Below are 144,179 nucleotides of genomic sequence, written 5' to 3' on the forward strand. Positions count from 1 at the left end.
CCCTGTGATATCCTACTCCCACGGTCTGCCTGTAAAAATCCTACTTATCCTTTTAGGCAGAAGAGCTTCCCACTCTCTACTCCCAAAGTTCTTGATTTGTATCTCTTTTATTTATTTATTTTATTTTATTCACTTTTTGGAAGCTGGTCAGTATGGGGATCTGAACCCTTGATCTTGGTGTTAAAACGTAGCTCTCTAACCAACAGACCTAACAATCCAGCCCTTATAGCTCTTTTATGACATTATCATTATTCTTATTGATTTGATACTCTATGAGAGAGAGAGAGAGAGAGAGAGAGAGAGAGAGAGAGAGACTCCTGTTCAGAATAGGGGCTGCATTCTACTTAGATTCATTGCAACTCCTCTGACACCTAAGAGGGGCCAATAGATGTCTGTTGAATAAATGAATGGATTCATTTACCAAATTGGTTTCTCCCAAAGCAGACTTTCTTCTGCAACTTATTTAACCCCAAAGCTTGATTTAATAGGGTTCTTATTTGGGCAGGGTTTGTTACATTATAAATAAAGTTTTAATTATGTATCAGCAGGTTTCATGGGCTGTAGCTATTTATTTTTCTATTGGTGACAATCCGAACAGCCAACTTAGGGGCTGCCTATGATAATAATATATGTCCTTCTGGCCAGGAGATGATTAGAGTGGCTGTGGGGGCAAGTTACTCCATGGACAGGTAAGTGCCCATGGCTGCCCGGCTGTGTTCTGTAGAGGTGTCTTTTTTTTTTTTTTTTTATGTTTTTACAATTTTAGTGAACTCAAAAAAAGAAATAAAGGCAAGCAACAGAGTGAGCTGCCAGAGGTCCTGAGACGAGACATGAGCCTCAAGCTCCACCCCTGCACAAAGCCAGGCAAGCAATGGAGCCAGTGCCAGGGGAGGGGGGCGGGGCCTGAGATGGGACCTGAGGGCCAGTGCGCTCCCCCTGCCCCCCACCCCCTCCCCTGCTCCCAACGTCCTAGAATATACTTACTGGCCACATGTGTTTCTTTGGGATGTGTAACTTACTTGCTCATGTCCTTCACCAATTTCTGCTTAGATTTTTCTTATTCATTTTTAAGAGTTCTTTTTGCATTAAGAATGTTAATCTTCAGGTGTTAAATTTGTTCCTTTCCAATTGACTTTAAATTTAATCTGTGGTGTTTTTCTTACTTTCTATGCTGAGAAAATAATTTTCTATCTAAATAGTATATTTAAAAAAAAAAAAGAAAACAGAGCTAAAGCAAAGAGGTTTCTAAATCATACTTCATTTCCTCTCTGTTTTCTGCTCATAATTACTGCTGAAATAAATTCTTTAAACCGTGTTAGATTTTTCCTGTTCATATGGCAGCCTATTGCTGAATTGATGAGGGGCATAGAACACTTCTCAGCAGATGATGATGCTAGTAATCTAGGGCAGTTGCCACTTGTGTCTTCCAACATGTGCAGAGAAAGCAGGTATTTTTCTGTACTGCCCTTTCCTTATTTATATGCATGAATGGAAAGGGTATCTCTTGATTCTTCAATTAATGGAACTCAATCCCTTTAGTATCTCAATCCCTCTGATCAAAGGAAGAACTTTGTGGGCTTTTGTCAAGGAGCAGGTGTCTCCCCCTTTCTGTTTAACAGGTTACCACACCTGAAAATGGCCGACTGGGAGGATGTCTCCCTTATTTGCTGATCGTGGCTGCCCAGTCCAAGGGCCTTCCTGCAGGGGAGATAGCACATTGTCCTTGAACAGAGAGAAATAACTCAGAAGGGTTATCTTATCTTGTCCTGAGATGATGAGCTGCCTCTCAGAATGAACTGTACCTTTTAAATGTTCTGTGTGTCCTCTGGACAAAGTCTATTGTCTCTGTCCACACCACAACTTTGAAGTAGATAGTTTATCAGGGACATCACTGTGGGGGGAGGGTGTGTGTGTGAAATGGAGGGGAAACAGTTACTCTGGTGGAGACTGAGAAGAAGTAGAAGGATTGTCAGGTGAGATAATCCTTACCTTTTCCTCCTTTGGGAGGTCATATAGAACAGGATGATTGGAGTTCATATGATATGTGATCAGCATCTCTATGTAATCAGGACTTAAAACACCTTGATTGCTTCTATCTAATTCTTCTGGACAAACTCGTAAAAAATTTTAGGAAGAGGAAGAAGAAGATCAAGAAGGAGGAGGAGAAGGAGCATTGTCCTTCTCTAGTAATTAAATGATTCTTGAGTGGATCCCCAGTAAGCCCTGATTGTCACAATGCCCATGTTACTCACTCATGCCCCTGGCTCTTCATGCGACATGCTTCCCAGAAGTGAATCTTTCCTCCCCAGAATAATAAAACTGGCCACCATAGATCAGTCATAGGGTGGGGTGGAAAAATCCCACAAAGAAGGACTTATTCCAGACATTCCATCCAGAGTTTCTGGAATTATAGACACTAGAGATCAAAGGAATTTTTAAAGACCTTTAAATTCTCTGGATAAAATATATATATATATTGATAAAATATATATATGATATATACATATCAGCAGTGGGGTTTATCCTCTGCTCAAACAAAAACCATTATTGGAATTCCAAGATGTAAAGTAAAATTTCAAAGCCTAAATGGTTTGGTGGCTGGAGGAGTTGGAAGGTTAGAGGGCTCTAATCCCAGACTACTTGGTTTATCCTTCACCCCTCATTAAATCTTTGGGTCTGAGGCAAATGGAATCCTAGGGTTCTATGGAACTGGGTTTTTAAAAAATTCCTTTAATTGAATAATGAGGAAACCAAGGCCCAAAGAAGTTAAAAGTGTAAAATCTCAGTTCAAGTTAATGACCAAGCAAGGTTAGAACTCAGGTCTCTTGGTTGAGTGTTGTTTCTGCTCCTCCTAGAATAGAGTGGTGATTGGCATAGACTGGGAAACAACATCAAAGGAGAAACAGACTAAAATTCAGAAGAGTCACTAAGAAATAACTTAGGCATATGCGTGGTAGCAGAAGAAACTCCTGATAATAGGAATGAGAGTGGTGTTTCTTCAAGTGTGTCTGTAGACCTTCTGTATCAGAATGCCCTAGATTTCTATGGAAAGTTGTTTAAAGTGTATATTTCTGGTCTTCACCCCAGACCCACAGAATTGGACTCCCTGGGGATGGGTCCAGGAAACTGCATGTTAGAGATGCTTCCCCTGTAATTCTTGCATTTGACTACTCCCTCCCTCCAATGGCTGCCTTCACACCAAGGCAGAATGTGTAGCACTTACCAGGATATGTTGGCTGCATACCATCTCTTGTGGCTGCTGCTATTTGGTCCTGGACTTTGAAAAGTACCTTTGGTAATATTGGAGAGAGGCACGGTGGCCCCAAATTTCAAAGGTATTTTCCTGTTCCCCAGTGGCTTTAGCTGCACCAGCTTCCATAACCGTTTCTGCTCTTCCTTTGACAGTGCCCTCCGAGAGACAATTATCTAACTCTCAGCTGAGTGCTCCCTGTTGGTGAAGAAAGGCCAACGGTAGAAGAGGGTATTTGCCTGCTCCTGCTGTCATTGCTTCTTACCCCTGTGGCCTGGATGGCTTCCAGAGCCCACCCTCTTTTTCTTTTTGAGGGCAGAGTTCTGGAGAAGTGATTGCAATGAGTCAGTGCAACACAGAAGGAGCAAAGATGAGAACACTCCAGTCCTGGGTTTCAGGGTGAAAGATTTCAAATTTATATTATAATCACGTAAGGAAACAGTCCTCAGAGACCACTATCAGCAACCAAGAACGTTGTAACCCTCATCCTGCTGTGGTTTTCTGATTACATTCTGGGCTGCCTCCCCCTCTCTCAGTTCTCCATAGTGGTCTCCAGCAGTGAGGAAAGAAAGAAGTGAGGAGAGAGGAATTGGACAGCCACTGTTGTGTCCAAGGTGGTGGCAGCACATGTACTCTTTATTTGGTGGCTGGCTGGTATGGGGATCGAAACCCATGACCTTGGTGTTACAAGTCTGTGCTCTAACAACTGGGTTAACTGGCCAGCCCCTGGGAACACATTTAAGGCCACACAAATTTGCCTCAAAGGCCCATGGAATGCCCGTTGGGAAAGGCACTGAGGTTTAGAATCCAGAATAATGGAAACTTTAGAATATAGAATCATACTAAATCATGTCCAGAATGCTGCATGATTACTGAAAGCAGGAGACTCCATTATGTAATGCAATTTCTAGTTCTTGCTTCATAAAACTGCTGCTGCCATTCTACCTAAGGGTTATACTGTTGAAAAGAAATAGTAAAATGTAATCGTCTCTAATTTTTCTTCATTTAATGTCAACTTTCATGTCTCGTGTTTGCTTTTGACCAAACATTGAATTATTTATCTGCCTGAATAGGAGTTTACTCATTTTGTGGAGTGTCTGCCTCAATTTCTCGTGGCATTGCTTCCCCAAGCATGATCTATATCCACTGATATACGTGAAATTATTTTAAGTGGTACATAGACAAACAATTTTGAATAGTTGAGTAATTATCTTAATGTATATTGGAAAAAATATATAATTAGCAAGTCAAACCCATGATTTCATAGGAATTTTTGCTTAAGACAAGGCTAAAGTAGACGAAATTAAAGAAACATAATAAATATTTAATAATAACAGGGTAAGAGGTAGGACACAAGTGGTTTTGAGTGGAAGCTACACTAATATCGATGGTTTCTTTCCCCACCCCTCATCCTGCTGGGCAAAGGAGGGAATGATCTGATTAGTGAGTTTGGGAGAAGAACTGGCATGCTCACTGAGTCTGTGTGGGACTAGAGATGTTCTCTGCCTTGCATCAAGGGACCTGCCCCTGGGGGACTTGTGTATGTGGGGGGTCAGGGGCAGGAGGCTGGCAGTTATCCAGCTGTCCCAATGCCTGGGGGAGCCAGTATGTCTAACTGAGGAGTGAGATATTAGCAAATCCACTTGGCTGCAGTTCTGAAGCTATGTTGGCCAATCAATAGTATGATATTTTCATTTCTATATGTCTGACTCCTAATTCTCTCTCAACTGTTTCCAAACTCTGTCCTCCTGAAACTCCCACACTGTGTATAGCTATGAAAGGAATCTCAGAAATTATGAGTGTAAATTCCATGAAGACAATGAACATGGATTCAATTGATACCTGTATCTTCAATCTACCAGAGTGTTCAGTTGCAATGGCTAGGTAACAAATTCCCCCCGAATGTAAAAATGGTATAAATCAATCATTTATTATGCTCATGATTATGAGAGTCATGATTCAAACAGGGCACAGAGGGAATCGTTTTTTCCTGTTCCATAATGTCTGGAATCATCTGAAAACTCATGCATTTCCATGGCTGGCAGATTATACCACCTGTTGGCTGGAGGACACAATTCCTGTTCATATGGGATGTGGAGCTCTGTGTGGTCTTCTGCATGGGCTGGTTTGGGCTTCCTCACAGCGTGGTGGCTGAGCTCTAAGAGTGAGCATGCTGACAGAGAGAGAGGGAGGGAGGGAGGGAGGGAGGGGGAGAGAGAGAGAGAGAGAGTAGAAGCTGACAGCCTCACCTTGGAAATCACATAGTACCACTTCTGCCATATTTTTTATTCATTGAGGCAATCACAAAGCTCACCTAGGTTCAGGGGAAGAGAACTAGGAATAGGTTCTAGAAGAGCACATGGTCCAGAAATATTGCTGTAGTCCTTTTGGAAAATACAATCTGCCACAGGATATGAGAAGTTGTCCTCCTCTTAATAAATTTGTATAATTGCTGTTGTAAGAATATGCTACAACTAGCCCATTGCTTATGATATTGTAGTCAATGTCTCCTTTTCTTATGTCAGTCTACTCTGGATTGTTGAGCAACTCTGAAGAAGGCCTGTCCTTCAGTATGCAAGTGAGAAAGAGGTGGAGATGGGCACCAAGGTGGGCAATTAGGATAAAAGGAGAAAGAGCATTTGGACACAATTGTTGTATGGTAGAGAATAAGATGGTACTTGGCCTATGGAGATAGGCTGAAGTGTAGAAAAAAAGAATCCAGGGAGATGTTTGTGAAATTGGTCTAGCACTATAATGAAGTTATTATAGGATCAGGATCTGCACATTGAAAAATCATATTTTCTATAATGTCTTTTTATGTGATGTATTTTTTGCCAATATTTTATTATGAAAAATGTCAAACATACAGCCTAAAACAATTCAGCCTGCTTATAGTTAATTGGAGGTCAATATTTGTTTTCAGATCTTTTTTTGAGCTAAAATTTAAAATTTACTTATTTCAGAATGTCTTTTAGTATTGAGATAACACCATACTCAAGATATTTGAGGAGAGTAGCTTCATCCTTGCCTAGGGCACAGTGTGGAAGAGGGAGCAGCATTCCCTGGGACCAGATTGGGTGGTGGGCAACAAGAATCAGAGTGGAAGAGTCTCACTGAAAGGTGGAATTGTAGACACAGAATGAGATCTGCTTGGCCAGGTGACCTGCCTCACCTGGAGATGTTACTCATGACATAAGCCCAAGTAAGTGCCAGCCTGCAACTGTTACGTCATCACATTTCTATTAAATATCCTCATGATGAAGGCTCCACACCCCACTAGCATGATTTTGGACCCTGTCCTTGCAGGGCTACTCCCAGGTATTTTTGAGAATGCCTCATGTGTGTGCAACAAGCCCCTTTTGTTCTTCCTTGCTGCCCAGCCTAACTCTGTTACCTATGATTCCAAGGAAATGACTGGTCCTTGGGCCCATCACTGCACCCCCTACTCTGGGCTTAGGGAGGGGACATCACAGCCCCTTTCTGAGACCAACCAAAACCTTCCCTTGATCCCTCACAGCCCTGCAAAGGCTAAGTTGAAATGAACAATTTATCACTGAGCATTTGGGCATAATGAAGTGAATTATGTAGTACAGAGACTCATAGTATGGCTAGATATGGCTTCTCTGAGACCCCAGAATTTGGCCTGCTCATGAGTCCTTTAAAGGGCTAGCTCTTGCCTCCACATGGCAAAAAACAGCCCTGCTGCATCTACAAAAATGCTCAGACTCTTCATATTTTACACCTCTCTGCTGGAGACGAGGAAGGAATTTTTCTTCCCCCTCTTGTCTATGGCCCACCTCCTCCTCCTTCCCTCAGCCAGAATCTGTCTCCTCCCAGAAGGACTGAGACGAAATGGGCAGTCCTTCAGGGAAAGCCTGCCCTGCCCTGTGCCTCCTCCCACCCATCTTCCATGTGGTCTGGTCCTTTGGCTCCAGGAGGATACTCACAGAGAAAACAATTCAACATCCATACCTTCCCAAAGTGTGGCTTGTTCAGTCTCAAACAACATCAAGTGAAGAATGCTCCAGTTCCTTTCCAGTCTCTTCTACAGTGAATGACCATGAGGCTCTTGTCTCTCCTGTAGGTCTCTGTAACTAGTCTCCTGTGGCCCTAGCTTAAACACACACACAGCTCATAAAGAGAAGAGGTCCATTTATTCCAAAGTAGTAACAAAGTCTGAAGAGACATAAATCAATTCATATGACCACCCAGAGCATTTAGCTTATCTCAACATCTGTATAGAGGTAAACTATGACATGAGTTTTCCCAAAAGCAAAGGGACAAGGAGCTCCTTGATTTCTTGATTTATATTTGTTATTAAAACACTGCCTGATTAGAGCATGGTGCTAACACCAAGGTCCAGGCAGCTGCCAGATCAAACAAACACACAAAAAAACACTGTCTGAATATATTTTCCAAGAACAAGGAGATAGTCCTTCCTAAAGATATTTTGTTTGTTTGTTTGTTTGGCAGCTTGACCTTGGTATTATAACACTGTGCTCTAACCAACTGTATTAACTGGCTAGCCCTTTTCCTAAAAGTAAATTCAGAAATTGCTTGCAACTTTTTAAAATCATATTTTTTTCCCAATTTTTTATTGTTGTCAAAGTTTCTAGAAATACCAGAGGATCCTATAACACTTATTCATCTCCTGACAAAGATTTGAAGGCTTCTATGTAAAACACATGTTTATGGGAAGTACTTATCTATTGTATTTGTCGATGATGATATACATTTTGAATCTCTGATAAGTGCCTATTGTCTGCCAGGAACCAATAATGACTATTTCTTATAACCTACTATAATTCAGGAGTGCACAATTTCAGGAGGCAAGATAAAGTTAGTCTCTTAGCTTCACAGCCTACATGGGCTCCCTTGATCCCTGGAAAACATTGTCCTCTATTGTTACTCTATCTGTCTGCATGCTTTTGCTCATAATTTGGACTTTTTTTGAGTTAGAAACCCAGGTGTTCCTAGCAGATTCTTTTCCTGGGGTCAAGTGGAGGGCAAGTCTATGAATCTGAACCCAGCTTAGAAGAAAACACCTTTTGAGGCCAGCCTGTGGCTCACTCGGTAGAGTGCGGTGCTGATAACACCAAGGCCATGGGTTTGGATCCCTATATAGGGATGGTCGGTTTGCTCACTGGGTGAGCGTGGTGCTGACAACACCAAGTCAAGGGTTAAGATCCCCTTACCGGTCATCTTTTTTTTAAAAAAAAAAAAGAAGAAAACACCTTTTGACTTAGCATTCAGTTCACAGCAGCCAGGATCTTACCCAACATTGAAAGCTGTGTTATTTTATTTTTCTGTGATTCAAAGTAATTTCAACTCTTGGCCAACATCCTGCAAGGCTGGTGAGAAATTCAATTTCAGTTTGTATTGAATGGAGTTCCTTCCCCCTCTCAGATTACACAAAAATTCAGGAAAAGTGTGTGATGCTAAAAAAGTAAACACCTTTAGGCTTCAATTCATCTTGGTAGTCACAGATATGCTTGTTGCTGAAATCTGCATGGTCCCTTGAAAGATCCTGCTGTGAGCCAAGGCTGGAGACACCGATGCCCAGTGTTCAGCCTTTCACTCTTTTCAAAATGCTTCCAGGGAATGGGGCACAGGTCTCTACTACGAAAAAAAAAAGTCCTTTTTTTAATCCAGTTATCGTCTATGAAAGGCTTCTAGGAGCCATCCTCCCCAACCTACCCAACAGTGAACAACATAATCTTATCAATGCGTTTCATCTTTTGGTGTGGGGGACAAAAGGCCAGGAGGAGAGGTTGTCCTGAAGCAACTTCTTTAGCCCCCAAGACAATGGAAGCAAAGCCTGACTGCTCTCTTGGAATGTGGGGGGTCGGGGAGAATACAATCAGAAAAAAAATCTTGGGCTGGCCGGTTAGCTCACTTGGTTAGGGCACCATGCTAAAACACCAAGTTCCCCTTACTGCAAATAAAATAAAACAAAACAAAACAAACAAACAAACAAAAAACCCTCAATGGCTGGTAAACTTTCTGATTTCTCTAAAGCAGCAAAAACAAGACACAACTTAATATTCTTTTAAAAGAAATTGTCCTGCTACAATTCAATACAACAAGAATTGCTTGAGGCCCACTGAATGGAGCTGTGTCTTAGGGGCTATCCAGCGCCTCAGGAGCCTGTTATCCAGTAGCAGAGCAAATACAAACCAATTCCTGTAATGGAGCAGAATGTGGCAAGTGCTACAAGAGAGCACAAATAAAATTCTATGGAAACCCAAAGGTGAAGAGCTTCTCTCCCACTGGGGTAACTTCTGAAAGAATTTATGTTGGAGCTGGGCCTTGGAGAGGAGTTGCTATTTCCCCAGAAGGCAGGAAACTGGGATAGGGCACATTTTAGGCAGAAGGAACAATACCAGCGAGGGAGGAAGGTGTGATCTGGCCAGAGCACAGGGAGGCCTAAGATCTGAATGAAAAACCTGATTCAGTCAGAGAGGGGATATGGGAATTAGATTAGCGGTGGGAGCTAGAGAGATGTGATGTGTGGTCACAGCAGGAGCTGGAATGTGGTTCTAACCTATCTAATGCACTTTTACAGTCCTAGGAATGAACATCAGGAGAGGGGTTTGAGTAACTTATGGTGGCAGTGCAAAGGTTGCTGGGGTGGGGTGCTGCTGGGAGAGCAGGCTCTACCCTTAAGGGAAATGCCTGACCCAAGCTCTCAGTGACTTTTGTCTGTTTTCTTTATGAGAGTATTTGACACCTTTTGTTTTCAGCTTTAAACCTTAGCTTGATTCTAGGACATTGGAAAAATTCCATTTGTTTCCTGTTAAACAGAGTTGTAATTCTGGTGAACAAACTTTGACATGGTTTGAAATTGATGGAGGATGTTTAGATTTTGGAGCTTTCCTTGGGGCACACCCATGAGTCTATCTGTGAAGCCCTCTGTCTCTGGAGTGAGGGGGTGTTTTTATAAGTGTTATAAGTAAGAAAAGAGAAAGAAAACAACTAGCCTGCATTTTTTGGACAAACCAGGTTTAGTTTCACTTCTTCATTGTTTTTTTCTGGAGGCTGGCCAGTATGGGGATCCAAACCCTTGACCTTGGTATTACAAGGAGGCATTCTAACCAACAGCACCTAACCTGAATTAAATTGGTGGTTTCAGGGGTTAAAAGGTGATGATGATTTAGTTGCTATGAGATTTTTCATTTCAGTCTTTTATTCATTCATTCAACAAATATCTAAGCTCCTATGTGGTAGGTATCTGTTGATTTTATCTGCTTAGCATCTACTCTTCCTTTCCCCTTTCTTCTCATAACAGAATTCTGATTTTCTTTGGTGACCCCAAATGAGTCCATTTGATTTGGAAGAACTGGTTCTACCCCTGACACCAGAGGCAAACATGTGACTCAGGCCAGGCCAGAGAACACCCTGCTGGCCTTGTGATGTAAACAGAGCCCTTATACCTAAATTCTCAACTCCTATGGAAAGATTGGGAAGAAACAACCCCTTATCTTGCTAAAATTGAAACTGAGAAGTGTTGGGAATCATCTTAACACCACAAAGATAGACTTCAGAATCAAGAATTATGGAGAGCAAGAGAGTCCTAATGAACTTGTCTGAAGCCCTGGGCCCACATTTGCACGATTAGCCCATGGACTTTGCAGTTACACGAGATTGTCTTACTCAGGTCAGTTGGGTCACATTTTGTCACAACTGAGCAAGTCTTAATTGCAATAACCTGAAATACTGGACTGTCATCATGGGGTATAACTGTGAACATAGTCCCAAAGCTTATTACCTGTGTTCTGTCAAATAAGTAGGAATAAAGCACAGCCCACACAGCCTTTGCTATGACATAATAATTAGTCATATCCACTTAGGAAAAATAAAAGTACTCTCTGTCCCATCCAGCCTGAGAACATCATGAATTTTTTTTTAAGCAATGAATTCAGAAACCAGTTGACAGATTTCAGACAGAAAAGCCAGAGAGTCACCACTGAGTTGACCACATTGTTGACTTTCTGTCTCTGCTTAATAGTTTTTCTCTTTTGCCAAAGGTCCAATGTACCCTGGGCAGAGCTGATGTCTATTTTGGCTTTTCCATTATGAAGCTGTGTGTCCTTGGGCAAAATGTTTCACCTATATGTACCTAAATGTTATCTCTGAAATCGGGCAGGGAGATTATAATATCTACTGTCTTACCTTAAAGGATCTATTTTTCTGAAGTGACAATAATGTATATTTAAACAGGCAAAACAAACAAACCAACATATATTCATACAGGACTTCAAAATTTTAAAATTTAGAAGTCCAATAAAAATGAAAGCATAAAAAATGTATGTTTAAAGAGTCCAAGTAAATCTTGTATTTACTTTGAATTGGTTGAATAACCTTACATACAGTGGTATGCTGGCAAAGGTTTGCAACAAGATTTCTGGGGGGAGAAAAATACCCCAACTTGTAGTGCTGCCTACTTTCTATGGTATAAATAATCCCATTATGGCCACCTTCTATTTGCCCATTTGCTAGCAAAATCCCCAAATATCAGTTCCGATGGAGCTGTATAAACCTGCACCAGCTCAATATTTTTTTTAAAGATGACCAGTAAGAGGATCTCAACCCCTGACTTAGTGTTGTCAGCTAAGCCAGTGAGCCAACCGGCCATCCCTATATAGGGATCCGAACCCATGGCCTTGGTGTTATCATCACTACACTCTCCCAATTGAGCCACGGGCCGGCCCACCAGCTCAATATTGCTCATATACATTGGTTAACTTCACCTGCCTCAGTTTCTTATCAAAACACCCATTTGACAAAATCCTCACTCATGTACATTCCATCTTCATGAAATGTACATGAGCACATTAATGATTCATATGAATATTCATGATTCCATGAATATCATTATTTTATACTTATCAGTCAGTTGTATCCTTTATAAACTCATTATAATTATACAGCTTTCACTGACGGGTGCATTACAGTGATCTATTGTTGTAGTGACACTTTTTCTTCATGCTATGAAATGCCTAAGAGGGTTCTTAGCCTTGAAGGTTAATCAATCTTCAGTTGCATTAAGTTACTTTCTAGGTCTGTAATATTTCTACCCCTCATGTGCAAGGAACTGTTCTGGTGGTGCTTTTAAGTAAATATTATACATATCACTGTAGTACGTAGACATTTAGATATAGATGTTTTAAGCAGATGGCCACTTCCTTTAGCTTGTGTAATAATGCCTCTCTGACTCCTAATGGAGATTCAGTCTCTCACAGTTTCTTTATATCTGTTTGTAAATTATTCAAAAGATAAACCAAATGCCTCCAGTAAGCAACATGTTCAACATGCTTTTAAACAGCTCATAAAGCTATCACATCTTCAACCACACAAAAAGCTGAATGATAAAAAAACAAAACAAATATAAGGAACGCATTTGCTCCCCTGTTGAGAATAGGGCAGAATTCTAAATTGACTATGACTAGATCATTATTTTTCTTACTAACACACAAACTTAGGCTTTCTTGGTTGCGTGATATAATCTATGAGTGACAAACTTCTGGCAGCACTGGAGTTTTGCAGGAATGCAGTCAGCCGATGAACAGAATGGAAACGGCTGGTTTCCAGGGTGAGGGCATCAAGTGGCTGGCTCTGCTCTAAAGAGAAGCCAGCAGGCAGGGGCAGCTTGCCATGACCTTCTGCTGTTACCTCATTTCCCTGGGGCCTGTTATCTTGTTTATCTTGCAACAGAGAAATATGTCAACTGATACATTTGAAATGACATTACGTATGTGTTTATTTATTGCAGAATTATTTGTCATTGTAAAAGGATGGAAATTAAAAGTTCTACCAGTAGGGTTCTGGTTAACTGAACTACAGTACATTCATACGACGGAATACCATGCAACTGTCAGTACAAAAGAATGAAGGATGTTTGCATTCTGATATGGAAAGATCTCATCGTGCACATGGACTTTAGGATGATTTGTGTATTAAAAAGTGGGAAAAAATAAACGAGGAAACACACGAAAGTGGTAATACTGGTTACCTCTAAAGAGAGAAACCGAGAGCCTGGGAATAGGAATGGAAAAAGACTTCACCATATGTTTTTCATACCTTTTATATTATCTATGGTTAGTGTGTCTTACCTATTCCAAAACACACACACACACACACACACACACACACACACACACACACACACACACCTTTTTTCTCCCCACATAATACTTTTTTTTAGAGATATATATATTTGTGTGTGTGTGCCTGGCCAGTACAGGGATCTGAACCCTTGACCTTGGTGTTACCAGCACCAACCTCTTCCCAAGTGAGCTAACCAGCCAGCCCAGAAATAATGTTTTATTGTGGGAAAATATACATATTTATTTTAATCATTCATAAATATACAATTCAGTGACATTAAATATATTCACAATGCTGTGTACCCATCACCACTATCTATACTCAAAACATTTTCATCATTCCTACCAAAAACAGTAACCCCTCATTCCCCCATCCCCCAGCCCCTGGTAACCTCTATTATACTTTCTGTCTATAAGCTTGCTGATTCTAGGTACCTTGTATAAGTGGAATCATACAATATTTGTCCTTTTGTGTCTGGCTTATTTCATTCTCCCACATACATTTTTTTTTTTTTCTAAAGAAAACATCTACCAACTGGATAAATAAAGTTGTGAAAGTCTGAAAGGTTTTTTCACATCTTTGGAAACAGAAAGAACAGATCTTGTGAAATGTGCCGACGTGCCTTGGACAAGGTAGCTTGTTTCGTAGAAACCCCATTGTAACTTTTAAAAGATTAACTAGTTTCCCAGCATGCTAATACCTTCTTAAATCTCAGAAAATGAAGTCAACTAGCCACCATTTCCAACGAGCCTTGGCTCATATAGGGCAGAGCTCTTTAACCAGGGCCCCTACAGGACTTGGGAGGGTCCATGAATCTTTTCTGAAATTGTATGCAAATTTGTTGTGTGTTGCCTTTCCAGAGAGATGTTCTTTAGCATTCAGAGATTTCCAAAGTGATTCATGATCCATAAAAAGGCTAAGCACCATTGATAAATAGGATAATTAATGGTGTTCTCTTCCAGAAAACACACAAAAGCCGTTGGTTCACCACCTAGTTTGTCTAATTACATGATTAATGAACCCACACTAAAAGATAAGTCTCTGACATAGGCCTTACGAAAGAAGTCTGTGGCTTAAGAAAATGACCCTTAAAATTTCCATACTTAGTAAAAATTGCACGTTTGATTTGATGGCACATAGAAATGACCATAGCATTAGAGCATGTTAATACAAAATTATCATTTAAGGAGGTTGAGGTTTTTTCTATTCATATAAAAAATATTGAGCAACTACTACGTGTCACGTAGAGTCTAAGTGGTCAGGATGCAGTGTTAAATGAAAAAATGTCTCTGCGCTTATGGGGTTTGCATCTTGGCAGTAGGGTTTAGACAACAGTGAAAAAAGAAAGGACACTTCAGATAAGTGCTTCAGTGAAGTTGGATAGAGAGTGCCTGGAGATTTCACTTTGAGGTAGGCTGATTGGGGAATTCTCTCTGGGGAGAAGAAGGGTAAGAATGAGCCAGCCAGGTAAAGAACTGGGAAAGGGACATGTCAGGCAGAGAGGGAGCAGCCAAGTGCATGGCTGGAGCCGCAGGTGAGATGGGAGGTACTGAGTGCTCAGGTGGCACGCATTCACCTCCAGAGTGGCCTTTCACTAGCCATTGACTCACTCCTCTTCCTCTTCTAGCCACAGGTCCTTACCCACTTTTACTTCCCATCTATCCTTTAGCAATCAGCGTGATTCCAGCTCTCAAGGTTCTCTCTCACTCCTACAAAGTCCATTTGAGCCCTTGATGCTGTCACTGTCATGCCATGGGGGCAAACACCTCAGTGACCCAGGTGAACATTGAGCTCCTCTAGGAGAATCTGCACAACTGCTCCTGGGTGAATGCTGTCATGGGCAGGAGGGCACAGAGCCGATCCCAGAGGCTGGGGCAGGCAGCATGGCCATTTGGGCTGAGCCTTACATTCACAAGGATCCTCAGATTTACATATCGCCAGTACTGTTACACAGGGTTATTACCTCATTTGTGTTAAAAGTGCTACTTATTAAACATTTAAGTATTCCATGTATATAGAATGTATTACTATACCATAATTTTGTTTGATATATAACCTGGTACACAAAAATGGGAAGTGGACTAGGTGTCTTCTAACTTGAAAGACACCCGAATACAGAGAATGAGTTTTAGAGGAAGGTTTCTTGTTATCAAATCCTGCCTGTAAATCCTAGCTCTATAATATCTTGGCTGGATAACTTTTGGAAATCTTCTTAATCATGCTTAATAGGTTTACATATAAAGAGTAATCATGTCCCAGAATGGATTACAACAAGAACCTCCCCTATACCTACTGTAGATAATGAGACTTAGGCAAGATTTTTGGACTTTGGGTTGATATTGTAATGGAATGAGATTTTGGAGATCTCGGGATGGGTGAATCTATTTTGCATGTGGGCTGGACATGGCTCATTGGGGGTGAGAATAGACTGTGTTAGGCAGAATAGCCCCTCCCAAAAGACATCCACATTCTAATCCCCAGAACCTATGAATATATTACCTCATGTGACAAAGGAGACTTTTCAGACGTGATTAAGGGTATGAGCTTGAGGTGGAGACATTATCACACAAGTTCCTCAAAGCAGGAAAGGGAAGTAGAAGAATATATCAGAGTGATGAGATGTAGGTCTAAACATACCATTGCTGGCTTTGAAGATGGATGACGGGGGCTGGAAGTCTTCAGAAACTGGGAAAACCAAAAATAGGAGAGGAGATCCTACCCAGAACCTATGGAAAGGAGTGCAGCCCTGACAATGCCTTGATTTTAACACTGTGAAAGTCAGACCTCTGACTTACAGAGCTGTAGGATAACAAATCTGTGTTGCTTCAAGCCACTGCGTTTATGGTAATATGTCACAGCAGCAGAAAACCAATCCAGTATCTAATTCGTATGGTTGTTTTTTCGGAATTAAGTTTGTTATTAAGTATGTTCAAACAATCTGTAACAATGCCTAGTATGTAGAAGGCATTTAATAAATGTTAATATCTTTCTCAAAGATGATAGAAAGCTTACACATAAAGATGTAAATAATTCTGCGACAATATAAACACCACAATCAATGACCTATTAGAAACTATTTTCAAAGGAGTTTATTTTCTAATTAAGCTATTTCTAAGAAAATCACCTACAGCAGGGACAGCAAACACAGATGCATATGTGGGCTTTGCAGGCAACATAAATAAGGGAAATAGGTGAGTTAGGGACTGCAGCAGATGGAGGGGTGGCATCATCTAAGGAGTAGAACCTAGCCTAGCTGATGCCAATGCAAATGAAATACAGGCCCAGTGTTCTAGATCCTTACCTTCTATGAAATCTCTAGTTTCTTTTTTCATTTTGTTTTGTTTTAAAATCTCCAGTTTTAAAATGTTGAAAACCAATTCACATTTAAACACATACACAGGTTAAACTGATCATGCCTATGAGCCACACTAGTGCCAGAGGCCCTCAGGTTGGTATCTCTGACCAATTAATGAACACATATGAAGTCCGAAAAGGTAAGTTGCTTTCGAATATATTTTTTTTAGCCCTCTCCTATTCTTACATCATAAAAGCATCTTTCACAGTGCTCTTGTTAATCTGTGTCAGAAACTATGACTTACATAAAGTTTTTAATGTGAACCAGAAAGACAACTTCAAATCATGTTCAAATCCAGTTTTATTAAAATTATTTGGCAATTTTGGTAGCAGTACAAAGTCTCTATGACCATGGGACACAGACATGAGTTTATGTTCTGGTTTGTTGTAGGTTTGGGTACACTCATTTTTCTAAATTCTCTGCCCTTCATTTCATTATTAAATGGCAAAGTGCCTTAAGTTTCTTTATTTATTATTCATTGAAAAGGAATTTGTAAAATAAGATTGAAAAAATAAAATCCACAGATTCAAAAAATTATCTTCAAATATTAAGAAAATACAAAGTATTCTAAAGAAACCTACATTTAGTCCTCTAGGTAACAAAGCAGGTATTGGATATCTGTGGTTTCTTGTTTTAGTTAATACTAATTACAGTTCAAAGACCAATGTGTTTCCAAAAGCTGTAAAAACTCTAATTGACACTCCCAGTATGTTTTCAATGGAATTAAAGGATAGAACCAGGAGAGTACTTGATTTGGCTTTTAAAATCACATGACTTTTTCTTAAATGGGATTTTTCTTCCGCAGTAGCTCAGGGCACTATTTGCTTACTTCATGCCTTGTAATTAGCATCTGCCTTATAGTAGATCTAAGTGTATTATTGAACAGGAAATGGTAGGAGGCCTTCCTGTCCAAGGCAAACGTTCAGCAGACCTTAAAGTAAAACCTCAAAGGGTTTGTTGCTCTTTAGTTGTTCTCCAGTGAACCTGAAGTTGTCTATAAGAAAGGAAAAAAAGAAAGCTGTGTAAGAATCTTTGCACAAGACATTTCATCTTGTTCTAAGTAGTCCTGCTTTTCCAGCTATGGCCATGGAGCCTTTTTCTTTCATTCCTGCAATAAGAATATCTCTTAGGATTCAGAATGTGGATCTGCCCTAGCTTCTCTCAAAGGCTGTTCTTTCATAAGATTCATGAGGATTGTTTTCAGTCTGTTTTGATGCACTTTTTCTGGATATTCCAATTACTAAATAAAGACCATTCCCCTAAATGAACAATTTATTACACCAGAGGTAGAAGACTGCCATACCATGTTAATGTTGGTTGTCTTGTTATTTTTAGGTAGAAATGCCTGTTCCTCAAGAAGGAACATGTTAGTACAGTCTATTCTCTAACTTGTTTATGATCTAAATAGCATTACAACTCAAAGAAAAAGCAAACCTGGCAATCAAAACAGACAAGTTTCTTTAGATATATCATCAGAATAAGGTCTTAACTTTACAAAGGTTAACTCTGCAACTTATTTGTGTTGTCCCAGCAAATTAGATCTATGAACAGTCATAGCAGTAGCAGTTATATTAAATAATATAGTTTCACTCTTAATTCCCAAATAAATGAAAAGAAAACTTCTTTAGGAATGAGCATACATCTTGAAGTTTCTCAATTAAGCAATTCTTTGCGTGAAATGGGGTTTTTAGTTTGTTTTTTATAAATTGAAAACATGGTCTTCAAAGTTAAAGAAAACAAGATATGTTGGGCTTTTCCCGAGTTAAGATTCATCTCATTCTTCAACTCATGAATATTTAAAACTTAAGATATTCAAATAATATTTAGAACAACAAGAAAAGCAATACATACAGTGTAATGTTGCCAAACCACAAAGCATTTAAACCTGAGAAAGAGCAATTATACTTACAAATGAGGTCCTGATTCCAAATTTGCTATGGAATGTCATGGTGACTTTGTTTTTATGACCTGTTCTTTGATCAAAGGCATGACATGTATCAAAAGGCGGACTGTACAAGTGAAGACTCACGGCAGGTTCTGTATGGCTGATATTCTCTACTCGATGTAAGCCAATGGAATCTAAACAACATCCAAGAGAAAAGAATAGATAAAGGAACTTAGATGATAGCTGTAGGTAAACATTTTCTTAATCACTTAAGAACGTGAATCAATTTTGATGCATAAGGAATTAACAGAAATTAGTTAAATTGAACTGCTAAAGATAGTAAGAAAGTTATATCCATTAGCCTCTGCTCCTTCCTGGAACCCCCCCTCCTATTATAGTAAAGGAATAAAAAAGGTATCAATGCACAAAGAAAACAAAAAAAGAGAAAACATCAAGAATATGGTTGGTTTTACACAGCAGAAGAAGCTGAACCCTAAGCCATCTGTGAGAAAAGCCAAGAAATAACCTGATTTATACCTTGAAACTGCCAAATAGCTCAGGAATTGGCAGTACCAGGTACTTCTGGAAATGAAAGTGAAGATAGGGCTAAAAATAGAAGAACTGGCAGAAAGCCTGTTTAAGAAGCAGCATCTCAAATTCCTTTCACCAATTCTCCCTCCCCTATTCCCCAGTAGAAGACTGAGATCTATTCTCTAGAAAGAATACAACAGATGAACTCAGGACTAGTGTACATCAGGTGATAAATAGGCGAATTAAGCAAAAATTTACATATTGAATGGTAAGATCCCTGCTTTAGTCGCCACCAAGCTGCCAGACAGGATTTTTTTTCTCCAGGCAGACATGGGAAGCAGTTTCTCAGGGAAGATAAAAGCCCAAAAGATATTGTCACTGGGAGTTCTTCAGGGAAAAGGCTCTACCAGATAATTGTAGAGTGAAATCCGGCTGACATGCTCCACTCATGTGTTCACAGATACCACTTAACATTTTTGACCCTGGTTTTTAAATATTAGCACATAGCCAAGGTCACCAGACATTTGAGCAAGACCTCTAGTATGAAAGACAGAGGCCAGAGCAACCCGATAAAAGCAACTTGAGACAGACTACTCAGGATAAGACTTAAAAAAACCTATCATTAGTGTTCTCAGAGAGATAAGAGAAAATACCATAAAAGAGACAAGAAAATAAAAAGAGCTTTTAGAAATAAAAACCTGAATAGAAGGGCTGGCAGAAAAAGCTGAGGAAGACCCAAAGAACAAAAGGATGAAGATTAAAAAAATAAGAATGAAAAAAAACAGAAATAGTTCAGGAGGTTTAATATCTAAACAATAGGAGTTTAGAACAACAAAAATCAAAAATCAAAGAAATAACTTAAGAACATTTTCTTGAATTGAAGGACATGAATTTCCAGATTGAAGAGAACCCAGCACAATGAATGAGTCATCAAACAAGATTCATCACTGTAACATTTCAGAATATTGGGGACAGAGAGAAGACAACAAAAGAGAAGATCCCCAAAGTTTCTAGAAATAGGTTTCATAGAAAGATTAAAGAATCAGAATGATACCAAGCTTTTGACAAGAACACTGAAAACTAACAAAGAGATTACCTGCATAGTTCTGGGGGAAGATGTTTGCCAGATCATAATCCATATCCAGCTAAATTATCAATCAAGTTGGAAGAGTTGAATACAGAGATTTTTAGATATAGGAAGTCTCAAAAATTTACCTTCCATAAAACCTTTCTCACAGAGCCATTGGAGTATATGCTCCACCAAAATAAGGGTGTAAATTCATATTTGATTCTACCTGTCCTAAATCTTGGCAGGTGAATGGGATTTTTTCAGTGGATGCTAATCTGCATGCATATATTTTTAATAAGTAACTCCAACCCAAATTCAAAGCCTTAAAGTCCAAAATCCACTGTGCTTATATCATTTCCCAAGTTTTTTTTTTTTTTTTTTTTTTTTTTTGGTTTTTAAAAAAAATTATTTGGCTACTGGCTGGTAAGGGGATCTGAATGCTCAACTTTGGTGTTATCAGCACCATGCTCTAACCAAGTGAGCTAACCAGTCAGCCCCCAAGTATTTTTTAATCATGACTCCATGATCCAGGTTCTACTGCACATGTGTAAGTAACTGATATTTCAGATAGGAATCCATGGTTTTTCCCCACTTGCTCTTAGAAAAAGGATAGGATGTTACCATTGATATAGGCACACTGGTTTTCCCTCAAGATTCTTTCAGACTTCTTGATCATCTCATTGGATTTTTTGTCAGGCCAGGCAAATAATGTCTCCTTTAGATTTCCCTGCAGCATCTTCAGAAAGCAGTGGGAGTCGGTGTGATCATGAATACTGCTATATATACACAAATGACAACTGAACTCAGTAGATGGTCTAGTACACAGAGCTGATACGTACACACAGTGAATAGGACATCACCCAGGCCAAAAATCCATTCCAGCTGGATTTTAAAAATATCATCAATTTAGAATTCAACATTGTTCCGGGCAAAGTAGTAAAATGTCATCCATATCAATGCATATAAGGGGTATAATTTTGATGCATACCCTTACTAAAGAACAGTTTTTGTTTTTTTTTTAACCTTATCATAATTCTACATTTATAACAAAAATACAAAACCACCAAGCTTTTATCTTCCCCAAAATAACTCATTGAGGCGGGACTAGGGTTTGATTATGAAAGTACATTACAGAAACTTTAGAAAAGACAATCATTTATAACAATTGCACCACGCTGAAAAGATCACTTAACATTCAGTCTTTTTCTCCACAGGCTTTTTCTCTTTATCTTTCCTTTGAGGAGGAAAAAGGCATATGTATGTGTGTTACTATCCTAAAATTATACTGTAAAGTACGTACATATATATAAAGTAAACATTGTCCAGATTTAAAATAGCCTACCTGTGATTACTTCTCAATATTGGTGGGAGAAAGAAAATAAACTGGATGCAAGGAAAGAAAGGATATATTCACGTAATCTTACAGTAAATAGTATTTATGAAGTAGTAGTAGCTGTAGGATGGATTAAAACATACGAACCTACATATGATTTTGGTATTTATTTCATACGTTGAATTCTATTACCTTATATATGTACCATAAGAACTTGTTTCCTAAATCCACAGAGCCTAGTCTTACTCTTGACATATAATCTGCTTTAAAAAAATATTGAGAGAATGAATGAAAACAACTCCATTTCCTTTCTTCCATCAAAAATGGGTTTGATTATTGTTTTATACCATTCTCAAAAGACTGAGAAGGACTTGTTTAAAAAGATAGTGCTTAGATGGTAAGACTGGCAAGTGTACAAACTAAAGACAAATTAAGGAAATAAGTTTCAAAGAATCAGTATTAGTTTAAGTTGCCTCTAGGTAAAGAAACTAAATAATTAAAGTGCAGTAGAAAGAAATTTTCTGAATCTTTTTTTTAATGGCTTGATTTTTTTTATTATAACTTGAAAATCTGTCTTTGATAATTGAGTTGCAACTTTTATATTGTTTATAATTATATATCTATGACCTATTTCTGCTATGTTCATTTTTATTTTCCATTTACCATTTTTTTGTTGCTTCTTTTTTCCCTTTTCCTTTTTTTTTTTTTTTATTAAGAATATTTATGAGGTACAAAGCTAACTCACCCCTCCTGCGCATAATGTGAGGGCCAGATTCATACTGGGAGCATACTCCTTAATTTTCTGAATTTCTGAAATGCTTTTCTAGCTCCAAATCTCCATGCTTTGCTCTTTGGTCTCACAATTTGTTTACACACCTCAAACACCACAAATGTCAACTTTAAGCATAAGTCCATATAAAGTTTAACTCCAAAGAAGACAGAGGGTTAAGGGTGTATACATGAACTCCCTTTGATTTACAGGGTGTATACATGAACCCCCTATGCTAATTCCAATGAGAATTTTTGTTGGGATTAGGGGACATTGTGAACAAATAATTATAAAATGAGGTTTGTCATTACTTGCAAGAAATGTGGCTAGCCTGTCACCATACTTCTCATATGCTAGAATAGATGTTCTAATAAATATCTATGAATGAATAGTCATATTACCTGCCATGTCCTTCACCCCAACACAGAATCATCAGATTAAATTTTCCATTTCCTAGATCCACAAGATTTCGGGTATACCTAAAGAAAGAATGTATTCAGAAGTTTGAATTTGGTTATTTAAACAAGTACTAGTAAAAATAAGTGTGGCATAAAGCACCATCATTCACAAATGTTAGTGTTTCTACCTCTAAGCAACTTTAAAAGGCGAAAGATTTATACGATCTGAAGAGAAACCAGAGTGTCTAAGCAACTTTAAATATGGCTTTCTAATAAAAAAAACCAGCACAAATGAAAAATATTTTTTCACAGTTCATTCTGGATATTTCTGTATTTTGAATTATGGGGTAGCTGCTCAGTTTTATTAATGGCATGGGAAAGATAAGGAAAAAAAGCAAATTTCATGTTTCTCCATGTGATAGTCTCAAACTGACAAAGTGAGTTTCTCAACAGAAGGTATTTGCCAAGTGCCGTAGTGCTCTAGGCAAGAATTTTGCTATTGTTTGGGGGTTTTTTCCCTCTCTGTAGCTAAATCTGGACTTGAGAAACAAGCTTTCATTAAATATCTGTTCTAGAATTTTTCTTAGTTTTACTAAAGACCAGACACAAATCATATTTGAAAGCATTAACAATGAAAAGTGCTCCACAAATAGGGAGGGTGTTGACCTATGTACCAGAACAAAAGAGACTACACTGGGGAAGAAAAGACTCTAAACCTTTTACAATTAGGAGAAATGAGTAGTTGGCAAAAAAAAAAAAAAAAAAAAAAAAAAAAAAAAAAATCCAAACCAAAAAACTCCCACAACCATATCACCGGAAAAAATTTTTAAAAATCAACTTTCCAGTTTCTATTGATCCAAAGAGTGCTTATTGACACCATCTAATTAGCAAAGTTTGATAACTATCACATTCATTTAGACTGTCATTTCTAAGAGGATCTCCTTTTTTTTTTCTTTTTTTTGTAGCATTAGTTCACTTGATCTTCTGTTTACTCCTGTCCAGCAAGCCCCTTCCGTCCTGTCCTGTTCTTCTCCTCTCCAGGCTCAGAGCCAGGGGGTAGCACTGCGTGATCCTTGAGGGATTTGCTTAGTAAGTGCTTTTTAACAGTCAGCCTTCCTTATTTTGTAGTGCTTTATGTCCTAACAAGGGGCTGTACACACAGCCTTTAGTTTGCAGTAAACTGGGTTCCTGTACCAGGATCCTACTTCTCCCTCCACCAGTCTTAGGGTCACCTCTCTTGCTTCTGTCTGGCCCACACTGGAAAATATGTTCTTGGTTCTTCTGCAGTGGCCTTTCCAAGGTCAGAGATCAGAATCCTTCACAGGGCTAGGGACCTATTCTAAGCCAAAAATACTAAAGAACTGATTTCTTCTCTCCTCTCTCGCTCTTCACCCAATCGCCCACTCAGGACTACACCATTATCTTAATGAGCTGTGCCTTAGCTACCTGCCAAACAACTCAATCAATCCAGTTGGTTGCATTTCAAAAGGTTTAGAGTCTGTCAATCAAGACTAAGTCAGGGCTCCTAGAAATGCCCTTAGATTAAGAGCCCAACTAGTTAATTAGTTTCACTAGGCCAATAATAGATCTAGTCAGAAGAAAACTATTAAGGTGCTATGTCTGGAGGAAGTTTAGTAGTGGTTTAAGAGTGCGGGCTCTGGAACAGTACCGCTAATTTTAATCCTCGAGCCGCTGCTTCATAGAAATTACTATTGTGCAAGCTATCCAATTTGCCTACCTCTTCATTGCCTTCCATTCCTTACCCGTAAAATAGGGGTAGGAATGGTACCTATCTCATATGTGTGAAGCATTAGGCCCATAACAAGCCCTCAGTAACCTGGAGCAAATCCAAGCAAAATTTAAAACCTAGACTCTTTGGTAGCTTTATTGAAAGCCATAGAAGGACCTTACCGTGAACTGAGTTGAGAGGAACGAAAGGAATTTCCTAAAGCCACTTACAAATGTTGAATGGGATCCTCAGAGGGCTTCACTTTTTCTATTTCAATCCTAAAATACAGTTGAAACGGTCTTTGCCAAGGAGACTTTACCAAACATCTTACATGTTTGATTAATAGAAACTTCTCCCTAGGAAAACAAACTTCTTTCCTTATTCTTTTCTTTCAAGTATTGCCCTCTCCGTACCCTCAACCGAACCAATCAGAAAGACTGAAGCGTTGGTTGCCCTTCCGAAAAGCAGAAACTCTAACCCTTCAGGGTGATTAAATTTTACTTTTGGCCTCCGAGGACTGGTAGAGAGATTCATTTTTACTTAACCACTAAGCCGGGGCTGCAAATGACCCAGCCTCACTCAACCCCACTCAAGCACATCTGGGAAGTAGCGGCCTTCCATTTACATCCACAAGCTCAGAACGAAGGTAAGAGAAAGCACAGCTTTTGGGCGCTGAAAAAGTGGCAGTCGTGTGTTTAATTTGTGAATCCTGATGGTGGATTTAAATAAACTCTCAGTCGGGGAGGTTAAACTGGTTTGGAAGAGGGGACAGCAGAAATTGAATAGTTGCAGCTGCCAACCCCAGGACGCTATTTTACATTAGTAAAAATGCGTGTTGGAAGGTGCCTGGTTGCGGGCGACCGAAGCGTAGTAACGGAGAGCTGACTTCGGGAATTGTGCTCTTCACCATCACCTTTTCTTCTGAAACCCGATGTAGTTCTCTCCCCGGAGCCGTTCCGCTAGTCCAGCCAGTCGGTTCCTTAAGGGACTGGCGGGCCAAGCCTGAGTTCGTCAGGCCGCGGGGGTCTCCGCGCACCTCCGCTCCGGGGTCGGCATAGCTCCAGAAAGGAGGGCATTCTCCCGAGGCCGGGGTGAGAGGAGTGTTGGTTTAAAAGCGGAAGGGTATGCGGGCGAGGAGAGGACAGAAGACCTCGTAGCCGCGCGGTGGCCCCCTTTGCCGGCGCCCGATCGTCTGTCGTCTGCGGCCAGCGACCAGCTGCAGTAGGATCCACCTTCTTCCCGCGTGCGGCCGCCGAGGCCAAAACGCGCAGCGCCAACCGGCGAGGGAATAAGGGGGCGGCTGGAGGGTGGGCGCCGACGGCGCAGTGCGGCCCGGGGTCCCCAGAGCCAGATCCCCTCGTCTGTGCCTCCCCCTCCCCCACGCCCGCTCCTCCTCCACTGGGAGCTTCGGCGCCGCTAGACTTTGAGGCTAGAGCGCGCTCACCTGTACTGATCGAAATTGGCGTACACGGCCCACTCGGAGGGGTCGCTCTCGTAGGCTTCCATGACGGCCTGCACTTCCTCTACATTGACTTCGTCACCGGCGAAGAGCTGGTGCAGGATGCGGATCAGATCGGCCAGGGTCCGTGGCTTTAGCAGCTCGGTCTGCTCCATCCCGCGCGGAGTTGGCAGAGCGCGCCTCTCACTGCTGGGCTGCGGTGGAGAAGCTCAGCGAGCCCGGGACGAGGGACCCTAAGCTGTGAGCTAAACAGCTACACACACACAATCCCCCAGGCGCTCGAGAGCCAAAACGTAAAGAAACCCTCACAAAGAGACCAAGAGACCCACCCCCTGGCAGCGTGGCAGTCGGGCTCTTTAGGGATGCGCGGCGAGCACAAATCCGGACCAAATCTGCGGGTTCACCCCCGGGGCCCTTTTTAAGCTTTTGGAGTTAGTGGGAATGTACCAACGGCCCTCCGGAGGTGGAGCGAGGCGGACAGCAACCGGAGAAAGGTTGGCGGAAGCAGGGAGAGAGTGCGGGCAGGGCCCACGCACACAGCCCTGGCTCCTTGTGCGCCCCACGCCTTCTCAGGGCCCCCATTCTCTACTGGGCCCCAGCGGTTGGCTTCGTGCAATATCTCCCCCCCTTAACGGCGCGTTTTGGTCGCCCATCCCAACCTTTCCCGGCGCCACCTCTGCTGCTGTGGTTCGCGAAGCTGGGACGCAGACAGAAACGGTCGGGAGGAGAGGGCTCGGGGACCCTTATAAAGAAAGGGGGAAGAAAGGGACACTTCCAAATAGAGCTGATGAATCGTGAGGAGCCTGCGCAGATTGAGAGTGGATTCCACTCCCAGGGTAGAGTGAGACAGTTTTATCGATTGAAAATATCCGTAATATGCCCCAGGCTAGGTGAAAATAACTAGAAGCTCTTTTTAAAAAAAAATTAAATGTAATGTACTGTAAATACATTTTGACAAAGGAGACGGCTCTTGAGTAAGACTAGTGAAATGATGGAAGGTCAGGTATTCTAGACTCTGGTTTTAAAATCAAACATTCCCTAAAAAATAATATATCCAGTGCAAAGAACTTGATGTTTTAATTGAAGGTGAATATAAGGCGGCAGGGGTGGGGGGTGAATTAGTCCTAACGCACTAATTCAAAAGGTTCCAATTAGATTTGAATCCTTAAATTTGAAGGAGCCTCTTGGCACGTACATACTCGTACATACAAGAAAGCGCATTTCTGTGTTGTGCATAGAACCTAGCACGCTTTGCGAACAGAAATTAAGTATAAATAAAAATGAGAAAAAGTGAAAGACAGAAGTGCAAATATAGATTCCTTTACTCCTCCCCCCATAATGAAATTTAGTGCTACGGACAGTTTTATTTTAAACATCCCTGGTTAAACTTATTACACTATAGATATTCTAACAATACAGTTAAGAAGGAAAAACAACAGCTCAATCACCATTGTTCAAAAAGGGCTACAGGTAGAAAGCACTCTAGAAGCCAACCTTTTGTGGTGTGTGTTGCTGGGAGGTGGTTTTTAATTAAAGTACTTAGGGACAGAGTAAATTGTACACTTTTCATCGTTTACTCAAAATTATTTTTTATTCTTGTCAGTGTTTTCTGAGTCTCTTAGTTACTTCATTTCAGCTATTCTAATCCATGGATATTTGGAATGAACAAGAAAAATCAAATACAAGCTTAATTTATCTTCTCTGCATTTGACAATTGACTACTTCTCTTTAAATTTTTCTGACAATTCATTTCCTACTTTCTCTGACTCCTTCTCTTGACCTTCAAAGACCTCAAGGATCTTTCCTAATATTCACACATTTTTATCCATTGTCTCTTCTCTAAACCCCCTCCTGTCCCCCATTCTCATTTCATCGATCACCCTTTACGTGGCTGCCTCCTACATCTCCTGAATTTTTACATGCTGAGTACAATCTCTAACACTTTTTGGCCCCTCAGTTACACTGTCTGAAACTCCTTTCAGTCATGCTCTACAACTCCTAGATGTTGTATGTCTGCAATGAGGCACCCAGGCTCAAAAACCTCAACCACCACTGCCCACTCTTTCCTTGTGTTACTCTCCAGAGCCCTTTCAAGCAATTGCCAACTTTAGTATCTCCATATCTTTTATATTTTCCCTTCTTTCTACTCTTATTACTACTGCACTTACTCAGGATTTTATTGTTTTGGCTGGATTACTGCACTGGCCTCCTAAACTGGATTCCTTGGTTCCAGCTTTTCCCCATGCAAATCCTTGATTCACAACCACTAGATTAATTACCCTAAAGCACTGAACTGATGATGTCGTTTCTTGGTCACAAACTTTAAGTAACTCTGACTTTCCTACACAATAGATTTTGTTAGCCTGGCATTTAAAGTTCTCCATGTTTTGGCTCTAAACTTCCTTTTTCCATCTTTCAGTATTTACTATTCTTCTTACAAATTGAATTAGTCACTGTTTCTTATGCTTGCCAAATCCATTCTTTTGTTTAAGCTTTTCCTTCTGCCTAGATTCTAGGAGGCCATTTCAACATGTCCAAATCTTATTTTAAGGTCTACTCTTGCTTTCTTCTCAAATGAGCAATCTCTCCTCCTCCTGAGTAACTGGAGGAATGATCACTATCTTCCGTAGGGCACTTAAAATTTCTTAGCATGTATTGCAGTTACTAATGTGGATCATTTTGACATTGAGAACCTTTAGGACAAGCTCCACTTACATTTTATTTTTATATTTCCATTAGTGCCTAGCACACAGTGCTTTGTGCAGATTAGGCACTCAAGAAACATTTTAGTGTATGTATGAATAGCAAAGTTGGGAAAAGCATGTTGGAAATTAGCTAGAGTAATTCAATTGCTAGCTTTTCTTTAGGGATCCTGGGGCTGTGAGTTCAAATCCAAGACTTGTTTTTTCATTTTTTTTGCAAAAGACACCAGAATTCTTCCCAAGACAAGCACACTGAAACCTAACTACAGTCATTTAAAAAAAGTTACTAACATTACAGGCTCTGCTAACACAAGTAGAATATGTAGATCCAGAGAGGTAGTTCTGCCATACTCTGAACTGCCCAAGGTAATGATTGTCACATTTTCAGACAGACATTGACATAGAGGTAGATATCCAGAGAAGGAAACTAGAATTGTTAGAAGTCTGGAAATATTCATCTATTCGTTCATTCATCCAATACATTTTTAAAAGCATGTATTATATGCCAGGCACTGCTCACAGAACTAAGTTACCACTCTCATAGGGCTTGCTTGCATTCTAATGGGAGTGGGGTGGGAAAGAACACACCAACAAATATTGTGTGCAGTATACATAGAGAAATGAACACATACTGCATACAATATACAATGGAGAAAAATAAAGCAGGGAAAGTTGGGTAGTAAGTGGTGAGAAGCTGCCATTTTAAAGGGAGTTCAGGGGAACACTTCCTTGAGCATGGACAGAAGGATGTTAGTGAGACATTTATGTGTATGGGGGAAGTTTCCAGGTGGAGGAAACAGTAAGTGCAGTAGCCCTGGAATAGGAGCAAGCTGTGTCTGAATAACAGCAAAGAGGAACATGGATGTGGGTGGCAGACTGTGGGAAAGTGGGGACTGCAGATGACACAGGCCCTTGTCATGCAGTTTAAGGACTTCAGCTTTTACTCTGATACAGAAAGCCACTGGGAATTTTGGTCAGAGAGAGCATAGTGGAACCAATTGGTTGGATATTATAATCTGAATGAAAAAAATACGTATAATGGTGGCTTTGGCCAAGGTGGTAGCAAAAGACATGAGAAATGGTTGAATTCTGAACATTTCTTGAAGGTAAAGCTGTCAGGATTTGCTGATAGATGGAAACTGGGTTGGAAGTGGAGTCAAGAGTCTAAGCAACTGGAAGGATAGATTTGCCATTTACCAAGAGAAAACTTGAGAAAATGGGCAGAGAAAGATTGCTTTGTAGATCTAGATAGAAGAACTGTGAACAAATAGTTGCAAGAAACAGGAAGGCAGATTTTGGCACGTAAGGAAGACAGTTCTGTAACAAATAGCCATCTCAAATGGATAAGGTTTCCTTTGTAACTAGAAGCAATCAGATTAAGATCTGTACACTGTATATCTGTAACAATGACATAGAAAGGACTATGGGAGTTGATTTACAAGGATTCTTCTAAAGAAATTCTACTCAGCCTTATACATATATGATTTATCTTTCATTCATTAATATTCAGTAAGAAAACATAGTTAAAGCTAATATCTCATATCAAATCTCTTTAGTTTTCAGTATTTCTAAAAATTCAATTTTAAAAACTTTGATTTAAATTCAAATCTGAAAATGTCCCTCCTCCAATTAGAATAAAAGTGCCACAAGAACAGGGATCTTATTAGTCTTATTCCAAGGCTGAGGACATAATAGACAATATGTGAATGAACAAATGTAAAGTTATATGAACAAATAAGTTTATACTTAGTTTCAAGTTTTTGATATTGTCAGACTGCCCCCTAAAAATGAAGTACCAATTCACAGTCCACTCACCAAGAATATTACAGGACTTACTTCCCACAACTTTGCCAATACTGAGATTTACATTGTTTTTAATTACAGTTAATACGATAGGTGATAATCAGCATCTGTTTTTATTTGCATTTTTTATAACTAATGGGGTTGAAGGCTTTCGTGCTTTATTGGTCACCTGTATTTTTCTTTTCTGAATTGCATTTCTATTTTTTTGCCCATTTTTCAGTTGGTTTTTTCCTTATCAATTGGAATGAGTTCATATATTAGATATTAAAACCCTGTCACGTTGCAAATATTTTCCATTACCTTCTGCCATATGAAAATTTAAGTTATACAAATTTCTTTTCTTGTTGCTTTTCTAAGCTAAGTCATACTTTGCTGATCACAATTTCATTCACTCAACATTTAATGTTACAGTACTGATTATACATGTATAAAGAAATGTACTAAGTTCTATGTACGTATGGGTGCCAAATAAAAAACCAAAAAGGACCATATTTTCAGGGACCTTACAATCATGAAGGTGTGTTGGATACGTGCCTATGAAACAGTATGTAGTAAATGCTATAATAGTGGCAGTTTGCTCTAAGTGTTTTTATCAGGGAGTGGGTATCTCCTCCTTGAGTGATTCAGATAAGCTTTAAGGAAAAGTTAAAATCTGAATTAGGCTTTGAAGGAGTTACGATTTGAAAGGGTGAAGGTATAAGTGAACTGCATGAGCAGATGTAGAAAATAAAAAACACAAGGCATGTTCAGGGAATAGGTGAATAATTCAGTGTGGACTGAATAATGTAGGGAAATAGTATTTGTAAAACTAAACTTCCTAAACTGTTTTCTATTATGTGAGCTGTAGCTGGCTTCCCTAATGCCAAAAGCTTATTCAGCCGATTATAATCCTCAGAAAATGAAGCAAAAGCGTTATGAAAGGCAATTTTCTTTTTATACTACTTTAACCCATCTTGGGTTATACATAGTTAAGCTAATGTTATTTAATCTGAGGCGTATCCTGCACTTCTTTTGGTTTTCTAATCTGATTAGATATTTTAGGTTCCTTTAGGGTTAAAACTTTTAGAAATCATAGATTCCAGGAAGTATCCAATCTTATTTTGATTACAGATAAAACATTCTTAACTTACTTAATGCCCTAAATATGGGGAACTCATTATGAAGTACTCAGCATAGATGCTATTAAAGAGAGAAGCACAATTTTCTAACATCACATTTACTTTGTGGGCTGTGGGTCATCTTTGCATAGTAAGATAAAGCACAACATTACTGACATCAATTGTCTCATAAACATGTAAAACTTAAAATATAACCTCAAAGTTCAGGTTTTTCCCCCAGGTTCAATTATACTTTAAGACCGTTTAAACTAGAAAATTGCAAAATATTTATTAATATATTGTGTTTTAGGTTCTAATCACCCAATAATTTATGGGATCCAGTCTTACAAGTAAATGTTGCAAAGTTAGCACAGCATTACTTCTTTGCTAACTAAAGACAAAGAGATAATAATGTAAATAGAACAGTCTGAAAAAAGTGTTAAGCACTATCTATTCTTCAAGGTTATTAGGGAAGAAAATAAATGAGGTATACATATTTAGCTAATCTTAGATTTAATAAACTAGTAAATTATTTAGATAAAAAAGAATAATGTTACAAATTCAAACTCAAGTATTTTTGATTGTTGAGGTAGTAAATATTCTATCATCTGAAACTTCAGTGGCAAATAATACGTAAATTCAAGGTATTTTCCCTATTTGTTAAACATATATGCATATAAACATTCACTTCCTTCAGTAAACTGTAAGTGGACAAAATTAGAGAATAGATATTTTCCATATCCAACTTATCTGACTTGAAAATAATACAGGTTGAACATCCCTAATCCCAAAACCCCAAATCTGAAATGCAGCAAAATCTTAAACTTTTCGAGTGCCATGAAGCCACAAGGGGAAAGTTCCACACCTGACATCACGGGATGGGCTGCAGTCAAAACTCAGGTGCACAGAAGTTAATTCAGGTCCCCAGGAAAAAAAAAGAGCCTCCCAGCCACCTTCAGCTGCAATGTATCTTTTCCACCAAACAACCAGACTGTCCATATGGGTGAGTGAGATACTGACATCTTTGCTTTCTAATGGTTCTATGTATACAAACTTTGTTTCATGCACAAAATTATTATATGATATTGTGTAAAATTATCTTCAGGCTATGTGTATAAGGTGTATATGAAACATAAATGAATTTTGTGTTTAGACTTGGGTCCCATCCCAACACATCTCATTGTGTGTATGTGAATATTGTAAAAATTTAAAAAAATCTGAATCCAAAACACTTCTGGTTCCAAGCATTTCAGGTAAGGAATACTCAACCTGTACACACTTTCCAGCTTTCAACATATACACAAATTTCTTTCCTGATCTTACAATTGCGCACAACTCAACTTGTATTATTTGAGTGCTATTAGCTATATTCATTTATTATACAGGGACATTGGTTTAAGGAGAATGAAGAAATCAGATTCTCGGGCAGAAAATGAGAACTGAACAGTGATTTCATCATTGTAAAGTTAACTGTTATTTAGTATCACCTAATTCTAATATACGGCAAATCACTAACCAAAAGTGCATTCTGGGATTTAAGGGACATAAGTGTAGTTCTAGTCCTTCAATAAAATCATACCTTAGCTCCTGTTTGGACATTCCATTCAATTTATTGGAATGCTTTTTTGAAACTATGGCATTACAAATATAATACAGAATGAAGAAAGAGTTAAATCTCACTTCAAGCGATTACCAGTCTAATAATATCAGTAAAAACGGTACTTTTATTTATGGCATGAAATATATGTAAAACCTAAGGTTGTTTTTAAATTATTCTTTGAGTGCTTTTGAGATGGAAAATGCATTATGAACACTCAAAGATATTGCCAGGTTTACTCATCCATGTGACAGAATAACACCAGTTATACCATTGGGATTTAAGAATCATTAAGTGATAGGACTGAAAAAAGCAGTACGACTCAGTTGTCCTGTTATTTGTTAAATTCTTTCTGCTTGCTAATAAAATACTTAAACTATGAACATTCTCTTTAATAGTCTTCCAGTCTGTCAACATGCTTGCTCTCCTTGATGAATGCCAACTAGAAATTTGCAACAACAGTGTTTTCCCCTAAGGCAAAAGATAAAACCTGGCAAAGATGTAAAACCAAACAGCCAAACCCTTTCTGCAAGGTCGGCTGCCCTCTATTGGACTATATAAGGTATTCAGATGGTAGGTCAATGTAATTTTGTTTTACAAGAAGCTAACACAGTAGATATAAATGTAAATATCTCATTATCCCAAAGAAGCTGAAGTTTCCTGAATAAGTTTTAAAAAAAGAAAACAAAGAAGAAACCTTTAGTAAATTAACTTTTACGGTAAAAAAAAAAAAAAAAAAAAAAAAAAATCAGAGTGCTAATTCTACAAGTAAACAACTTCAGTAATTTTGAGAACCAATAATGAAGTTGGAGTCTTAGTTGCCTTTTCAACCTTGGAGGCAGATCTGGAGCAATTATAGTAGTAACAAGTAGGAGCAACGGGTGCACTCTAACGTCAATCTTTTATAACAATTTGTGTATTAATACAAATCGCATTTTTGTGAGTCCATCCACTCTATGGATGTTTGCTTACACATAAACATGGGTCACAGTAGATATATGAATAGATACATGAGTCATATCTGTTAAGTCTCTTGCCACAAGCACCAAAACTTTTCAGAGCTGGTTCCTCTGTGGAAATTCATTTAAAGTAGCAAGTTGTTCTTTTCTGTGGTTCATCCCCATGCCTGAGATTTGCAATAATGTAGGACCAGTTTACCATCACTGCCAAAACACTACAAAAAAAAAAAAAAAAAAAAGGCAATAAATTAAATTCAATTTTTGTTATTCTTAGATGAAACAAATTTTTAAAAAGTCATACACATTATAAATATCCTCAACACACATGTACACGTAAGTTACCTATGTTATAAGGCTATTTCTTTCAAAAGATGCCTGTTTCTATCAGACACATCAATGATCAAAAATATTTAATAAAACCTTAAGCATCTTAGACATCGATGGTTTTTTGCCCCTTCTCTATATCTCTGACCATAATGTACATATTTTCAGCTGTTTCCTAGTAGTAGTGCTAGTATGTATACTCTAAAATTGCCAAGAAACTGCAAGAATGTTCAAGTCACACTTATATAGTTTTTTCAGTTTCTTGGTGGCAGATCTGGATTATGGATTATACAATGTAGAATAAACTAGATGTAGATAAAAAAGGGAATATTATTTTCTGAGAATAGAAACAACATGACTGAAACATAATTCACTGATTCTAAATTTTATAATTTAATAAGATCCTACTATATTCAAGGTGTTAGATATATAACAGAACAAGAAAGTCATGTCTTCTTTCCCTTATAATTTAAGACTGGCTTGTCATCTCTTAAAGATGTGAATTAATGATCATACTATACACTCTAGTATGTGTACTATACAGATGTGCTTATTCCATTTAAAAAAAAGCAGTAACTTCTTACCTCATAGAGGGTTCCAACTTCCTGGTCTGGGGAAGGAGCAAAAGACTGATTTACGTAAATAAACTATAAGAAAGAAAAAAATAATGGAGATTCATTTTTAATAGTATACTGATTAACCTGCATTTTTCTGAGTTCCAATCAACCAGCTATTTCAAGTTCTTTCTCTTCAGAATTGGGGAAAGCTTCCCTAACCTCCTTCCCATTCTTATAAAATAGATAATTTAAAGAAATATTTATGAAGATCACATCTTTTCTCCAGAGGAATAAAAATATTTTTTGTTCCTAGAACAGTGGTTTCCAATTTTTTATGAGAAACTTTTAAATATTTTTTACACATAGCTTTTGAAGGCTTATTCAAGAAGTTACATTAAAAAAATTTCCCACTTACCCATAATTAAAGACAGAATTTCTCTTAACAAAATTTCACATACACAGCCAAAAATCAGTAAATCTAATAATATTCAAGATAGTGCATTTTTCTTGGGTCAATGTATGACATATGTGGTTAGTTTTGTTTTGGCCTTTACTAGCTTTGAAAACTGTCAATAGTACTGAACTTCGGGCTGGGTGCCACTACCACACAAAGTCACTTGCAGGCAAATGAAGTAAAAAAACACAATTGTCATTACAATCTTGTTCTTTAAAGGACTCACTGTTCAATGTTTCAAGTCAGTCTGTTTTTACTAAAATATTTCTAGTACTTAAAAATTCCTAAAGATACTGAGAACAAAAGGACACAGCATCAAAGTAGCTTTTGATAATTTTCTTTTTAGAAAACAAAATATTATTTGTGGGTAACATATTCAATTTTCCTTTTAATATCTATAATCAAATTCTGAGACTAAAATATCCTGGGCTTAACACAGACTTTAAAAAAAAATGTTATCAGAGGGGCTGGCCTGTTAGCTCAGTTGGTTAGAGCGCGGTGTTGATAACACCAAGGTCAAGGTTTCAGATCCCTGTACCAGCCAGCTGCCCCTAAAAATAATTAAAATCAAAAATCAAAAAATGGTATCAGAGCAGTCTGTTGATGGACACTATTTTGGTTACCAACTATAATGATAAATATTTCTTACGTTTTTCCCTTAGGCAATACAGTGTGGTGATTAAGTTTACAGACTCCATTCAGACATGGGTTTGAATCTTGGCTTTAAATACTAATGAAATCTCTCAGCCTTTTTCCTTATTTGTAAGATATAGAAAATAATAGTACCTATACCTTTTGGGGCCGCAGGAAAGCTAAAATGAGATGACACACACCGAGTATCAGTGCCTGGCATATGTACTCAATAGACATTATTGTTAAATTATTAAGAAACTGTTCATGCTTAAATATCAACTCTTGGTTAAGGGTAAAGTTGAGTAAAGTTCTAACATAAAATTTCAGAAATATAACTGAAAGCAGTGTGTATTTTTTTTAAAACTTAATTTTATTTTTATTATTTTGTTGTTGTTGTTATTCTCAGTCTTTTTAATAATGGCCAGTCTAACTGGTGTGAGATAATATTGCAATGTGGTTTTGATTTACATTTCTGATGATTAGAGATGCTGAGCATTTTTTCATGTACCTGTTGGCCATTTGTATGTCTTCCTTTAAAAAATGTCCAGTCATCTCCTTTGCCCATGTTTTAATTGCATTATTTTTTTTTACGGTATAATTGTTTGAGTTCTTTATATGTTCTGGGTATTAATCCCTTGTCAGATGTATAGTTTGCATCAGACAAGGGATTAATATTTAATTAAATATTTTCTCCCATTCTATAGTTGTCTTTCCGCTCTGTTGTTTCCTTTGCTGTGCCTTTTTTGTTTGATATAATCCCATTTGTTTATTCTTTCTTTTGTTGCTTGTGCTTTTGGGGTCTTATTCATAGTCTTTGCCCAGTCCTACTTCCTGGAGTGTTTCCCCTATGTTTTCCTTTAGTAACTTTACGGTTTCGGGTCTTATACTTAAGTCTTTAATCCACTTTGAGTTGATTTTGGTATACGGTGAGAGGTACAGGTTCAGTTTCATTCTTCTGCACGTGGGTGTTCAATATTCTCAGCACCATTTATTGAAGAGGCAGTCTTTTCTCCATTGTACGCTCCTATTGCCTTCGTCAAAGATCAGTTAGCTGTAAGTATGTGGATTGATTCATGGGTTTTCTAGATCAATGGAGTTACTTGTTTTAATGCATGATTTTGCTTTTAAGTCACAAGTCTTTCAGTTGATGTCTCGCTAGTTATTTTGGTCATTATAAAAAATTCTCTACTAGATTCCTCACAAAGGACTCACGGGAACAGTATTACCTGAATTCTTACACATTGCTAACAGATTGTGCCATGATTAAAAGTCAGTTTTGCATGATATAAAATCCTTATCTCACACTTTCTTTCCTTGAGTTTGCTACAGTTTGAATGTATCCCCCCAAAATACATGTGTTGTAAACTCAATCACCATTTTAACAGTGCTAACAGTGGACGTTTAAAAGATGATTTTAATGCCTTTATCCTGGGAGGAGATTGGTTTATCTCAGGAGCGGGTTCCTGACAAAAGGATAAGTTTGACCCGTTTTCTCTCAGTTTTTCATGCTTGTTTCTGCCTTCTGCTACTGGATGACCCTTGCAAGATGCCAGTGCCATGCTCTTAAGACTTCCCAGCCTCCAGAATTGTGAAGTAAATAAAGTTCTATTCTTTATAAGTTACCCAGACTATGGTATTCTATTATAGCAGCAAAAAATGGACTGAGACAAGTATATTTACTGTCAAAGTTTGATAACCTAATTTCCTTTCTGTTACAAGTCATGCCCTCTTTCCCACCCTAGATTTCCAAAGGATTTTTTTTTTTCTTTTAAGTCCAATAATTTTACCAGAACATGTCTTGGTATTCATTGTTCTGGGCTGATATTCGCAGGTACTTGCTATATTTTTTTAACATATATTTTTCAAATCTTTTTAAAAGATATTTCCTTTCAATTACAATTTTAAAGATGTTTTGATTTTCTTCTTCAGGGACTCCTGTTGAACATATATTTTTCAAATCTTTTTAAAAGATATTTCCTTTCAATTACAATTTTAAAGATGTTTTGATTTTCTTCTTCAGGGACTCCTGTTGTTCATGTTCACTCTCCTTTGTTCAGACTCAGCATCTGTCACTTTCTCTTGAATCTTAAAAAAGGTAAAAAAAAAAAAAACCCTTTTCTTTTTGACTTCAAATTTTTTTTTCTCCCTATTTTTAAGGTATTATCTATTACTTGCTCTTATGATGCTTCTAGTTTAGTCTATTTCTGAAATAATTTTTCCTTTATCTGCAATCATTAGGTCAACAGTACTGAGGCTGACATCTATTCTTTTCTCAAGCTTTGTCACTTAATTTCTTAGTATCACTAATGCTGATTTATGTTGTTCTTTTCACTTCTTGTATCATTTTTCTTAGCATCTATTAGCTCATTTTGAAATACAAAGTTACAATATTTGACCTGTTTTACAGATACAATTATTTGACATGATTTGTCTTTAGGAATTCTATTGTTTTTTTCTCTTTTTCTCTTGAAACACTGTATGGGATTTGACCTTGACACTTCCTGTTGCTTGTTTTTATGTGAAATTAGTTTTTCTCAACTTAGAATTAGATGAGTCAAGGTAGTTTTTCAAACTTCAAAAAGCTCCTTTTTGTACTGTTTCTAAGCAACTGGGTTCTGTTCACTTTTTTTTAAATTTAATTTTTATTTTTTTTAAAAGAAAATGTATTTTTATTAACTTTTTTTTTTTTTTTTTTTTTTTTACATTCTAGGATGATATTGCAGAGCAGTTAAGAGGGGGAAAGGAGGGAAGGAAATGTGATGGAAGGAGGAGAAAGGAGTGGGACTGAGGCCTCTGGCACCCCCCTCATTCCCACAGGGGAGACGGGGGGGGGGGGCTTCCAGCGGTAGCTTGGTCATTGCTGAGCCGGGTGCAGATTTAAAGGGGTGTGGCAAAAGACCTCGCCCCCCACCACCCCAGCTCAGGAACCCGGGGATCTTCTTGCTGTGCTTGGTGGTCATCACTGGGCTGGTTGCATGTGTTAGGGGGCCGTGACTGAGGCCCCAGGACCTCCACCACCCTGGCTCGGGAGAGCCCAAGGCACTTCCTGCCCGTGGCTTGGTGGCATTGCTGGGGTGGTTGTGCGTGTCAGATGGTGTGGCCGAGGTCCTCATCCCCCACACTGGAATGGTTGTGGGTGTCAGGGGCCAAAGCTGAGGCCCCCGACCCTCCCCCCTTACTGTCTTGGTAGCCAAGGGGACTTCCAGTCCTTCTAGGTGTTATTGGTGTTCCTTGGTGAAATGAGACCTTTACTAGTTAATATCAAACTTTGTCTCTGGTTGCGGGTACTTTGTTTTTTCTTTCAGTTCTGTTTAGGATTATTTGCTGTTCCCACCACTTAAACTCTGTGCTGGAACTAATTTGATGTCCTTTGCTTACTTCTAAAATGGGGGAACTTCCTACGGAGACCAGTACTTGAGCTGTGTGGTGTAGCTAAATTGCTGCTTTGCTACTGATTCCCTAGGGAAGGCTTTTTGTGCAGCTCAGGTTTTAATGCTTGACTCTGTAGGTACTTCTGGGTGTAGTGCAATCCGGTGTACCTGAGTTGTGCAGAAACTCTGGTCTGGGCCTAAGTCTTTTCATCAAACTGCACCCCATGCAGTTCTATATTCCTGACCAGTCTCCTCTGAGTGGTCCTATGCTGATTGGGGTACAGATCAGCTGTCCTTGCTGTGCCCCAGTGTTCCCCTGGTGGGCCTGTCTCCCCCACGGCCCGTGTTGCAAATACTTCCCATGGCACAGGCCGTGAGCAGGTCCCTTGCGATGACTCACCGGCCTCTGAGTGGCTCCTTGTTTTCAGTTGTTGTGGCTTCTCATTCCTATGTGAGTCCACAGGAACCCTTGTGGGCCTGGGGGCCACCAAGGCCCTCTTCTCCCCTGTTGCCTCCAAGCAACTTCATCTAAATGACACAGCTGCAACTTTTGCCAGTTCCTGCTTTGTGCACTCAGCAGCTCCAGCCTGGAAGCAACTAGGGCTCGAAATGGTCAGAGTGGTTTTTTCTTTCTCTCATTGGGGCTTCTCCCACCTTCATGCACTCTGTAGGTCTCTCCTCCTCTTCCCTTGAGCTCTAGCAGCCCCAGTTTGGCTGTTGTTGCTTTTTTATAATTGTAAATTGTTTGATTTGTGGAAGAGAGTGACACTAGGGACCATCTATTCTGCCATCTTGACTAGAACCCAGAAGACCAAATTTTCTGTTCTCCTCTACTTTGATCAGTTCTTTGTCTTTCCTTCCCTTCTCACATCTCCACCCTGCTCAATTTTCATTTCATTTTCCAAAGTTTCTGCTCGGCATGGGGTCCCATCCTGGAAAGGAGCCCTACTGAATCTATTTTGAGAGTCCCCAGGGGACAGACTGCTCAAGCCCCTTCAGTTCTCCTTAGTGCAGATATATTGTGATTACGTGCTATGAGAAAGGGCAAAGCCCCTCTCAGTTTCAGCTACTGTTCTTACATTGGCCCACTATGCTTTCCAGTGAGGACCTGTTAATTAGTTTGAGGTTCTCCTTTTCTCAGTGCTATTGCTTACTGCTTCTTTCAACAGAGACATTGATACCATGCAGGTCCTGCAGTTGGTGGTATGCTCCCATCAACTTGTGTTTTGTGGTTCATGAGGATACCTTGTCACCTACTTTTGTTATAAATACTAATTTTGGGTTTTTGGTTTTGCTATCTAGTTGACTAGATTTTTATGGAAATTCAGAGATTCAACTATGTCTTGATACCACTACTATCTTCCCAGAATTCTTAGCATTACTCTTTTTCTTCAACACTCATTTTGCTAAAATGATGTGGTGTACAGCTAGATAAAAGCCATAAGATGTGACTTCTAACTTAACCTAGGAAAGTGACAAAATAATTCTTCTTTTATGTTTCCTATTGCTTAAATGGGAAAGGATAATAAGATTCACTACAAAGGCTATAATTTGAACCATATATAATTGTTTTCATAGGTTAAAATGGTTGGTTTTTGGCAATTTTACATGGATCAATCTAACATACATTGATATCAATCAATTCCTTTCAGATTACTAGACATAGGCAATACAAAATTTCAAGACTAACATTAACACAGAACAGTATCATCTCATTTTTTCTATCTCTCTATATTTTTAAAACTAATGCCTTAAATTAGTTGGTACTACTCTGCTTTCCCACCTTACCAACTCATGTTACATCTTTAGCAGAGGTACAGCCTTTGTTCATTTCTCTAGTGTATGTCCTCATTCTCCTTGTGCAACTGTGACATCCCCCCTTTAATTAAACCCTAATTGGTACTCATAAAACAGATGTTTTTCTCACACTGATCACAAAGGAAGATCTTTGCCTGTAAAACTCAATTATTCCCACTACTTCTCCCCAACAACTAACTTTGGAGGGATCCCTGGCTCTATGCTATTCTTATCTCAAATAACTTGTAGTGATTAACCTATCATGCATTTACTTTAACACTGAAGTCCCTTTTCTTTTTTTTTTTTGTCTTTTTCGCGACTGGCACTCAGCCAGTGAGTGCACCAGCCAGTCTTATATAGAATCCGAACCCGCGGCGGGAGCGTCGCTGCGCTCCCAGCGCCGCGTTCTCCCGAGTGCGCCACGGGCTCGGCCCTGAAGTCCCTTTTCTGAGAACCATTTACAGCCAAACACTCAGATCAGGGTCGGTTTCTGGCTCCTCTTTAACAAAAAGAAATTCCAACACATGCCACTTCAATATCAGTTCACTCATTTTACCTGTTTTCACTCCTGTATTCATAAGCAAATACACCCCACCCCAATACTACCAAAAAAACAAAACAAAACAACCAGTGGCGTTTACAATATTAACCCTTACTACAACCACCACTATAAAATGCTTAATGTATACCATAAAAAAAAATAAGCATGTTTCTCAGTTCTTTCACAATACATGGCAAAGATACATTGCTTACCTCAAGAAGAATGAGGAAAAAAGCAAGCGTGAAAACTCCTGTATTAATGTGCAAAAAAATGCAATGTTCTATGATAGATTTTTCTGCATGGGTATTCACTGACTTCCCAAAGTAAACAACCAATACAGCAGGTAAAAAAAAAAATTAGGTCATACTGTAAAGCAAATCTAAAATTCATTTCATTTCAGGGCTCCCTAGAGGATTCTTTGATAAAGTTCATAAATTCCACAAACAAGAGATTAAAGGGCATAACAAAAGTAAAATATGTAGCTCCATATATATTCTTACATCAAATAGTTATTCATTGTTACCTAGGAACTATTACAAATTTTTATAGGAAAATGATCACCACTGATTTCATACCAACTGTTCTGAAGCCACAAGTTTAAGGAACTTTTTGATGAAGTCAATGAGTCCTTGGATGGTTCGGGTTCGCTCTACAGCCCACTTCTTTGTTTTCATAATAGGGGTGTCTCCCACAGCCTTTAGCAAGATGTCAACTGTAAATGAAAAATAAATGTACTGACAGTTACACTGAAACATCTAAAAAACTAGAAAACTTAAGTCTTTAACCTACATACAATTTGCATATTTATGATACTGAAGATACATCAGTGATGTAAAAATGTTACGATTCCTTTCTATTGTTTTTTTTCTTGATCCTACAATTTCTGCCCATGGGAGTAATCTTTAAAATGCATTTTGACATAGTTAGCAATTCCAAAGAGAAGAAATATAAATCATCAATACAGACATAAAACAACATTTAAGCTCACAAAAATAACAAAGTAAAATAACATCATGGCCCTTTTCACCTACCAAACTAGTACAGATTAGAGTAATAATGGGGTAAATAATACTACTGTTGATAATATAAAGTGGTATACCCTTTCTGGAAAGCAATATGGTAATACATATCCCAATACTTGAAGACATACTTTGACTCAATACTACTATTAGGAATCTAGTCTAAGAAATCATGAGATGTGTAAAGATTCACTTAGAATTTTACCTTCATTGAAGCTTTTATTTTTATAGAAAAAAACTGGGAAACCCAAATATCCAACAAGGATACTTAGAAGGGATTGATCAAATAAAGGATATTATACAAGTACTCTATGATAGAATTTATATAATGTTGTAAAGAGTACACACTCTAAGCCGTCTGGGTTCAAATCCTAACTCAGCCATTTGCTAGGTGTGTGTGTATATATATATATGGAAAAGCTTTTTAATCTCTCCATGGTATATATATGTGGATAAGCTTTTTAATCTCTCCATGCCAGTGTCTTCATTTGTAAAATAGGTATAACAGCATATACCTCATAGGGTTGTTGTGAGGATTAAATAAGTTAATATATTCTTAGAAAAGTATCTAGTACAGAACTCATACTTACTGAACCTTAAGATTATTAAGCAGTCATTAAAGAAACACATTGTAAAAGCGTAATTATCAACATAGGGAAGTTAGCAAATGTACCAAATACAAAACAGCATGTATGATATCTCAATGTCTTTAAAACCATCACAAGCACATATTCACATAAATAGGAAAGAAAATGCACAAAAATGTGATTTCTCAGTAGTGACATTACAGGCAGTTATTACTTGGTTTTACTTATGCTTTTTGTAACTACCAAATTTTCTACAATAAACTTTTTAATAAAGGAAAATAAGTTACTAAAAATGAAATACAACTACTAGGCGCCAAAAAGAAGTTTCAGAGAGAGAAATTATAAGGTTGCAATATTCCAAAATACAAATATGTAAACCCAAAGACTATGAATCTATCTCTTGAAGAAAGTTAGTTTTGCTTAAAAAAAAAAAAAAAAAAAAAAAGCAAGCAATATTGAAAAGCAAAATAGTGTACTGTTGCCCCCTAAAGCTAACTATTCTATTACATTCTTCTTACCCCATCCTTTGGTATTAAAAGTTGAGACCAATTAGGTCAGAGATCAATTTATTGAAGGTTATCCCTGTAATGAAGACACCTAGAACATATGATGCAGTTTACCTTCCTGCTAAAAAAGTACCTGACTATCCTAGCTAGCTCCAATTACTTTGAGAATAGGGATGAATTTGGAGATAAAGAGGATTCTGTTTAGCTCACCTTTCATACCTCCCTTCTCTGCTTCCTCAATCCCCTGGGACTATCAGTTGCAATTGGTCATTTCAAGAAAGTGAATCAGAAAATACCATGTAGTACAACATACTACTGAAGGAAGAAGAGCAGCAGTGCAAGAAACGAAAGAAAGAAAAGGAATTATTGTAATTATGGCTATACTCCTTTTTTAAAGTATAATTGTGATTGCTTGTAGTTCTGAATCCTGGTTACACATTAGAATCAACAGGGGGAGCATTTAAAAGAATACAGGTGTCCACATCAATTAAATCAAAATATTCTGGAAGCAGAGTGTATTAGTCTGTCTTTGTGTTGCTATAACAGAATACCCAAAACTGGGTAATTTATAAAGAAAAGAGGTTTATTTGGCTCACAATTCTGGGACAGATATATCTAGCACAAGCCTCAGATATATCTAGCACAAGCTTCTACTCATGGAGGAAACTGGCAGGCAGGCAGGCAGCCAGCGGGTGCAAGGAGAGGAAGCAAGAGAGGGAAATGAGGTGCCAGGCTCCTTTAAACAACCAGCTCTCATGGGAACTAACAGAACAAGAACTCCCTCACTAGGACCCAAGCATCTCCCAACACTGCCACACTGGGGATCAGATTTCAACAGGAACTTCTGGGAGACAAACTTGTCCAAACTATAGCATGGGCCTTGGTACTGGTATGTTCAAAAGCTCCCCCAGCTGATCCTAATTTCCAGTCAGGGCCAACAACCTTGGTCTGTTTCAATAACGTCTTTTCTTCTGTAGGTTAAACCAAAAATGGAACATAGGAAATACGCTTCTTCCAGCAGATTGTCCTCAAAAAAGGATGACAGTCCCAGGGTAGAAATTCAATAGCTAGAAACTAAGTTTTATATAGGAGAGGCAAACTCAAATGGGAACAGGAGCCAGAAAATGAAAATCCAATTTTCAAATGATGGCTCAAATTGTGTTTAAAAAAAATTGTGCAGATCAGAGAAAACATTCCCCTCAGGCAATATCTGGGGAGAAAGCCATTGTTTTTTAGCCTCTGTTTTACACAGCTATCACGAGGGTCAAGTAGTAAGCTTTAGACTAAGGCTGTTAGACCTTAAACCCTTTGAAAGTCAGCTCCTGCTTATGGTAAATTGGAAGGAAAAAAAATGCAACAAAAATTTGTAAAACCCATGGGATTCTTTTAAAGAAAGATTCCAGTGGCTATCTACACAATTAATCATAGTGCATAATGTGGAAATGACAGAACAAATTTCCCTCAGAACAAATTTCCCTCAAACGTAAAGGCAGTCTGATTTAAGAGGGGGAAGGGGCGTCAGTGCTGGGAGAAACAATTATTCTCTATGGCGGGAGGAATTGAAATCGGATGAAAAAGGCCATGAGATGACAGAGCAGAAAACATGCCTACCTCCACTTTAAGATCTGGAATGACAAAATTTGTGTAGGTACAAGGTCAACCTCTTCGAACTGAAGATTTTCATTTGCTGTTTCTTCATATGCAAATTTAACTCTACCTAGAGTGCTTCAGGACAAGAAAACTTAGGAATTTCTGTGTTTTACAAAGGCGAACTACTTCATACCGGGTAAAATTCCAGTTTTTTGGTTCAAGAAGTGAATTCACACTCAACTGGGGGCGGGGGGGGGAAACTCAGCAAACCAGTTAGAAGGCGTGAATTCTAACCCCGGCTTTGCCAGTGACCACCCCATCACCTTAAATCATTATTCAAATAACTCCTGTGTTGATTACTTGAAGCTATGAGACACCACTCAGCTCCCACCTTTAAAATGCTCGCAGTGTGGCCGACGCAAAGGAAGATCAGAATATAGTGTACACAGTACTGTGGCTGCCAAGTATCAGGCACTACACCGATAAGGCACCTAACCAAGGATATCTAGGTACGAAGGTGCGTCCAGAGATGGTTTTCTTGAGAGGCATTCACTCAAAGGTGCTGAAAATCGAAAAGAAAACTTCCTCTCTCCTGATTGCTCAAAATGCATATCTGGGACTGCCCTTCCTCTAAATTTTTATTCTTTACTGGCCGCCACCCCTAGTCGGACGCAAGCTAAACCTCCCGCCTCTCTGCCCAGAAACGACTGTCAAAATTACTTTTTTTCTTGGTGTCGCCGGCAGGTTCCTCCGTCCCAGGGGATACTGCAGCGGAAGAAGGAGGCTCCGGAGTGACTGTTTCTGGGGAGACGTCTGTCAGTCCTTCGCCGCCAGCAGCAGTTGAGGGAGGAAAGGGAAGTACAGACTCCGGTTCCTCCGCCATCTTTCTCGGTGGAGGCGAGGGCGGAAGTGGCGGTGAACGCGTGCAGTGGGCGGGCTTCACGCCGGGGAGCGTCGCAAAAGAGGTGTCTGAAAATGGGGACTCAACCCAGCACTGAAACTTGCCGGCTAGTCCTCCACTTTGTACCTGTCACGGACCCTTGACCTTTAATATTGCACCGAGTGTTAGTTACCCTACAGCATGACTCTTCGGCCATGGGCGACGTCCCCGTGCGCAGCCAAGGGCGCAGGCGCCGTTCAGACAAGTAGGCTCGGGCGTGGAAATGTTTCCGCTTCCCTGCACGCCAGCCCCACTCAAGCTCCGCCCCTCTCAGGCCCCGCCCAGCTACCCGGGAGCGCGCGAGGGAGGGGGCGGGTGGGGAAGGCTTGCAGACAAGATCTCAAGGTGAGGCTCACGCGCCCGCCCCCGCCCTGGCCCCCGTCACCCACCCGGTCGGCTCGGCTCAACCATGATCAAGGCGATTCTCATCTTCAACAACCACGGGAAGCCGCGGCTCTCCAAGTTCTACCAGCCCTACGTAAGTATCCAGATTCTGACGATCCGGGTGAGGGGGAGTCGTTGGCGACCGGCAGCGCCCAGCACGGCTTCCTCAGAACAACCCCCTCCGGCGCTCTGCGGCCGGTCTCGCGCCCGGGCCGCCCGCCTAGCGTTCCTGGGCTGTCAGCCTCTCGGTGGGTGGGAGCAAGGTGCCCACCTTCCCGCCCCGCTCCCAACCTCCGACGTGGCGCTGCACAGGCGGCTCCTCCGCCAGTCTGTGGACTGGGTGGTTTCCCGGCTTCGCGGGCGAGGCCCTCGCCGGTCGGGCAGCTGCAGCTCACCTGTCCCCAGGAGCCCTGCGCTTCTGCCCGGCGAGCCCACCCCGCGCTTTTGCTTTCCTGCCGCCCACCCGCGGCATCCGTTGGCCTCGGAGCAGGAAGACCGCACGGAGCTGGTCCTCGCAGCCCCACCTCCCTGACGCCCAGCCTTTCCAGGTGGACCTCTCTGTTCTACCGACAGATGGGCTCCTGTTTTTCAGTGTAATCCTCTCATAGCAGAGGAACTGCCCGCTCTGTACAGTCTCTCGTATATATTTCCATACGTGGTCGACTGCCCAGCGTGACTTTCAGGTGTCTCATTATTAAAAAGAAAGATAAGCGAGGACCTGACGTTTTTATCGGGCTTTTCCCCCAGTGGCTGTAAATTATTTACTCTTGAAATAATTGGCGACGATTGTAGTTGACCGATAACTGTGATTCTATACCTGAAAGTTAGGATTTCAACTTCTCGTTTGGCATTTTCCTACGTAAGGGAAATTGCCCTAACTTATAGTTTTTCTTTTACTTATGAAGAATAGTAATATTTGTAAAACTTCTATTTTAGAAGTAGTTATTATTGATAAATGCGGGAGGCTTTAAGGTAGTAAAGATAATCGAGAAAGGATCACAGACTTCTTTGTTTGTATGAAAACAAAATCTACCACTAGGTAAAACACTTAAAATTGGGTTCTCAGTGGTAGGATTAATGTGAGATATAACTATTGTGTTGCATTGGGGCATTTTGCTTACAGCCAGAAATGAATTTTCAATTCAGTATTGAAATTGTGCCAGCGCTAACACTTATATGCAGATAAGTCCCAGATGGAAATCATTCCTGCCATTAAAAATTAAATGTGAAAATGTCAGTTTGCCTAAAATTATAACACAGTCTGTGGAGGTGTTAGTTGAAATGAGAAATCTTGAGCTTATTCTTCATTTCCTTAAGTTGTTTTGCTTTTGCTAACGTTAAAGAATATTTTCTAATATTCCTGAGTGGTTTTAGTTTAGTTTAACTTAAATATTCATACTCCATTTAAGAATTATACATCATTCTTTAATCCGGGATAAAATTCTAGTTGATCCTTCTGAGTGAAGAAGATCCATTAACTTTACATTGTTACCCATTTGCTTAAAATATTGTACTAGCCTTTATTGAAGGAATCTTTTTTTTAGCCATTTTGCCAGGGCCGTTCGTTTGCAGTGTAGAAAAGATATATTGCCACTGTGAAACAATTCAAAAATTTATTTTTCCATATCTGAACTTAATAATTAAGCAGTATTCAAAATAGTAGGTTTCCTGGCTACTGATCTGTAGTATCAATATAACAACTCCTATGGTGTAGAATTTATCCATAGAAGAATAAATTTAATTTGGAAATTTAGAAATACATCTTTCTCTTGCCCAGTAGGAGGAACAGAAGTATCCTTTACCTTCACTTAGTAGGTAGCAGTGAAGGTTAATGTGGGAAGAGGTGGTTCTGGTGGCAGTGGCAACTCTGGTGGCATTTTCGGCTGTTGCATTAGTGACTGACCTAACGGGCAGGGAGCTAGAAGGTGTAAAAAGAAGAATCTAGTGATCACTTGACCATGTAGAAGTATGGTGCCAGAAGCTGTTTCTGTGTTTTAGTCTTGTGTAGATTGGGTTTTGACAATTGTGTGTTTATTTTTGTTTTCAAGCATATTTTAAGGTTATATTTGTTTCCTCTGCTAGACTGTAACCTATTTGAGGGTGGACATCTTTGTCATACATTTATTCTATGAGTTTGTCAACAAATATTTATTTCATGCCTACCCTGTGCAGGCATTGTTTTAAGATGTGAAGATGAACAGGTTTATTTACTTCTTCTACTCTGGATAGTGATAAATGCTGTGGAAAAAATAAAGCAGGGAATGGTAACAGGGATTGTGGGGATGACAGTTTAAAGTAGGGTAGTCAGGTAAATTCTCACTGAGAAGGTGACGTTTGAGCAAAGTCTCAAAGGAGGTAAGAAGGAAGAAAAGCATTCCATATAGAGAAAGCCACAAGTGCAAAGGCCCTGATGAAAAAATGCCTGTTTGAGGAACCTACTCTGTTTGAAAAACACCAAGAAGACTGGCATGGTAAGAGCAGACAATGTAAGAGGAGTAGCTGGAAATGATGTCCATTTGTATAGGGCGTCTGAATACATTCTATTCTCGCTGCCTGGAATGTCCTTCACTTCTTTTACAACGTGTCCAAATTCGACCTCTTGATTTAGGCCCAGATCAAACATTACCTAAGCATTCCCTGAAGGCTTTTATCTTGCTGAAAGACTCTTCTTGGTTCTTAAGATTTCGTTTTTTATCTTTATTATGGTACAGTATTCTGTTTCACAGCTTATAATTCCTTGGGGAATCCATCCTATAGAATCCTTGAAGAAAGGTATCTGGTTTTAGATATATTTGTGACATCCGCAGCAATCAGCACTGAGTCTTAAACATAGAAAACTCTCAATAAATCGTTGCTAAATGCATACATTTAGGATCTCCTAGCTTGGGATAGTTTAGGTTAGAATTGACTTCCTAACTTTCCTTCTAACTCTTAAAATTTAGTCCCTCATTGAAAAGAAATTTTAAGATTCAGTGCCTTTAGCACAGAAGTAAAGGTGGAATAGCTGTTACTTCAACTGTTTTAAATTGAAAGAAGTCTCCAAGAAGTATATATTCAGTAAGATTGACAGTTTTGAGTTTAATTTATCAAGCAATATCAGGGAGTGTGACTGGACTAACAGCTCTGTACCCTGACTGCATTGGGTTTTCCCTGACTGCATTGGATTTTCATTCTTTATTAATCCACCGTCATGATGTAGCGATTCATAAAGTTCATCTCTACCTTATAATAGTGCAGATTTCCATTTTATGCTATAATAGATTTTTAGATTTGATTGTGCCTCCAAACTTATGTGTGAGACATATGAAGTCACACTCCTATTTTATTAAACTGCAGTTTTGGTTCATTCTGCTAGAGTCAGACGTTTATAATTCAAGGGTGAACTCAGAACGCATCCCCTTTTATTTTTGCTTTTTATATCCTTGAGCTATGATTGCAGAAGTTCAAATGATTTTCTTGGTTTGTTTCTTTAAAGTGATGTTTAGCTACAGTAACTTGGCAACAATAACCTTTCGTCTTTTAATATTTGTCTGGCAATATTTGTGTATTACTGTAAATGACTAATGAGACTTATATTTCATAAACCAGGTATATTTTTACATAGCTATCAAATAAGAAAAAAAATTCTTGGGTTATGATTCCTGTGTTGTTAATGAACTATGGCACATCCTTTGATGAATCACTTTAATAAAGTAGAAATGTTTTTCTTTCATATGAATTTTCTTAGTTGTTTCCACAAATATAAAAGATTGTATGTGTATATGTGTGCACACATATACACCACATATACATAAAGTGCAAACAAGAAAATTATAAAACTTTAACAATGCATGCATTGCCTAAATTTTCTTGTAAACTGTATCTGATTATTAAGTTGTTTAGCAACCAAATGCAAGCCCTAGAAGGCACTCTGATTGTTCCTCCCTTTTTTGAAATTTTTAACATAAAAAATACAAAGTATTGAAAGTATGCATAACTTTTTTTTTCTTTTAAAAAATCCTTAACAAAGATTCATCCGTGTTCACTGGTATCTTTTTTTTTTTTTTAAAAAGATGACCAGTAAGGGGATCTTAACCCTTGACTTGGTGTTGTCAGCACCACGCTCACCCAGTGAGCTAACTGGCCATCCCTATATGGGATCTGAACCCGGGGCCTTGGTGTTATGAGCACCACACTCTCCGGAGTGAGCCACGGGCCGGCCCACTGATATCTTTTTTTTTAGTAACTATTAAGACAATGTAGCAGATAGAATAATTAAACTTATTTCTGTGGTCAAGATATAATTATCAACAGTTCTGAGTATTAGGCAGTTAACACATTAACACATAGTATTTTAGCTTTTTTGTGAAGAAGAAAATTCCAAATTATTTGTTTTTTTCTATATTGATTAGGATGTTTTTGGCTGCATAAATTGGGTTTTATGTAGCCTGAATCAAATTTGCTTAAAAGGAATTATGTTAGGGTACATAATAGGAAGTACAGAGTAGCAGATAGATTCCAAAATTATTTGGTTCAGCAAGTCAATGACTTGATCATAGATCCAGTTTCTTTCTCTTTCTCTGCTTTACTTTTCATAAAATTGGTATTATCCAAAGGCAGATTTCATCCTAGAAATCAGTGATAATCAGTTTAATCTAGAAAGAGACAGTGATCTGTTTCAGTAATCCTAGAATATGTCTTTCCCTTCAGTCTATTTAGACTTACACATGATCAATAATAGCTTACCCTAATCAGGATCCAACCTTGGAGCTGAGGATGAGGGTGGAAACACAGATAAAATTGATATTCTATTGGAAAGATGGAAGAGAGATGTGGATGTTGAGTAGGCAAACAAGGGTCCACTATTCCCTCTTTTTAAATTTTTTTTAAATTTTTATTTTTATTAACATATAGTTGACAAAAATTGTATATGTTTATGGTGTCCATATCTTTCAATATATGTATACATTGTGCAGTCGTTAAATAAAACTAATTAAAATATCTTTTTATTTGCTCATGTTTGCTCTGAATAGATATTATTTTTTATTCTCTGTAATTTTAGATTTCTTCCTAGGTTGTTACTATCAGGAACAATTCTTTGTAATATACAATCCTGAATATGTGCCACAATAGATCGTTGTTCAAGGTGTTCCTTCTATCAAAGGATCATTGAAAATTTTAAATTCTGATATGGTCTCAATTTTGTATGAAGTACGTTTAAGGACTTGCTTTTTAAAAATTAATATTGATTAAACCTGTTGAAAATTGAAATGTAAAGGAGGAAATAATGATTTTTGGTTTTGAGGGGAATGTTACAAATAGTATAATGTTCCTGGGCCTTTCTAAACAGAGGAAGACCACCTTGTAAAAGTCTGGTTTTAACCGCCTTTTAAAGGGTGGTTGTATTATGTTTCCTTAGCAGAGTCATTGATTGTTAAATCATTTATTGTTTTAAATGTTTCCTTTTTGTGATTATGTGGAAAATAGTTAAATATTAAGATCACTAAGGTCATGCTTGATTTTACCACACACTGATAATTATTAACATTTAGTGTATTGCCTCCAGTCTTTATTTTTCCTTCCAGAATGTCCCAATGAAGAGAATACATCTTTTAGACATTAATAATACATAATGAGTGCATTGAAGGTGGTCGTGGATTTATCAAACATTTGTGACTTTAAGATAAGCAAATATGTAATGTCCGGCGCTCTGTTAAAAAGACTTTAAGTACATTAATGTATGTTAATAGCACATTAACGATTTCCAAATATGTATTTTTTTCCTCTGTGTATGTCTTTCTCTTTTACAAAGTTGAACTCATATATGTCCCTAAATATATCAGGGTTCTTTCCTTTTCTGTTTCCAAAGGGAAATCTTTTTTGATTTTTCTTGGAAAATCAGTTCATTCTTGTCTTTAGCATTTTGTATTCATGGATTTTGGGTTTCTTCACTGCAGCTGCTAATCCAAGGTGATTCTAAGTTGTAGACCACCTAGAGGGGCCAGTCCCCCTCCAGCCTCTTGTTATATAAAACTCTCACATTAGGATCAATTATACTTGTTCTTTCCTTTACCATTCCGCGTTGTCAGCCTTCTCCTTTTCATATCCTTTAACCTGCACTATAGATAAACAACGTTCTTTACTGAAGGATCAGGCAACTCTTAGAAGGGTCTTGCGGTGTGAGAGGAATAAAGGTCAATTCTAGCTAACAGGTGTTTTCTCAAAACCCCAAGTGAAGGCACTTCTAAACTTAGGTTTTTGAGAGGAAGAGTGGCCTTTCTGGGTACTACTTGACCTTTCTCTCCATGTCACTCTCCTTTCTTTCCCTGCCCATATTTCTTCAACAAGTATTTATTTCTTGATTATATAGCCCTGTTCTAAGCACTGGTAATATAGTGATGAGTAAGACAGATGTTACCCTTGCCCTTCAAGTTTATGTTCTAGTGATAGGAGATAGAATATAAATTATAAAAGATTGTGATTGGTCTATGAAGAAAATGAAACACTGAAAGGGGATAAAGAATGATGGGGGGAGAGGCTATAGTAGATAGGATCATAGGGAAAGCCTCTTTGAGGACCTGGTGTCTGTGAAGAGAACTGAATAAGGTAAGGGAGAAATAGTTATGAGAACAACAGAGGAGAGAATATTTCAGACAGAGTTGTGGACCTACCTCAAATGAGTCCAAATTTGACGTGTTCAGGAATAGCAAGAAGGCAAGCTGAGTAATCACAGGAAAGAGTGGCAGGAGACGAGGTCAGAGAGAAAGATTATACCTGTATGCCACATCATGTCCCTTCTTCACATCTTTCTGTCTAATGATATCATCCCCAACATGCTGTCCACAAGAAGAGCTATTTCTCCTGGAATCCTACTTATAGTTTACACATTTGAACAATGTCTCTGCAGAAGAGGCAGTGATGCTCTCCTCTGCTCAGTTATTTTTTTCTATACCCAGTTATTGTTAGGCTCTGGAGAGATATAGGGGTGCTAATCCAATGAATGAAAGTAAAAGTGAGTACTCCAATTTTGTGCTGCAGCCTCTGTATCAATGAGACCTCAGATCAAGCTGGTAAGCTGGTTATTTGTGAAGTAACGGAACTCAAGAAGAAAAGCATTTATTTTTATTACACATCTTACAGTCTTAATTATATGTGAACAGAGTTTATGTGAAGCCCAGCTGACCAACCTTATTATTGTACTGAGAAGCATTTACATCTTTCCTGTCTTTCTTAAACTGATGTAATTACAAGCATCTCTAGCTGTCAGTAATTGTTCTCTTTGCTACCCAGGAGGAAAGGGCTCTTTTTCAATATTCTAGACCCATTGAATGGTTTTGATTTCTGTGTGCTAAGTAGGAAAGACTGCCAGCTCATCCTACCGCATACGTATCCTACTATTTCCTGTCATTAATTAATGATATAAAAGGGATATAAAATAAATTTTTATTGTGACAAAACAAAAATAACAAAATTTACCATTTTACCATTTTAAGCATTTATAAGTATACCGTTCTGTGGCACTAAGTACTTTCACATTGTTGTGCCACCGTCACCACCACCAATCTCCAGAAGTTTTTCATCTCCCCTAGCCGAAACTCTGTATTCAATAAATGTCAACTTCCCATTCTCCCTTTCTCCCAGCCCCTCGCAACTACTGTTCCATTTTTCTCTCTCTAAGGATTTGAGTACTCTAGGAACCTCACATAGGAATCAGAATATTTGTCCTTTTGTGACTGGTGTTATTTCATTTAGCAGAATGTCTTTAAGGTTCATTTATGTTGCAGAATGTGTCAAAATTTCCTTACTCTTCAGGCTGAATAATATTTCATCATATGTTTTGTTTTTGTGGCTGGCCAGTATGGGGACCCGAACCTGTGACTTTGGTGTCATAACTCTTTGGCTATTGTGAATAATGCTGCTGTGAACATGGGTGTACAAATATCTGTTCGACTCTCTGCTTTTACTTCTTTTGGATATATGCCCTGAAGTGTAATTGCTGGATCATATGGTGATTCTATGTTTAATGTTTTTGAGGAATCACCATACTGTTTTCCATAGCAGATGTCTCATTTTACATTCCCACCCAGTAATGCACAAGGGTTCCAGTTTCTTCATATCCTCGTCACTTATTATTTTTTGTTTTGTAATAATAGCCATTCTAATGGGTATGCAGTGATATCTCATTGTGATTTTGATTTGCATTTCCCTAATGACTGGTGATGTTGAGCATCTTTTCGTCTGCTTATTGCCCATTCGTTTGTCTTTAGAGGAATGTTTATTCAAGTCCTTTGACCATTTTTTAATCCGGTTGTTTGTTTTTTGGGTTTGTTGAGTTGTAGGAGTTCTATATATATTCTGGATATCAATTTCTTATTCGATATACGATTTGCAAATATTTTCTCCCATTCTGTAGGTTGCCTTTTTTTCTGTTGATAGTGTCCCTGGATGTACAAAATTTTTAATACTTTTAAGAGGTTCAACTTTATTTTTTCTTTTCGTGTCACATCTAGAAAATAATTTTTTAATGACTACTTAATTGTTCATTGTGTGGTATACTATAATTTATTTAACCTATCTTCTTCTGTGGACTTTAATTTTGAATAAAGTTTTTTTGATGAAGACTAAACAAGAAAATGCTTGTAAAGCCTGACACCTAATAAGGACTTAGTAATTGTTACCTAAACTAATAGTAATAGTTACTTTTATTACTCCTACTTGCTACTTTCCACTCCTGGTTGGAAGACCATGTAGTTAAGGGACTAGAGAACATTCCAGAGATTGCTCTCAAATACTTTGTATTTCCACAGGATGAATTGTGTCTTTTATTTTTCATCTCAAAGATCCTAGTGTTTAAATTAGGTGGGCCCTGCTTTGGATTGAACTAACTTATTACAAAATACAAAGTTCTCTAAGACTCTTTCAACTATCATCACAATCTAAGTTTAGAACACTTTCATCAAACCAAGTGAAACTCAGAACCCATTAGCAGTCACCCACTCCCCTTTGCCCCCGGCAATCACTAATATATTTTGTCTTTATAATTTTGTCTATTTTGGACATTCCATGTAAATCACATTATGAAATATGTAATCTTTTGTGACTGGCTTCTTTCACTTTGTATGATGCTTTCAAGATTCACTCATTTTGTAGCATATATTAGTACTTCTTCCCTTTTTTTGGCCAGATAATATTCTGTTGTATGGGTATATAACATGTTTTCTTAATCCATTTATCAACTGATGGACATTTGAGTTGGTTCCAGTTTTGGGCTACTTACTATGAATAATGCTGCTGTGAACATTCATGTACAGATTTTTGTTTGTACATATATGGTCTCATTTCTCTTAGGTACATACCTATGAGTGGAATTGTTGGATCATATGGTGACTCTGTTTAGTTGTTTGAAGAACTGCCAGACCGTATTCCAAAGTAGCTGTACCGTTTGATATTCTTACCAGCAGTGTGTGAGGGTTTCAGTTTCTCTGTATCCTCACCACCTCTTGTTATTGTCTGTCATTTTGATTCTGGCCATGCTGGTGGGTGTCAAATGGTATATATCATTGTGGTTTTGATTTGTATTTTCCTAATGACGAATGATGTTCAGCATATTTTTATGTGATTACTGGTCATTTGCATATCTTTCTTTTTGAAGAAATATTTATTGAAATTATTTGTCCTTTTTTAAGTTGGGTTGTCTTTTTATTATTGAGTTGTAGGAGTTCTTTATGTATTCTGGATACAAGTCTCTTGTCAGATATATGATTTGCAAATATTTCCTCCCATTCCATGGGTTGTCATTTCACTTTCTTGCTGATATTACTTGCAGCACATAGTTTTGAATTCTGATGTAATACAGTTTATGTTTTTTCTTTGCTGGTGCTTTTGTTGTTTTATCTAAGAAAGCATTGCCTAATTCAAGTCATAAAATTTTGTACCTATATTTCCTTCCAACAGTTAAGTAGCTTTAGTTCTTACATTTAGTTCTATGATCCATTTTGACTTAGTTTTATGTATGGTGTATGGTTGGGAATCCAACTTTATTCTTTTAGATGTGTATATCCAGTTGTTCCAACACCACTTGTTGAAGACTGTTCTTTCCCATTGAATTGCCTTGGTAACTTACCTCAACCTTTTCCCCCAAATTTTACCTTCTTCTTGGAGTTCTCAGACCTTCCAGCTACCACCGTTGTACCACCGTTGTTCAAACTCTCCTTAAATATTTCAAACTCAGTCTGTCACTTTCTCAGCTTTTTGTTATTTAAGTGAAATAATAAGGTGTTTGCCACTGAAACTGAGAAACATCTTAGTGAGGTAGGTGATGGTTTAGGGTGTTAATAATAGCTGCCATTTATTTAGCACTTTCTTTGTTCTCCAAAGCATTTTTTATACATCGTAAGGGAAAATTTCAGAGGGTTTTTCTCCAAAGAAATTTGATGAAACATTTTGGGGAGTACTAATAAAGTTTCTGTTGTAGGTGCCCTAGTCCCTTTTTGTTTGGGATTTAAGGATACCCTATCCTGATTGCTGGTTCTTTGCATACTTTGGCTAAAGTGAGACCTGCCCACATACACAGAGTCTCCATCCAGACTTCCCACTTAGGAGAGGCCTGGCAAAAAGCACATTCACTGAATTTTCTTTGCTCTGGGGCCTTCTCTTTTTCACGATTCCTAAATGTTCAGTTGTTCTGAGGCTTACTCATATTTATCTTCCTTTTAGTGCAAAATGAACTAATTATTATTCCTCATACACGCTCTTATTTTCCTGATTCCATGCCTTTGTCCAAATTGTTCCTTCTATCTTGAATGCCGTGCAACTTCATACTACCTATACTCTATATTTCTGAATTCTACCTATTCTTTAAGGTCATTCCTAGATATCTGTCACTTTTCTTTGAAGATAATAATACTGTTGCACAAAATCACTGTTCCCTTTCTTATAGTATGTTATTTGTACTGCTCTTATGTTAGAGATTGCCCTCAAACTTTCATTCTAAAGATACTTATTTCTTTTTTGGAATATAAAAAAGGCAAGGTACAAAACACTAAATAAAAATTTAAAATAACTATTCATATTTTATTTCTTGTATTATAAGTTCTTTGAATAGAGGATCTACTTCTCTTTCATCTTGGTAATCCTCTATATTCTGACATCTAGTGGAGTGAGTGAATGCATTTTAAGAAAATATTTTCTTAAAATTTTTTTAAGAATGATGAGGATAATGACGTATTTAATGTTTGATTAGATGAAAGTTTTATTTTAAAGTTGCCTTTTATGACATAAGCATAAACTCAGGAAGGAAACATAGGAAAAGAGAAAGTTTATTAGTAGGTTCCTGAATTTTTAGCTTATTTTTGTTTTTCATTAATGCTTTAAGAAGTATTTAAGTAATAAAGTCTGTTGCCTTTATATAACTCTAGTTGTCTTTTAACTGATCTAATCTAGGAGTGTGACCGACTGAAATGTATCTCTTTTTGACTTCCGTTATGAAACTATAGTGTTAGGAAATTTGATGACCCTGAAGTAAGCTCCAAGCTTCTCTATGAAAGCTGTTAAATTGAACTAATTATTAAAGAAAGGGAAATTGTCTTAGTTCAGCAGGGACTTGATTTATTTAATCTTAGCTTAGACTTTGGTTGTATGATTAAAATTTTAAGGCGTTCTTTCCCATGTTGATTTTCTTAATTGAGAATTGCCAGCATTCTAAGAAGGATGATTCCAGGTGGGACTATTGGAGTTCATATGAGAAATTCCTTTCACTGTTAAAATAATAAAATATAAAGCTTAGCATATTTAACCTTTTTTTTGTTGATAAACAATAACAATGCAAAAGGATAACTTTCCTCAAAAGAAAACTCCCTATAAGATCTTTATACTATCATTGATTTTCTGGAGCTTGTTTTACAGATAGGGTCCAGAGGTAGATACTTAAAATTAGTCAGTGTTAATGCATGCTAAGTATGTGCTACATACTGTTCTAAGAGCTTTCTGTATATGAACTCAATCCTCACTACAACTCTCTGGGGTAGATATAGTTATTTTCTCCATGCTACAGATGAGGAAAACTCAGGCACAGAGAGGTTAAGTAACTTGCCCAAAGTTACACAGTTAATAAAGAGCACATCCAGGAGTAAACCCAGTCTGGTTGCATATTCCATACTCTCCTGTCACCTCTCCCTTGGGGTGATGGAGACAGAGACGCAATGGATTATTCAAACCCTATTTCTCCTGAGAATTGAGAGGCCTGAAGAGGTTAAATCCAAGGAACAACTTCTTCAAGAGAGAGGAATTCCTGGGAAATGACCCCAAATCAGGGCTTTTCTTGGTTTTTTATTGTCCAGGCAAAAAGTTACAGAGAAGAACACAGGTGGTTAATCAGTCATAGTGAAAACATAAACAAACTGGCTACCTAACAATTTTCATTAAAGCAGGTGCAACTTAAAAATAGTTTAATCAATTTACCATCAAAGGAGTCGTAAAACTAAGCTATGTGAAATACAGAAGAACCAATGAGATAATCGTTATGGCAACACTTAGTTCCCTAGGAAACTTAGAGAAGCAGGTAAAAGTGAAATGTGGAACCAGCCGCTAATTGGCAGAGTAGCCTTGAAGCTTTCAGTACACATATTTTCCCATAATTAGGTTTAGCTGCACCAAGGGCATCTGCCCTTAGAGCAAGCACTTACTTATGCTCACTTACAATTCTCATATCCCCACCAGAGACTTTTAAGCCCTGTGAAAGTTTTCTGTTTTTTCCCAAGCTTAGCATTTCTCTGTGCAATACTAAAAGGTTAGGTTATTCCTCAAAGTACAAGGCTTTGGCCTTGCTAAAACTACGGGGCTGTGGCCCCACTATGCTACAGCCTAAACTAAAGGGTTTTGGCCATTCTAACGGCTAAGGACTGTTGTCCTACTAAGATAAAGATCCTACTAAGCTACAGCCTGATCTAAGGACTATGGTCCTTCTAATCTAAGAGCTGTGGCCCTACTAGGCTAAAGGTTATAAGGCCCTGTGAAGTACATGCACTTTTTTAATGTTAGTACCCTCTACACTCTCCTCCCTCCCTTTTTTACTTTTAGTTTGTTTATCCAAGTTACGTGTATTCATAGGTTGAAGAATCTAATAGTTCTATAAGATTATGAAAAATAACATTCCTTCATTTGCCCCTTCCCTCATTTGCCCCTTCCAACAGGTAATTACTTTCAGCTGATTAGTACCACAGACTTAGTGGCTGAAACAACACAACCGTATTATGGTACAATTCTGTGGGTTAGAAATCTGACGTGGATTTACTGGGCTAAGATTAAGGTATGAGCAGAGCTGCATCCCTTTCTGGAGCCTGTCAGGTAGAATCCATTTCTTTGCCTTTTCCATCTCCTGGAGATAGATGGCTCATGTTCTGCCCTCCCTCTCTATAGCCAGCTGCATAGCATCTCTCTGGTTCTTCTGTAGTCACATCTCCTTCTGTCCGCAGCCTAGGAGAGGCTCTCGGATTTTAAGGACTGTGCGATGAAATTTGGCCCACCCAGATAATCTGGGATAATTTCCTCATATCAAGATCCTTAATTTAATCACATCTGCAAAGGCCTTTTGTCACGTAAGGGGACATATTTTTAGGCTCCAGGGATTAGAATGTTTTTATCTTCATTAGTCTGCCTACCATAGTACCCCTTGCTCTCCAAAGACCCTCTGTTTTATCTGTTCTTGGGAATAGTCCTACAGACTTTTCTTGGGGATGGCAGAGGGAATTTAGTGATCCTTATTGCTTTTAAAGCAGACTTTTAGTCAGTGCTCCTTATTTTACATTCCTCTTTTCATCCTCACTTCCAGAAGTACTTAAAAGTACCAATACATGAGCCTTTGGCTATTTTGTGATACAAATTGAGTTAGTTCTTAGATTTTCCTCTCACCAGTTTAAGATTTAATTTTTGAGGTCTACTTGATACTTTACCACTCATGCAACCACTTTTCAAAATTTTGTTTTTGTCTTCCTTTCCCATTCTCCTCATCCTTGTGGGTTTATGCCTTTAAAAAAAAAATGCCCCTTAATATTGTTTTAGCTGGGGATTGGGTAGGCAGCCAAAGTATATGTGTTTAATCTACCATCTTAATTAGAACAGAACTCATACTTTTAACTCCTACACCATACTGCCTTAACTTTATTGCCTTCTGTGTGTGTGTAAGATAATCCAGATATTGGATAATATAAATGGATGTGGGTCCTGTCTTCTAGATTACAAAGTTACGTATTCATACACTTTATTGGCTCCTCTATGCCAGCTACTCTGCTGAGCATTTAAGATATAAAGCTCAGATTCTAGTGTTAGAGTTCAGATGTCTACAAAGGAAATTTGAGAACATTGTTATAAGTATATGCTAGACATAGGAACAGTACCAAGGAAGCATGAAGGAAGAAGCAACCGATTTTTTTTTCTGAGAGAGTCAAAAAAGACTTCATAGAAGTAGTGATGTTTGAGCTGTGTCTTTTAAATAGTATTGCTAGAGAATGGAGTGAGGAAGGTGTTCCAAGGTAGAAGTGGGAAAATGTGAAGGGAATGAATGGTAAAGAAGTTCATTGTGGCTGGAACAGATTGTATAGGGGAGAAGAAATAGATAGTGAAACTTCAAAGGTAGGTCTGGATTCAATTTTGGAGGATATTTTATGGCATGGTATGGAGTTTGTATTTTAGGTCAGATGAAAACTGCTGGTATTTAAGAAAGGGAATAATAAATACTGGGTTTTTGTTGTTATTAGGGAGTAATTCTAGCAGCATGTTGGGACAGTCTGGGGTAGGGAGACAGGAGGTAGGGTAAATGTTTAGGTGGCTCTTGTAGTATTCTGAGTAAGAATAAGAATCTGAATTGAGATAATGTCTTTGAATCTAGCTTTACTGTTGTTTCTGAAGTAGAATTAACAGGTGGTGACTGAATGGACATGGGAAGTGAAAGAAAAGGAATCATAAAGATTTTTTGCATAAGATACTGGAATGAATGATGATGCCGTTAACTGAGATTAGAAATATAATAATAATAGGTTTAGGAAAAAATGTAATGTTTTTAGTCTTTAACATCTAAGTTTTTATATAATTTTATGGAGTACAAGTGGAGATGTCCATTTGGAAGCTGGAAATATCATCAGCAACTGAGAAAAGAGTGTCTTTTTAGGCATTAAGAATATAGACGAATTAAACATTAGGAAGATAATAACATGGTTGAAACCACAAAGATAGGTAAGGTCATCCAAGGGACACCATTTAGCTCCAGAAGAAGATTAGAAGGAAGCAGGTAGAGATGATTAAGCACACCAAAGGAGGGAAGAGGGCAGCTGTCTTACACAGTGCGTTTCCCTTCCCTCCCTCCTTTCAGTATTTTTTATGAAATATTGAGTAGGCACAAAAGAATATTTATGTATTTATATATGTAAGGTATAGGAAATAATACCCTAACTACTGTGTTCACCATCCCTTTTTAAGAAAAATTACCAATACCTTTGAAGTCTTTTTGTATCTCTCTTTTCTGTTCCATTCTGTTCCCCCTCTACTCAGAGATAACCACCATTCTGAGTTTTTTAAATCATACTCTCATTTTTGTTTTACCATGTATTTTTGTCCTTAAACAATTTATTGTTGTTTTGCATGTTTTGAACTTAAAAAAAGATTGTCATAATGTATATATTTTTCTTTGACTTCATTTTTAAAATCATTCAACATTTTTTGAGGTTCATTCTTGATGTTACATTTAGTTATAATCATTCATTTTTATTGTGTAATATTACATGCACAAATAAACCACATTTTATGTATACATTCTAGCATTGATATTTTGTTAATGTAGAAAATTACATTAATCAGCTTTCTAATACTAAACCAACCTGGTGTTACTAGAATAAATGATGTACCAATGTTTTAAAAAATAAATTTGTGTCTATGTTCATTAGTGAGATTGCCGTATAATTTTCATTTCTCATAGCTTCCTTGTCTGATTTGGTATGGGTGTTAAGTTTGCCTTACAAAATGAATTGATGACTTTTTAAATTTCTTTCAGCAGTCTTTTCTAGTTTTCAGTGTACAAGTCTTGCACATTTTTTATTAAATTTATTCATAAGTGTTTTTTTAATTCTTCTTTTTGGTGGGATGATATTATGAATGGGATTGCTTTCTTAATTTCCTTTTCAGATTGTTCATTGCAAGTGTATAGAAATATAGTGAGTGCTGGCTGTTAGCTCAGTTGGTTAGAGCATGGTGCTGATAATGATAACTCCAAGGTCCAGGGTTTAGTCCCTCTATTGGCTAGCTGCCAAAAAAACCTCCAAAAAACATAGAAATACAATGGATTTTTCTGTGTTAAGTTTATGTCTTTCAATTTTGCTGAATTTATTAGCCCTAACATTTTTCTTTGTGGATTCTTCAGGGTTTTTTAGGTATAAGATCATGTCATCTGTGAAAAGAGGTAGTTGTATTTGCTCCTTTTCAATTTGGATGCCTGTTTGGGATTTTTTTGAAAACGTGTTTTTAATTATTAACTGTTATTTTTAATTGCAATGTAGTGTAGTTAGAGAATTTAATTTTTATGCAACTAATCCTTTGAAATGTCTTAATTATTCCTTTGATTTTCTTTATAGTTTTATTTTTATTGCATATGTATTATTTAGTTTTGCATGTTTTTGAATTTTATGTTAATGGAGTGATTATGAATCATTGTGGTATTTGCTTTTTCGCCTCCTGCTGTGGACTGAATTGTGTTCCCCCAAAATTCATATGTTGAAGCCCTAACCCCCAATGTGATGGTATTTGGAGTTTGGGCCTTTGGGAAATAATTAGGTTTAGATGAGGTAATGAGGGTGGGACCCTCTTTATGAAATTAGTGCCCTTATAAGAAATTTCAGAGAGCTTGCTTTTGCCCTCTCTCTCTACCAAGTGAAGACACAGAGAAGGCAGTTGTCTACAAGACAGGAGGAGAGCTCTCAATAGAAATGAACATGGTGGCCCTTGATCTTAGACTTCTAGCCTCTAGAACTGTGAGAAAATTAACTTATGTTATTTAAGCCACCCACTTGATGGTGTTTTGTATGGCAGTCAGAGCTCAGCTACCCTCTGTTTTCCCCTTTGTTTTGAGAATCATTCATATTTAAGGATGTAATTTAGTTCTTCAATTTGCTTCTTATAAGATTTCATTGTATGAGTACACCATAATTTATCTATTCTGTGATTGAAGGACATTTGGGTTGTTTTCAGCTTTTTTTGTTGTTATTATAAACAGTATTTTTATGAACAATCTTCTATGTGTCTCCTGGTGCACAGGTTAAGAGTTTATTTTATACATGAAATTGTTTTTAACCTTCAAGAACAGTGGTTTTATATAGTTTAGAATAGTATGTAGGAGTGAAAGTGCTGGTTCAGAAAACTCTTTTCCCAAGTCATTGTACAATTTACCCTCCCACTGGTGGGATAAGAGTTTCTTTGGCTCCACATCTCTGTCAACATTTGATATTGTCATATTTTTACAGTTTTGCTAATGTGCATGTGGAGCTGCTATCTCATTATTATTTTAATTTGTATTTCACTTTATTACTATTGAGGTTTAGCATCTTTTCATTTGTGTGTGGACCATCATATTTTTTTCCCCCTGAAATTCCTGTTCATGATTTTGTTCACTTTTCTGTTGCAATGTTTGCAAAGCTGATTCTTCTTTACTGGGATATGAGTTGCTTGGTTGAATTTAGTAAATATTTATTGAACCAACTCTTGGTTTTAGGTCATGCTTATATAAAGATGAATAAGATGGATGGACTCTTACCTCAATATGCATTTAGTAAAGGTTAAACTTAATTGGAAGCTTCAGACTTCTGTGTGGTCTTCCATTCAAATATAGATTAGGTACATGAATTATTTGCAACTTTACCTCTCTGTTCAGTATATTCATTTGTGAAACAATGAACTTTGACTAATTAATATCTAGTCTTCCTTTTACTAGTATATGTAATTCATCTAATATTTTTCTTGTTGGAATTTGAAACTTAGAAATGTTATTTTTTATTGTGATTGCAAACTATAAAGCACTGGGGGTTTTGTTATTGTTGTTGTTGTTGTTGTTTTTTCATCAAAAAACGTTGGGTTTTGATTTTCTGTAAGATGTAATTGTAGTTAGTTCTCCAAGGACTCCTCTCTTAGATGGATTTCCTAGACACATATTACTACCTTTTATTTTATTTCTTCTATTACTACTTTTTATTTTAAAAATTCTTAAAATACTGTTACACATATAAACTTGATCCTAATGTATATGAATTATTCTTTCTCAGAGTGAAGATACACAACAGCAAATCATCAGGGAGACTTTCCATTTGGTATCTAAGAGAGATGAAAATGTTTGTAATTTCCTAGAAGGAGGATTGTAAGTAAAGCATTTTATAGACATTCTAATGTTTTACTATATTATTAAAATATATACTCTTTAATCAGTTTATGGTAAAAGTTTTGTAATTTTGATTAATTGTATTAGGTGAATTAATTGCCCCATCTTAGATATAAATCTAACTTCAAGAACTTTTAAAAAAAATATGCAGGACAGGCCCGTGGCTCACTTGGGAGAGTATGGTGCTGACAACATCAAGGCCACAGGTTCGGATCCCTATATAGGGATGGCCGGTTAGTTCATTTGGGAGAGCATGGTGCTGACAACACCAAGTCAAGGGTTAAGATCCCCTTACTGGTTCTCTTTTAAAAAAATAAAATTAAATTTAAAAATATGCAAATTTTTTTTCTTTTTACAAATGTTGTAAGGGCATTTTGTATAAGGGTAATAATTCATATGGTAAAAATTCAAACATTATAGGGAAGTATAAAATGTAAAATAGGAGTCTCCCTCTTTCAACTCTGATTCTTCCCAGTTTCTTGTGTATCCGTCCAGAAAATTAATTTTGCATTGACTAACATATAAAAGTATAACCTTAAAAAAATTTACTTATGAGATCACACTATATATGTTCGTTTTTATGTTGCTTGTTTTCCCTTAATATTTTGAAAAGCTTTGCATGTAAACACATCTAGAGCAACCTCATTATTTTTAATGACTATAGAGTATTCCTTAGGGTGAACGTTCATAAAAATTTAGATTACATTCTTTGTTATATTATTACAAACAAGACTGAAGTCTGTCTTTCAAATCTGTCTATCTACACACCTATATATGGATTAGAGTTCAGCTAATAAATTTTTCTGTTTTTAAAATCAATAAATAAAGAGTTACATATAATTAGCTTGCCAAGTATTATTTTTAAATTAATGGGTTGCATGAACAGTTTGTTTTCAAATGTTTTTATAAATGTTCACTGCCCTGTTTATATAATTAATACACTTAATAAGACATTCTCTTATTGATAATTCAGAAACTAAACTTTAGCTGAGACTCATTATGAGTAATCACAGATTAATCAGAAAAACCTATACATTTCTATATTTTAATATGTATGATGTGTATTTCAAAAAATAGTTTGAATAACAGAATCTATTCTTATCTGACCATAAATTACTTACATAAATTACTGTACAATGCATACATATAATTTGTAAACTTTATTAACTCAAGGCTTCTAATTTAATAGTTGAGACAAGTGTACTTATTTCTGTTTTTTAATTTTATTTGTACTAATTTCTTTTAAACTTCTGAGTTTGCTTGTCTTTGCCATTACAATTACTTTCTTTCATCCTGGCCTCTTAATTTCTGATTTTATAGGAAATTTGTCACCCATCATAGTGGAGTGCATGTAATAGATGTGTAAGAAGATCTGGTTGATCTGTAAGAAGATCTGGTTGATCTAACTAGGGTACTATTTGAACTAGAAATTATGGCTTTAAATTGTGATTATTCTTTTCCAGCCTTATAAAAAGTCGGAAGCAAATATTGCATAAAAGATGAGGCTACATACGTAGTCTAGTCTGGTTTTGTCACTAACAAGCTGGTTTCCTTGGTTAGGTCACTTAAATTCTTGGACCTCAGTTTTTTCTTTTGTAAAATGAGATATTTGGACTAAGAGGATCCTAAAATTCTGTGGTTTTATGTGGTATATTGCGTTCCATACAAGAATTTGTATCAGCATTGTTCTGTAGTTTAAAGGTGAAATTATATTTTAAAGGCAAAATATGTACTTGCTGTATTAATATCTTTGCTTTCTTTTGGTAACATTAATGGCCATTTTGAAACTAATAGTTTTCAAAAGTTTGGTCTTACTTTTAAAGTAGAACAGAAGATAAGTTTTAAGATAATCATCAAATTGCTGGTCCAGGATGAAGGAAGCCTGCTGTTTGTGCTCTGTGTCTCTTTCAGGGAACAATTACAATCATAGTCTATAAATAGAATCTCAGAATCTTTAAAGTACATGTACATATTTTTTAATTAAATATCTCTTCTAGAAAACTAGCATAGTAGGGATTTTTAATTCTTGTCAAAGGTCATTTCTACTTTTGCTATTAGAGGACATAGAAGTAGTGTATACTTAAAGAGATTGTTTCTAGAGAACTTGTAAGTTTAGTGTTAGTTTTACTGAATAAGAAAGTTGCTATTTTTTCTGTATTCTGTCTGAATGTTCTATTGGTTTTGATTACATTTAGCCTCAATTTTAAATTGTTTGTGTTAAAGGGTCTTTGAGAAGGTGAACTGATTATTGTAAATTTAACTATGAAATAGGTAAACTATATTTAGAAAAATATAACAAGTTTCGAATGATTCTAAATTATTTTTAAAATGCTGAAATTTCAATTAATATAAATAAAAGTATTTGATGAAAGAATTGAGTATCTCTTTGCTCAGTTTTCTTGCATTTATATTCCCAAACAATGCATTTTTGGAGGAGATCTTCATGGTAAATCTTTCCAGAACTTAGGAAATGTCATTCTTTTCTTTTTCTAGTTGATAATCAGTTTTAAATAACTTACTGTGGCTTGTGAAATTAAATCTAGTAAGCACTTACAGATGCACTATGGTCTAATTTCTGCCTACTTTCTGACCTTATCCTTTACTGATCTTTTCTTGTCCACTGGCCTTCTTTCTCTTTCTTGAATATACCTACTTTGTTCTTGATGACAAGGCCTTTTTATTAGTGGTTACCTTAGCCTGAAGTGCTTTTCTCTAATTTTTTTTCATGGTCAGCTGCTTATCGTTAGATCTCAGATGAAGTGTCAATCTTTCCTAATACCCAGTCCGAAGTAGCAAACCCCTCAATATGGCATCATCCTGTTTTGATCTGATAATCATTTGTTTGTTGTGCCTTACCCGCTATCAGTGCCTGGCACATATTAGTTACTCAGTGAGTGGGTTAGTGAATGAGTGAACTAAAAATTAAGCACTGGCTTCTTTTACTTGACATTTCTGAAGGAAACAGCTTCCTTAATTAGTCTCTGAAATAAGCTCACTTGAACACTATGCCATTGAATGTTACCTTTGTTTTACAAAAGTTTTTTTAAAAATTGTCAGTTTGCTTGAGCTAATGAAAATGTTTTGCATTTCATTCCATATAACATTCCAATTGTTTCTGTTTTGTTATTTAGATTAATTGGAGGATCCGACAACAAACTGATTTATAGACATTATGCAACATTATATTTTGTCTTCTGTGTGGATTCTTCAGAAAGTGAGCTTGGCATTTTAGATCTAATTCAAGTAAGTTACCACTTGACTCTTACTGTCTTAAATAACAGTTTGACTTAAAAAACAGTTTACATTTTTTAAAATTCAGATGTTCTAAATTTTCTAAAATGATGTTTTGCTTGGTAAGAAATAAAGTGTTTCATAGTAGATACTGGGAGGGTAAAAGAGAAACAAGATATGTAGAAACTGGCAGACTAATTTAATCTGATTCAGAATAATCACAGCTAGTTTCATCATGCCCTTTTTTCCTATTCATGTAAGTTACCACTAGGAGCCCAAGACTCATGGGTCTCATCACATGTATCCAAATCTGACCCTAAAACCAACCTCTTCTTGTCTCCTAAAAATCTTTCATAATGTCCGTGGAACTCAGCAAATTGCTCTTTGTTTTCAACTTCTTCTGTTACTCTTACTTCACCTTTTTGCTGTAAGTAAGTTAAATCTTGCTTCTCCATGACACTACCCTATAGCCCTCTCAAGTTGTAGCTCTTTTCTCTCCTGCTTTCTTTATACCATTGGGCTTGGAGCTATTCTGTTGGCTTCTTATTGATTTTTCCTGACCATTTTCTCTTCTAAAACACCTCCAGATTTTATCTCATGTTTTTGGACTGTACCCCCTTCTACCGATCTGATTGTGTCATCTCTCCCTGCCTCCCATTTATTGGTGATTTTGTGAAGAACTGAGGGATCTGAGATTGTACTCTACTTACAAGCTAACAAGTTAACCTATCGCAGATTCTTGGGTGCTGGCAGAAGACGGGGACACTTCTGGGCCAGAGACAAAAGACTTTATTACTGACAGCAAATGTGTTAGCTGAAATAACAACATTTGTTTACGCTGGTTCCCCAGTTCCCAAAGTGTGATGTAAAGAGGGCCAGATGATACCTATACACACAGTGGATCGTATTACAGATGAGGAGCCCTAAGCTTAGGGAACTGGAATCTTTTCTAATGTCTACCCTTGTTTGAGAGGAAGAGACTGTCTCTTTGTTCCAAGGATGTAGGTAAACATATTCTTTGCTCCGTAGTAAGAAACTCTATTTTCCAGCGCCGTTTGTTATAAAGCATGCTTGAAAAGATAGTCCAGAACAAAGACATTAAGTACCTCTGCTCGCAATATGTACAGTAACATGAGATCCATGGAGAATTGTCTCCAAACAGATTTTGGTTCTTAGTTCACTGACATTTGCTTCAATATTGCTTGTGTTATAATTCTTGATGATTTTAATGTTCATATGTATAATTTTTCCAGGATCCTGATGTCTTCAAACCTGGAGCTCCTTTCTTCCAATCAGTGTTGCCATCTACCTTACCTTACTAGTCATTTCTAGACCTTATCTTTATCCAAACTGCAACCTCTCCTAATCTCAATTTCACAGTTTCCTGTCTTCGTCCACCACCTCATATTTTTCAATATCAGTATTTCTATTACTCCAAAAAGTCTTTGGACCTGTTAGGACCCTCAGTTTTTAAATCTATCATTTTTTACTGTGCCTGATCCTACTGATGTCTTACTTTCCTTATCCAACTTAAATTCCATGGTCAGTCATGAAAGTCATAGCCTTGTACATACTTAGCTCCTTGCTTATACTCATACATATGAAGATAACTAGAGGAAAAAAACATAACCATACTTACTAGTCACACTTTAAATTCATGATACCTAATCTCATTGAGTCCTTAATACTACCCAGTAATTATATTTCCCTGGTCCATTTATTCTCTCATACTCCTAGATGACTACTGATACATTATCTTCTCTCCTAAAACCACAGAGAAAATTGAAGCAATAAGAAAAGAACTTCCTCAGACTTCCACTATTTACCGAGCTGTCTACCTCTGTGCCTATGTACTCTACTTTGTCTTCTATTAGTGTTGAACTTACCATGCTCGTAGCTAAGACCAGCTCATCCATTTATATACTAGTTTCTACGTCTTCATTGCTCTAGCAATGCTTCCCTTTTCTTCTGTATCATTGTTCTTTCCTCTCTCTTCTGGACCATTCCCACCAGCCTATAATATGTTTTTTTTTTAAAGTCGTATTCCTACTTCCCTCTATAGCCACTATTTTTCCCTTCCTTTACAGCAAAGTACTTTTTAAAAAAGTGTGCAAACTGACTCAAATTTTTCTTCTCTTGTTCTCTCTTGAACTCAACTCCAGTCAGGCTTTCAGCCTTACAGTTGCTGAATCCAAGGGTTCTCATCAGTCCTTTATTTAAGATGTTGATCACTGTTCTCCGTGAAATACTTTCTTCACTTGGCTTCTAGGACAACTTACTAGCTTCGTTTTCATTCCTTTCTTCATTTCTTACTTCATTTTGTTACTTCATTTTTTTCCTGATCTCTCCCACCTCTAAATGTTGGTAATGCTCTAGGGTTCAGTGCTCTGATATCTTCTCTTTTTTGGCTGTATTCGTTTGCTAGGTGATCTTGTAAATGTTATTTATATACTAAGCCTCCAAAATTTGAATCTTCAGCCCCAGATCTTTGCTCTTAATTCCTGATCTTGATTACCCAGCTGTCTACTGGACATCTCCACTTGGGTATACAATAAAGACTTCAAACTTAACATGTTCCAAACTGAAATCTGGATATTCCTTCAAAAATATGTACCTCCTGCAGTCTTTCCTATGTCAGTTAAGTACAACTCCATTCTTCCAATTGAGCCAGCCAAAATCTGAGTATTTGTCCTTGACTCTAGTTCTCTGTCTGCCACATCTGCTTCTTCAGCAAATCCTGTTGGATATACAGAATGCAACATTTATTACCCTTTCCACAGCCACTACCTTGGTCCAAACCGTCATTCTCTAGCCTGTATAATTATAGTAGTTCCCTGACTGGTCTGTTTCCACTTTTTTCCCCCTTTGGTTTTTTTCTCAGTGCAACAGCCAGAGTGATAACTATTGAAATATGGCACATCTTATACTTTTCCATTTTGAACTATTCAATGGCTTCACTTTTCACTCAGAGTAAAAGCCAAATTCTTTACAAATAGCCCATGAAGCCCCACAATGATCTGACTCTCCTCTCCGACACCCCATTACTTATCTTACTTCATCTTCTACTCCTTTCCCCTTTGCTTAGCCTTTTTGCTGCTGTTCTTCAAATATATCAGGCATGCTTCTACCTCAGAACCTTTGTACACCAAGAGTGTTCTTCCATTTGATATTCCCATGGCTAGCTCCATCATTCTTTCAGATCTTGTCCGGTACGTCACCTTCTAAATATGGTATTCTCTGGCCATTCTTCCTAAAAATTCTCCTTCTGACATTTTCTATCCCCTTTTCTGCTTTATTCTCTTCCTTAGCACCTATCAACATCTAATATACTATATAATTGACTTACTTTGTCTTATTTATTATCATTTACCCTTACAAGAATAGAAGCTCTATGATGGCCAGGATTTTTGTTTATTTCATTCACTGTTTTATCCCCAGTGTGTAGAATGGCATCTGACACATAGCAGTTCCTCAACAGATAATTGTTGAAGGAATGAGTGAATGAATGTATTTAATGCTTTCATATTTAGCATTCTATTTAAGATAACTCACAACAAAGGCTAATCATAAAGAAGTTAGCTAGGAAAATAAAATATAGTAGTTACTACATGCTAGTAACATTTTGTTCTTTGTTCTTGTTTTTAATCTGAGTGCTGGTTACATTGGTGTGTTTAACTTGTGAAAATCATTAAGCTCTATGTACACTTATGATTTTTATACTTTCTGTTTGTATGTAATACTTCCATAAAAAGTTTAAAAATTAATTCTGTCAACACTGGATTAAGATTACCATGAGGGAATATGCTGAGTTTATGTTTTCTTTCTCTTCCTGGACAGTACAAAGCATAGGGGTATGGTGTAGGTAAGTTGTAAATTGCAGATAGCTGCATGTGAAAAGGAAGAGGGGCTTTTTGTCAAACAAGTTTTCTGTTTTTTAAATCAGCAGGAAAGAGGCATGGTTTGAGCTCTAGTTAGTGTTACAGGATAAATGAGAAATTAATCCAAACAATAAATTCTGAGTACCAAAGTGTAAAAATATTATAAGTGGCTAGACTAAGGCTTTAGATATTAAAATGTTGCGTTGCTTCCCACAGATTTGTCACCCCTTTTCCCCTGGGTGACGGAGCCGCCAAAGATTACTCAAAGCCCATCTCTTCTGAGCGGTGAGAAGCCCCAAAAAGTGGTTAATCTCCCAGAACCCTCAAGAGCGAGGCATTCCTTCCATTTGGGAAATTAACCACGAATTGGGGTTCTCTTCCCACATTTATTCTCCAGACCAGGAAGTTTCAGGAGGAGAACATAGGTGGGGTTTTTGCTAAGTATAGTTTAACAAGTTTAACAATAGAAGCAGATAACATTCAGTAAGACAAGCAAGGTGACATTCCATAATGCAATTTGCAAGAAGTTAAGTTGATCCACCAACAAAAAGCTTGATTTTAGCAAATGTTCTCTTCTTACAGCAATTTCCCAGTATCTTTACATATCAATCAGTAACCTGTCTGTCTTTGAGCCAGCAACCTTGCGGTGTTACAATTCTTTATCTTACAACAGAGACTATAGCCTGGGGGAAAATTTGCTGTCTCTTGCAATGTTAACATTTGAAACTGCAAGGCTTTGGAAAACCAGGCCCTGTGAAATACATTTGCTTTATGTATACTCCATATTAAAAACTGTTAATGAAGCAAAAGAAAGATAAGTGATAAATGGAGCTATTAATGTCATATTACTCTTAAATCTATAATTCTTAAACTGGATTTTGAGGAGGAGCTAGATATCAGAGTTACATGAAACCACAAAGTGATCAAGGCAAACATTCCCGTGTATAATTTCTTCTTCCTTTTTTTTTTTTTTTCCCCCCAAAATTGGTAGTGGTGAGGAAATGGCACCTTTAAGATAAGCATGTATATATTATGTGGTAGAGTATAAAGTTTCCATAATATTTAAAGGTCTAAGAGGAGACCTCAAAGAAATTTTGAGTTTGAAGTAAATATGCCTCAAGATCCCTTAGATATATGAGTATGTTTATTTTCCTCCTGGGTACTACTTGAGAAGCACTGCTAAGTTTGGTTTTGTTTTCCCAAAGGCTTTTCTAGTAAAAAAAAAAAAAAAAAAAAAAAAAAGGCTAAATTTTACTAATCTATGTACTGGTAACAGTTAAGGTTGATTAGGACTATATATTGCATTGCCTTCTAACTTTGTTATTACATTTCTTGGTTTAGCCCACATGAGGGATAATAGTTAATTCATTATATTGTTATTTCAAGGAAGCTTTGTATTTTTACAGAAAAAGTTTTTAATAGAGAATGGTGCTATTTCTCTCTCAGTTATCCATGACTGAAGAGAGTGGTAAACATACACACTACATTCCAAACACTGTTTTTTGTTTACCTGAGCTAGCTACTAGAGTTACAAGAGGAAAAACAGGAGAAAGATTCTGTTTCAAATGCAGTCTATTTTATTGAAGAGAAATACTGCAGTAACGAAAGATTAAAGCAAATATGAGTTTTCCTAGAGGTAAATCAGAAATATTTTGTACTTGCGTACTGAGATGAAGTTATCATCTTTGGTTATTATTTTGATGCTCTGGCTGATCTTAATTGCTATCATAGAATAGTTGTTATATCTCAGAAGGGAACTAGATGGGAAGTTACTAAAGAATAAATATCTTATATCATATCTGAAGTAAATTCTATCATGTGCTCATGGAAAGTGGAAACTATCTCTAGTGTTTTGCAGAACTTTTTAGTTGTTAGTGTTCATATGTTGATAATTTGTTTTGGTATTAGTTAAGATACAGAAAAGAGGATTTCAGGAGAATTGTGTCATTTTTCTATTACTGAAGTAGGCTAGAGCTGTTTTTACAAGACCCTATTCAGTTATCACATGGTGATCTACTGTGTCACAAAAAAGAAAAGTTCTGTAATTTACCTTACAGGTTATTAAGTCTGTCAGTACCATGAATATGTTGGAAGTTCCGTAGTTGCTGTCTTTCCTCTTTGATTACCGCAGTTCATTAAATACTTAAGAGGGAGGGCTGAGCATGCATGAGTCAGCCATTTTAAGAACATTAGTTGAATGAACAAAGATGGAAGTGAGTTGCTTATTATTTTTGCTTCTGGCTTATCAAACAGCTATTAAGAGCTTATATAGAACTGATTTTCTTGATATATTCATCCTCTAGTTATGAGCAAGGGAACTTTAATGTAAAAAGTAAAAGTAGAATATTATAAACTGAGAGAATTTAGATTAAAACTTCTTGGTCTGGCATAATCTTTAGAGAACAACAGATCAAGCATACTTAATTAACATCGACATATAATTACTAAACATGTTTATTAATTATGCTATTTTAAGTGTTAAAAATGATACCATTCAAAGGATAACTGGAAGCATGTATTTTTATGTAAAGATTTAGTGTTTCTAAGATATGCATATGTTGTGCCAGATTTGACTTTAATATTTTGTATGAAATCTGGGGGAAGGCATTATTACTAAATTCAATATGGAATTTATACCAGCATGTTATACAATTGAATAATTAGCTTCTGTTTTTTTTTGTTTCTTTAGTTACTTGTAAGTCGGAAAAAAGAGCAATCCTTTTTTATTCCTGATATGTATTATTCTAGTGTAGCTGCCATATAAGCAAATTTCAGTTAATAGATAACTATTTAAAGAGTTCTTTCTGTTATAGCATATCTTCATTGAAAGTGTTAAAATATTTACAGAGTGAGAATGGAGGTTCATTAAACATTAATGTTGGGTTATTTCAGTTATTTATAAGAAGGCATATTGCTCTCAATTAGTTTATTATGCAACACTAATAACAGAGGCTTAAAATTTCCCTGGATAACTATGAATTCTGGTTATAGTTTTCTGTATCACATGTCACAATTATGACAGCAACAGTTCTGTTCAGTGGTACTTAGTAAAAAAATTGAGAACTAACACCTAAGCTTTTCTTTAGTTTTAGAAAGATATGTTTCAACTGTGGTGTTAGAATATGTATTTAATTCTTGTGGGGAGAGGGGTAGCTGCCAGTATGGGGATCCAAACCCTTGCGCTTGGTGTAGAGTACATATTTAAACTAGAACTCTACGTGTGGCATTTGTCATTATTTCAATACTGTTAGATTAGCTTTTGTGAAATTATTTTATTAATGGCTGCTAATGCTAATTTAGTATGATATTGAACAAATTATTTAATCTTCATAGACCTTGAACTTTTTCACATGTAAAGTATGCATGTTTCAATATGCTGCCTACAGACCTCTTGAGGCTGTTGGAAAGATCAGTGAATTAATGTAATCTAATATCTCATAGTGGTTAAGACCATTCAGGCTCTGCTGTTTACTAGCTATATAACTTTGGGCAAGTTATTTAGCCTCTTTGACCCCTTCATCTGCAAAATGGGAGTAATAATAATACCAACTCATAGAGTAGGTATAAGCATTACAGAAAGATATTGTATTTCTTCTCTGAGAATGGAGAAAAGAATGCCAAGATATTATACTTCTTCTCCAAGATAATGCCAAATGGCTGATGACACCATTGCAGTGGGAGGGCGTGGAGGCCCCAGGGGCCCTGGAATGGGAGGCCAGGGAGGCTTTGGCAGCAGCATCCAGGGTCGGGGTTGCAGTTGGGGCCTGGTACATGGCCACGGAGCTCCTGGAGGCAAGGACAAGGACAGGGAGTGGATCCCTGTCACCAAGCTGGACCTCTGGGTCAAGGACATGAAGATCAAGTCCCTGGAGGAGATCTTCCTCTTCTCCCTGCCCATCAAGTTATCTGAGATGATTGTTTTTTTTCCTGGGGGCATCCCTCAAGGATGAGGTTTTGAAGATTATGCCAATGCAAAAGCAGACCCTTGCTTGCCAGGAGGCCAGGTTCAAGGCATTTGTCACCATTAGGGACTACAGTGGCCATAACAGTTTGGGTGTTAGGTGCTCCAGAGAGGTAGCCGTCACCATCCTAGGGGCCGTGATCCTGGCCAAGCTCTCCATTGTCCTCATGTGGAGAGGCTACTGGAGGAACAAGATTGCCAAGCCCCGCACTATTCCTTGCAAGGTGACAGGCCACTGTGACTCTGTGTTGGTGTGCCTCATCTCTGTCCCCAGAGGCATTGGCATCATCTCAGCCCCTGCACCTAAGCAGCTGCTGCTGATGGCCGGCCAGTATTGACAACTGCTACACCTCAGCCAGGGGCTATACTGCCACCTTGGTCAACTTCGCCAAGGCCATGTCTAAGACTTATAGCTATCTGACCGCTGGCCTCTGGAAGGAGACCATTTTGACCAAGTCTCCCCATCAGGAATTTACTGATCATCTTTTAAAGACCCACAGCAGAGTCTCCAGACAGAGGACCCAGGCTCCAGCCGTGGCTACTACAATGTGGCTTTTATACAAGAAAAAAAATTAAGCCTATAAAAAAGATAAAAGGAAAGAAAGAAAAATATTTTACGTGAATCCCATGACTAAATGATTGACATGTAGTACTCAGTGGTTGGTTTTTAGCTAACATTATCATTAAAGCATATGTGTATAAGAAAGGCATATAAAGTATTATTTCATTACTACACAGACTGAATTAGATAAAGAAGTCCTTTCATCTTTTTAACATTCTCATTTTTAGAAGCATTTGTGAATCTTTTTATCCTGTATGTTGTGTGATGGCTTGGGATGAATTTTACATGGTGACACATGTGATAATAGGGTTAATTGGGGAAACTGAGTGAAGAATTATCCCTGATCTTCCCATTTTCAGTAGAAAATTATGCTGAGGTAGGTGCCACTGACCTACTGAACATATATTGGTGTGCCAATTGGAGTCCCTTCACCCACTCATCGTTTTCTTTTATTATGAGGGTATACTTAAAGTACCCTTGTCATTGGGGTGGCAGCTTTGCTATTTAAGCCTTGTGTATCTAGGTTTGTTGCCACCTATTTTTAAGAATTTTCTGGGAAAACCAGCTGCCAAGGCTTTGGGATTGTGGGAAGTTGCCGCTCCCCTGTTGGGGTGAAATAAATCCCTGGTCCCATGGGCATATGAGTTCTGGTGAAGATCCTCCTGCTGGAGAAAGAGGGAACCCTGGCACAGCGAACTTATTTTCCAGGCAATCCAGAGTGAATGCCCAGGATCATTTTGGGAAAATTCTGTTTCCTACACCGTACTCTGTTACCAGCATATTTAAAACTTTCTATTTTCAGGAAGATTTATTTCTGTGTGGGAAACCAAAAAAATATTTCTGTAAACAATTTGAATCAGACTCTGTTAGAATTATTCGGGTGCCTGAAAATTCTTTTCCTGTCTTATTTTCATTGTTGAAAAGTCTAATTTCTAATAATTAAAAATATTATATTACCTCTCATTTATTTACATTGCAACTTGTTCATGATGAATCCTGGTATCAAATTTGATGATACCTACTTTTCTAATTTACATGTTTTGTTGACATCTCATCAGTCCTCTTGAGAGCCATGGTGTCAAGTTGGTGTTTAAAGTCATGTAGCATAGGTTTGAATCTTGGCTCTGTCACCTAACCGTTATTATATAACTTTAGGCTGATTACTTAGCCTCATTTGTCCCCAGTTTTCTTTTTGTAGGTACTGATATTTATACCTACCTTGCCAGCATTGTTGTAAGAATTAGAGCTAATGTATACAGGCAGCCAAAATAGGGCCTAGAATATAGTAGAAACATTATTACTTCACAGTGATGAAGGAAGTATTTTGGAACTCAAGTACTCATTCAAAGTCAGAATTTTGGACCTGGAGGCAACTTAAGTTTATTATCTCCCCTTCAATGTAAGTTTTATAGGAAAAATTCAGCTTTTGTTAGTGTTTTTCTTGGGTTTAAGATAAATTTGTCATTTCCTAGTGTAAAATGGTTGGTTTTCAGGGAGAAATTGGACGTCGAGGAGTAGAGTACTCTTAAAGCTCTATTAAAACATTTTTTTTTTCTTTAAAATTTTTAAAAAAATTTTTATTTTGAAATTATTCTAGACTTACAAAAGTGTGGCAAACATAGTACAAAGAATTCTTGCATACCATGTTTGTTCATCCAAACTCCCCAAATTTGATATCTTCCATAACCATGATTCATCTATTAAAATTAGGAAATTAACATTGATATAATACTGTTATTGATCTTCAGACCTTGTTTAAAATTTGCCATTTGTCCAATTAATGTCTTTTTTTTTATTCAGAGTTTAATTCAGATCACACATTGCATTTAGTTTTCATGTCTCCTTAGTCTTCTTTACTCTGTAACAGTTCTTCTCTGTCTTTTATTCATTTCGTCTTTCATACCTTGATCCTTTGAAAAACTGGCCAGTTATTTTGTAGAATATTCCTCAGTTTGGGTTTGTATTATGTTTCATAATGATTCAGGTTATGAATTTTTGGCAAGAATACCACAGAAGTGATGTTATGTTCTTCTCAGTGTATCATAGCAGGAGGTACGTGATGTCGATTTGTTCCGTTACTTGTGATATTTACTCTGATCACTTGGTTAAGGTGGGGCCTGCCAGGTTTACCTACTGTAAAGTTCCATTTTCCCTTTGTGCTAATAACTATCTTATGGGGAATATTTTGAAACTATATAAATATCCTTTTTCTAATCATATATTTGTTGATTAATTTTAGCAGTTGTATTAGTCCATTTCTGTTGCTTATAACAAAATATCTGGACCTGGGCAGTTTATAAGAAAATGAAATTTATTGCTTACAGTTTCAGAGGCCGGGAAGTCCAAAGTCCAGGGAACACATCTGATGAGAGCTTTCTTTGGTGGTGACTTCAGTGATGCAAGGTATCACATTGCAAAATGGTGGAGCAGAGAGTAACCTCCTCATTCACTGTCTTTTTAAAGCCACCAGAACCACTCCCATTATTTTAAGAATGGATCAATCCATTCACAAGTGTACAGTCCTCACAATCCAATCACCTCTCCAGGGCCCCTCCTTTCAACGACCACAATAGGATTTCCTCCCTTCTTAACACTGTCACAGTGGGGATCAAGCCTCCACACATTAAACTTTGGAGAGACACAACTCAATTCATAATAGCATTTGTTGATGGCTCTTTCCTAAAACAGTTCTTTGTGGTGTTTACCAAATGGCAGTTTTTCCATCACACCTTCTATGTGTTGGAATTCTACTGTAAGGAAAAGCTTTCTTATATTTTTATTCACTTTAATTCAGTGCCCAAAATTTCAGTTGTACCGTATTCAACTATATGTAGAAGGATATCTTTCAAGGCCAAATACTGTTTTAAAAATAAGCTTTTGCTTGGAAGTTTAAGGAGGAACCTTCAAAAAGTTCGTGGAATGATTCATATTAATCTTTTAATTCTGTTTTTCCACTAACTTTCCAGGTACCCTCATGTAGTGCTAATAGTTGTGTCAACATAAGTTTTTTTTAAGTGTTCTCATGAGTAGCTTTTATGCATAGAATAAATTATTCAGAGGCTAGTTTCATTTTTTTAAATTAATTACATATTAACCTCACAAATTCAAAAACCTAGTTCTTCCTTAGACTTTGAAATTCACCATACAAATCATATTAAATTATTTAAGTGGAGGGGCTACACATAATTAAATTTGCTATAGTACAAGAAGTCCTTGCTTTACACAATACCACGTTAATCGAAATTCAGGTTTATAGGAACCATTTCATTATTTTGAATGGTTCATTGGTAACTGAGATCCATTAACATGGTACCATGTAAAGCGAGGAGTGCCTGTATTTTAAACTGAATTTTTATATTTAATGTATTTTATTTTTAAGCACTTAAATTACAAACACTCTCTAATTCTTAAATATCTCTTAAAATAAATATACGTAACAAAAATGCTTGTGGATTATGGTGATTCTTAAGTTGTCTTATATATTCTAATATATCCTTTCAACTTATATATTCTAATATATCTCTTTCAACTTAAAAATCACTTCTCAATTGGCTATTCAGATATACATTTAAAATTGGTTTTATAAAAGTCTAATCTGTTAGATATTCTTGCAATGCCATTTCTTTTTAAGTCTGAAGTATTTAAATACCAACTATACAGGTTATTTCTAAACTTAACATGAGAATATTAATACTATAGGTTCACTTTATAATTTCTGTTACTTTAGATTTTCCTGAGTTAAAAATCACTTAACCAGTAATGCAACCGTTTTCTTGTTTCTGAGGTTATCTATTGATTTGAGAGGCCCTGGCCTGGTCCCGAGATTGATTCTTTCCTAACACAGTGATAGGAAAAATGATAGCAGACACTTCATCACATAGAGAAAGGATTGGTCTCAAAGCCCTCCTCCCTAGGTTAAAGTAATAATATGACTTAATAATATATACTTAAGCAATATGACTTTCTTCTACTTCCAGAAGTCTACACCAATATTATGGCCAAAATCATTCACTGCTCCAGTTGTATTTCCCATTTCTTCTGCTTTCTTAAGATGTTTAAATGTCTTTCTCTTGGTTTCAAAGATACATTAGTGAGTTTCCAATGGATCCTTTATTAATTCTTTTGTTCTTTTTTAATTTTATCATCTGATTTAGGTAGATGATATTGTTTCCTTCCTCTATCCCCAAATCTGGCTGATTTATAATTCCTATGGGTTGAATTATGCATCTCTGTTATGGCTTTGTCTGGGTCTATTGTCATAGCACTAAACCCACTGAGAAATGACTGAATATGCTTTAAAGAATGCTGTGAGAAGCCTATATTTTTGGTTACTTATTTTTTTGAAAGGAAGTTATGAATGGGATTTTAACTATTAACAGCAGATGTTTGTGGGTGGTAGAAGTATGGACAGTTTAAATTTTTGCTTTTTACTCTTCTGTATTTAACAAATTTTCTAAATAATCGCTTCTTACTCCATTAAAAATAAAATATTCTTCGTTGTTGTTGGAGGGGTATGAATAGTGATTAAAAATGTGGGTTTTGCAGTGCGACTTTTGGATTTGAATCAGGACTCTATTACTTGTTAGTAGTTAGTTAACCTTTTGCTTTAGATTACTCTTCTGCAAATGGTTGATAATAAAAGCACCTGCCTTATGGGATTACTGTGAAGGAACAAATAAAATAATCTATTTAAAGCACTTGGAACAGTGGAAATGCCATATTCAATAAATGCTATTACTATCATTAACCTTCTTTTAAAAACACACACAAAATTGATATAAACTCTTTCAGAATTATTATGACAATATAGAAGATAGATGGTCCTTTCATCAACTCTTAATTTCCTTATATTGAAGTTGAGAGTTTAATATGTTAAGTGCTTGGTACATAGTAAATGCACAATTAATGCTTCCGTCTTCACTAACATTGTCGTTGGCATGTGAGTGTCCTGGTCAGGTTTAATGGAAATCCAATTCAGAATCCAGTCATATGCTGAGTCGAGTGCTATTTACGCAGTTTAAGCACCATACTTTAAAGATTCAGAATAGTACATGGAACAGTACATATTGGAGAGTGTACATAAGGTACATTCATAGTTGTTCTTCAAAGGTAATTGACCTGATTTTAAGTTCAGTTTGTGTTCCCTAGCTCTTTTTGTACATTTAGTATTTTTAGTGGCATTTTTTTTATTCTTGGCTTGAGCCAAGATGTATCTCTCTAGCACAACTTGCTGGTGACTAAAAAAATTTGTTTAGGTCTCTTGGAATATTATAAGTATTCTTAAGTTTGTGCCTCTAATTCTTGCACTGGAGACACTTCTTGTCTCAGTTTAACCCTTTCATATTTCGTTTATTATAGATTTGAAAGAGTAGGATGTATTCCTTCTGAGTTTTAACAGGACTTTCTAAACCCGGAAAGGAAACTTTTTAAGTATATATACTGTTTTTACTTTGTTTTTATTTTTTTGGTGGCTGGCCAGTACAGGATCCGAACCCTTGGCCTTGGTTCTATAACACCATGCTCTAACCAACTGAGCTAACCAGCCAGCCCCAGGAATTTCTTTTCTTTTTTTTTTTTTTTTAAATCTAGAAGCTCTAAAAAGGGTCTGCCAAAAAGTGGTATTACTTAAGGATATTTGGTGGCGTCTATTTTTATTTTACCTGTGCATATATTTCTCCATATGTGTATAGTGTTATAATAACATGTATCGAGTGCTTTCTTTTGTGAGACATTGTTCTAAGCCCTTTGTATTTATTCATTTAATCACTAAAACAACTCTATGCCATAGGTACATTATTATGCCCAGATGAAGAAACTGAGGCCTAGAGTTAAATAACTTGTCCTAGAACTCAGAGTTAGAGGCAAAGCTGGGATTTGAGTATAGATATGCTAAACCTTGTGCTTTTAAGTATGAAGTACTCTTAAGTACTAAACTGCCTCATAATAGATTCCTGGTATCCTTTGTGGCCTAGACATACAGATTTTTGAAGATAAGGAAACACAGGGAAGTTCTCTTGATAGAAGAGCACAGGAAAGGGGAACCCTGTTTATATGTGGATGTGGCATTTTCCTGAATATCTCTATCTTTTAAATTTATTTTTGGAATGCTAGGTAATTATTAAAATAATTAATTATTGAAGGAAGGCTTAAAATGTTATTCTTTTAGTAAATTAAAGTAGTTTTTCTTCCACTAGCCTTTGAATTCCTTGAGCCCAGAGATTTATTTTTAATTTATTTTATTTATTGAATCAAAATTGATTATACACATTTTTGGGATTGAACATTGAGATATGTTGATCAAATCAATATTACTAGCATATATATATTGTTACAAATCGTAATTATTCTTTATGCCCCTTGTCCAATCTCTCCCCTTCCCCCATTCCCTACCCCTCCCTCCTCTAATTACCCTTGATTTCTTCTGTCCTTCTGAAAGAATAATGGTTACTCCGTTAATTTGTTGCCTAGATGATCTGTCCAGTGCTGAGAGATGTGATCAGATCCCCCAGTATTATCATAGAGCAGATGCTTCTTCTGTCACTCTGACATGGGCTTTGTGGAGAGAGACATCCTCTTCTTTTCTTTGTCTCTGCGGGTGACTCTCCTTGTGTGAATGCACTCCAGTGGTTGGCAGACCATCTCCATGGGCCACCCACATGGAGGTGCTGTTTTTGGTATGCTCCTTGGCACTGGCAGTATGCCCGGTTGTGGGGTGTGTCTGGTCCCCTTCTCCATGCCTCTGGTCCCTGGGCAGGCCCCAAGGTGCTGGCGCCATGTGCCTGGTTGTGGGAGGGTGGTCTGGTCCCCTTCTCCATGCCTCGGGTCCCCAGGAAAGCCCTGAGGCACTGGCATGGTGTGCCTGGTTGTGGGAGGAGGGGCCAGTCCCCTTCTCCATGCCTCAGGTCCCCGGGCAGGTCCTGAGGTGCTGACACGCTGTGCCTGGTTGTGGGAGGACAGTCCGGTCCCCTTCTCCGTGCCTTGGGTCACTGGGCGAGACCCAAGGAACTGGCTCCGTGTGCCTGATTGTGGGAGGGGTGTCCGTTCCCCTTCTCCATGCCTCAGGTCCCCAGGCTGGCCCCAAGGCACTGGCCCGGTATGCCTGGTTGTGGTAAAGAGGTCCAGTCCCCTTCTCCATGCCTTGGGTCCCCAGGTGGGCCCCGAGGTGCTGGCATGGTATGTGTGGTTGTGGGAGGAGGGTCCGGTCCCTGGCTACATACCTCAGGTCACTGGGTGGGACCCAAGGCACTGGCTTGGTGTGCCTGGTTGTGAGAGAGAGGTCCAGTCTCCTTCTCCTTGCCTGGGGTCCCTGGGTGGGCCCTGAGGTAAGGTGCTGGTGCAGTGTGCCTGGAAGTGGGAGTGGGGTCGGGTCCCCGGATCCAAGCCTCTGGTTCCCAGGCAGGCCCCAAGGTGGTGGTGGTGGTGTGCCTGGGCCGGAACTAAGTTTTTGTCCTTTGCTTCTAATGCGGGGGAACTTCCTGTGGGAACCAGTACTTGAGCTGTGTGGTTGTTTAAATTGCTGCTTTGCTGCAGATTCCCTAGGGAAGGCTTTTTGTGCAACTCAGCTGTTTACTGATTGATCTTATAGGTACTTCCCACTTTCCGGAGACCTGGAGGGTTTGTGTTCTGTAGAATCTCTGATCTGGGTCTGAGTTTTTTCATCAAACTGAGCCCCAAGCAATTCTATATTCCTGACCAGTCTCCTCTGAGTGGTCCTGTGCTGAATGGGGGGAAGGTTGGCTGTCCTTGCTGTGTCCCAGTGTTCTCCTGGTGTTCCCATCTTGCCCACAGCCCATGCTCCAAACACTTCCTATGGGAAGGGGCACTGGCCGGTCCCTTGCGATGACTCACCAGCCTCTGAATGGCTCCCTTTTTTCAGTTGTTCTGGCTCCTTGCTCCTGCATGGGTCCATGGAAACCCTATTAGTGGTCTTGCTGTCCTGGGGGCCACCAAGGCCCTCTTCTCCCCTGCCACCTCCAAGTAACTCCATCTGAAGGGCACAGCTGCAGCTTCTGCTGGCTCCTGCTCCATGTGCTCATCAGCTCGAGCCTTAAAGCAGCCGTGGCCCGAAATGCTCAGAGCAGCTTTTTCTTTCTCTCATCATAGTTTCTCCCACCTTCATGAACTCCATAGCTCTCTCCTCTTCTTCCCCTGAGCTCCAGCAGCCCCAGCTTGACTGATGTTACATTTTTATAGTTGTAAATTGGTTGATTTGTGGGAAAGAGTGACGCTGGGAACCGTCTATTCCGCCATCTTGACCGGAACTCTGAGCCCAGAGATTGTCTGGTTTTATATCCCTGTCACCTGAGTAGCTACTTAGTAGATAGATAGATGGCTGTTAAATTGAAATTCGCTTTAAACTTTATATCATTTTAAAAATGAAACACAAGAGGGTGCTATTTACCATGTCACTCTTACCTTTCTTGGCTCTTTATCTTTCTTCTTGTGAAATAATAATGCAACAGTAACTTCGTTATTATTTTTGTTCTGGTTAGAACCCTCAAGGCTCTTTAGCTTTTTTTTTTTTTTTTTTTTTTTTTTTACTAGCCTTGTGGATGTAACAGATCATCCGTGTGTATCCACTTTGGGGTTGTGGATTTCTAATTACATTAAATAATTTTTGCTAAATCAAAAGAAAATTAATGGAAAGTTTTTGAAGAGGGTCTTTGATTTTTTTTTTAATGAAACAGTATTTGAGTGCTTTAAATTTTAAGAATTCTTTTCATAAATTAAGAACATGTATTTATAAGGACATTTTGCTGCAGGGCACTTTTATACTTTTTATTTTTTTTTAGTATTCACATTTTTCGTAAGTGGTATGTTCTGGCTTAAATATGAACAGTGTTTTCTAAGTTAATAAGAAAATCACATTTTGGCGGCAAGAGCATTTTATATTCACTTTTATATTAGTATTTATCAGCAGAATTAGTATTTTATATTTCTATTTTAATTCTAAAGTCACATGTTTATAATATTGAATAATATTAGCTGCCAGATGACTAATATTGGCTGCCATTTAATTAATGTTTTGGGAACTGTGCTGGGCACTCTAAATTGTTTAACTCAATCTTTATGATAACCCAGAAAGGCAGGTTGTTTTATCACTGTTTTATAGTTCTGAGTTTTAAAGGAGTTAAATGATGTTCAGGGCCACATAGCTAGGTAGTGGCAGAGCAGGAATTTGAACCCAGGTTGCAAAGCATATGTTCTCAGCACTATACCATACTTAAGTTTATTGTGTATTTTAAAGGATGTTAAAGAGGATACAGATGAACAGCCGGATGGAAGAGATGCATAGGGCAAGGCCTGTGGGAAGGGCCACAGAGCTTCTATGCCCCTCCCACACACCACGCTCCAGGCACCTCCATGTTCAGCTATTTGGAACTTTCCAGAACCCAGTCCTTTTGGATTTTATGGAAACTTCGTTACATAGGCATGATTTATTAAATTATTGGCCATTGGTGATCAGCTTAACACTTCAGCTCCTCTCCCCTCCCCTGAGGATGTGTGGATGGGTGGGAGAGGTGGGACTGAAAGTTCCAACTCTGTAATAACGTGGTGGGTTCTTTTGGCAAGTAGCCCCATCCTGAAGCCATCTGGGAGCCCCTAGCCATCGATCATCTTGTTATCATATAAGAAGACACATCACTTTGGAGATTCCAAGGGTTTTAGGAGCTCTGTGACAGGAAATGAGAGGAAAACCAAATATATATTTCACAATATAACACCTTGTGTATCTCCCACTCTTAATCATCTTAATAACCTGCCCTCTTCCCACAAATAAGATTTGAGTAAAACAACATATATTCTTGATTACTACAGACCTATTAGTTTTCCCAGTGATTAGACTTAAGTCAGGAGTCAAACTACAGCCTGCAGGTCAAATTGAGCCTGCCACCTGTTTTTGTAAATAAAGTTTATTGGAATAGAGCTATGCTCATTTGTTTATGTATTGTCTATGGCTGCTTTTGTGCTAGACTGTATGGCCCACAAACCCTAAGATATTTACTCTCTGCGCCTTTGCAGAGAAAGTTTGCTAACCCCTGATCTAAGACACTGTTGATTATGGTCATATAGTTACATATATACATTGTTTCACCCATTTTATCCATCTGCCTTGATGCCAGGAAGGATCCTTCCATTGTGGATCTGTGCGTAAATTGGCCTGAGGTTGGAACAGTTATAGCAAGAAGCCTGCTGTGTAGATTTTACTCCTTGCCTCCTAGTATTTTATGAATAGGGTGACCATGTATTTCAGTTTGCCTGGGATAATACTGGTTTACATCTGGTTTACTATTATTATAACAATAATAATTATCAATATGTGTTCCCTTTTACTCTTAATACTTAATATTAAATAATACTTAGTCATTTTGGATGGTAAATTGTATGGTCATTCTATCTGAAAGCTGCCACTGAAGAGAGGTAGTGAGAATAGAAATGAGAATAGACTAGGCAGTGATAGCTATGCAAGGTGGAATTTCAAAGATTAATTTTTGAAGGATTGTGTCAGGGATACCCAAGATCATCTTGATGATTTGCTAAGATTCACAGGACTCAGAAGTTGCTATATACTCATGGTTTATTATAGTGAAAGGATACAGACTAAAATCAGCAAAGGCACATGAGGTGGGAAGGTCTGGAGGAAACCAGTTGCAAGTTTCCAGGGATCCCTTCCTACTGGAGTCACAAGAGACATGCTTAATTTTCTCAGAAGTATGTGATGACATGTGCAAGGTGTTCCTAACCAAGGAAGCTCACCATAGCCTAGGTGCCCAGGATTTTTATTGGAGCCATTCACATAGGCATGTAGCACCTGTGTGAGACCCAAGGCCTTGGTTACTTAAGCTCCAGAGAAAAAGCAGGAATTCATCATAAATCACAGTGTTAGCATAAACTATCTGCTCAAACTGATAGAGTGTGGCCCAAGACCTCAGGCATACAAAAACACTTTTATCCAAAAGGTCAGAGCTTAGATCTCAGGAGCGGCCAAGGACTAGTCCTGAAAACTGGCCATTTTGGGGAATGAGCAGGATTTGACCAACCCAGGCCTGCTGAGGTAACTTTTTCCACCCAAGGTCATACAAGTTATTCAGCCAGTTTGAACCCAGGTAAGTCTGATTCAAAAGTCTGTGCTCTTTCTATTGTAAGTTTTAATGGTCTTGTACACTGATTTGCTAATTAAAATTTATTGGCCACAGTAGATGTGGTAGGGACTTGGACTATGTCCATCTATCTTGATAAATATTTCTGAGCTTTTTTTGTTCCCTCACATGGAAATAGGGAGCCTGATTTGAGTATTTTTAAGTGCTTTTGTTAAGTAATGGTGCTAAGGCTTTGTAGTTTTAGTAATTTTCTAAAAAGTTTATTTTGTGTGCTTAGGTATTGAAAAGTAGCTTATCTGAAGAATATTCTTTTTTTACTCCTTTTGTATTCAATACAATTTTTAGTTTTAAAAGAAAATGTGGTAATAGTTTTTGAAAAGTTTTAATTCATAATCAAGAATTATCTGCCTTGTAGATAATAGATTTGAAGGTACTTATACAGTTCTCAAAAGCTTTTTTTTCTTTCCTTTTTCCATAGGTATTCGTGGAAACATTAGACAAGTGTTTTGAAAATGTCTGTGAACTGGATTTAATTTTCCATGTAGACAAGGTACTGTTTCTATATTGTCAAATCTTCTAAGCTTTTCACTTAAAAAAAACATTAATTGGTATTTATCAGAGTAAAAATGGATTTTAGTGAATAATAGTATTTTTAATCCTTTAGTTATTTATTATTTAATTTGTAAGTTTTTTTTACTATAGACCCTGACCTAGAGGAGTTCACATCTAGGGGTGGAAACAATGGCATTAACAAGTAACAGTATGTACAGAGCGTTAATGGGAACACAGCCGAACTACTTACCTCTGCCTATGAGAGCATGAATGGAGGAAATTACTTTAAACTGGATTTTAAAGGATTGGCAGATATTTCACAGATAGAAAAAAAGAGGGTAGTGCTACCGGCAGAGATACAAAATATAGGCTTTTTTTGTGAGGAGGGATTGATATTGATCAAGCAGCCTGATTTTGAAGCTATAAGTGCCATGGACTTTGGACTTTATTCTCAAGCAATTTAATGTTTTTAAACAAGTTTTTATTGACATTATTGTTGCTTCATTTGTATATTTTTTTGGCAAGATAATAGTTTCCTGTATTATGGAGGTTGGATTTATAGGCAGGAAAATTAAAGACAGAGAATCAATTAAGAGTCTATTGCAGTAGTCCAGAAAGAAATGAATTAAGGCACTAAGATGGGGATGAAAGAAAATAGAATTGATATGACTTGATGGCTTATTGAAAGCTGAAGTTGGGAGAAAGGAAGAATGACTGAGGTTTCTAACCAGTATTACTGGGTATTTGTAATATGAAATTTAGGAAGAAGAGATTCCACTTTTACTACGTGCAGATTTTTTTCTGTATTGTTTGTGTAATTTACTAGATTATTTTTTAATGATTAAGCTATTGAATAAAATAGTCTGAAAATCTGAAAATTTCAGCAAAAAATATAATTGTGATTTTTAAAAATTGGTTTATTGAGGTATAATTTACATGCATTAAAAGTCAGCACTTTTAAGTATACGGTAAATAAGTTTTGGCAATGTATATATTATATAATCACAATCAAGATATAACACAAGGTATGCATTTTATTATTTGTGAACATCAAAAGAATACCTTTCTAGAGGATGTAGCCAATCCTCTAGATCATATTCCTCATTTAGTAAGTGCTTTTTTTTTATTGAAACATAATTGATTATACATATTTGTGGGGTAAAGAATTGACTATCAGTATTTTTATACAGTATATGATGATAAAATCAGGATAGTTGGTACATTCGTCATAGCAAAAAGTACTCATTCTGTTTGTCCATTAACCAATTTCTCTCTAACCACCCCTTCCTGTCCCCCTTTCTTCCCTCTGATAACCACAGTTTCGTTTTCTCCCTCTGAAAGTTCAGTGTATTGTGTTCTTATTCTTTCTTTCTTAGCCCCCACTTATGAGTGATTTCATATATTAATTCACTTTGGACAGAGAACTTAAACTTGATATTTTTAGGTGTTTATTTTTAGTGTTCTGCTGCTTTTCTTTAATTGTTATGTTTTACACCATTTCGTACTTACAAAAACTCCTGTTATTTTTAGGCATCAGAGTTCACAGTATTCAAAATTATGTTTTGGTACATTATTAAAATTTTTTAAAAGATTTGTTTTTTAAATGCCTGTTCAGAGATCATTAGCTTAAATAATACATTTAGCATATTTTAAGAAAATTGAGGATCCTGTTGTAAATGTGGTTCTTAAACTTGTTAGAGAATTAAACTTTTTCTTAAGGAAATTAAGCTCTACTCATCTACAGCATTCAAACATGACACACAATTTTTTTAAAAACTCCTTTTTAACGTTAATTTACATTCATTTTAGAAAAATTAGAAAATACAGATGAGAAAAATAAGTGAAAATCATCTTGATCCCAGAGATTACCTAATGTTAACACTTTAGAATATGTATATTTCCATATTTTTTGTACAAATATGTACAAAAACAAATACATCTTTAAAAAAATAAAGATGGGATTATACAATATGTATTGTGTATAGCCTGTTTTTGTCATACAGCACTGTATCCCTATTTTAGAACCAGCCAAGATTAGCTGTTTCTTTTCTCTGAGCTAAGCTCTTATTTTAGTTTTTTTCAATGCAATGAGACAAAATTTTCAGGATGCCAGGAGTCAGAAACCAGTAAGGTAGATATTTCCCATCCCTACATTCTTTGTCCAAAATCACCAGCCTTGCTTTCCAGCCCTTAAATGAAAATGAGATTATTGTTAACTTTTAAGCAGCGCTGGACCTTCCAACAATCAGGGATCTTCTTACTGGCTCAGCTCATTTTTTCTTAGGGGCAGACTCAGAGTTTTGTGCACAACCCTCAGAATGCTCTGGGCTGCAATTGGGTAGATGAAAGGAGGAAGTTGTAGAGACTACCCCTTTTGTTACCAGTCAGGATGGGCTAGTTTATGCTGTGGTAAGGAACATCAAAATGTTGGCCATTTTAAATAAGAAAAGTTTCTCATTCAAATAGCTTGTTTATTATGTTCTTCATGCCCTTTCTCTGGGATCTATGGTGACAGAGCTGCCACTATATGGAACATGGTTAGTTAGTTTCCATATCACAGAGAAAAAAATTGGGGGCGGGGTAAATTTATCTGCTTTACAAGGTATCCCAGATGATAGTTTTGCCAAATGTTTTGCCACTACAAACACAGATCACTTTCTGAACTCTAATAGTTTCCTTATAGCCTACTGCCCAGCTCTTAAGCCAGTGTTACATATTTTCTTTTATTGTGGTTATTACCAGTTTCTCATTACAAGTCTTTAAATTCTAATTTCTGTATTAGTCACATAGGCTAATGTTGTAGTCATCCTGAAGTAATGGGATAAACTTCCCCTACTCAAAATTGGTTTGGATGTGCAGACAGATGATGCCACACATGCACCAAGAGGGTATGAAAAGTTTTGTTCCTCACATAATGAGACTTTCTGGGGAGAAGAGAGAACAACAACTGGCTTGGAGTTTTATGGTGGTTAGGGGGTGGGGCTGGGGTGAGGGTTTCTACATACAGGTTAGGAAGTTCAAACCACAAAAAACCTACCAGTACAAAGGAAGAAGCACCCCAACTTTCTTATCACATTGCCCAGATGTGGGGCAGAAGAGAAAGAGGGGGGCGGGGACTGATGGGGCTAGAAGGCTGTCACCAGACAAACATTAAAAATGGAGTCAGACTGTTTATTACAGCTAAGTTATGCTATGGTAATAACCCCTAAAACCCTAAGATATGAATAACTTGGTTTTCTTACTTATATACTGCATGTCCACTGGGGGTTTGCTGGGAGGGTCTGCTTATTTCCCCAGCTGAGTTGCCTGCCCATGTCCACAGTGTGGCTCTGATTGGGCAGCCCTGGATTGTGCCCCTTCTGGAACAAAGTATCAAAACCCAGGGCATTGTAACACCAAGGTCAAGGAATTGGATCCGTATACTGGTCAGCCGCAAACAAACAAACAAAAACCCAGGGCAAAGCAATAGAGCTGAAGATTCTTTGAAGAGTTTGGTTTGGAGGATGTATATCTTTGAAAATGACAGCTATGAATATACTCTGTCCTCTCCTCTCTGCATCCCCTCTACCCACCCACCCGACCTCCCCCCGCAAATGATCAGAGTAGAGATTTGATTTGGCAGCCTAAGTGTCTTTCCTACCCATGTGTCTGGGAGAGAGCAGAGTAGTTTCCTCCAGCCTGTTCCTTCTTGAGGACTTTGACAGCCTCTCCTAAACCACAGGCCACAGAGTGAGCGACTCCTTACTTTCACCAGCTGAAGGTGTCTAGCCATTAATAGTATCCTGGCAACCAGATCTGAGCACCAGTAGCTGACAGAGAAAAAGCACTGCCATCAACAAGAGAGAAAAGGAGCAGGTTGAACAATCTGAACATATGCCACATGAAAAAGAACTACGTTACTTTGGACACCATATCCTTGGTAATACTGGAGAAGCCTTCCAATTTACAATTCTCATTCATGTACACGTTTATCTCCCCAAGTGTCCACATAAGGTATAGTGACTCCCCATCAAGAGTATATTCTTTAGGCGTTTACTATCTTTATAATAAATGGGATAATGTTTCTTTAAGGATTTAACTCGCAGAACTCTTCTTTTCTATTTTGTGTCTCTTCTGGATTTCTGAATTTGCTTTCATATGCATCATTTTTGCTTTGAGGACAAATTTACGTCTTAGTCCTTATCTTTTAAATTGACATACAAAAGTACTTCAAAAAGTTCATGAGAAGGTTCATATTATCTTTTAATTCTATTTTTCCATGTGCTTTTTGAAATACTCTCGTATGTCAGAATTTCTTGGGTACAGTCCCCATTTGCAGGCACCCATATTGTGATACCTCTAAACCTGGTAGACATTTCTGCAATACTGAAATCTATGGTTTCCACGAATCTAGTATTTGTTATTTGAGATGTTTCTGGAAAGGCAGTAGTGCATTGTACATGGAGATAAGGAGGTTCTGAACCCACAAGCAAGGATGAACAAAGTGGGGGTGGTGGAGTTGCTACACTTTTATGAGCCTTAAAAATTGTGCTTTCTTATGAGAATTTGTTTTTAAAAGGAGAGGGGAGTTTCTACTTCTAAAACAGAAGTTTTAATGAATCTCCGTTCACTGGCCATGGCCTTTCTCAACATTTTTTCTGTGTACAGTACCTATTAGCTATTTAAAGTAATTTTATTTTATCACCTAATCACTTTGTTGACCTTTAATTGAATTTTCATAGATTATGACTAAAAGTGAATTAGCTGTATCAATTCCATTCATCATTGTTATGGAAGAAATCAAGGAATTAACTGTGAGTCACTCAGACTTAGATTTGAATTGTTGGTTTACCACATACTAGTTGTGTCTTGAGTTAAGCTGGTTTATTCTCTCAGTAATAACAGGTTAATATGAGAGTTAAATTGTATACCGTAAGTACAGCATCAAAATATAATTTTGATAATTGATATCTAGTAGCAGTAACGGTAGTAGTAGAAGTTAATGATATTTAGCATTAGTTTTTTTAAAAAATTGTGGCTTTCTCATTTTGTTTTGTTTTCTGGGAAAAGTAATTTATATAAATCTTTCTTTAAAATTGTACATAAGGTGTTCATCTTTCCAAAATGAAAAATTAGCAAATAATGATGATAGGGTATTTTTAAAATTATAAATACATTTGCATGAAATCTTATAAAGGAATGAAAATTGAATAATATATATTTAACTTTTAAAAAAGTTTTTGTTGAAAAAAATAAATTACCTTGTAATACTTAGAAGGTACTTTGCTAAGCACTTACATGAATTATTCATTTCATTCTTATGATAACCCCATGAGGTGCCTATACTATTTCTATTTTATCATAACAGACTCAGGTAAAGTAACTTCTCAAGGACATATAACTAATAAGTTATATAGTCAGTATGCATACCTATCTAATTTCAGAGTCTCCACTCTTAACCTTAACCACATTGGTTTTTTTTTTAATTATAGCAGCGTATACTAGTCTGTGAAACTTAATTGAGCTTTGAATTCTCAATTTTTGATCCAGTAAATACCTGTGAAAAACCATCTGTATTATATTTTTACTCCCCAAATGGAAGACAGTATTTTAAGTCATGATTGGATATATTTATGATAAGAAATCTGAGAATTACATGTATAGTATAGACGATTTGGAGGGTAAAAGCACTACTAAAGTACCTACAATAAAAGAAAAACTCTGTTGTTAAGTATTGAATTTGATATAATAATATGGTAGTTAATGTTTATTGATCATTTACTTTGTTTGGGTACTTCTGTCGATTACCTCATTCAGTCCTTTCAATGGTCTTATGAAGGAGGTATTATTATTATCTGTTTTACAGCCCCTTACGCTAAGACTTAAAGAGGTTGTATAACTGCCTGGGCTTCACCGTAGTGAAGTTGAATTATGAGCCCTCTCTCCAAATTATTTTTGCCACTGATAAAATAGACACAGCAGTATTTGAAACAAAAACTACTGAAATCATGAAACTTTTTGAAGTGAATATTCTTTATGGATTTATATTATTTTTTCCTTTAGGTTCACAATATTCTTGCAGAAATGGTTATGGGGGGAATGGTATTGGAGACCAACATGAATGAGATTGTTACACAAATTGATGCACAGAATAAACTGGAGAAATCTGAGGTAAGAATGGAAAATGCTCTAGGTAATGAAAATTCTAAGCATGATCATGAATTATGCATGATTTGTAGCTTTCACTGTTTGTCCTTCAGTATCACCCTTTAGGTACAGCCAGTGTGCTTATTTAGTTTTAAAAAATTGAATATACATATTTTAGTATGCTAAATGTTCTGTAACTACTATCCACCAAATAGCAGCTTTGTGTATTCGCTTAGCCACAGTCATAGCTGCCTTGGCTAATAATCACAATTCCAAATTCTTATAGCTTAAAAAAGAATTATTTATTTGAACAGTGGAATCTAATATTTGCTATTTAAAACTTTAGTCAGTAATTATCAAGGAAATCCTAGAACTGATATTTTAAATATATATAAATTTAGTGTTACAAAACTGTTTCTGGAAAGGGAAAAGAGAGGAAATAGAATTCTTGTGAAGTAATGATTTTTTAATTTATAACAGTTGCTTAGCAAGTCTGAGTGCACATTTAAAAAAGAAGTTCAATACCTTAATATTTAAATTTGGGATCCTTCCAAAAGGTCACTGAAAGGTTAGTTAGGTCATGTATTTTATACATTGGTATATATATTCATGGTTTTTATTGCATTCTGTAAGGGAAATATCTGGTTTGTTATACTTGGCTTACTCTGTGCCATTAGGTTCAATCTTTAATGGGTTGAATGAGGACCATCCAGCACTTTAGCATCATATAAAGCACTACTTTATAATTTTAGTTAATCTTTCCTCAAGAACTAGGCTGAATATCAGCAGCCGGTGCTGTAGCTGAGCCACTCAAATTCACATTATTCTGGTGATTTCTTATCACGGTAGCAGGGGTTTAGAAAGATGAATATGTCTTGTTATCTCATTCAGTGCTATACTTGTTTGAAGATACTCTTACATTTGGTATTTATAGTGATAGCCCAGATTAGAAAAACAAATTTTATTTATAATGATTAGTACAAATTCAAATGTTTGGTTGATTTAAAGTAAATATTACTATAAAAGCGGCAAGGTATTAAAAATAGCATTAACTTACAACAGGTGAGTTCTGAAAATTTTATATTGTTGGCATTTTAAAGGATCAGTTTAACGCAATTCTATGTTCATTTGAATTGAAGGAAATACAGGATGATGGATGAATCTGAAATCTGAGGGTTAGAAACAGTTGAAGCTTTCTGTAAAACTTTTTCCAATGTTCTATTTTAAATTAAAAATAGTCCTGCATTTCTTCTTATCTCAATTTGCCATCCCTATTTGTTTCCCAAAGGAGTGGCTTGTAATGGTGATGAAGAGCTTAAACTTAAGACTCTCTTAAGTAACTGTATATATTTTGTATGTTCTATAGCCAGTTTTTAATATATTGGTACTTGAAAGGGGGAAACATAACTAGGTTAATGAGAAAATTTTGTTTTAGGACAATGAAAAGGACTCAGAATATTGTTTAGTTTAGTTGACTTGCAATATGTTATTTAATATAGTAAAAGATTTACTGTAAACCCTAAATTGTAGTTTTTAAAGTCTTAAAATAACTTGAAATGTATGTAATTTGTTAGACATTGTTTTACAGAACTGTATGGTTATAGGTTTTAAATGCCAAGGGACAAATAGTGACACAGTCCATTAGTAATTGGTCTAAAATGAATGGATGTGTGGTAATTTGTGACTTTTGTGTAATCATCTGTAAAAATATATTGACCACTTGTTTGGCATTTTCACATTCCCAGGTACTTAAGTCCTTTCCATTGGTGGTGCCCTTTGTTCTTCTCTTGCTCCTTAGAGTGTTATGTATATAATATTGAGGAAAGTCATGAAAGACCTATAATTATTGCATAATGGATATTTACTTTTTGATTGTCCAGTAAAGCTTTGTTAATGAAGACAGTTTTTCTTACCTATAAAGAGCACTAAAATGCAGAATTTACATTTTCTGTGGAAGTGATTATAGGAAAAATCCTCTCACAGAAACAGTGCTATTTAAAATAGTTTAGAATACTGGTGAATACTTCTGTTATTCATCCACTGATCATCTTGTAACATGTGTAATCAGTTTTATCTGCTACCAAATTAGTTTTTCTTTTTGTCCTTTATAAGAAAATATGTTTTAAATCTGATTGGGGATAAACCACAAAATTATATGTTTATCAACTGTTTTATCAATTGTTGTCTTAAAATATACATGACATCTGCTAATATTTTAGTTATGAAATAGGATTTTGAGTCAAAGTGAGGCTATGTAGTCCTGATCATATTTTAAGAAATCATGTTGAAAACTATATTGATTTTATGTAATTTTCAGCAATTTTTGTAAATTTTAAGTAAATTTAAATATATTTTCATATTTCAGACACACTGAAATATCAAAAGGTTTATATGCGTTCCGTTTCCATTTTACTTCAGCTGTTTCAATCTACCAGAGACATGATTCTGCAGAATAATTTGAAATTACTTGCAAGCAGAATACAAACTTTTATTAATATGACTCTTACTAAATTTTAATTAAAATTCATTATATAAGCAAAAACTCACCAAGGAAGACTTAATTAAAATCCAGAATGTCATGATTGTTGAAAAGAACTGGTTATCATACTTTAAAAATTCATATAAGTAATATTTTAGGAATAACATTTATCTTTTAAAAATCAGCCTGGGCATAATTAAGATACAGCTTTTCAAATACAACATGGACTTATCAAGGTGCTTTTGTCAGAAATCAAAGATTTTGCTACAGTGGTTTAAAGGTAGTAGTACATTTCCAGTGATAGAAGAAAGGGAACCAGTTTAATTTCCAATACCTAGACAGGTAAAAGCAAAGATTTCCCAGATCTTGAAAAAATGGAGAAGCAAAGATATGCTCTGAATGTATTTTCATCTATTCTGTTTTGATGGAAAAATGGTTTACTATAACATTGGGATCTTGGGAGAGAGGAGGGCTTAAGTTGGGAGGTTGGTGGGTTCTGGGGCACCCAGGAATCTGCCTAAGAATAAAAGGACTCCCTGGGGGTGGAGGTAGTGGGGTGGGGTTGGGGAGACTTGTTAGCTTATATGTATTTCATGTTACTCTTAAGACGGATAAAGGGGTCTGAATTTAGTCACTACTTTTTAAGTCAGTCTTCTTTTTTTCCGAACATCCTGATCTTTCTAGCTCTTTCCATTCTTCTCTCTTACAGACCTTTATCTTTCAGTCTCCCAGACAGGACAGGTAGACAAGGTATTGCTGACTTTGAGAAAAATGTACTTTAACAAAGGGAAAGCAAAATGATGTCAAAGGCAATTAATTATTTAGGCCAGACTCAAAAATTCTTTGTGTTAATGAACCCATATAGTCCCTGTAGCCTATTTTCCATTCTAGTTTCTCCTTGTAGTTTCTTCATCTTTTATTGGACTTAGTGTATTTTACTAGTATATCATTGATGTCATGTTGTTCTGTTTTGTCTGCCTGCATTGTAAAAGGAAAGTTTAAATTTTTGTTTTGCTTTTGTTTTGAAAACATTGTCATTTAACTGACAAATTGCATTTGTAGAAATGACAATTTACTTTGTATCTAAAAACTTTGTATAAAAAAACTTAGGGTTTATTTTGAGCATCATATAGCAGAACCAATTTTACTTTTAACTCTCACAGATTTTTTTTTTTTCCCATCTCTAAATTAGGATTCCAACATAAAATTGCCTGCTGGGTTTTGGAAGCTGTGAATTTAAAAGCCAAAAGCTGAACCTTTAAAGTTTTGCATACGAAGTGGGAAGCGATGAAGGCTTAGAATAGTGATAGTTAAATAGTACTTTTTTTTCCCCCCAAAATGGTTTTCAGTTCCAAAGTCTTAACAGAATTGCTTTTGTAGTTTTGGCCCACAGGTGTATATTAACTGTGGCTAACAGAAAGTAAGATCATAAATCTTCTAAAACTTTAATTAAATGCTCTAAAAATGGAATTAAATACATTGACCAAAACACAGTGGATCTCCATTGTAGCAAACCTTCTGACATCCAACCATGTCATAATCAGAATTAATAAAATATTGTAAATTCTGTATATTTTTGTCATGCGTACTGGCAAATTTTGGAAATATTTTTAATAGACTCTAGCATCACAAACTAATTTTCTTTTGGTAGTGTGTTTCCTGTACATTTTTTCACACCATGAATTGTGTGAATTACTTTTAAAAAATTTCCATGTAGATGGTGATGAGCTCTTTGTACCAAACCATTCCAGGAAAAATCAACATGTTTATAGGCCTCCAAATTAAAATTTCAAAATAAAAATAATTTACTGAGTTCTATAGAGGGAAAAAAGTCTATAAACTTAAGTTAGATTTAGATTACCCACCTTACGATAGAAGAATATCACTGAGAATTTGGCATTGCTTTTTAGCCACTAAATTATTACTGTCTGGTTATGTTTGAGAAGTAGCAACATACCGGTGGCTTTGTAATATCTTATTCTGAGATTATGGGCTATATCATGAAGCTTGGGTACCACTTTGGGTCCCTCTATCATGTTACTTTATTTCTGGTATAAAAAATATATAGTGGTCTCATTCACTTCATTGATTGAACTCACTTCCAATTTCTATGTTCCAGTATTTAATTTATGTTAAACTGCAATTTTCTAACAAAGAATCATTAACTACTTGGGTCCATTAACTTCTATCACTAGAACTAGTTATTACTTTTTTTGTTTTAATCAGGTATCTCCTTTAAAGAATAGAGAATAAGAAAAGTGGCCATAGGATATGGAGGTTGGAAGGTTAGCTCACAAGTTGGTTCTGCCCCTCTACCTTGCCATGCACATTTATTTTGTACTTCTACAAAATTACGATGAAGACCCCTGAGGTAAAACTAGTAATAATAAATCCATGAATGTACATACAGGCAAATCCTATGTTAGAAATTAAAACCATAACTGAAGATAATCTATATAAAATGACTAGTAATTTGGAAGGTTTTAAAATTTTTGAACATTCTAATTTTGATAAAATCGTTTATGAAATGCCATAGTTCTTGCTCACTACAGGATTGGTATCAACATTTCTAATCTGTTTATAATTGTAGTATTAAAGCACTGCTTTTAAAGCAAAGAACAAGCCTATTATGACAAATCCCCAGATTAAAATTTATCTCGCTTCATATTCAGAAATTAAATATTGAAATTTTGTTTTACTAAAAAAGTACTTTCAAAATATACCATTATTTTGTTAATGATTTTGAGTCTGAAACCATTTAGTGCTGTGTTTACTAATGTTGGTGTTCTTTCACTTTGCCATTAGGTCAAAATTATGAATGTGCATATAGCAACTTCTAGCAGGAAGGGTGGGTAAAAGTTTTAGTATGTATAAATTATTCCAGCTACCATCTTATTATGCTATATTTCAAGCTTGGAAAAATATTTTAAGATGGTAGGTTGGTATTTTATGTCTTAGATGAAATAAATTACAAAAGTATTACTTTCCTTTTCCCTTCAAGAAAGTTAACTGCTTATTGCATGAGGAAAAGGGAGCTTTTAGATTCTTTGAAATATATATTAGTAATGCTGCTTTTTCACTTTTGCTTGCACATATTTTGTTTATTTTTGGGTCTGGCAATTTAAAAACAAAATAAAAAACAAATCATATCCATCCATTACTATCTTTGTGATTCAAGTGCTTGAAATTTCCAAGAGTATGTCTGTATAAGTCTTCTATCTGTTTGGCCTCATTTTGGTATACTTGCAGACTTCATTTTGTTTTCTTTCTCTTAATTCTGTTAATTTATTTAATCTCATGGGAGAGAAAACATGACCATTCTTTTATATAACGTACTTCATTCTTTCATCTAATTCATACTCTTAACTGCTTTGGATTCATATATTTGTTTTGTTAGTGGAGGTGCCGCGGTTTATCTGCCATGGTGGTGCTTGAGTATAACAGACGGAAACAAGTTATTTCTCCAGTAGAATTTAATTCTTTTATTTCTACTTTATGTCAACTATGTAATCTTAAATTTTTAAGAACTACATTGTATTGTCAGAAGTATCCTATTTTTGCATTTTAAAATGTATATACTACTAAGTCAGGTAAACTTAATTTCTGTAAATGTAATATTGAAAAAGTTAAGTGTTAGTAAAAGTTATCTCATTGCTTTGAGTATATCTTACTGAAAAAAAATCTTAACCAAGATGAAAATTACTTTACACTGCTGTTTCGGATTTCCTAATGGCAAATTACCTCTCTTACATTTTATTTTAATATAAATGTTTTAGACTTCACTTTCATGAGATTCTGAAAATGAAATTTGTTTTATAGTCATTCTGGTGTTGACTACCCAAATAACATAAAGTCTTTTTTTTTTTTGAGCCCTAAGTTTTTATCTAGAAACACTGACAACTCCTTTAAGCATCTACTTACTGATCAACAGCCCTTCTTGTATTTTTCTTATTTTGTATTCTGCAGAATCTGATTTCTTAATATGTTAGTTTAATTAAAATTTTAAGTACATATTACAGTTTTTTATTTCTTACTATTTAAATTCATGACATACTACACAAAAGTATTCAACATGCTTGAGAAATAATTTGATTCTCCTAATTCATTTGCGTGTTTTAAATAGTTCCCATCCTTTGCATGTCTATGGCTTGCTGCTTATTTTTAGAAAAATTGTAGTTTGTTGTACTTAGAAACTTCTTTTGGTTTTACATAATAAAATCATGATATCTATATGCTAATCAAATCAATTGCTGTATTGACTTTATTCTCATTAGCAGCCAACAGTTGACACCATCTTTTTTGACACCATCTTTGGTCACGAAGAAACAATTTTATCTAATGAAACTTAACAGGATGTATTGTTTATTCTCATTTTCTTTGCTTTAGTTTAGTTTAGCTATTCATGGTAACAGGATATTATGGAAAAGAAGGCTTCATGACATTTAATTTAATACTGAAAAAGTTATGTTTACTATTTATAAATGTAAACCATAGAATTCAGTAAAATACACAGACACACACACACATTCTCTTTTACAATAAAATTCTTTAATAATTCATGGTTTTAAAATATGTATATTCAAATATTTTATCAATACTTTTCTATATTCTAATTATTTTTATGCTTTATGGAAATTCCAAAGTAAAAATAGTGGCAAATTGTTCTTTTAATTAGAAAAATTATGGGGGCCAGCCCCATGGCTCACTCAGGAGGGTGCGGCGCTGGTAGCGCCGAGGCCGCAGGTTCCGACCCCATATAGGGATGACCGGTGCGCTCACTGACTGCGCGTGGTGCAGACGACACCGTGCTGAGGGTTGCGATCCCCTTACCGGTCAGAAAAAAATAAAAAGAAAAATTATGAAATTCTTCTTCCTGGAAAAATGACATTAGTTCTATCATGTCTGCAATTTTGTAAAGTAATTTTGTTCCTTTGGCAGACAACATACTTCCTGGTAAGAAAGTATACAAGGTGGTAAACCTCTTTGAACTGAATTTTCCTTTGATCCTAAACCATTCTAAATTTTGGTAGCTAGACCTTTAATACCTGAAATGATCAAAATAAAGATCCTTTTGAATATGATACATGCTACCCTAAATCATGTTCAGTTGAATCTTTAGCATCTTTGGGGGAATCAGGAGGGAAGTAGGGTGTAACAAAAGCTTCATTGTTTCAGGTAGGTATAAATGCAGATGTCTATCAAATATCTAGTTGTACATCAAAAACGACTAACCTCCATTAAATTATGAAAATCAAATTCTCCAGCCCTTTGCAGTCTTTACTTGGGTGTGGAGTTTTTCATCCATGTCACCCTTCTCATTGCCTGTGTGGACCATATCTATTATTAATACTATTTTACTAATTTTTCTATTATTTTCCAATTCTGAATTGATAATCCATGGCTTTTATTTCATTGCTTAACAATGTTTGTATCCTTTATTCAGCAAATAGTTTACACTGGCCTATTTTGTATCAGTCAAGATTTTTCTCAGGTAACAGCTTTATTATTATTATTATTTTAATTAACAAAAGAGGTAGGATTACATAAGAGAAAAAACTAACGTGACTTTAAAACTAGTGTTTCTAATTTCACGAACATTGTCTTTTATATATGTATCTAAGCAAAATGGAAGACTTGTTTTGTTACTTGTCTACTTTTGTGTAAGATGATGCCATTGAACTCAGATGTGTTTATTGGTTTTGCTGTATTATATAGCCTAAATAAAAATTAATGAAAACTAATTGGTAATTTTTAAACCTTAAATATGATGGCTGTTGATGTAGCTGTTTGAGAAAAATGACATATATGCATTTTTCTTTTATTTTTAAGCATACTTTCTTTTGAAATTAATTCACAAATTATAAATTTTCCTGCTAAGAGGAAAACCAAATATTATGCACTTAGTACTACTTACTGAAAATTTTAGAATTTATTTATATATACTACTTTTTGCATTTATGCTATTCTTTCTCTAAATTTATACACTGTGAACTGAACATATGTTGTTGAGTTACTTTATATGACAAGATACTTTTAATCGTTGTATATATACTAATGCATCGAAGGGTGGTAATGATCCTCTTCTTGCAGTTTTATCTTTAGGAAGAACTATTCTCTTTGGATCAAGGCTTCATTTAAAAGCCTGATTTTTTTATTTGTTTGTTTTTAATATTCTAGAACTTTCTTAGAAAAATTTAGAAGCGCTCCCACAATTTTAAAAACAAATTTTGTTTTGAAATGTTTTAAGGGTTTAGCCCTGAATAAAGAAACTAAACAAGCATGATCTATTACTTTCAGTTTTTATTTCACAGCGCATATTGATAAATTCCAGTTTAAAAGAAAAAAACTATCATGATTGTTGCAAGAGATGTTTAAAGGAAATTAAATGTAAACTATGCTTCGTGCTTATATCATCTGTCAGTTAAATCAAAATATAGGTGAAGATCTAGCTTTTGTCGTGTGAATATTGTGTGTAATATCTAGGTGTAGTACATATTAATTTGTATTTAAATCTTTACATTGTTGTTATTGCATGTGTTCACTGTATTTTTTAATGTGTCAACTGTTTTCTCTTTATAGATTAGTATTTAAAAAGTAACCATCCCATACCAATTCAAACTACCATCTGGTCTCTAAGCTTGTTATATGAAAATCTTTATCATTGTCTTCCATTATAAGTGTTTTATTATGAGCTACTCCTGAGTTGCACATTTTCTTTTTCTTTTATTTGCTTCTGTATACAGGCTGGCTTAGCAGGAGCTCCAGCCCGTGCTGTATCAGCTGTAAAGAATATGAATCTTCCTGAGATCCCAAGAAATATTAACATTGGTGACATCAGTATAAAAGTGCCAAACCTGCCCTCTTTTAAATAAAATATTTAAAAGACCACTCCCAGGTAAAATCCAGGGGGAAAAGTCATCTAAGTTTACTATACAGTTGTTTACCAAAAATAGAGGAGGAGAGTCTTAACTTTTGCTCTTGGATTTAAGTCAAGGTACTGTATAGAAGCTGTGTAAAATCAGTATGAAAGTTCAACGTGGCTTTTCTTGCTCATTGATTTTAAAGAAATTGAATAGTTCCAGTGTGATTCTTGTTTTTCTTTTCTAAACTGTTCCTGTGCCACTGAAGGCATGCCTCTGTGTATTGGCTAATACAGTATTTTGAAAAGTGTTTGAGATATTTCTTAAATTATGTACAACCCAAAATGTTGTTGTTTTGTATGGATCACAAGTGTAGCATTCCTTAATTCTTTCTGCTGTTTGTCACATTTGTTATTTAAAGAACCAAGTATGTATTGCATGAAAACATTGTGACATTTTTCTCTTAGTTTAAATAAACTCCAAGGTAACTGGATTTCTGAAGCACCTTTCTGTTTGCCTGATATCTCCTTTAGCAATAATTTTTCTTATGACCTTCTGACTCAACGAAGTAAATAAAAGTATATTTTATCACTGTTAAGCAGCTGTTAATGTTCATTTATTTAATTTTTACTCATGTTTTTAATATTCAGAAACTCAGTACGTTATTCTGAAACTCAGTTATTTCACAAATCAAGTGCAGTGTATCTCATAGCATATTGTGTAGGATGAGATCTGAAGTAGGAGATGACAATCTTTTTCTAAAATATGTATTCAGAAGCCTTGCATCTTGTCTCTTCTTGCCAGATGATTAAAAAGTAATTTCAGCTAATATTTAGCTAATTTTGAATACAAAAATGTTTGCGGCTCCACTTGACTATTTCATCCCAAAGTCAAAGCTAAACTGATGTTTTAAGTCCTCACTCACATATTCTGATTTCTCATAATCAGCCCACATTTTCTTATTCGGTCTTATCTTGTGAACCATGAGTGGGATTCCTTTTTCAGTTAGACCACGGTTTTCCTTACAGTTCTAGTTCTAGTTCTCCTTCCCCAAATGTTCTCTTTGAAACACTTCCTTAGATTTGTAGTGTTTATGAATTTTATCTCCCAGAACTCTGGGATGTAAGAAAAGTCACTTTATTTTTTGTAATAAAATTAATCTGATTCTGAGCCCCCATATTGTTGAGGTAACAGGAAGTTCAGTTTGTGATTATGAGGATTTTCATCAGCTTTTACTGTATAAAAGTTCTAGAGGAATATTATGCAAAGTAGAACATTCAGGGAGGTCCCTAGTCTTCAGTCATTCATTTCACAAATATTTATTAACTGCTTTTTGTGCCAGGTGAACAAGTTCCTGTCCTCATGGAGCTATATAAAATAACACACAGAGAGCCTGGCAATATTCCACTCCCTCCCCACCCACCTTTTACCTTATCCCTTTGTGTTTGGCGAAAAAAAATATGGGAAGGTTAAGAGTTGGTTTGATAAGGATGTGCCAAAATTAGGGAAACCTCTGAGCCAGACCATACTTTAACCTCAAGAAGCAGTCAAAAGTGTTTTATCTCCCACTATATTCTATCAGATATAATGCCCCCAAACCAATAATTCTTCCTACTTTCTTTCTCTCCTTTCTCTCTCCCCTCTTCTCTCTTTCCTCTCTCTTCCCTCCCTTTCATCCTTCTTTACTTCAGTAAATACTGAGCATCACCTATGTGCCAGGCATTGTTCTACATCCTGGGATAGAGCAGGGAACAAAACGGTTTCCATTAGAGCATAAATTCAAATGTGAGGAACCGAACAATAAATGTATAATATGTCAGGGAATGATACATGACATGGAGAAAAATAAAACTGAGTAAAAGGGATAGGGAGTAGCAGGGCAGGTGGTGAGTTGGTCTGTTGCTGTGATATATAGAATGGACAGAAGGCATCTCTGATGAAGTAACATTTGAGCAAAAACCTGAAGGAGGTAAGGGGGGTGTCATGGGAATTTGTGGGGCAAGAGTAATCCAGGAAGAGGAAGTAACACATGGCAGGGCCTAGAGTCAGGGTCATGCTTGGGCTGTTTGAGAAACAGCAAGGAGTCAGCAGCAGAATGGGCAACAGGGAGAGAGCGTTATTCAGTGTCCCTGTTGTCAGTCTCTTATAATGTTTACTCACGTGTGGTATACAGGAAGGGATACTAAATAACTTTTTTTTAATCTTTTGATATTTTAGAATGTAACAGGGCAGAAACTTCCAGTTAAACGTAGATTATTGAACATAGTCATTCACATTTGTGCTCTTTCAAACCATACTAAAGTGACAGTAAAGATTTTTTTTAAATGACATAGACCAAATGGACAAAAAGAATCAGAGTGGTGAAAACAACTACAAAATTTTGGAGGCTAGAAAGCTTGTGAATGAATAGTATGTGGCTGAGCAGTCCCTTCCTGAGAAAGATGAAATTTAATGCACAATGGAATAATTATGGAACTATGTGGATTTGCACTGCAGAACCCAAAAAGGCTTAAGAAAGTGAAGGTACCACTGCGTCATATAAGTGCACTAATTCCGTTTAGTGGTGGAACCCTCATGACCAAATTACCTTTTAAAGCCTCCACCTCTTAATACCATTGCATTGGGAATTAGGTTTCAACAAATGAATTTTGGGGGCATTCCCATTCAGACCGTAGCACCAAGGTACATCATAGTGATTCTAAAATATTTTAAAATCTGTGGAGAAGGAAGGATAAAAAGTCACATACAAAGGATCAGGAGTCAACATTTAAAGTCAAAAGACAAGGAGAAATGACTTCCAAATTCAGAGAAGAAATAATTTTCAACCCAGAATTCTATGCCAGCCAAATTTTCAGTCATGTATGAAGTTTTAATAAATAAGTTTTCATACATGTAAGTCTCAAAAAGATGAATTTCTCATGCCCACTTTCTCAGAAAGCTACTGAAGAATGTACACCACCAAAATAAGGGAATGCATTATAAAAGAAATACATGGGATCTAGTCATCAATAGGTACACATGGGAGAAAGGTGAGGGAAATACAGAACCAGATGAATCTCAGAACCATAGCTTTGCAGCAGGCCTAATGGACAATTAGACTAGACTAAAACAAGAAAATGGAGGGTGCAAGGAAAGATATCTCTAAGAGAAAGCACACATTGTAGTGCATTTGGGAAATAATATGTGGGTTAAATGATTTAACTTAAGTATTTTGTAAATCTATTGATACAATTCCAGTGTTAATGGAAATAGTTTTTACCTGAAAATAACTTTGATGTTTAATAAAATTGAGGTGAGGGGGAGACTTTTCAAATATCCATATTTTAAGATAGGTATGCTTATGGAATGTCAGGGTAAATGAACTAGATACTGTAGCTTTCAGAAGTTTACTCCACAGTTTTTTTTAGCATATGTAGAATGTCCAAGAAGGAGTAGCTTTATCTTGCCAAAGTAGCAAGGTTTGAAAATTTTTTATGGGCTTGGAAACTAATTGGTATAGTTTGAAAAGTAGGGTTGATATTTCTGACATACCAAGAGCTCACAAATTAGTAAGAAAAAAATGATCCAATAATGTGCAAAAGATAGAAATAGGCACGTCATAGAAAACTAAATCTCAGTGGCTAATAGATATGTAGAGATGCTTAACCTCTCTAGTAGGCAGAGAATCAAGTTAAAAGAATAATTAAATTTTATTTCTGTCCATCATGTTGTTGGCAAAAATTAGAAATGACAACATCTAGTGCTGGAGAAGATGTGGGGAAATGAGAACTCATGTATTAATAGTCGGAATGTAATTTACTATAACATTATTTTAAGACAAATATGCCAAGTTTTGTTAAAATTTTTAAAAAATGATAAATATACATATTGTACATACTCCAGGACCCCCTTTGGAGACTCTGTATTGATATAACATACCTTGGTATCTTTCCACACTAGGAGATTTATTACCTCAGTTGTTTGTAAAGCAAAAAAAATAATGAACTGGAAATGTATTAAATGCCCACCAGTAACAAAATGGTTGAATAAATGGTAGTAACTGCCACACGAGTTGTGTATTAGCAAAAGACTGGAATGACCCAAATGTCTGTTAGGAGACTGGTTGAAAAGCTGGGTTGCATCCACATTATAGAATCCTATGGAACTACAAAAGAATGAGATAAATCTCTGTGTATTGCCATGAAATGATCCCTATAATATACTGTTATGTGAAAAAACAAAGGTGGGAAAATGTATATATGCTATGCATATTAGGGTTCTCCAGAGAAATAGAACCAATAGGATATATATACAGTTGAGCCTTTAACAACATGGTTTGAACTACACGGGTCCACTTAGATGTGGATTTTTTTCAGCCAACCACAGACTGAAAATACAGTATTTGTGGGATGTGGATCACATATATATGTGGGGGGGAGGGGTGTTGGAGCCAATCCTCCTCGTATACCAAGGGATGACTGAAAATGTGTGCATATATATTCTCTCCAAGTTCACAGAACTTGGTGTATTCTTTTAAAAACATTACAGTAAATTACATTCCCACTATCAATTAAAAAAATTAGTACAAGGAATTGGGTCACCCGATTAAGGAGGATGACATGTCCCAAGATCTGCAGAGTGAGTCAGCAAGCTGAAGACCTAGGATCACAGACGGTGTAGTTTCAGTCCATAGGTCGGCAGATCCAGGAAGAGCCAGTGTTTCAGTATGTGTCCAAAGGCAGGAAAAGCCAATGTCCCAGTTCGAAGGCAGTGAGGCATGAGGAATTCCCCTATTTGGGAGGAAGATCTATTCAGGCCTTCAACTGATGTGATGAGGCCTGTTCACATTGGGGAGGACAATCTGCTTTACTCAGTCTACTGATTTGAATGTTAATCTCATCCCAAAACACCCTCAACAGAGACACCCAGAATAATGTTTAACCAAGTATCTGGGCACGTTATGGTCTAGTCGAGTTGACACAAAATTAATCACACAGGATGCTATCAGTTATCTGAGAAAAATGAAGAATGAGTGTGTGGGGATTGTTTATATTTTTTAAATGGAAGGATAAACCATACATATTTTTAAAATATATGAAAGTACTTTAAAATGTTCATGGAAAGATTCATATTACCTTTCAGTACTATTTTTCCATAAATGTTTTGAAGTTCCTTTGTATATCTATGGTGTGAAGGAGGAAATAGGGCAGCACTACTTAGTTTAGCAGCAAGCTAGACTTCTCTGAAATCACCTTATTTTGGAGCCATTTAAAATTTTTCTTAATTAGTAAACAAAATTAAATTTGGAAAAACTAACCCATAAAAATTGAAAGCAAAGCAGCTGAATTGAAGTAAGCAATGAGTTGGTTAATCACTCAGAGGGGAGCTATTTTACATGACTTTAAAACTCTTGACTCTACACCACTAAAGCCAAAAGACCTGCATCCCCCTATCCCCAAATTAAATTGTTTTTAGTGATCACGGTGTTGGTGGTATTTTTTATTCTGAGGCTATGTGTGTGGATTGCAAGGTGAAGCAGAGGAGAAAGTATGTCGGTGGCTAGTGGATGGTCTGGGGCACATCCCTCAGGACTGAGGCACTCAGTTCCTCAGCTGCTGGCAGTGAACGCTCAGCTGAGTTGCTCTCTGAGAATTGCCACCAGCTGGAGAGAGCTGCTTCACATGAAGTCCTAGCTCCTCTCCAAAGACATCCTGCATTTAAGTTATTAAAGCCCAGCCCCCTTAGCTAAGGCAGGAAAGTTCTGAAAGGTCATCCCAGCTCCAGTGCTACACATGGGACCAGTGGAGGCCTTCCTTGTGACTGCATTACAATTTAACTCCTCCTGCCTTATCCGACTTCCTTCAGACCCTTACAGACTTTGATCCCAATGGCATACCACAGTAAATGTGCACACAAATCTCCATCTCAGTCTGTTTTTCAGGGAAGCCTATCAAAGCAGTTATTTCCAAGAATGGTCTGAGAAAATAGGTTCTAAAATGAGATTTTGCAGCTGGATCACCACTGGCAGGCTAGCATAGGGGGCAGTATTGGAGGCAGGTGGAGCATGGATCACCACTTGCATGCTATAGCAATGTAATTGTTGAAACTTCCACTGGTGGTGAGCTGGGATGGGATACTGGAAATGCCCTGGTCTGGACAATGTCTCAGGCATTTGAGAAGTCCAAGGGAAGTAGTGATTATAAAGTGCATGGAATTGTATGGCTGTTGTTCCAGGCAGTCAATGCATTAGAGAAATGCCAAGGGTGATTAATGCCCAATTAGGGCTATGTGTGAAGGCCAGAGGCCCTCCTTGGCAGCACATAAGGACTCTCATCTCCTGCAGCTGGAGGACAGAAAAAGCTGAGGCTAAGGCCCAGGACGTGACTCCAGCTGCAGAACCTTGCCAAAACAAATCTGGAAGAGCTGAGAGAGTATATGTGGGCCTGGATCCTGAAGATTCTGAGTCACGGGAGAAGAAACATAAAGTTGGATGAGAGTTTATTTATACACATATGTAAGCACTCTCCAATAATAAGATTTAACACTCTGGGAAGATAGTGCTAACACATGGCTAGGGGAGTTTGGAAGTTTAGTAAGATGGATGTGGTACATGGGAAAGAATCGGGCCAGAGGGCACACATAGGCTGCACATGGCCTGGCCCTATTCATTGCATTCTCCCCTGTTGGCCAGTGCCTCTCTCTCAGCTCATGGATAGGATAATGGTGAGGAGAAATCGTTCCGGTGGGCAGAGGTTTGGCTTGTGCACATGGGCATTCACTTGGTTTGAAAATAAAAGTGGCCCAAGGTGAGAATATGTATGGAATATAGGCAGTTGCAATGGCTTGGCTGGTTAGTCAAAGGGATTGGAAGATCAGGAACAGGGTTTGGGGAAGAGGCATGTGGATGGACCTAGGGGAACGAGCATGAAAATATAATTTTTTGTTTGGTGGCTGGCTGGTACAGGGATTGAACCTGGGACCTCGGTGTTATCAGCACCATGCTCTAACCAATTGAGCTAACTGGCCAGCCCGAAGGTTTTTTGTTTGTTTGTTTTTGGGTTTTTTTTTTGATATTTGAATATTTTCGAATGATATGTTACCTATAAGAGAGCATCTATCACAGAAAAGGCACTATACAAACAGATCGAATGACTCAGTGAAGTGTCAGTCTGCTTCTGTTCTTGGCACAATGGGAACTTGAATGGAGTAGCTATGGTAACAGGGGTGGAGGCTACACATGGGCCTTACTGCATGAGCTTCTACTCACTAAGGCTAATCTAGCTACCGCGTCTGTCAAATGTCCCGTCTACTAGTAATAGAGACCAAGGCTCAGTGCCTGATACAGCACCTTCCCTTGAGGAAACCAAGCAGCCACTTGGTGGCAAGTAACTTTGGACCCCTTCCATCCTGGAAAGAGGAGCAAATTGATCCTTATGAATTGATACATATTCTGTGTATGAGCTTGCTTTTACTGGCTGCATGACCTCAGCCAACATCACTATCCAAGGAATTACAAAGGGTTTGATTGACCTGCATAGGATCCTTTATAACATTCCACAGCAAAGGAAGTGCCTCAGTGAATACAGATCCATGAGATCAACTGACTGTTCTTGCCACATACCACCAAAGCCAGAAGCTGTTAGAGCAATGGAATGACCTTTTGAAGGCACGCCTGAGCATCAGCTTGGAGATGATACCCTGCAGAGATGGGACAGCATTCTCCAGGATGTAACATATACCCTGAATCAACAAACTACATGGTTCTGTGTGCCAATAGGTAGACTACATAGGAGTCAGTCACCAAGGGGTAGAAGAAGGAGTGGTCCCACTTAACACTACTCCGAATGACCCCCTTTGGGAATTTGTGCTTCCAGTCCTCAGAACTCTAGGATTTGGGGGTACAGAAGTCTTGGTTTCCAGAAAGGAAATGCTTCCTTCCTCCAGAGGCACAAGAGTCACATTAGCCTTTAATCTATGGCAGTCCTCTAGTCGTTTTAGGCTCCTCATATCAAGAGACCTGTTGGTAAAGAAAGGAGGACCATCCACCATTCCTCCCAACTCATTGAAGTCTGACCAAAAAAATGTCTTTCAGAGCACCATAAATAATAGCTATCATGGCTTTTCCAGTGGAAATCACAGCCATTTTGGAGATAGATTTCATTAGGACCCTGCTGCTTGGGTTCCTGCCACTGACTTAGCAGATCACTCAGTGAGACTCCAAAACCAGACGTTAAATATATCTTGTGTGTGTGAGTGTGCATGTGTGTGTGTGTAGGGGGAGGGGGACAGAGATCAAACTGAAGAGTAACTGATTATTGCAGGTGAGGAAGAGGTAAGGATACCTATTAGGCTACTGCTAGTGCGAGGTCACAGGATTTGGGGAATATAATTTCTAAAATGCTCCATAAGAATTGGTAGGATTGGGAAAAGGAAAAAAGGAAACTCACTGACCTCTCCCATTTCAACCATCCACACCTTAACCATTTCCTTCACTTTGAGTCCATTATAAAATAAACCTTTAGCAGTGCTTGGAAGATTCCCATGCACTGCATGTCCCAGGATGACTAATTGCATGGCTTCTAGGGTCAAAATGCCTGGCTTGGATTTCTAGCTTGGACCCCATTAAACCAAATAGTACCTCTCAGCCTCAGTTTTCTCATCCATAAATGGGAGTGCCTGTGGTGCATACATCGTAGAATTACTGTGATGATTACCTGAACTAATCCATGTAAAGTGCTTTGCACAGTGCCAAACGCAAGGTCAGCGGTTGATGAAATGGTGGCTTGCAGGGTTGTTTTTGTTTTTGTTTTTTAACTTATGTGTCTTTGCTTCAGGGGGAAGTCCATACAAATTCAGGAGTCTGACTGGTTAGTAAAGAATGTTTTTCACTTTCAAGGGCTTGTTCTACTTAGAACATGCCTTTCCGAAACCTTCTCTTTCTTAACTAATCAAGCTTCTGAACTTTGGTTGCTAAGACCTTCCCCTTCACCAACACTCCAACCTCCCCTAGGGTTGGGGAGGGGCTGCATATTGCAACACAGAAGTTAAGATCAGAGTATTTTCCACTATAAAGCTACCTTAGTTCCAGGAGGCAGGAATTCTGATTATTATGTTTAAAACCCTCTTTGTAGTGTTTCTTCCACTTCCTGGAAATTATTTTAATAGGTGCTTTTATATTATTATGAAACTAGAAGAGGCACTACTAGTACCTAAACCTCAAAACTGTTTATTCTGGAATTATAAACAATACATGTGAGATTTTTTTTCCTGAAGACACCCTCTCTCCCCAAACATAGAGGCTAAAATAGATTATTTTCATATCCCTTCCTTCGACATTAACCATCATCACTCTGTCCCCAATGTGTACCACTGCCCACCCCTACCCCAAGGAGCTGGCTCTGTGAATGTAGCCTGGGCCTCCCTTAGAAAGTTGTCCCATGTTGGCTTTAATTAGATGTCATTTCCTAAACATGTGGTATATTTTATACCAGTTATTTGTAGAAACAATAGAAGCTCATTACTAACTGTTCCTGCCACTCTTAAGCCACTTTCTAGAGCCCTATAATGGAACATATAGAATTAGAGACACTGGTAAAATTATTTTTAGGGTGAAAAGAGGTCCTAAACAGCTTTATAATGTGAAAGTCATTATGTTTTCAGTTTTCAATGGACCAATGATACCTGTGTACTTTTCAAATTATCTTCAAATGTACTTTAAATCTGATTGCAGTAAAATCTAATAACCTAAAGCAGAATATTCTTAGATGACTGAGATCAGCTACTCTGCAGTTTTGGAAGTTTGAAACAATCTACAGATGTAATGTAAATTATTGACAGTGGCAACCAGGAACAGGCCCTTGTGTGCCAAGAAGATCTCTTGCACATATCCCCAATTGCTTTCAGATTCATTCATAAACTTCTCTTTTAAATGCAGCCATCCCTTATCACAAGCCTAATTCACTAAATCTCATGATATTTTATACTGGATAGGAGAGGCATAATTTTAGAACACAGGGCACAGGAAGGGAGGACATGCCTGGCGAAGGGTTTCAAAAGAGACTGAACTACACTCAATACAGCTGACTGACAGAAGATACAGCTAGATCAGGATTTCTCAACCTTGGCTCTATTGACATTTTGGGCTGGATAATTCACCATTGTCCTGGGGGGCTGTCCTGTGCATTGTAGGATGATAAGCAGCAGCAGCCCTGGCCTCCCAGTTGTTACAGCAAAAATGTTTCTCAAAGCTTTCCAACGTCTGCTGAGCTGCAAAATTACCCCTAGTTGAGAGCCACTGAAATAGAGAATTCAGAGTTCTAGAGAGACACTTGGCCTAGTCTGCACTTTGTTAGGACCCTGATGGCAATGACACCAACTATGAGCTACTAAATTTGTCACATACTGTCAAGGGGCTGACATTTAGAGCCCATCTCAGTTGGATCTGAGTCTACCCTTCTTATGGCATGGTGTCTTCCCTGAATGCCAGTGTTTTTCAAGATACTCATTTGGGGATCGTATTAGTCCGTTTTGTGTTGCTATAACAGTACCTGCAACTGGGTAATCTATGAAGAAAAGAGGTTTGTTTGGCTCATGATTCTGGGAAAGCTGCATCTGGTGTGGGCCTCAGGCTGCTTCTACTCATGGCCGAAAACAGCAGGCAGCTGGCAGGTACAAGCAGATCACATGGCAAGTGGAAGCGAGAGAGAGAGAGAGAGAGAGAGAGAGAGAGAGAGAGACAGAGAGAGACAGAGAGAGAGAGAGCGCATTAATCCATTCATGAGGGATCCACCCCCATGACTCAAACTGCTCCCAGCACTGCCACATTGGGAATCAGATTTCCACAAGTTTTGAAGGACAATAACATGCAAACTCTATCAGGGATTATGAAATCAGTTTAGTGGGTTCCAACCAGCATTTTTTAAAAAATGAAATAATGGGATAGAAAAAAATAATACAAAAAATATCAGTATACTTCATGGAATAAATATTGATTCACAAAATTTTTTATTCTGTGTGTGTGTGTGTGTGTGTGTGTGTGTGTGTGTGTTTGTGTGTGCACCACTGTATGCTTGCTCATATCAGATATTGATGTGAAATGTATTTCTTACCAAGAGTTGCATCAGGAAAGATTGAGAATCCTGTTCTATTTTAACATATCCACTGGACATATAATTCTCTCCTAATGCCTAATGTTATTAGTGTTCTATTGCTGTAACAAATTATCACAAACATAGAGGTTTGAAGCAACACGAGTTTATTCTCTTGCATGTCAGAAATCCAAAATCAGTTTCATTGCATTAACATCAACATGTGTGAAGGGAAGGTTCCTTCTGGAGACTCCGAGGGGAAAATCTTCCTTGTCTTCTCTGGCTACTAGAGTTGCATTTCTTACAATTCCTGGCTCACAGCCCCTTCCACCATCTTCAAAGCCAGCAGGATAGCATCTTCAAATCTCTCTGCTTCTCTTCTTTTCATATTGCCTTCTTTCTCTCTCTGATCCTCTGCCTCCCTCTTACAGGGACCAGAGCAGATAATCTAGGATAATCTCCCTAACTTAATCCTTAAGGATCCTTAATTGCATCTGAACGTAAAATAACATTTACAGGTTCCAAGAATTGAAACATGGACATCTCGGGTGGCCAGTATTCAGTCTACCACACATGATCTTCACTTTGCTTGTCCCTCCGATACGAGATGCCCAGTCTTCTCCCCTATGCCTACTCAGATCCATCCCTCCATTAAGGATTTCATCTCGCATCCCGGGATTGGAGCTGGAGAGTGGGAAAGGACTGTGTTTCTCATCTGTAAGATGAGACGTTTAGCCTAAATCAATGCTGTTAAAGATTTTTTTCTGAAGTTCTGGAAAATTTTGTTCACAGGCAATTTTACTTGGTGTGACAATAGGTAAGTAAGATGAAAGTTGAACTGCTCTGGTCCCCCTACCTCATGACTTGACTAGTTTTTTAGTGGAGCCTTCATACTTGCCAGTTTCCACATTAAACTCCTACCTTTACAAATGAGGGAAGTAAGACTTAGAGAGGTGAAATAGCTGTTTGTGGTATTGGAGCTGCCCTTAATCAGTGGAGTGTCACCATCATCAGGTTGCACATGCTTTGTGGGCCTCAATTTTGTTAGCCACAAAATGAACATTGAGGGAAAACTTCATAAACAAATGGGATTTTGGAAGGCCTACGTGAGAAGCATTTAAATTGGTAGAAAGGAATTGGGCATTGTGGTAGGCAGAATTTTTAAGATATCCCCAAAGATCCCTGCGTCCTGGTATACAAACCCTAAATAATCCCCTCCCATTGATGCAGGCAGGACATGAGGGTATGCTGGGATTTCATGTCTGTGATGAGGTTATGTTATGTGGCAAAGATGAGTAATTTAGCAGATGTCAGTTGTCTGTGAATTAACCAAAAGGGATATTATCCTGGGTGGATATGGCCTAATCAGGTAATCCCTTTAAAAGAGGGTGTATTAGTCCATTTCTGTTGCTTATAGCAAAATATTTGAAACTACGTGATTTACAAAGAAAATGAATTTTATCCCTTACAGTTTCAGAAGCTAGAAAGTCCAAAGTCCAGGGCACACAACTGGTAAGGCTTTCTTCGGTGGGGACCTCAGTAATAGCAGGATATATCACATTGCAAAAATGGTGGAGCACAGAGAATAAGAGAGAGCAAGAGAGCAACTTCCTCATTCACTGTCCTTTTAAAGCCCTCCAAACCATGTCCATGACCACCATTTTTAATCCATACACTATAGCATGGCCCTGCAATCTAATCACCTCTTCAAGGCACCACCTTTCAATTACCATAATAGGATTTCCCACCCTCAACAGTTACAGTGAGGATTAAGCTTCCAGTATAAGAAAATTGGGGACACAATTCAAGCTTCAGTGAGTTTTGGGGGGACATAATTCAATCCACCACAGAGGGTCCAGGCAGTCACTGAAGGGACAGATTTGAAGCAAGAGAGACACACTTCTGCTAGCTTTGAAGAAGCAAACTGCCATGTTGTGGAGCAGGCCATGTGGCAGGAAACTGCAGCCGTGAGAGAGCTGAGGAGTTGCAAAAGACCCTCAGCCAACATCCAGCAAGAAAATGGGGATCTCAGTCCTACAACTACAAGGAAACGAATTCTGTCAGTGACCAGTGAGCTTAGAAGAGGAACATGAGGCTCAGATGAGATTATAGCCCTGCCAACTTGTTCTCAACCATGTGATACCCTGAAAACTGAATTCTCATGAAAACTGTGACGTTGTACATAGGTATTGTTTTAAGCCTCCAAGTTTTTGGTAATCTGTTACACAGCAATAAAAAACTAATGAACTAATAAAGGCATACAAGAGAATCACCACAGCAGAATCCTAATTATGCTAATGTAGTACGTGGATATTAATATTAAAATTAAGTTATTTTATGCAATGACATAATTGAAATAAGCCAGACCCATTATGCCCAAAGGTATGGAAATCATCATGTTGAAGGGATACCTGCACTCCCATGTTTATTGCAGCTCTATTCACAGTAGCCGAGATATAGAACCAACCTAAGTGTCCATTGATGGACAACTGGGTAAGGAAAATGTCATATATAAACACAATGGGATACTACTCAGCCATAAGAAGAATGAAATTCTGCCATTTGCAGTAACATGGATGAACTTGGAGAAAATTCTAAGTGAAATAAGCCAGGCACAGAAAGAGAAATACATGTCCTCACTCATAAGTGGGAGCTGGAAGGAAGGAAGGAAGGAAGGAAGGAAGGAAGGAAGGAAGGAAGGAAGGAAGGAAGGAAGGAAGGAAGGAAGGAAGGAAGGAAGGAAGGAAGGAAGGAAGGAAGGAAGGAAGGAAGGAAGGAAGGAAGGAAGGAAGGAAGGAAGGAAGGAAGGAAGGAAGGAAGGAAGGAAAATAATACATTGAACTTTCATAAGGAGAGAACAGAACTGTGGTTATTTGAGCGGGGGATGGAGAAGGGGGAAGGGGGTTCAGGAGAAATTGATTAATGGACACAAAGAATGAGTACGTTTTGTAACGACGAATATGCCAACTGTCCTGATTTGTTCATTACACATTGTGCAAATACTGATAGTCAACTCTGTACGCAACACATATGTGTAAGGAATTATGTTTCAATTAAAAAAAAAAGAAGCTAGACTCAAAAGGCTGCATACTGTATGATTCCATTTATGCAACATTCTGGGAAGATCAAACCATAGGGATGAAGAACAGAACAGTGGTTACCAAAGGTTGGAGATAGGGGAAGGAATTGACTACAAAGGGCAACAGGAGGGAATTTAGGGTAAATGAACTATTCTGCATTATGATTGTAGTGGATATACATCTCTGCATTTGTTAAAGTCCATAGAACTGTACTCATATGTCACACAGAGTGATTTTTACCTTATATAAATTTTAAATTAAGTAATTTTTAAAGGAATTACACATTGTTTACTTGGAGTCTGGGAGTTCTGGAGAAGGTGGTTTCCTTGTGCTCTGCACACTTCTGTCACTTTCATGGAGTCAGACTCCAGGCAGGAAAACACTAAGCACACTAGATGTTTCAAGAAGATGGTATTTAATACAGGAAACTGATTACACAGGTAGAGGACTGACAAAGCAAAAAGGAACACCAGAGTCACTCAGAAATAATAATTGCAGGAAAGAAAGCTAGGAGCCGGGAGGTGGGGCCCTGAGGGGTTGATGCTCAGACTCAGGAGGATGTGCTGACCAGCTGCTTGAGCGCCTCTAAGGAGGCATGGCCCTCTCTGAGAGAACCATGTTGGTGCCAACAGTTGGAACCAGCTGTCACCCAACTACCTGGGTGACTTGGACAAAAACAGGAAAAAGCAAGAAGGAAATTCCTTCTCCCACCCTCCAGTCTCTTTGTATTGATAGAAGTTGGCAGGGAGCCAGCTAACAAAGGATTCTTTGAAATGTAGTTTGCAGACTCCTAGCTCCAGTGTTACAGAGCAGGATGTAGAACAGAGGATTTGGAGCTGAGATAAAATGGATATATAAAAAAAAACAAAAAACTTTATTCATAATCTCATACAGGCAGATTAGAAACATGACAGCTGGCCTGTGACTAGTGTCGAAGCTGCAGATGGAGACCAGGAACACTAACATGGCATGCAAGATCAGACCGACTGTGTTCCACCAATGGCCAGGGAGTCACTGGCATCATATGCAGGTATCCAGTGTCATCCTTGAGATGAGCAAGATGATCATTGAGCATCATTTTATGAGATGTTTTGGCCCAAGAAGGTAAATAAATGGGGAAAACTGCTTTAGTCATTCCTGAGAGCTCAGTCACCAAAGTCATGACTGGTTGTTCCTTTAAGGATGGATGGGAAAAGTGTGGCAGTTGAAATCTGTGACCCAAGAATGTCCAGTTTGTTCAAGTCTTAGGCATAGGTCTTATCTTTGAATGGCCTGTAAAGCACCAGTATTTGCCCTCCAACAGTAAACACCGTGTCTTTTGACCTAGTACTTGCATGCCTGCTTTTATCCACCCCAAATGTAAAATCTCCAAGAATTCCATCTTCTGTTAAATTTAAATTAGTCTGTAAACCTTAAAATGCTTTCCTAAAGCTTGACAGCTTTATAGATCTCTTCATTACTTTTCAGTACCATTAAATATAGTGAAATAAAGTTCTTCATGTGAAACTTCAAAGTTTATTTATGCCATGATGATACAATGCTTACTATTAAGATATTTCTTTCTTATTCAATAAACTTCTGACTTACATACAAAGTATTCACAGCTTAACAAAGATCAACATTACCGAATAAAAATGAAATGATTTATTGTATTCTGTGGGCTGCTTCTATGCAGATGAAAGTATCCTCAATAGAGTATTTATTAATTTATCAGGAATGCAGGCTGTCTTAATCCATTTTCTGCTTCTGTATAACAGAATACCACAGACTGGGTAATTTATAAAGAACAGAAGTTTACTTGGCTCAAGTTCTAGAGGCTGGGAAGTCCAAGAACATGGTGCCCGCACCTGGCAAGGGTCATCCCATGGCAGAAGGCATCACATGGAGAGTGAGCATGTGAGACAGAGAAAATCAGTCAAACTCATCCCTTTATCAGGCACTCACTCCAGCAGTAACAGCATTAATCTATTCATGTAGGCAGAGCCCTCATGACCTAATCACCTATTAAAGATCCCATTTCTTAATACTGTTACAATGGGAATTAAGCTTCCAACACATGAACTTTTGGGAGACACATTCAAAGCATAGCACTATCCATGAGGGTCCCCAATAGTTGAACAGTCAGCCTGGAAAATAAAAAATCCAGGGACTCAATTTCCATGTGTAGAGCAAGGAGAATGCTGCCCTATCCATCTCTGGTTTGATGATCATAGAAGTTTTTAACCCAGGAATCAGTGTTTGCAGCTAAATAGAAACAATTTTGTGTTAACCTTTATAATAGCCCTTTTCCTTATTTAATCCACTTTCATGAAGTGAAATGTATAAAATAATTAAAAAGAAAATCACTGTACCTTTATTAGGGCTGTTTATATATTAGGTCACCTGGCACTCTGAACAAGAGTACAGGAGCTGGAATGAGCAGCCTATTATGGAAAGAAAAGATCAGGCTTTCAGGAGTATAAGGCTGTAGAGAGAGAGTGGCAAGTGTGATATTTGAAAAGCAAACTAAACCTTGAAAATTAGGCTGAGGAGTTCTGATGTTATCCTTGGAAGCTTTTGAGCACATTGACAATTTATTGTGTTGGGTATTTGATAAATGCAGACTCACCCAATGTTTGAAATATCTGGCTTTGTCAATTTGGAAAATGCTTTGGAAGAAACACTTAAGAAATCATCAAGTGTTCCATAATTGACTAAAGCATTTTTCCTCCACTGATCTCCTTAAAACTCATGGAAAAATCTAACAATAATAGAAAGGAAATAAAAAAGACCTCCCATCACCCCCCAAAAACAACAAAAAAACCCTCCATCTTTAATAAAATAAAGAAATGGTTGCAAGTGCAGCCTACAAACTCTAAAACATACTTGAAAATATTGTGTTCTATGGTACTGTAGGGAGACCACAGTTAACAACAACTTATTATGTAATTTCAAATAGCTAATAGAGGATTTTGAATGTTCCCAACACAAGCGATGACAAATGTTTGAGGTGATGGTTATGCTAATTCCCCTAGTGTGATCATTGCACATTGTATGCATGTACCCAAATATCACATCATATCCCTTAAATACATACAATTAACATGTGTCAATGAAGAAAAAATAAATAAAAAGAAGAATAATTCCACTTCTGTAAAAAAAAAAAAAAAGAAAAAGAAAAGAAAAAATATTGTGAAATCCAAGTGAAAATTAAACCTACCTTCTAAAATCTTTAGCTAGAAACAATTCCCTGAAAGGAAATGTTACACTGTGGAAAGGCCCATCTAAAAACAAAATCTCCAATTGGTGTGGTCAGGATGTAGATGGCCCAGGGGAGAAGCAGGAATGTCCCTAGAGACAGTTCAGTAACCACAGAATCGAAGGAAGTGGGGCTGAAGAAGAGCTTTGTGTCACCTTGACCCTCTTGATGCCTCTTGGTCTGGGGAGACTACATGAATCTACATTTGAAGACCTGCTACTTTAGATACCAGCACAAAGAGCCTGGAACTTAAAGTTTTAGCTGCCACATTGCCTCTAGAATGACTAAAAAAGATGTACTTCCAGAACAAAGGAAATAAGGGAAATGGTAATTGACATAATTAATCTGAAACAAAGCAGAGGGCTGCAGTGGTTCACTCCCCCACTCTTCACACTGTTCTTTGGCCCCAGTCAACAGTAAGTAAGGATTATAAAGGGATGACATGATACATAGACATAGACACCACAAAAAGGAGTGAGAGGAAAAGAGCAAAATGCACTGAAAGACATATAGGAATTAATCAGAGAACTGAGAAAGAGTTCTGCATAGTTTCAAAGAAATGTTAGATAGCATGATTTCTCTAAAAAGAGAACTCAAAAAGTAGACTTGAGGATTTAAGGAATATATGAGAAGGTGATATAAAGACCTGCAGAACTCAAAAAACAAATGAAAGAGGAAAATAATTATACTTTAGTTGAGACACAAGAAGGAAGGAAGGAAGGTAAGAAGGAAGGAAGGTGAAAAGAAAGATGAGTTTAAAAAAAAAAGTGAGGCTCTAAGCTTATGAAAAAGCATCCAGCATGAAACAGAAAAAACAAAGGACATAAGAACTGATTCTAGAGAATATGATGGTTATGGAAGATAGATGAAGGAACTCCAACAATTACATAACCAGTATTCCTAATGTAGAGAACTGAATAAATACCACCTAAAACATTTAAAGATAGGATTTTTAAAAAACTTTGTGAATGTAAACAAAAATTTTAATCTGCAGGCTGAAAAGACACTCAAGATGCTAGAAAAAAATATGTATGTACATATATGCACCCAATAATCAATTCCAGTATATGGCCTTATGAAGTTACTGAATTTCAAAGATAAGCAAAATTGATAGAAAAAGTGAGTTATGTACAAGGGGAAAATCAGGTTGGCTTCATAATTCTCCACAATTACAATATCTACAAAATATGTGGTAATGGATTAGAATTGGAGACATCAGTATGAATTCATCTTTAGCTTAATATAGACACAGCTGAATACATATAGAGATATTTATCGATATGTGTACATATGGAGGTTAGGATATACTCACATATTTCTTTAGTCGATCAGCTGGGAGTGTCTGGACAAAGCACAAAGGAAAGAGGTGTCACACTATATAGCAATGAGGACACCCACACCCAGATCTTGTATTCTAAATACCATTCTCCAATAAAGGCAAACAGGGCTCCTTGGAGAAATGTCTATTTCTAGGGCTAGGTCAAGGACATACAAGAGAAGCCTGCAGCATCTTGTGGTGCCAGCAAGTTAAGGAAGTGCTCAAACAACAAAACGATGGGTGTGTGTCAAAGGAACTCAAGAGCCAACTGGAAGAGTTCTCAGTGGCCAAAACTGAAACAATTTGAGCAATAAAATAAACAGCATTGCATTGGATTATAATCCAAAGTACAAAATAAATACCAAATCCATAGTGACACCAATACATGATTGAGTAAATAAATAATACATAAATAAGAACAAGCAAATCTCCTATTTAAAAGAATTCCAAATAGTTTATGTAGATACTCCCCCCCTCAAGTAGGTGAAGCATAACTCCCTATCCCTTCAGTACATGCTGCACATAGCAACTTCCGGTATGGGAAGGGAGACCAAAGGGTGGAGAAACCTGACAAACACTGCCTCAGCTATGTGATCAAGCTGAATGTCATCCATGATAAGTCATGTTGACAGCATGTACCCTTGATATATGTGATGAGAATAGCACTTTACCTTGGTGGCCTTCCTCCCCAAAACCCATAACCTCAATCAAATCATGAGAAAAACACCAGACAAACCCAAATTGAGGGCAATCTGAAACCACCCTGACCTGTTCTCCTCAAAACCATCCAGGTAATCAAAAACAAGGGAAGCCTGAGAAACTATCACAGTCCAGAGGAGCCTAAGGAGACATGATGGCTTATTGTGATGTGCTATCCTGGGTAAGAAAAAGGATATTAGGTAAGTCCATAAGTATGGATTTTATTTAATAATAATGTGTCAATATTGGTCCATTAGTTTTGATGGATGTATTATACTGATGAGAGATATTAACAATAGGGGAAACTGGATATAAGAGAATCCTCTGCACTATCTTTGTAACTTTTTTGTAAATGTAAAACTATTTTAAAATAAAAAATATTTAAAAACAAATTTGAAAAACCCTAAAAGCATGTATAATATAAATTTCTTTTCTTCGTTCCTTCCTTCCTTTTCCTTTCCATCTACCCATACCTCCATCTCTCCTTCCACCCACTCTCCTCTCTGTATGTACACAGGGAAATGGCTGCAACACTTTCCAGCACATTTTAAGGACTACCTTATCTGAATAGAGGAATTTGTGGTAATTTTCTGAACTGCTTGAATTATTTTTAATAATTGTGCTATTTCTATCAAAGTATTAAAGTCACTATGTTTTTTAATTGAGGGAGTTGGAGAGAGAGGTGCCAATCATCAAGAACTTTTTTTCGATATAATTTATTTTTATTTATTTATTTATTGGTTATGGATATTCATGGGGTACAAAGCTGACCATTACCACCTGTGCCCAAGATGTGATGATCAGATCAATACTATCAGCATGCCCATTAACACAAATTGCAATTATTCCCCATCCCCCCATCCAACTTCTCCCTGACTCTCCCCTCCACCAACCCTAGGTCTGTTCTCTCTCTGTAAGTCCAGCGCACCACTGTGGTCTTTCTTTCCTTCCTTCTTTCTCTCTTAGTACCCACTTCTATGAGTAAGGACATGTATTTTTCCCTCTGTGCCTGCCTTATTTCACTCAACATAATTTTCTCCAAGCTCATCCATGTTGTTGTGAATGGCAGAATTTCATTCATTTTTATGGCTGAGTAGTATTTCATAGTGTATACATACCACATTTTCCTTATCCAGTCATCCATCAATGGACACTTAGGTTGGTTCCATATACTGGCTATTGTAACTAGGATTGCAATGAGCATGGGAATGCAGGTATCCCTTCAACACAATGATTTCCATTCCTTTGGGCATATAACTAGAATTGGGATTGCTGACTCATATGGTAGAACTACCAGAAAGACTGAGAATAACAAATGCTGGTGAGAATGTGGAGAGATGGGAACTCTCCTACACTGTTGGTGGCACTGTAAATTAGTACAGGCACTACAGAAAGCAGCATGGATGTTTCTCAGTCACGAACTTTTTATCGTGACAATATTGTGGTTATGATAGGAACCAGCATACTGTTTCATTTTACAAAGATATGCAGGATATTTGATACAAGAGAGGGTTTGTTAAGTGACCATAATCCATCAGTACCCTTGAATGCAGTTATATATCAAAAGCAAAAAAGCCTTTTCTTAGTTTTCTTTCCTGTGGGAGCACACACATACGCAGAGAGCCTGAATTGTGTGATTTTGCTGTTAACATACAGCACATCTTTTCCAGTCAGCCCCCACAGGGATGACGGATGCTCAGTTGCTCCTGTCTCAATCCAGCAGGGCTCAGTTAGTTTGTAGTCAAGAAGTAAACATATCTAAAAGCAAATAATACATTGAATTCATAGTTGAGCTCTACCTTATGTGAGTGGTGGATCTAACCTGATTCAGATTATTGTTATTTTAGGATAATATAATTGCAATAAGGGTTTGATTATGGATAAATGAAAAGGCAAAGCTTGAGAAGAATCATTCTACCTTTTCTCCCTAACCTTCTATGAGAGAACAGGATATGCAACCCCAAAATATGAAGGATTTTTTAGCTGAAGACAATTAAGAAGCAGCAGATACAGGAAAGCTCTCTGCCCTCCCTCTATTTGCCTAAAAGCAGAACGCAAATTTACAAAGACAAAGGGTATCCTGCTTCCCTTTACCAGGGAGAGCAAAGGTTAACCACTGACGACAACTTTAGACGCTGATTGGCCAGGAAATGGCATCAGAGGAATCTACATTAACAAGCTTTACTAACTAGCATTTACCTGCAAGTTACTTACCCTCTCCCAATGTGCCATCCCTAGAGACTCAAAGCCCTTTCCTTTGTCTTGTCACATCTTTAAACATTTACAGTTCTTTGTTGAGGATGCTATATAAGCTGGGATTCAAAGCCATCTCTTTGAGAGCTACTCGTTCCCTGGGTTTCTCTCATGTATATATGAAATATACAAGTTAATAAGCTTCTGGAGTTTTTTTGTTTGTTTGTTTTTCTCTTGTTAATCTGTCTTTTGTTACAGGGATCCATTCCAACCAAGAATCTAGGAGGGTTGAAGAAAAAGTTATTTTTCTTCCCCTACACTTCAAAGCAGAAAAGGTAGCTGTAGTGGATTGAATTATGTCCCCCCAAAACTCCCTGAAGCTTGAATTGTGTCCCCCAAGTTTTGTGTATTAGAAACTTAGCCCCCACTGTGACTGTTAAGAGGGTGGGAAATCCTATTATGGTAATTAAAAGGTGGAGCCTTAAGGAGATTGGATTGTAGGACCATGCGGTAATGAATGGATTAAAAGTGGTGGTCAGGGGAGAGGTTCTCAAGGCTTTAAAAGAAGAGAGGAGTCTCTTGCTCTCTCTCTGCTCTCTCTGCTTTCACCATCTTGCAATCTGAGACCCTTGGATCACTGTCACCACCACCAGAGGGACTTTGGACTTCCCAGCCTCGGAAAGTGTAAGCAATAAATGTCATTTTTCTTTATAAATTACCCAGTTCTACATATTTTGTTATAGCAACATAAACAGACTAATACAGTAGCTAAGTCTCTCAACTTCTAAAATTTAATGTTAATTGGAGATAGGTTTTAAAACCTTAGAATTTTAGCACTGTAAGGAATATCCAAGATGACCAAGATCACCTCATGTTGCAGATGACAAACTCAGTATCTTCATGCTCAGTTTTAAGGAAGCCTGATAAACCCAATTCTGCCTACAAAATAAATAAATCAAGAGGTGAACATTCATTTTACCAAATGATACAATGCAGTATTCCTTTAAATGTGCTCCCCATATGTTTTTAAAGTATGGTTCAATATATAAAAATTGAATTTACACATGACTTTTAGGAATTCGTCTAAATTTAGCAAATACACATTCCTGGAATGTCTTCTGTGTATGAGGCTCTGTGCCAGGCACCACAGGGATTGTAAAACTGGACCCCAGCTCTACTGTGAAGGAATATATGACCTTGAAGAAAACCTCATTTATCCCATAAATTGACATTCCTCTGCAAACATACAAAACAGGATGTAACAGTTTCAGAATTCGTCAGAGTCAATGACAAGCAACAACAGCCACTGTCTGAATCACACTCTCATTTCCTGGCACCTACATCTCCCTCCTTGTCTCCCTCCCTATCACCACTTTTCTTGTGTACCAGGCCAAAAGCCCACAACATCTGACTAAAACAAGTCAAGGGTTCACATATGCAAATTTCCAAGGAAACAAACCAACAGAAATGAACTAGAAAGGAAAAGATATTAAAATTCTTCTAGAGGGGTGTGGAAGAGAAAAGAATATTCAACTGTATTTTGTTGGTTGTTTCATATTTTATTTCACTCAGAGTTAAATATATATATATATATATATATATATATATATATATATATATATATATATATATATATATATACATATTCTCTCTGTACTACATGCCTCTGTGTGTGGAAGGTAAGGGGTGGGTATAGGGTGGGTATTGCTAAATCAAACCTAAGCCCTCATCACCATGTGCTACTGCTCCTAAAAAGGTAAGCAGAGATTTTTAAAGGGGAGCAAATATTGATTGAGAGGAGAAAATATCACAGCAGAAAAAAGTTCTAGAATGAACTGGCGTTTTTCCTGGAGCTATGTTTTTTAAGAGGTAGAATAGAAAGCTTATTTAATTGACACTTAAAGTATGGTTTAGAACCCCGAAACATTTTGAAGATGTGTTAATAACGTTGGATGCTTTTATGGGTGTTATATTTTCTCTTAAAATACAAATCAGAGTAGATGTTTGTACAAGGCCTGCTTTAGTCATCCCTTTTTCAGCAGCCTGTCTTTATTTGCATTAAACACCAGTTGTTTCTTCTGGTGATTCCCTGGAAACCTTATAACCTGGTAAACTGCAATAAATAAATAAATAAAACAAAATAAAAAATAATAATAACATGTTTTACTTTTGGGTATTTAGAAGAAGGAAAAGAAAACATGGTCATTTATGTCTTAATTATACAATTTGTTGCAAAAGCTAGCTACAGACTATCCTTTTGTGTATACAATCCTAGGGAGAAAGATGATTCTGAATTTATAGACACAGAGTAAGAAACTTGCAGTGTCTGATTGTAACATCCTATGTTTGTAGGAATTAAGGAATTTAAAAGGCCCCTCAAATATTAAAACTACATGTTGAAGCAGTGTATTAGTTTGCTAGGGCTGCCACAACAAAATACTACAAACTGTGTGGCTTAAACAACAGAAACATTGTTTCATAGTTCCGGAGGCTAGGAGTCCAAGATCAAGGTGTTTGCAGGACCATGTTCCCTCTGAAGGATCTCTTCCAGGCCTCTTTTCAGCTTTTGGCATTTCCTTGGCTTGTGGCAGCATCATTCCAATCTTTACATGGTATTTTCCCTGCGTGTCTGCCTTTGTGTCCAAATTTTTATTTTTTGCAAAGATATAGTCATACTGGATTAGGGCCCACCCTAATGACCTCATCTTAACTAATTATATCTGCAATGACTTTATTTCCAAATAAGGTCACATTCTGAGGTCCCAGGGGTTGACTTCAGCTTATACATTTTGGGGGACACAATTCAACCCATAGCTAGCAGTGTGATATGGGGAACATAGCTAAAGCCTGAGAGTTGGGAACCAGCCAGCAGTGCTGTACCTCAAGTATTTGACACCTCGTACAGATTGTTTTTTGTAACTCCCCCTCCTCTATAGGACAAAATAATTTTCATTTAACAATCATGAAATTAAATGAATAATAATAATGGCCAGAAAAGAAACCCAGGCAGGGCCTCACTCGGGAGAGTGTGGTGCTGATAACACCAAGGCCGTGGGTTTGGATTCTATACAGGGGTGGCCGGTTTGCTCACTGGCTGAGTGTGGTGCTGACAACTACAAGTCAAGGGTTAAGATCCCCTTACCAGTCATCTTTAAAAAAAAAAAAAAAAAGAAACCCAGGCAGTGACATTTTCTTTTATTGACCTAGAATTCTCTTCAAATTTTTGGAAATAAGTAAAAACTCCCTGTATGTTTCACTGTTTTAAATTTTGATACCAATAAAAAGTCCAAGTGGCCAGAGGGAGACAGAATTAAAAAATAAAATAAAATAAAATTCTTCTAAATCCTGTACTCTTCAATTTGCCTTCATTTTGGATTTGTACTATATGATGAGCATGTGTCTTAATATTTTAATTAACCCAGATCACTGGCCTGTAGTTTTCAAGAAGTCATATATTCTGGGATTAAACGTGACTCTACTGTTTGTCTTCTTGAAAGGAGTATGTTAAGAAGATTTTCCTAGCAAGGGGAGTGTAAAAGCCTACCTAAGTTTCATACTCTTTTGAAGGCTCCACCCTGCTGGGAAGTATTTGCCTACAGACAACTACAGTCTATCAAAGTTCTTGGAGAATGTTCAAGACCAATAGATCAACTCTAGGACTAGGAATAAAATGAAAAGAAAACACAATTTAATCCTTAAATTATAGAAGCAAAGCAACTGTATTCAAGTCAAGGTGATTGATAATTGGGGTAGAAATGATAAAAGTAATGTGTTATTTATACATTACCCCTTGAGGCATTTAAATTTTAGTGAAAACATCCAGGCAGATCCAACAGGAGTTTCATGGAGATAAAGTTTAAGTGTATATTGTCAACCTGAATAACAAACAGAGAGAGGTTCTCTAAAAGAATAACAAGCTTAATTGGGAATAGAACATTGCAATGAGAACACGTGTGCCGTAGTAAACTATATGCATATTCAGGGAGGTAAAGAAGGACAAAGGGTTTTAAAGGGAAAATGATGGAGGATTACGTCATTGTTTTGGGATAATTATCCTTGGCTACAAGGATCAATAACAAGGGTGATGCCAGTCTGAGGTTGGACAGGCAGTTACTGGGCAGATGTCCTCGCAGAAGTATTTTTTGTGTAAGGTTGTGATGGCTTTTGTTCAAGGTGATTCTTTTGTGATAGTTCTTGTTATCAGGCATTCATGCGTGAGAACCCTCCCTTTCAAGGCCTTCCCTGGCTCTATTTGTCAGGGTTAACACATGTGAGTCCATTTTGATTCTGACGACTTTCACAGTATAAAACACTTAGATTTGTTTCTAAATAATAGCAGGAAGTTTAAAATTTGTCTATTCCTGGTTCTCTTCCCTGCATCTGTGATGTCTTCCAGGCTCACAATATCTGCAGTGACAGCATTTTTCTTTTTGAGTGTGTGTCTAAGTTCAAGATTTGAAGTAGTTAAGAAGAAAATCTGATTAGAAGAAAAACAAAACCCAACAACAAAAACAACTTTTGAAAGAGGGAGAAAAGTCAAGGTGAATTTAAATTTCTAAAGATGCTATGTTTCTGGCCAGGGGAAATAACACATTTTGCCAGTTGGCTTCATGGTATCTCAGACACAGATGGAACAGATGTTGGAGCTTCTTCCTGGAATTGTATGGCCAGACTTACATCCCTTAGGATTCCCTAATTTAATCCTCTAAGAGATTGGAACTTGTCCCTGGCCTCTAGATTCTTGCATGTTCTCATTCAGAGGTGACAATGCTGAGGCTGAGCACCCCTCCTAAAGGGGCTAAAAAGTGCACCGTGTTCCTGGCAGTCCTTGTGTCCTAATGTGTCCCTTGGCAAATTCTGCTTCTTCTGTGAAGACCTGTTGCTGCTGATGTTCCAGCCTCACCCTTTCCCTCTTGCTCCCTGTCAGTCGGTATGCAGAGAATTCCCCTTGGCTTTTGCTAGAAAGGGTCAGTGCACAGCTAACATTTATGGGCCCGGCCCACAGTCACATGCCCTCAGCAAACTAGAAATCTCGATAGGCTTGAGGGGAAGTTAGTGAAATATAAAGTGACCATCCTAACATTTCACAACCAGGAAGGACTTATGGAATCCAAATGGAAAATGAATTAAAATGTCAAGATTGAGATTAAAAAAGAAAAAAATCTGTGAGAGGAATATTGACATCATATGTGGAAAGCATAGGGATCTGCTCCAATTCTTTTAGGAAGAGTTAGCTTACAACTGAATGATGCTCACATCCAAATGTCCTGAGCAACTTGCACCCTGGGGCAGGGGAAAGAGGAGCAGAGGAGATGTGAACTGTTAGCCTGAGCATTTTATGGCCATTCATCTCACAGCAGAGCTCCTGGACTGATAGGAATATTTAATTCAAGTTTAGTCATCTGAACTGGTACTTAAAATAATGATGATGATGATAATAATAAGTCATATAAATCATTTTGTACTTAAGTTTCAATTGCTTTATATAAGCTTTTCTTTTAAGTGACTCAATCTTGTCTTCCCAACTAGACTGTAAATTTCAGATCAGACACAGTCTTAGACTTCTGTTTCCTCTATCAGTGTCTAGACCAGCTAAGAAACTAGTAGTAGGTGCACAATACAGAGTGTGCTTAAGTTTCTCACAAAACTAAATAACCTCAAATAAATATCTTTGTCTCCAACTCCCTATTTAAGCAGGTGGATTTTTTAACTCTCCAGAGAAGATATTTCTCTCTCCCCTTCTTGTACTTCCCTGGAAGTGAGAGACTGTGAACACTCCATGATCTTACAGTCAGGCCTGATAACCAGCTTGTATGCAGTTGTACAACATAACTGATTAGTAAAATACTGAAATATGTTCATATTTGTTGGTGAATAGGTGCTGCCCCAAGTCTCCCAATATTCTCCCTCTGCCACCTGGCTCCACCCCTGGAACCCCCTGACCTCCTCACTGTCTGTCGGTATTAGTTTGCTAGGGTTGCTGTAACAAAGTACCACAAACTGAGTTGCTTAAACAACAGAAATTTATTGCCTTACAATTCTGGAGATTACCTGGAAGTCCGAGATCAAGGTGTTCGTGGGGCCATGCTCCCTCTGAGAGTGCTTAGGGAAGGATCTGTTTCAGGCTTCCCCCTAGTTTCTGGTAGTTTGCTGGCAATCTTTGGTGCTCCTAGGCTTGGAGATGCATTGCCTTGATCTCTGTCTTCTTGTTCACATGGCATTCTCTCTGTGTGCGTCTGTGTCCACATTTCCCCTTTTCATAAAGACATCAGTTATATTGGATTGGGGTCTGCTCTACTTCAGTATGACCTCCTCTTAAGTAATTACATCTTGCAATAGATTGAATGACCCCCAAAGGCACTGAAGCTTAATCCCCACTGTAACTGTTGAGGGTGGGAAATCCTATTATGATAATTGAAAGGTAGGGTCTTGAAGAGGTGATTAGATTGTAAGGACCATACCCTAGTTGAAGGGTGAGGTTCTGAGGGCTTTAAAAGGAGAGCATGTGAGAGTCTCTCTCTCTGCTGTGCAGTCTCACTATGTGATACCCTGAGTCACTGTAGTCACCACCAGAAAAAGGCACTCACCAGATGTGTTCTCTGGACTTTAGACTTCCCAGCCTCAGAAGCTGTAAGCAATAACATTTTCTTTTCTTTTTTTTTTTAATTTTAATTTTAATTTATTTATTTTTTAAATTTTTTATTTTTATTTTTTTTAATTTTATTATGTCGATATACATTGTGGCTGATTATTGTTGCCCATCACCAAAACCTCCCTCCCTCCTCCCTCCCCCCCTCCCCCCCAACAATGTCCTTTCTGTTTGCTTGTCGTATCAACTTCAAGTAATTGTGGTTGTTATATCTTCTTCCCCCCCCCCCGGTTTTTTTTTGTGTGTGTGTGTGTGTGTGTGTGTGTGTGTGTGTGTGTGTGTGAATTATATATTAATTTTTAGCTCCCACCAATAAGTGAGAACATGTGGTATTTCTCTTTCTGTGCCTGACTTGTTTCACTTAATATAATTCTCTCAAGGTCCATCCATGTTGTTGCAAATGGCAGTATTTCATTCGTTTTTATAGCTGAGTAGTATTCCATTGTGTAGATGTACCACATTTTCCGTATCCACTCATCTGATGATGGACATTTGGGCTGGTTCCAACTCTTGGCTACTGTAAAGAGTGCTGCGATGAACATTGGGGAACAGGTATAACTTCGACTTGATGATTTCCATTCCTCTGGGTATATTCCCAACAGTTAGATAGCTGGGTCGAATGGTAGATCTATCTGCAATTGTTTGAGGAACCTCCATACCATTTTCCATAGAGGCTGCACCATTTTGCAGTCCCACAAACAATGTATGAGAGTTCCTTTTTCTCCGCAACCTCGCCAGCATTTATCGTTCAGAGTCTACATTTTATTTTCTTACAAAGTACCAGTTCCAAGTATTTTGTTATAAGCAACAGAAATGAACTAATATACATCTGCAACAACCCTATTTCCAAATAAGGTCACACTGTGAAGTATGGGGGTTAGTACTTCAACATATGAATTTTGGTGGGGAAAAAGTCAACCCATAACACCGTCTAACAATTAGAAGTCTTGGCACAACAGGAAGTCTCCAGGATTAGCCATAGTCATTCATCCATTCTGATTTGCCAATACACGTAATGGAGTAATTGGTAAATATTCTGAATATCACCTTGCTCCCAAGAAGTTCAGTCAGTGCTGATAGATTGACTGACTTCCTAAGAGGTTTGTAGAAAACCTTTTTCTTACACATTTGGATCAACCAGGAATGCTACAGATTGGCATATTAGTGGCTCTGAGCCAGCTGCATGCTTAGAATTCCACTTTGTATTTTGACAGCTAATGAATCAGGAGGCACCAAATGGATATCCCCAACCCCCAGGGTCTAAGGAAAAATGGGCCCTCAGAAACTAATGGCAGCATGCTGAAGGAGATTCTTAGAGGCCTGAAATCTCTGACATCCAGCTAGGGATGTCTCTCATCTCTTGATCTGTTGGGATGAGCCAACGTAGAACAAAGGTGTCTTTAGTGGTAGGAAGAAGACCTGCAAGGGACTGAAGAGCTATCCTGCAGTGCAGAGGAGACCTTGTTAACCCTCCACCCCTTGAGAAAACTAGGGATCTCAAATCTAGAGCCATATGTAGTGTTCTCTTTTCCTCTCATGCAATTCAGGATATACCAACTAGGACAAAATTCCTCAACATACTTTCTCCTCCTGTTTATCGAGGGTCACTTCCATTGTGGCTATATTTACAACTAACTGTCACAAACTGTGGCACAGCTTGTTTTTCATCTTTCTTTTCTGTCAGAACAGAATAACATTTCTGATATTTGAATATCACTTTGCAACCTTAAAATTCACTGGGGTTGGATTCATGCTGCATCTGTGTGGTAGACGAGATATCATCTGTTTGGGGTGGCAGGGTACAGGGCATAAGAAAGGAATCATTGAGCTGTACCTTTTGCCTGGGCATTCTCAGTCAGGGATGTTAGCAATCCTCTAGACCAGTCATTGTCAATTATAATAAAAGATCAAGAGAGCCTGTCAAAAATTGTTGAACATTGTTGAACTTTTCAAGTTCAACAGCAGCAGCTCCTTTTTTTCCTTTCCTTTTTAAAATCTGTTTTGAATAAAGGATGTTATGCTTTACAAAGAACAAGTTTGAAAACCTCTGATACAGGCAAACACCTTCATTCTCACAGATGCGAACTGCGCAGTTCCAAGAGGTTTAGGTCTTACTGATGTGCTTACAGCCTTCTCTCCTGGGGAACTATGGGCTGGATTCAAGCAGCCTCTCTCAGCCCTGTGCTCTGGCTTCCATACCACCCTGTTTCCCTAAGCCTTGATGTTTAATTGAAATGGAGATGGTCTTCCTCTTGTTTTATTTCTCCCACCTGTGTAGAAAATATGACCTTTCAAAGGAAGAGAACTGCATAGAATACTGATAGGAGCTATGGCTGCAGAAGAAGGGTACACATGGGGAAGGAGACATTGAAGTACAAACATCTGGACAGTTGTCTTGGGCCTATGCCTCCATGCAATGACAGCTTGAAGTTTTGACAAGCTGTCTCCATCTTTTATTACTTCCTTTGAGCCTCAGGCTGAATTCTTCAATGAGGCTCCTGTTTCTGCAATGTTGGAGGATTGGGGGAAAGGAGGAGACAAGGACGTAATAGAGCTTAAGGCTCCCATAGCTTTAGGCAGTACTCATAAATCCTGCCCACTGTCCCTTGGGTCCCGGTTCATCCCTAGAGTATGGCTGCCTCACGTTCTGGCTGAGGGTAGCAGCAGGTTCTAACCAACCCCAGGTGCCCTGAGGGCCCATGGTATCTGGTGGTGTTCTGGGGTGTTCTGGGAATGTAATAGCCAGGGATACCAAAAGGCTACTCTCTTTTGCAAATATGGGGCCCCAGCCCTATTCCAAGGATAGCTATCACAGCATTCCCCCCTTCAGATGGAACTGCTTTCAGGATCTTAAAGAGGAAGGAAAATGCACAATCTCTAGCAGGTGATTCAGCTACATTATCATTTATTTAGATGCAAAGCAATTGCTGTGCTGAGTGACACTTCAAAATAAGGCCGTTTGCAAGAAGATCCACTGGTGCACATATTGGTCTGGTAATAATCTATTTAGAATTATAAACTATACCACTTGATGTAATAGACTTCAGTTTTCATTTGGCCCAGCTCCACCATGGCCCCAAGGAATTCCTCATAAATGCACATCTGAAAGTGCTCTTGTAGGTGTTGGGAGGCTGTATGTCTGCCTGAACAATGAGAGCAGTGTTTCTGCACTGGACACCAGATAACAGATGAAGATTAAGGATGTGGAAACATTTCTTGTTCTCTGTCTTCTGAGTTCCCCACCTTAAAAGAAGCAGCACAAACATACTTAATAGTTCCGGCATTCTGAGTTTGGGGGAAAAAAATCACATAAATACATTCTTCTACTTTTAGTCTCTGGATCGAAGTGAAAGGCAAGGGATTAGAGCAAATTTACAGGCATTAAATCTCTAGTTACAAGAGGAAGTTGGAAGGGGTAGTGCAGGATCAGAATCTAGATTTTCCCCTTGATGGGTGGGGGGTTGAGGTAGGGGGCTTCTTCCTATACAGAGAAAGTCTTGAGGTCCTGGACCAGCCATAACATTTGCACTTGACTTGCTTTTCTGCATGGGAAATTTTGATCCTGAGACATTTTGCCCTAACCTAAGACACAAAACATCTTAGCTTGAGCTTATGTGCTTGTGCCTTATTAGGGAGTACAGCCCCAAAGAAGGAGAGGGAGAGGAAGAACGAGACAGGGAGGTAGGCAAGCCAACACAATGGTGCATCACCAGCGCCATGGCTGGTGTCAAGCACAACTGATGGCTCAGTCTCACAGGACTGTCTTCTGAGAGAAGGGGAGAAGAATTTATATTCTGCCTCTTGTTGATCAACAGGTCATAAATTAGCTGCTGCGCTCCTTCACCTCCCCATTCTTCTGGGTAGTACACGTGCGGGCACTGAGTGGGCCCCATGCCTCATCAGCATGGAGGAAGCTGGGGCCCCTTGCCAAGAGGATCGAGTTGCGAGCAAGAGACCAGGCCTGTGAGGTTGCTGGAGGCTCCGTGGCTTTGGTCATTGCAGTGGAGGTGGGAAAGGAACATGTAGCCAGGAGCCCTGAGACAGAGGAAGCTGAGAGCGTCTGAGCTGGCACAAAGAGGAGTCTAATGGATAAGCTGTTAAACTTCCTTTTTCTCTCTGAAAGTAAAAATATGTCCTTATAAAAACAGTAATGTGTTTGTTGCAGAGATTCAGAGGAGGAGAAAAGATTTTAATAAGAAGTGAAACACATGGGTAATCCTGTCCCCCAGAGGTAAGCAGATATTTGGTAGGCACTGAATATCTTCATTTTAATGTATTTAAATGCCACTTTCTCAAATCATATAGCATGAAGATTGATGGAGTTTGGATGTGTTGTCCCCTCCAAAACTCATGTGGAATTTTGATCCCCAATGTGGCAGTGTTGGAAACTGATTGAGTTATGGGGGCGGATCCCTCATGAATGGATTCATGCTCTTCCCGGGGGAGGGGGGAGTAATGATTGAGTTCTCGCTCTGTTAGTTCTCGCGAGAGCTTGTTGTTTAAAGGACCCTGGCACCTCCTCTCTCTCTCTCTCTTGCTTCCTCTCACCATGTGATCTGCTTGTACCCGCTGGCTGCCTGCCACTTTTCCGCCATGAGTAGAAGCAGCCTTAAGACCATGCCAGATGCAACCATCCCAGAATCGTAAGCCAAATAAACCTCTCTTCTTTATAAATTACCCAGTCTCAGGTAATTCTATTATAGCAACACAAAATGGACTAAAACAAAGATATTCCATGAAAATAAATATAGCTTTCCATTATCATTTTAATAGTGACATAGATTGTATTACATGACCACATGACCAATTAATTAATCATCTATTAATGGGCATGAGAGTTATTTTCATTTTTTTGTATATTAAAACAATGCTATGGATTATGTATAGACCTTCTCTCATGGCCTGCCTGCCATTAATGCCTCTCTGCTCTGACATGCCCCATTCATGGGTGTTTCCACTACAATTTACAAATTCCAGATTAGGGAATTGGACTGCATTATCTTGGGTTGAATGTCAACACGTAATCATCTTGGCGTAATCATAGGGTCCCACTGTGCATCAAAGCTAGTCCCACAGGGGAGGAATCCATGTGATTGGTCAGCCCTTCAATGAGGGAAGACTGTAGACCTTGAGGTCAGTTATTCATATCTCAATCCCCAGCACTTAACACAGTGTCTGGCACAGAGTAGGTGCTCCATAAAACGCTAGCTGAATGAATGAATGGATCAATGTTAGTGGCAAACCCAGCTCTCTGCCTCACCTGTGAGGCTTTCATGTCTGTGACTCTGGTGTCCTGCATTTGACCCTGGTCACCATGCACCCTCTGTCTTCTAACCCACTGCTCACCTCTGTTTCCAAATGTGCCTCTGACTCCAGTGTCCTCCCTGGCCCAGGACTGAGAGTGGGATTTGACCTCACACTCTAGGTGGCTCCAGCTTCTTCATTCCTTGTCCCATTCACATCTTTTAATTTTCTCATCTCTTCCCCCTTCCTCCTTGGTTTGGACTAACCTACCAGTGTGATAGATACGTATATGCACCAAGACCCCTCTTCAAGGAAGGATTTGCTGACCACTGGTGGGAAGCGCAATCAGTGACGGCCTCCAGCTGTCCCAACATCCTTCTTCAGGCCTACTTCTGGCCAATATACTATGAGCAGAAGTCATGTATGGGTACATGATTTGTACCCTCCACTGCAGAGTCACTGTGCCCAAAGTCATGCCTATCCTGGGGCAGTCTGCATCTGCTGACCGAACAATGCTTGGCCATTTATTTCAGGAATATAAAGACCTACACATTTGTTTGGGGACAACTCTATAGGGCAACATTCACTCCAGAGCTCCTCACTGAGCTGGCCTATGAGTTTGAAAAGTTGGGCCATTGAAGGATGTACAACTTCTACACCCCACCTCTGGCCTCCAGTAGCATCAATGAACAGATTCCAGAATTTCTTCCAGAAGCAGTGGTGTCAGTATGGCAGTAAATTTCTGATTCATGTTGACAACACCACCAGAAAGATATCTAGGGCCAAAGAACTCCTGGACAGAAAACACTGGAATTTCTATTCCTAAGTGGGCAAAACAGTGTCTTTGAGGCATTACCATACATATGACCTCATTTATATCCAAAATTGGATATACCCAAAGGCCAGGATATATAGGCAACTTTGGGTTCAGCATTTGTGGTGGAATTTCTGAGCCCTCATACTTTCTCTGTAGATTACTTACCATTGCCCTTGGCTTCCATGTTTATTAGACCAGGTGGGAAGCACAGAGCTCTGACATCCTTCTTTCCTGCCTCCTCTCTGCTCTTTCAGGGTGGCCTATTTAGTATTACAGTACCTTAAGGAGCAGTAGAGAGTTTCTGTGTTAGAGGTTGAGGTAATAGGCAGTGACAGAATATTTTTCTTGTTGATCTCTAATTCTGTCTGCTCATGACAGTGGACAACGTGGGGTGGCATCGTGGAGCATGCCCTGCACAGCACTTCAGCCCACCTTCTTCCATGGATGAGATTCCTCAGGAGGTTCACCCTTCCTTAAGTTGGACCTGGAGCCTCTTTGCTAGTTTTCTCTCTCAGTAAAAAGAATAACTTCTTTAAATGGAAACGGAAAAGGTGATTGGGAATTGGAAATCTGTTGGAACATCTCCTCTCTGTTTCCATGTTACTTAATCCAGAGACAGTTGTCAATGACTCAGGGACACTGGCAGGAAGCTCCCTGCTTGCTCCATATTATAGCTCAAGCCTGGTATGTGTATGGTGTACTTCCAGTATCAAAATTCCTTCCATGTCCTCCCCTGACTGTTGATTTCTTGGGTGGATTTGGGTATTGTTGGGAGATAGCAGACATAATTCAGTGAATTAGCAAGAAATTAGGCCAGGGGTACCCAAAGGAAGTCAAACTACTGGCACAGATAAGTAGGTGCTTCTAGCAGAAATAGGGCTCACCAACTGTCCATGAACTGCTCTGCATTTCCCAGTCTCTCTTGCAGTGAAGATGGGGCATGTGACTAGCTCTGACCAGCAGACGATGAGCAGAAGTCATGTATGGCACTTCTGGGCTGAGACTGGTAAAAGCTGGTGGACTTCCTCATTATCTCTCTTTTCCTACTCCAGTGTACTTGAAGACCATGGTTCACAGTGGTGAAGCAACAGAATGGATAAAGACCACTCAAACCCCAGTGGACATCTTTTCTCTTCCTGTCTGCCTTAGTTCTTAGAGCCTCTGGGGGCTTTCTCATCTCCCTACCTTGCTACCCCCTTCCCCATATTACATCTTTCCTCAGTACAGAGGCTCGGAAGCATGAACAAATCTATCTATCTATCTATCTATCTATCTATCTATCTATCTATCTATCTATCTATCTATCTATCTATCTATATGAGTAATATGAGACTCAGGAACATATCAACTAATGTGGAGTTTATCTATGAGACAATAATTTCATGTTCACCTGTGTACCTGTGTCCCATGATGTCACAGAAGAACCCCATTAGGCATTTTTTCTTATTATTTTCACAAGTAGTTCTTTACCTTTAACATGATTCCTTTAACTAAAACTCATATAATTTTTCTTTTCCTCCAGGAGGATGTGCACCTGGCGTGATTTCATACATACTTAGTCTTTATTCTCCATTATCTACAACTAATGGTAGAAAATGTTTACATTTTAGAATTTAAAGGACAATTTATTTACTCTTTTTTTTCAAGCTACTCAAATTTTATTTCCATTTCGTGATGCTTATTACAACTGAGCAACTCCTTAGTCCTTTCTAAATCAAGATCAAAATAAACATATAATGAGGTACTACATTATACAGGTCTCATCAAGAGATCATTGTTTAATCCGCTGACTGTGAGAAATTAGCTTTCTATACTCTTTGATCTGTATCCCAGACTGGGATCTGCCGCAGCCTAGCAGAAGTAGAGACCTTTACCTATGACATTTGAGCAAATAGGAGCCTCAGGGCCCAGCTGCAGATTTTCAAAATTATATAAAATATGTATCTAAGTCCTAGCTCTGTTTCCAACCATGAATTCCCTCATGATTACTGATGTGTTCTTCTGGCTGCTAATGCCATTGTTGACTCCACAACAAGAACATCAGGACTCCAAGGACACTGTGTCTTCTGGATTCATCAGGGGACCCTGCCCTGGCCTGGCTTCCTGATGGTGTCCGCATCGGTCTTTGTCCTCTTGTCTTATTCTACTGCCACACTGCTTTTTCAGCTGTTTATGTATTTATACTTGCCAGCTCCTTGTTATTATTGCTCTTTGGGGCCCTTTCAGAATAAGGAGTGGGCAAGTTTACAATTTGAACCTCATGGGTTTGAATTTTCAAGTTGTGAACTTAAGACTTTTGGTGATTACTCTTGCAGTGCAGCTTCCTGCCCTCATGAAGAAAAAAAAAGTCTCCAGAGACATTTGGACATTTAGTAGCTATTGCAAAAGAATGTATTGTTGATGGCTTAAGTGTAAGGGAACCAGAAGCATATGGATTACATTTCCTTTAAAATGAGCGCGATGTTCAAAATGAAGGGAGTGAGTGAATTATTAGGCACTATCCAGTCTGGAACTGGTCGATAGACAAGCATTTAAAGATGAGGAAGAAAACCAGGCTTGCTTTAGTATTTGCCATTCTTGGGTGGCAGGGAGCTGCTATATTTGGTTCTGCTGGGGCCACTCGCTAGCTGTAAGAACTGTTGTGCTGCGCAGCTACTGGAATGATATTGTTCAAAGGCATTATGAGTGACAGCTCATCACTCAAGTGCATTCAACACTAGTAAATAAATGATTCATAAATATAGGGCATAGCACTAATGGGAGTATTAAACAGTTGAAGACGTTGCAATGTATCAGCTATCAGCTCAGTCTTTGTTTTTGGATTTTAAAAAAAATGACATTTTTTAGAGCACTTTTTGGTTCACAGCAGAATTGAGCAGAAGGCACAGAGATTTTCCATATACCTCTGCCCTCACACGTTGATAGCCTCCCCCCTTCTCACCAACCCCCACCAGAGTAGTACATTTGTTACAATTTATGAACCTACACTGACACCTCATTATCATCCAAAGACCATAGTTCACCTTAGTGTTCACTCTTGGTGTTGTACATTCTGTGGGTTTGGACAAATGTATAATGACACATATCCCCCATGACAGTATCACACAGAGTAGTTTCACTGCCCTAAAAATCCTCTGTGCTCTGCCTGTTCATCCCTCCCCACAACCTATAGTTTTTGCCTTTTCCAGAATATCATATGGTTGGAATCTTACAGTATGTAGCATTTTCAGATTCAGTGTAGTCTTTGTAAACAGAAAGATCTAGTTTCAAATCCTGGCTCAGTGACATTGGGCATTGTTTTTTTGTTTGTTTGTTTGTTTTTGCTTTTCTGAGCCTGTTTCCTCATCTGTGTGAGCATTAAATAAAGCAGTGTTCACAGAGTGCCAGGTTCAGACTGTGAAACATTCATTAGTGTGCAGATTTATTTGATTCCTCAATAAAGAGAAAAGTGATTTTTGTCAAGCAGCACAACTACAGTAGGAAGAGTGATTATAGCATTTCCTGTGTCAGACCCAATCTGACACATGTGTTTCCAAAGTATACACAATGTGTAGAGATTGGTCAACAATCCGATTTAACAAGTATTTCCAGATCATCAGGTGGGTCTTAACCACCTTTCTTTTTAGGCACCATCAATTATTGGCTTTCCTTGGATTTTTGTCACAAAGAAGGAAAAACAGAAAGAAGGAGGCCAGAAATGCCAGAGACACAGAGAATGAAGTCATCCAGTATGTGTGATATTTTTCCACAAATACAAATATCTTAGAATCAACTCGATCAATCTTACAGAGTATGCAAACAAAAAGGCAACTGAAATGTCTGTGCAGAGTTGTAGAGGGGTGGCTGGGTGGATATGGGTTGATGGTATGGATTGTCTTTGTATTTCAAACATCTGGTAAATTGGTAAAAGTGAAAATCTAAGTCTGAAATGACTATAGGAATTACTGAGCAGCACTTTGTGCAGGAGAGCAAGTTAGCTGGAGTGGGGAATGCAGACATTGAGATGAGCCAGCGGGGATCTGCAGTCAATAGAATTCAAGAAAGTACTGTAATAACAACAGCATAATATTATAAATAACCTGTTATCTAGTCCTGTGGGGAAAATAAGAACCTTCCTTGGACTTCTAAACTTGTGTGAAGTTGGCAGCCTCTTGGAAATCTGGTCCTGATGTGTTGTTCTCTCACTCTAAAACAGGCCAGGCCCCCAGGAAGCTGGGACCCCCACCAGCCCTCTGTGAGAATAGCATTCTATAGCCGTTGTTTCCCGGTTACTTTAATAACCCACATGGCACTTTCACAGTCACCACAGACTCAACATGTGTAGCAGGTAATGCAAAATTTAAACCAGCTTCGCGCTCCCTTCCCTTTGTCATTATGCCGCCCTCTCCTGCTGGCCCAAGTAGGTTGCCTTGGAACTATCTTGGGCTCATTCTTCTACTTCATTTCCCACCACACTGAACCGCCACATCCTGTTGATTTTTAAAAAACAGCTTTATTGAGATAGAATTCACATATCCTACAATTCACCCATTTAAAATATATGATTTAGTGGGTTTTAGTATAGTCACAGATACGCGCAACCATCATCATAGCCAATTTTAGAACATTTTCATCATCACAAAAATAAACTCTGTACCCTTTAACTCCATTCTCTCTGATCCCGCCACCTCTCCTCCCCCTCTGACCCCATCCCTAAGCAACCACTAATCTACTTTCTATCTCTATACATTTGCCTATTCTGGACTTTTCACATGAATATAATTTTGCAATATGTGGTCTCTTGTGACTAGCTTCTTTCACTTAGCCTAATGTTTCCAGGTTTCATCCATGATGTAGCATGTATCAGTACTTAATTTCTTTTTACTGCAAAATAATATTCAATTGTATGTATATACCACATTTCATTTATCCATTAATCAGTTGATGGACATTTGGGTTGTTTTGACTATCACAAATAAAGCTGCTGTGAACATTCGTGGACAAGTTTTTGTGTGGACATATGTTTTCATTTCTCTTGGGCATATATCTAGAAGAGGAGTTGCTGGGTCATACGGCAACTCTAAGTTTATGCATCTGAGGAACTCCCAGACTGTTTTCCAAAGCAGCTGCACCATTTTACATTCCTACGGGCAGTGTATGAGGCTTCAAATTTCTTCACCTCTTCTCTAACACTTGTTCTTGTCTGACATTTTGATTCTAGCCATCCTGTTGACTTTTGAAAAATCCTTTTCCTCTGAAAAAAGGTGGCATCTCCTTTACCTAGACTGTTTTGTCCTTTCCCAATGTAGCTACCCCAGTCTAGTACTTCATAACCTCACACAGAGTTCTGGGGTCTAACCTGCTTTTTATCTCTCCCCTTTCCAGATCACACTGCCCAGCCCTCCAAATTCTGTGTGAAAAACATGTTTTCATCTCTGCTTAGTCTTCCTCAGGTTCCTTCATTGGCTTCTAAGTTCCTATCACACCATTTCTGAGCAATTCTTGTTGGTTTTCTAGGTGCCACTGGAAAATCTGGCCCTATTCATCCACCTCACTACAAATCTTCCTCTTCCCTGACTCAAGCCTCTCTCCCCGTCCCACAGTAGTGATGCTGCCTGCTCGCTTTTGCCTCATCTGCTAGACACCTCCACCATGAATGCCCCTTCTCCTCTTTCTCTTGACCAAGTCACCAGAGCTTCCAAGAAGACTTCTCTGACTCTACACCCCTTCTTTCCCCTGTCCAAGAGGTGGGTGTGACCAATCATGTGTCCAAGATGTAGGCCAATCTTGTACTTTCTCCATGGAATGTAAATCTGAGCTAAGTGATATTAAGATTGAAAAATGGTGACAGTGGTCTCCTAAAGAGACTCCTCATTAGTTTCTATTATGTGGATTCCTGATGCAGCGTGGAATTTCTGTCCCTTCCATGACCTGATTCTTTAACTCTTCTTTTTTGAGTCTGTAAGCTACCCTCTTAAACTGCTGGTCAATTCCATTTTGTTTGTTTG

At 37.7% G+C, this 144,179-nt stretch overlaps 3 protein-coding genes, 2 non-coding genes and 1 pseudogene across 6 annotated transcripts; 3 read left to right on the forward strand and 3 right to left on the reverse strand.

The window, feature by feature from the left end:
- The first annotated feature begins 1,966 nt into the window (after positions 1-1,966).
- On the forward strand, positions 1,967-2,101 carry LOC134371364 (U8 small nucleolar RNA). The gene has a single exon (XR_010022792.1). It is a non-coding gene; the product is annotated as a U8 small nucleolar RNA (small nucleolar RNA).
- A 15,155-nt stretch (positions 2,102-17,256) lies between these two features.
- On the reverse strand, positions 17,257-26,622 carry CDO1 (cysteine dioxygenase type 1). The gene is made up of 6 exons (XM_063087389.1): positions 26,545-26,622; positions 25,871-26,074; positions 22,701-22,778; positions 20,819-20,973; positions 18,622-18,791; positions 17,257-17,706 (listed from the first exon to the last, which is right to left on the reverse strand). The coding sequence occupies exons 2-6, from the start codon at positions 26,038-26,040 to the stop codon at positions 17,677-17,679; spliced, it is 603 nt and encodes a 200-aa protein (XP_062943459.1). The 5' UTR covers positions 26,041-26,074; positions 26,545-26,622; the 3' UTR covers positions 17,257-17,676.
- Positions 26,623-32,054: 5,432 nt separating this feature from the next.
- On the reverse strand, positions 32,055-46,333 carry ATG12 (autophagy related 12). The gene is made up of 4 exons (XM_063086600.1): positions 46,143-46,333; positions 42,296-42,432; positions 34,952-35,014; positions 32,055-34,258 (listed from the first exon to the last, which is right to left on the reverse strand). Exons 1-4 carry the CDS (start codon positions 46,303-46,305, stop codon positions 34,199-34,201), a joined length of 423 nt encoding a protein of 140 aa, XP_062942670.1. The 5' UTR covers positions 46,306-46,333; the 3' UTR covers positions 32,055-34,198.
- A 337-nt stretch (positions 46,334-46,670) lies between these two features.
- Positions 46,671-104,448, forward strand: AP3S1 (adaptor related protein complex 3 subunit sigma 1). Of its 2 annotated transcripts, XM_063086868.1 has the most exons (7): positions 46,671-46,840; positions 65,025-65,116; positions 68,269-68,380; positions 88,350-88,421; positions 94,466-94,573; positions 102,472-102,519; positions 103,772-104,448. In XM_063086868.1, the coding sequence occupies exons 1-7, from the start codon at positions 46,772-46,774 to the stop codon at positions 103,898-103,900; spliced, it is 630 nt and encodes a 209-aa protein (XP_062942938.1). In that variant the 5' UTR covers positions 46,671-46,771; the 3' UTR covers positions 103,901-104,448. The 2 variants fall into 2 exon arrangements, with proteins under 2 accessions (XP_062942938.1, XP_062942939.1); XM_063086869.1 differs by lacking the exons at positions 65,025-65,116; positions 68,269-68,380; positions 102,472-102,519.
- LOC134369463 (small ribosomal subunit protein uS5-like) lies at positions 75,900-76,783 on the forward strand (annotated as a pseudogene).
- A 6,371-nt stretch (positions 104,449-110,819) lies between the features above and the next one.
- Positions 110,820-110,893, reverse strand: TRNAI-GAU (transfer RNA isoleucine (anticodon GAU)). Its single transcript has one exon. It is a non-coding gene; the product is annotated as a tRNA-Ile (tRNA).
- Between the last annotated feature and the right edge of the window lie 33,286 nt (positions 110,894-144,179).

The sequence above is a fragment of the Cynocephalus volans genome, chromosome 2, assembly GCF_027409185.1.
Source record: "Cynocephalus volans isolate mCynVol1 chromosome 2, mCynVol1.pri, whole genome shotgun sequence".
NCBI lineage: Eukaryota > Metazoa > Chordata > Mammalia > Dermoptera > Cynocephalidae > Cynocephalus > Cynocephalus volans.

Coding starts and splice junctions, on each gene's coding strand:
- CDO1 (XM_063087389.1), bottom strand. CDS start 26,040: ATGGAGCAGACCGAGCTGCTAAAGCCACGGACCCTGGCCGATCTGATC. Junction 20,974..22,700: donor TGGGGTGAAGGACATGGCAG/GTAATATGACTA, acceptor GTGTATATATAG/CAGTATTCATGATCACACCG. Junction 18,792..20,818: donor CCAGTGTGCCTATATCAATG/GTAACATCCTAT, acceptor GATGTTGTTTAG/ATTCCATTGGCTTACATCGA.
- ATG12 (XM_063086600.1), bottom strand. CDS start 46,305: ATGGCGGAGGAACCGGAGTCTGTACTTCCCTTTCCTCCCTCAACTGCT. Junction 42,433..46,142: donor CGGCGACACCAAGAAAAAAA/GTAATTTTGACA, acceptor TTTCATTTACAG/TTGACATCTTGCTAAAGGCT. Junction 34,259..34,951: donor AAGTTGGAACCCTCTATGAG/GTAAGAAGTTAC, acceptor TTTTTTTTGTAG/TGTTTTGGCAGTGATGGTAA.
- AP3S1 (XM_063086868.1), top strand. CDS start 46,772: ATGATCAAGGCGATTCTCATCTTCAACAACCACGGGAAGCCGCGGCTC. Junction 94,574..102,471: donor ATAAACTGGAGAAATCTGAG/GTAAGAATGGAA, acceptor TCCTTTATTCAG/CAAATAGTTTACACTGGCCT. Junction 102,520..103,771: donor TCAGTCAAGATTTTTCTCAG/GTAACAGCTTTA, acceptor TTCTGTATACAG/GCTGGCTTAGCAGGAGCTCC.